This window comes from Dipodomys spectabilis, unplaced genomic scaffold (genome assembly GCF_019054845.1).
Source record: "Dipodomys spectabilis isolate Male_0828 unplaced genomic scaffold, ASM1905484v1 ptg000145l, whole genome shotgun sequence".
NCBI classification, from domain to species: Eukaryota; Metazoa; Chordata; class Mammalia; order Rodentia; family Heteromyidae; genus Dipodomys; species Dipodomys spectabilis.
This window is the reverse complement of record NW_024870822.1, coordinates 27,139,729-27,242,652: the sequence shown is the minus strand read 5'-3', so window position 1 is coordinate 27,242,652 and position 102,924 is coordinate 27,139,729. Positions and strand designations below refer to the sequence as shown.

General features: G+C 42.8%; 5 protein-coding genes across 9 annotated transcripts; 4 read left to right on the top strand and 1 right to left on the bottom strand.

Annotated features, from left to right (window-relative positions):
- Positions 1-10,924: 10,924 nt before the first annotated feature.
- Positions 10,925-11,887, top strand: LOC122117606 (olfactory receptor 52W1). Its single transcript, XM_042691318.1, has one exon. The coding sequence runs from the start codon at positions 10,925-10,927 to the stop codon at positions 11,885-11,887; it is 963 nt and encodes a 320-aa protein (XP_042547252.1).
- A 4,826-nt stretch (positions 11,888-16,713) lies between these two features.
- CUNH11orf42 (chromosome unknown C11orf42 homolog) lies at positions 16,714-22,361 on the top strand. Its single transcript, XM_042691498.1, has 3 exons — positions 16,714-17,886; positions 21,052-21,856; positions 22,120-22,361. The coding sequence occupies exons 1-3, from the start codon at positions 17,815-17,817 to the stop codon at positions 22,248-22,250; spliced, it is 1,008 nt and encodes a 335-aa protein (XP_042547432.1). The 5' UTR covers positions 16,714-17,814; the 3' UTR covers positions 22,251-22,361.
- Positions 22,362-22,588: 227 nt separating this feature from the next.
- Fhip1b (FHF complex subunit HOOK interacting protein 1B) lies at positions 22,589-45,773 on the bottom strand. Of its 5 annotated transcripts, none has more exons than XM_042691493.1 (12): positions 45,679-45,773; positions 36,810-37,138; positions 36,032-36,670; positions 35,531-35,689; positions 35,263-35,349; positions 34,890-35,057; positions 30,214-30,293; positions 29,814-30,019; positions 28,612-29,403; positions 25,882-26,060; positions 25,561-25,723; positions 22,589-23,107 (listed from the first exon to the last, which is right to left on the bottom strand). In XM_042691493.1, the coding sequence occupies exons 2-12, from the start codon at positions 36,945-36,947 to the stop codon at positions 22,749-22,751; spliced, it is 2,970 nt and encodes a 989-aa protein (XP_042547427.1). In that variant the 5' UTR covers positions 36,948-37,138; positions 45,679-45,773; the 3' UTR covers positions 22,589-22,748. The 5 variants fall into 5 exon arrangements, with proteins under 5 accessions (XP_042547427.1, XP_042547431.1, XP_042547429.1 ...); XM_042691497.1 differs by having other exon boundaries at positions 29,206-29,403; XM_042691495.1 differs by having other exon boundaries at positions 29,856-30,019.
- A 4,496-nt stretch (positions 45,774-50,269) lies between these two features.
- Cnga4 (cyclic nucleotide gated channel subunit alpha 4) lies at positions 50,270-55,248 on the top strand. Its single transcript, XM_042691375.1, has 6 exons — positions 50,270-50,331; positions 50,464-50,565; positions 50,844-50,950; positions 51,211-51,856; positions 52,881-53,230; positions 54,806-55,248. The coding sequence occupies exons 1-6, from the start codon at positions 50,270-50,272 to the stop codon at positions 55,246-55,248; spliced, it is 1,710 nt and encodes a 569-aa protein (XP_042547309.1).
- Positions 55,249-71,973: 16,725 nt separating this feature from the next.
- Cckbr (cholecystokinin B receptor) lies at positions 71,974-83,049 on the top strand. Its single transcript, XM_042691594.1, has 5 exons — positions 71,974-72,151; positions 80,494-80,745; positions 80,925-81,174; positions 81,460-81,626; positions 81,783-83,049. Exons 1-5 carry the CDS (start codon positions 71,995-71,997, stop codon positions 82,319-82,321), a joined length of 1,365 nt encoding a protein of 454 aa, XP_042547528.1. The 5' UTR covers positions 71,974-71,994; the 3' UTR covers positions 82,322-83,049.
- The last annotated feature ends 19,875 nt before the right edge of the window (positions 83,050-102,924 follow it).

Below are 102,924 nucleotides of genomic sequence, written 5' to 3'. Positions count from 1 at the left end.
AAAACTTTGCTATCCTAGTTTTCCCACAACTCATACAATAATGATCTCTCTACAGCTAGATATAAGCTGTTAGAAGTAGGGAAGAGATTATTGATCAAGATTCTTAAAGAAGCAAGGCACTCGTGGCTCATCACTGTAATCCCAGATACTCAGGAGGCTGAGATCCAGAGGATGGTTCAAAGCCAGCCTGTGCAGAAAAGTTCCCTATTCTCCATCTTCAAAATAATCAAGAAAAAGGAGTATACGTATGTCTCAAGTGGTAGTGTGCCCATCAAACAAACAAACCTAGAAAGCAGGAAACCTTGAGTTCAAACTCTAGTAACAGAGAGAGAAAGTGAGAGACGGGGGGGGGGGGGGGGGGGGGGGGGGGGGGGGGGGGGGGGAGACAAGTAAAGAGAAAATTAAGTATATAAAGGCATCAAATTAATAAATACTAGCTGTATCTTCTAATAAAGGTGTTCAGATCACTTCATGGAGGTCATATAAAAGAATGAAATCTTCAATTAATGAGCCCATCCCTCTACTTCTATGCAAATACCTTTTCTCAGAGCATAATGGATTGTGAGGAGGAAACAATCTCATCCCAGGGAACAAGGAAGGGAACAGGGTCAAATTCCAACAAGAAATTAGGCAGGCAAGGTAATACAGTCCTAGTCAGTATATTTTTAATATCTATTCAACTTTTACTTAGAACAAAGACTGAACTTTTCTGGGATAGGCATAGACAGGAAGGACCCCTGTTAACATTTTCTCTGCCTCTATTTTAAAGCACTGAACTCAAATTTACAGAAACAAAAATCTCTACTAGAAATCAAAGTCATTTTCCACAGAAGGAAATTTATTGGACATTTCTTACTGCTTCCCCATACCTCATTCATTAGTAATGTATCCTTTCTCAATAACACAGTATGACTACTCATGTAAATTCTCATAAAAGCAACTCTCAATCTCTGCTTACCACTCTAATGATACCATATCACCCCAATAGTGAGATTCCAAAGGCAGGATGGGGCAGGAGACAGTAAGGAATGGACAGCTGGTCATGAAGTTCTAGAAAAAGATTACTGCCTGTAGGAAGGGCTTTCATGTCACTCAGTGGGTTTTCAGCAAACTTCCTCTCAGCTGGCTGCTGCTCTGCCAAACACCTTTGGAGGATTCTAGACTCGTGGAGAAAGAAGAAAGGGATGAGAAGAAAAAACAAAATGCACACGTATTAAAAAGTACATCCAACGTCTCATAGAAAGTAACTCCCAGAGTTCTCAGAGAATTGTCATCAGAATGACAAAAAAGCCCAGATTGGAAAGAAAGAGAATATAGGCAGGGAAGGTGGCTTAGTGGTAGAGTGCTGCTTGTCTAGCATGCATGAAGCCCTGGGTTTGATTCCTCAGTACCACATAAACAGAAAAAGGCAGAAATGGCACTGTGGCTCAAGTGGTAGAGTGCTATCCTTGAGTAAAAGATCAAGGACAGTGCCCAGGCCCTGAGTTCAAGCCCCAGGACAAGAAAGAAAAGAAAAGAAAAGAAAGAGAGAAGAAAGAAAGAAAGAAAGAAAGAAAGAAAGAAAGAAGAAAGAAAGAAAGAAAGAAGAAAGAAAGAAAGAAAGAAAGAAAGAAGAAAGAAAGAAAGAAAGAAAGAAAGGAAGAAAGAAGAAAGAAAGAAAGAAGAAGAAAGAAAGGAAGAAAGAAAGAAAGAAAGAAAGAAAGAAAGAAAGAAAGGAAGAAAGAAAGAAAGAAAGAAAGAAAGAAAGAAAGAGAAAAAGGAGACTTTAAGTTATAGAGTCAGACACCCCTGAGCTCTTTTCCCAGTCATTCCTGACTAGCAAGGCAAGCCCAGCAGAGGTACTTTACTTCTACACAACTTTCTTTTTTCTTTTCTTCATTTGTATGATACAGGCAATAGTAAACCACAGCAGATAATTTTGAGAATTAAAAGTGTATCCATCCATATAAAGTGTTCATAAAGGCAGGAATTACTGTTATTTTATTGTCCTCATTATTTATCTGTTTGGATGCCGTTTTATTTTTTTTTCTTTTAAGCAAAACATCTTAATGAATAGTTAGTTAAAGCCCTATTTTTCACCCAACTCTGACCAAAGGAAATTCCTTTTCTCCAAAGAGGTTAAGAGTAGAAACATAAATGAAAGAAGTATCAAAGGAGAGAAAAGTAGCCTGAGAACAGGTCTCTCAGAAGAACTTGATGTCTCTGATCCTAGACCCGAAGGCTTCAGGTGCACTCGGAAGGTCCACCAGTGATGCACTTAGGTGAGCTCAGAACTTCCCAGCAGACTGCCTTATAGTGCTCTGAAAAACACCCACTATCTCAGCAGAAAGAGAGAAATCACCTCAGTTATTGAGAGAAGCCCCAGGGACACTGTGGTGTGAGAGAATAACAAAAAACCTGGAGTGGAAACTACAGTAATTTCAAGAGCAGGCTAAGGAAAAACAGACACTTCCCTATCGCCCCTCACCTGTTTCTTTTCTCTCTTTCTTTTCTTCTCCATATCTTCTTCTCAGTATCTTCTTCAAACCTTGGAAGTCCTACCCAGCTGTCATTTTTGGTAATGCCAGCTCCCTCTTTAGGGAGTTGCATAAAGAAACAAATGATCACAAATGCTGGCAAGGATGCAGCCAAAAGGGAACCCCTAATGCACTGTTGGTGGGAATGGAAACTTGTTCAACCACTCTGGAAAGCAGTATGAAGGTTCCTCAAAAAATGAAACACAGAACTACCCTATGATCCAGCAATTCCACTCCTCAGCATTTACCCAAAAGATTCAAACCAGGATACAGATAGCAGCATGTTTATTGTTTTACTTTTGTCATTACATTGTATTAACTGTACAAATTAATGTGATTCAGTATAATAATAATATATATATATGTATAAAGTGTGATGTCAAAACTTGTAAATGGCTTACCTTTTCATATATTGGAGCAAAATCAGATTTATACCTCACCCTTGATCACAGGCACTTAACAACATCATGTAAAGTGTTTTCACAATCTAAAACTAGTGTTACACATGCTGAAAGGCACTAAGATTGCCTTAAGATAATGAAATACTTTTAATAGTGAATCCATGGGTCTTGAAATTATTTCTAATTAACCAATAAGAAATGTATATGTTCAGTGTTTACAATATATTTTGATATGTGTAAAATTACACTGTGACATAGCTAAACAAAGTTACTTATCATGTATATTATTTCACACATTTATTATGGAAGGAAACACAAAGTCTACGCTCAGCAATTTTCAGTAAATATTATGTTATTGACTATTGTCACTATAATATAAAATAGATCTCTTGAATTTACTCTTCCTGCTTAACTGAAATATTATGTGTCCTGACCAACATGTCTGCAGTCTGTCCCTGCCCCAGCCTCTGGCAATTATTATGACTCAAGAAAATGTCCACCTACTCATTTCTTTTATGCCCTCTAAATATTTTGGGGATTCTTCCCAAATTTGAGTAACATATGATATTATATCAAATGTGAATATCATCTACCTGCTTCCTATGGAGAGCCATGGCTTCATTAATAACCTTTTTGCAAAATTCAGGACCTGAAGTGAAATTAGGATGATATTTCCAGTTTAGTCTCCAAGAATTCTCCTCACTCTAGGACTGAACAGTTAACAGCACTAAGCAAAGAACCTGGAACATGGTAAGTACTTTAGCAATATTTGCACAAACAAACCATGGAATTACTAAATTCTTTGTTACTCCAGTAGCTTTGCTTGTTTTACCACAAACAAGATGATGATCAAGATCTACACAATCTTTATGACTACTCCTCTTCTCTTGTATAATACAATTTTGAAAACTCTACAGACTGACTTCAAATCTTTCATCAAGCGTTCTCTTTTTCTTTTTTCTTTAAGTAATTTTCCTTTTTTTAATATAGTCAAGGTGATGTACAGAGGGGTTACAGTTACATAAGTAAGATAATAAGTACATTTTTTTTTGTCAAACTTGTTATCCCTTCCCTCATTTTCTCCCACTTTCCTTCCCTCCATTCTCTTTTTCATCACATTCCCTTAGTGTTTTCCTGGCCCCTTTCCCTATTTCCATTTCTATCTCTCCTAGGGTCCACTACCTAGTTCTACTGATGTCTCTCCCAATGCATGTGTTCTGGCATGCCACAATTCTTCTCTCATCATATATCTTCCTTCACCTCTGGTTCTCCTACATATCCATTTTCTCTCTCCCAGCCTGTTTTTGGCCTTTATGAATATTTCTACACACACACACACACACACACACACACACACACACACACACATCCCACTGCTGCCAGTCCCTCCTTCTGCCATCACCAGTGATCTGAAACTCACCTATTACATTGATTGAGAAAGTGGTAGAAATGAACTGAAAAAACACTTTGCTTATTCTGCAAGAGGAGGAATGATAAGAAAAGAGAAGGCTGAAGACTGATCATATTGGCCTGAGAGAAGATCACTGCTTCAACCCTGACTAGGACTTTATATCTAGAGTCTCAGAGACCATCACCTTCCTTCTAGAGGGCGGTGTCAATGTCACCCCTGGGATCATTGAGCATGTGGTCAATGAACCACATGAGAAATGAAAACTCTTCCACTGGTGCCAGGAGGTAGCACTAAGTCTAAGGCTAATTAGTAGCATATATATATAGATAAAGATATAGAGAAATAGATAGATAGAAAGATAGATAGATAGATAGATAGATAGATAGATAGATAGATAGATAGATGTTTTCAGATATAACATAAATGAAGTGGTGATCCCATCTATAAAATACTAAGAGCTAATGTTTATTAAGCATTTTCTACATCCCTATCACTATATTAACTTTTCAACATAAATTGTCTCATTTAATTTTCAGAACAATCCAGTGAGAAAAGGCACTATTATTATATCTATTTTGCAGATGAGAAAATAGAGGCTTAGACAGACTTACAGAGCTGATAAGGGAAAAACAAAAAACTTTTTCAAGATTTCAGACTCAGTCTTGAACTTAGTCCCCAATTAAGGGAACTAAGAGAAATAAACTGAAGCTATGCTGGAGGGCCTACAACCCAATATAATTTCAAGAAAAGAAGCAACAGTAAATTAAAAGCTGGTTAAAATACTTGCACCATTAAAAAAAAACTTATTTTTCACAATTCTTGAAAGTCTAAAACCAAGGTGTGAACACCCTGTTGAGGGCTTATTTCCTGGCTCATGACAACTATCATCTTTCTGTTTTATTATATGATGGAGGGGATGAGAAAACTCTCTGGGGTTTCTTGCTTCTCCTATTCATGAGAGCTCTACACTCGAGACCCAATTACCTCCCAAAGTCTCATCTCCAAATACCCTCACACTGCAGATTCGGTTCTAACACATGAATTGAGGGTGTAGGAACATACATATTCAGTTACTTCTCAAATAGCAGCATGATTTTAAAAAAATTACAAGGAATAAGGGAATTAGTTATAAGGCTGCTGCAATATTCCACAATACAGTTGTGAGGTATGAAATAGGACATACTCCAAGAGAAATCAAGAGAAGACTGGTACACAGGCTCCTAATGAGACAGGTCTTAATGGATATTTAAATATTGTCTTAGTCCATGTAACACAGCACCAAAGACTGAAATGGGGGGGGGGGGTGCGCATGTGTGTGTGTGTGTGTGTGTGTGTGTGTGTGTGTGTGTGTGTGTGTGTGTGTCCCTTTTCTTATAAAGACATTAATCTCATTCAGGATACCCCACCCTCATCACCTCATCTAATTCTAATTGTGTCCTAAAGTCTCCATCTCCAAACACTATAACACTGTGGAATGAGGTTGCAACATACCACAATTTGGGGTAGGAAGATTCAAACAGGAAATCCCTAACAAAGGTAGTGAGTCTGTTTTTGCACCTACAGCACTGTACTTGACATGCAATGACTACTTAATAGTGGTTGCTGAATTCTGTCAATGTTATTAATACTTTCTTCATTGTAAGACTCACCCATTGCAGGGTCAGTTTATAAAGAGGAAGGGAGCTAAGAGGAGAAAAGATAAAGGCACTATGTAGTACCTCAGAGAAATTCATGTCTTGAGAGATGGACTTGATCTGATCTCACTTAGGAGCTTCTGAATGCTTCGCTTCTGGATGCGGAAGAGCACTTACAGGGAACTACTTATCTTCAGTAAGAAAAGGCTTTGGAAAACAATTCTGGAACTCATCTCCTCCATCGTTATTGGTAAAAAAAGAAAAGAAAAGAAGCACTTTTCCCCTGCCTCTCATTGAGGGACAAGAACTACTGGATACATTGAGGGGTTTCAGTGTCTTAATCTAAGCACACAGCAACAGTGTTGCCTAGGAGACAGGGATAGCAACTGTGAATTCAGCCTGCAAGAGGTTACTGGACGAATTTGGTCAAAGGTTATGTCACAGAGATTCTGTGACTCTTTTGCAGAGAAAGAAGAAATATATAGGGAGAGCAAATATCACAAGAGGGTTTGTAAACACTAGATGAGACTTCTTCCATACCCTTACTAGAACTTAAGTGTAAGGTCTGAACAGGGACACCTCCCTACCTCTTGGCTAAGTTTCTGCCCAGTATCTGTTACCTAGGTAACTGGCAGACCTGGAAGCAGTCACCTTCTCCTCCTACTAGGTCACATCCTGGGCCACCTCTGGTCACATGCCTCCCATCTGACCTTAGGAGGGTCCCAGACCCTGAGGTCACGTCCAGATCCAGTGTGGCCACACCTTTCCCCCACCAGGCCACACCTCTTCCTGTCCCTGGCCTAGATAAGTCCTGGCCCAGAGGGCCCCGGCCCTCCCCCCTCCACCCTTCCCCCCCCCCTTTCCCTTTTCAGCCATGCTTCTCCACCATGCATGGTGGGGGCAGCAGTTCGGTAAATTAACTTCTTTTCCTGCCTAAATAGCACGTGGTGTTCTCTTCATCGGCTACCTAATGAAACCTACCTATTTAATATACCTTATGTTAAGTTTTCCAGATTCTATTATAATGAAGAGGGAGAACAATTGCTCTCTCAAACCTGTAGCTTTGGTGAAAGCTTATCTATTATGTCAGGGATGGGACTCCCAGACCTCCAGAGCTTTAATAAATACTAAGAACCTCAACAGTGAAGTACTAGAAAGTCTGAGATAGAGAAAAGTAAAGCTATACAGAATGGGTGTAGTAGTTTCATGGCTTCTTCCACATTTCCATAGAATAGAAACCTACATAGGCTCCTGAAATCAAGAAAAGGTAAGCCTTCAACTACTGTGACGACGTAGTCACAGAGGGCTCTCACAGTGACCTGAGAATTGTGATTTGACAATTGAGAGTTGGCATTACAACTTTCTAGAGAAAGATTCAGTTTTGAGACCACCGGGAACCAAAGTTTGCTACACCATAACCTACTGTGTAGATAACGCACTTCTATGTACTGTTGCTCCAGGATCAGCAGAAAAACATAGACACAAGGACAGAAATTGATATCTGAGAACAATATTGAATGGAAGATGGTCTTGGTAGCTGGATTAACCACAGTGGTAGTCAGAATCAATTTCAAAGTCAACAAATGAATTTCCTCTCCTCCTTCCATCACATTTCCCACCACTGCACAGGCCTGGTATCCTCCTGGCAGCCTCTGGCACAGAGTTCCACAAGGTGACAGTGATAGTGTCAAGTTGTCTCCAATATCACAGGGAAAAACCAGCCAGGGAACCCCTACATGTGTTCAGAGAGCTTTTATTTTTTATTTTTATTTTTTATTTATTTTGGCCCGGTCGTGGGGCCTGAACTCTAGGCCTGGGCGCTGTCCCTCAGCTCTTCAGCTCAAGGCTAGTGCTCTACCACTTGAGCCACAGCACCACTTCCAGCTTTTTTCATTTTGCTTATGTGGTGCTGAGGAATCGAACCCAGGGCCTCATGCATGCAAGGCAAGCGCTCTACCACTGAGCCACCTTTCTAGCCCCTCAGAGAGCTTTTAGAAGTGTGCAGTAGCACCTAAGAAAATAACAGAAAATTTCCAGAGATCAAGCTCTCAATGTATCTTAGATCACTAGAGAGTGGGGAACTCAAAAGACAGCAGATTTCTAAGAACTTAATTACTTCCTTTTTGGCCTTGTTGGATTTAACAGGTCTGTGATTTACTTAAGCAAATGTTCAAGACAGCCAAAAGTCTCATTAGCATTCTCTTGTGGCCAAAATAAAGCCATGGCTCTCAAAGTCCTACTCATACTTCCTGAGAGTTCCATTCCTTCCCCATTCCTTGAGAGATCACACAGCCCAAAAAATCAAAAGTTCTTCCTACAAATTCCCAGTAGGAAATCTGGGAGCCATCTGCCAATTATAAAATTTGTTGCTTGCTTTATCCCAGAAACAGGTACAATTTTCCCCTAAATTATTATAGAAAACCACTAGTAATGTGCTAAATCTGAAATTATTGAAGTTAATGGCTGAGCAAAAATATGCTAAAGCCAGTCTGAATTAGTATTCTAACTCTTGCTAATTACTAGCTGTGTGTGACCTTGGGCAAGTTATTTAACCTCTCTATGCCTATAGTTTCTTTGTAAAAGGGGGAAAGGTTTTGTCTCATCCAAGTTACCTTGAATGACTGTCGAGAGGTTAGGTCTTAAGCAGTAAATGAATATAAGATATGCTTTAGGACTGTTGGTCATTACTTTGATCAGAGAACATTTCTACTGACCTTCCCAAGAAGAGTTGAAGACGGCTTTCCCTTACTGCGATGGTAACTGGCCCTGAGCTCAGCTAATGCAATTGTTTTTACTGACCTCCAACAAACTGTTGGTATCACTCAAACAACAGGATATGTGTACACCACTGTCTTCATTACATGGCACAGGGCCAAGAACAAACAATTTGTCACAGGGCTGATTTTGAAATGCAGATCAGTTAAAACACAATTGATATGTTAGGGAATTGAACATCGTGTGGCCTTCAGCTTTGCTTACATGTTACTTCATTTTTGAGAAACAAGGTGAACAAAGAAAACTGCACACAAATAACCAAGCTGGAAAGTCCAGCATGTACACATTTCAAACATCTAGTACCCACCTCAGCCAATCACGTAAGGTTATAAACTACACCCATCTGAATTTGGTGTTAGAGCTCTCAATTTCTATTAAGTCTTCATACTGCTTCACAGTCATTTATAGGCTACTTTCAACACTCATTTCAACAAAGAAGACTCAGATCTTTTTCAAGGCAAGATGTCATATTTGCACACTTTCTATTTCACATGTGTAAAGTAATTCCACTATTTTTATTAGACTCTCCTCCTTTTTTCAAATGTTGTAAGTGAATTTTCGACATACTATGGTGTTTTTAAAGGTATTTCTTTATAGTGGAAAACACTGCACCTGGCATATAGTGGATAGTGAATAACTCTCTTCTCCATGGATACCTGAGACTCCTAAAACTGTAGCTGCCCACATGAGCTATATAAGGCTAGCAGTTCTGTCCGATAGCCAAATGCAAAAACTTCACAGTGAATTTAATAAAGGACATTATAAGCATGTGTGGAAATAGCTCAATGAAATCTCCTTGTATAATCACTATCTACTAATAAAAAAAAGAAGGAAAACAATATATGTATAGGCAACTACATGCTAGATATTATGAAGAAGTGAAGACAGTGTTCGTTGGGATGAGACAAAATTACAAATAAGTGGGGTAGATTCTATTAAAGAATTATGCAGTCCCTTCTCCCAGGCCTCCTAGCAAAGCGTTCTTTCCCAAATTTTTCCACTCCACCTCTTTGCTTGCTTCTCCCTTTCTTTGCCTCCTTTCTGAACTCACTGAGTTAATTGCTGAGTCCACCTTCATTGAGCAGAGGGCAAACAGGGAAGAGTTAACAGGACACAAGTGGGAGGAAGGAGCATCCTGAGGGAAGCAGATAAAAACAGCTACATAAATGGCCCCATAGGCTTTGGTCAAAGGTGAAGAGAGACTGCCAACACACAGTGCTCCAGATCTTTCTCTGCTCACACCTTCTGCTAGCGATTTCTTCCTTGCTCAACATTTAGGAATCCGTCTATTCATCCCGCATCCTCCAACATCAGAGGTGCCTCTTCTTCATGTACCTGCTACTCTGGGTTGAGTGCCATTTCCTCCCTCCTCCTCCTCTTCTGTGGCACCTCAGGTATGAGACTCTAGTGGAACCCTCTTCTGGATTGTGAAGAATGAAAGAAGACAAATGAAGGGAAGTTTGTTTTCTTGCTGCTATCTCTTTCTCCATTGCTCTGTTGTTACAGCATTAACTCTGCCTAGTATTTGTTTACTATTTCAGCATCAATTTCAGAATAATCTAAGCATCCCACATCTACAAACCCACCAAGTTTTCTCCTGTTACTCTAGGCTCCTAGCTTCAGTCGAGATCCCATTTGTTTCATTATACTTTTTCTATTCTGCCTCTTTGCCTCTTAGAAAGTTGGTTCCAGAATCTTAAGAGCTAGGAAACACTTAAGATCATTATACCTACCCTTATTGTAGGGTTGAGAAAGTTGAGGCTCAAGGGTCCTCTCAAAATTGAACCGCATAACCTGATAACCACCCATATACAAATGCCAAGAGTGACTCCGCTTGAACCCTGAGGGAGAAGAGCACTGACCACAGCTCTACCCTCAGCTGACCTCCAATTAGAGCGCTCCGGCCATACCAGCCACTGCAGCAGTCATCTGCTTCCTAACTACCTCTTCCTATCACTGCCCCTGCATCTCCCCTATTGCACTCATGGGTTTTAGAAGCAAAGGATGACCTTAATCACCCAAGCAAAGGTTATACTCCTGTCATGTTCCAGGCCCCTTTCTGCATCTATACCTTTACCATAAATGGCTTTGTTTCATCGTGACACTTCCCAAACATCTCCTTTTATCCTTCCTCTATCAGAAATTATGCCCCCATAAGCCCTGTATCATCATCCCCTCACCCCAAGGATGGTAGAAACTCTACATTCCAACTGTACTTTCCTACGCCCAGCTTTCTTCATACTGACTGGCATCCCAGGGCTAGGGGGTGCCCAGGCCTGGCTAACACTGGTACTTGGGCCTATGTATCTGCTGGCGCTGCTAGGTAATGGAGCACTGCTGACAGTTACGTGGATAGATTCCGCACTGCACCAGCCCATGTTTCTACTTCTGGCTACACTGGCAGCCACAGACTTGGGCTTAGCCACCTCTGTAGCCCCAGGGTTGCTGGCTGTGCTATGGCTTGGGCCTCTACCTATGCCATACGCTGCCTGCCTGATCCAGATGTTCTTTGTACATGCACTGACCGCCATGGAGTCTGGTGTGCTTTTGGCCATGGCCTGTGATCGCGCTGTGGCTGTAGGACGCCCACTGCACTACTCTATCCTTGTCACTAAAGCCCGTGTAGGCTACGCTGCCTCGGCACTTGCACTGAAAGCTGTGGCTATTGTCATACCTTTTCCTCTGCTGGTAGCACGATTTGAGTACTTCCATGCCAAGATCATACACCATGCCTACTGTGCACACATGGCAGTGGTAGAGCTGGTGGTGGGTAACACCCGGGCCAACAACTTGTATGGGCTGGCACTCTCACTGGCTGTGTCAGGTGTGGACATTCTGGGCATCGCTGGCTCCTATGGGCTCATTGCCCATGCTGTGCTTCAGCTGCCAACTCGGGAGGCCCGTGCCAAGGCCTTTGGGACATGTAGTTCTCACATTTGTGTCATTCTCGCCTTCTATGTGCCTGGTCTCTTCTCTTACCTCACACATCGCTTTGGTCGTCACACTGTTCCTAAGCCTGTGCACATCCTGCTCTCCAATATCTACCTGCTGCTGCCACCTGCCCTCAACCCCCTCATCTACGGGGCCCGCACCAAACAGATCAGGGATCGGCTCCTTGCAACATTCACATTCAGAAAAGGCCAATTCTAATGGACAGAGATAACATTTGGGCCTAGGAATAGAGAAAGGTTTACTTGGAGCCTACGTGTGTTATGCTGTCTGTTCTGTTGTATGTATATGACTGTGATAATCACTCAATAGATATTTCCATGACACCCCCACTGGCATCTGTAGACTTTAGCCTAGCCATGTGTCCTGCTTGGAAGGAGGTAGAGACAGGGAACTACACATTAACATACAGGGAAACTAGGAAGATAAAGAACCTAAAGTGGAGATCGTAAGATCGAACTGAAATCTCTTTAATAACCTCCCTCCCCCCACCCCCCACCCCCCCACCCCCCGCCACAATACGCAGCCCATTATTTTAAACCTGTATCTGCCTAACTCCTCTACCAATCCCAAATGTGGAGACTTAGCACTCCCACAGAGGATAAACTACCTCTGGTGTAAAATGCTTGGGTCCTAGTCTGGGATCAAAGCCTTCCCTACCTTGGGGCCAGATTTCTTTTTTTAGCCTGTTCTCAAGGTTATACAGACTCATCTTCTATGTTCTGCATGTGTGCCCTGTCATACCAATTTAAATAGAACATGGGTTTAAAAACATCCCCTGTTCAGATAATCTTCAATCTTTCCCTATCCCCACTTCCCCCCCCCCCCCGAAAGCCACAAGAAAGAACAGAATATCATTCTCTAGGCCTGCCACTTGAGATGGAGTCCCAAATGAAAAAATAAATTAATATCCCAGATAACCACAAAACCTCCTTGCCTGAAGTCGTCACAATGACTGCTTCCCTACTGCCTTTCTGTGTAATTTGAACAAGAATATAAATGCCTCCAATATAATTCCCATCAGCACCTGTATCTGTACTCTCAATGTCACTGTAAGCAACCATGTTGGTTCAATATGATGAAAAAGGAATATTTCACACTGCTGTAGATGACAAACTATAAAGCAAACAGGAAGTGTCAGGATATTACCTAACACTGGGTTTTCAGCTAAGATTATACAATGGAAGGTGCGTTGTAGGACAGTCTTTCATATCAGAAAGTTCAAAATGAGTATAAGCTCATACAGAAGAGTCACAGATAGGTCTGATGCAGTCTGCACAGGCAGACCCAAGCTCCAAGAAAACCTTTATTACCACATGTCAATACCTGTGTTAGCCATGAAAACCTGAACCAGGAACACCCAGCTCATGCAGCTCAAATAGTTGGAGCAAGCATCATGGGTCACCAAACAGAAGAGGCAGCTGCAGAATTGAAGAAAGCAGATCATGCCATCTCTAGGATCATGCAAGGGTCTCACCAGATCCTTACAGACAAGCAAGTGAAGAGATGGCCCAGATCGGCATGGTTTTCAGGTGTGGTCATACTGAACCCAAATGAATGAGGAAAATATCTACAGTCAACCCAAGTAGGAGTTCATTCATTCTCAAGACTTTTATTTTTTCTGAACTTCTGAGTTAAAAAACAAAACAAAACAAAAAACCCTCTAAGCAGTGATTTTGTGTATACTTGTGACAACAATTAATCCTAATGGATCATGTTTAAGATGTCCATGTCCTCTTCATGAGTCTCCTTTAATAAATGTATCCTGAGAAAATAACTGAGATGTCAGCAAACACATATGCAGTAAGATATTTATTACAACATTATAAAGAAATATAAAGAAATTCCTGTGTGATTATCTCGTGTCACACATATGTATACATACACCATTTTCCCCCTCTTACATGAAAAGGGAAATCACGGGCAGCCAATGTTCATAAGCAATGCATCCACCATCCTCCCCCCCACAGGAAGACTCTTCTAAGGCACCTTCAACCACTGGTTGTGCACAACTTCAAGGTAGCTGGTTCCAAAGCTGTACGTTGTCCATTGCAAGAACTTTCTTCCTTCAAGCCAAAACTACACAGTTGAAAATTCATATTTTGTTCTGGATTGAGATTGCAATACATACCTACCACATGATATGTTTAGAAAGCTTTTCCAGTACTCTTTCCTTCCTCATAAAAGCCTGAGAAAAATTAACTGTGTGACAGTTCATTTACCTGCAATTTCAAAATTCAAAAAAAAAATCTCTGAAGAAATAAGCGGGTTTTTTTTCCATAACTTTGGTCTAAAACCTGACTTCAGCCATTATGATCCTATTTATAGTCTTTGTCTCATTTAATGCAAATATCCATACATTAACTGAAAAAGAAAAATGTTGATGTGTTTAATTACAGAGCACTTCCCTGAATCCCACTGGAGTAGTTCTTAATATATGAATATATTCCCTTCCTATAATCTCACAAGTTCTCAACTATAAGTTTCAAATAAGGTATGAAGAAGGATCTGTATGATTATCCCTGCAACCTGAGAGATAAGATTTATTAAGAGTTCTTTACCACTCTAAACTCTTTTTTTTTTCTTTGTTGAGGGGCTTGAACTCAGGGTCTAGGTGTTGTTCCTGAGCCTCTTTTTATTCAAGGCGGCGCTCTACCACTTGAGCCACAGCACTACTTCAAGTCTCTGAGTAGTTAACTGGAGATAAAAGTCTCATGGAGACTTTTCTGCCCAGGCTGGCTTCAAACTGTGATCCTCGATTTCAGCTTCCTGAGTAGTTAGGATTACAGGCCTGTGTGCTGTCCTTCAGTTCCTTTTGCTCAAGGCTAACATTCTACTACTTGAGCCATAGTACCATTTCCTCTAAAGTCTTGTTAGCATTATTCTATACGACCCAAGAGCCGTGTGCAGAGTACCACATGCTCTCTGGATAAACAACCCCATCTGTTATCCACAAGCTCCCCAGTCAGATCATCTTCATAATGTATATCCTACAGGTAGCCAGTGCCTCTTTGTCAAGGAGTCCCCAGAATGTGCAACCCCAGCAGCAAGATATGATGACAGCCAGTCCACACTCAGCTGTAACAAGTTTCCTTCAGGATCATTCAGTCTCAGACTCTATGAGCCAAAAGTAAAGGCAAACTTAATTAATGTCAGCACAGACCATATGAAATTTAGGAAGCCTAGAAAATTATGTGAATTAGAAAGCAAGAAAAAAAATGATATATGGGGTTCTGGCAGAGGAGTTCATCAGTAGCCTATTCTCCATCTGAGTCTATCTCTATGAACCAAAGTTCTGTAGACATCCTCCACATCTTATCTCACCAATAATCCACTTTTCCCTCATCTACTCCCCCACCCCCTTTCATTCTGGGTTCCTATCGTCTGCATGTACATCGTTCTCTGCCTCTGCTCCTCACCCCACTCTCTACTTCTGTATCTTTGCCTCCTTCAATTGCCTCTATCTCTAGTTCTTGTATATGTTTTTCTCTTCTACCTTTGTCTTTTTTACTTGGAATTCCCTTCTATAAAGAACATAGGCAGCAACTATATAACACTAAGTTGTATAGTGGCCAGCCAAAATAAAAATTGTGCTAAGCCAAATATCATGACACAAGCCAGAAATCCCCCCATACTTGGAAAACAAAAATAAGAGGGATTGAAGCCTTCCTGAGCTGCAGTATGTGCAAGGCTAGCCTGTGATAAATATTAGGACAACCACCCAGGCCCAGGCTTAGAGATGTATGGATATATATGTCACAGTTCAGTGGTAGAGCATGGTTGCCAAGCACACATAAGGCCTTTGGCTGGACTGGATCCTCAGCACCATTTAAAAATGAAAAGAATAAAAAATAAAGAAGTACTAAATGGCACAAGAAGGAAAGAACTTGTTTTCGCTTGTCTTAAGAAATTTGAGGCTTCTGATCTCTCTGTTGTGGCTTCTCTTTCCCCTGTCTATTTCCTTCCCACCAAACCACTATGTTCTTTCCATCTAATGTGTACCTCTTCTGCCACACATTAAAATGAGCTGAAAGAACATGTCTATTTTTCTCTTCACCAAAAACAATTACAATTTCATTATTTAAGCAGGAATCAAGCAGACTTTCATTTGAATCCTAGATCCTCTATTAACTTACTGTATGACTTGGACTAATTACCTTTTGGGAACCTTTTCTTCAGTTATTAATGAAATAATAATGGTGCCTACTTGGAGAGGTTCCTAAGAGGATTATCAAAGATAAATGCATCCAGACCTTATGACATAAGAGCTCAACAAGTATGATATTAATCCTTCTCCTGGAAAAGTCTTGACAACACTCTTTCCCATCACTGTAGAACTCTTCTCTGTGGCCCACACTCAAACCTCCTCATTCAGATGATAACCATCTTTGCAGATAGCTCTACAAGCTGGCCCCACACAGGGGAAAAGGGCTCCTAAAAAGACTGTTTAGAATGGAGAAAAACCACTCATCTCTGGAAAAACACTAAGCAGAAATCTCTAGACAGAGACATATAGGAAATAATGAATAGATAAGAGCTGCAATGGGAGAGAACTACTACACAAAAATCAGACCAAGACAGGGAGTGAAGAAAATTTTTCTAAAATTTACCTGAGTAAATGTTATGGTTTCCTAAAAATTCTCACCAGTTACTAAGGCAACGTTATTCCACTTAGACTCTTACTCTCCACATAGTTACTGCTCAGCATGACACCCTCCTACACACATGCCTGCTTTTACTGCATTACAATCCACCCATTAAATATAGGCTTCACTGGGCACTGTGGCTCATGTTTGTAATCCCATCTATTTGGAAGAAGAAAAAGACTGTGGGTTCAAGGCCAGCACAGACAAAAGTTAGCAAGATCCTATCACAAAAAAGCAAGATGATGCCAGTGGCTGGTGACTGATGCCCATAATCTTAGCTTCACATGAGGCTGAGACCTGGAGAACAATGGTTCAAAGCCAGCTCAGGCAGAAAAGCCTATGAGATGCCACCTACAATTAATCAGCAAAATGGTAGCTCAAGGAATGGCTCAAGGAGTAGAGTCCAAGCTGCGAGTAAGAAAGACAAATGAGAGCACAAGACCCTGAGTTCAAGTTTCATCCATCTGGCGAAAAAAAAAAAAAGCAAGATAATATCAGCCACCCAGGAATCCAAGTAGGAGGATCAGAGCCTGAGGTCAGCCCATGGCAAAAGCACAAAACCCCACCTCTTCAAAAAACGTAAGAGTCAAAAGGGCTGGGGTCAGGTTCAAGTAACAGAGTACTTGCTCAGTACCACACAAATAAAGTTGTTTTTAAAAAGTGGGCTTCAATGTAAGCTGCACATTAAAATTTCCTCATGAGCTCTTAGAAGTTGGTATGGCTAGGCACACCCCAGACCAATTAAATCAGAATCTTTGGAAATAAGAGACAGGCATCAGTGATTTTTTTTTAAACCCCTGGGTAATTCCAAAGTGTGACAAAGGTGGAGAACCACTGCTTTGTTTTCAGTATAAGTGCATATCCAAATTTCCCCATCCTTGAAGACCTCAATCACCCTTATGAAGAAGTCATCTACAGGTAACTTCACAGCAAACTGTTTCAGGGAGGCAATCAAGTTCCTGTTTAAAATCATACCAAATCACACACACACACACACACACACACAAAACCTGCCTTTTCCTCCCCTAAAGCAAGATGATGGATAGATGACTCAAAAATATGAACCACATCCCAGCAGCACTGGCGAAACTGAGACAGGAAAACTGCAAGTTTGAGTCAACCTAGGGCTACACAGTAAGACTGTGCCAAATGAGAAAGAGAAGGGGAGGAGGGAGAGAAGGGAAAAGTGGGAAGAATTGGGAAGGGGTGATCTAGAGCTATATGCTCAAAGGTAGAGCACTTGCCTATCATATGCAAGGACCTGGGTCCAATCTCCATCGCTACAAAAAAAGGTATGGCCCACAGGCTGCAGGAAGGCTAGGAAAGTTACTATACCTACTCAGGCCTCCATCACCTGGCAAGACCTCTATGACCTCATGCTGTAGCTGGTCACAACCCAACTCATAGGGGCTCATCTAACTGGGCAGCTTGGGGTTCCTGCAGCAGTCACTGCCCTTCCCAATCCTTCCTATACCCCACACCATGTTGGTTAGTACCCCCCACTTGCTAACTCTGGATGAAGCTGATACCACTTGGACCCTCATCAAAGATAAGGTTGGTAAAGTCTGATCTGGATGGACCTGGACAGGATGTGAGTAGGAAAAAGGAATTTTAAGACAATAATAGTGCTTGCTATGTGTCAAGCACAAAACTGTCCCATTTAACCACAACAGAAAAAACAGTAAGGTAGTTTCCTTTAAAAACAATGGGTAAGGAGCTTATTAGAGCAGAGAAAAAGTGTTAGGTTAAAGAGAACTTAGGAGGTTCAGAGGGCTTTCTGAAGACTGACATTCTTACTAGGGAAGGAGGAATCAGTCACAAAAAATGGGGACAGGGAGAGTAGTAGCTAGTACATAAAAGGTATAATAAACACCTGAAGGAATTAATGAGTAAGTAGATGGATGAACAAGTAGCTTACTACAAGCAACATCCTGCAAAAGCCAGGACATGGGGGAAAAAAAATAAAAATGTATAGTTCCAGGTTTGAATATACCATCTTAAAGCAGAATCCATTCAGACTCAAAGCACCTGTGATGGTGCTTTGGAAGCTGATCATCCCAAAAGACAGAAAAGCAGAATCAAGAAAGTTACAAGAGTAACTGGTTTCAGCAGCACTTTAGTTTACCCTGGACTGGACCAATTACAATTAGGGTAAAAGTAAATAGGGTCATCCGCTAAATGGTACATCATCTCTGAGTATGAAAAAACTCACTATATTATTTCAGTGGAAAATCAGGATAGAGATGTACAGGATGGGAAATGTGGGAAATACAAGGAGTAGGGCAACTGTGAATTGCCAGGTTTCTTGTCTCCAGAACTATTAGCAATTTACTGGGCACTTTGTAAAACATTTGGCTAACCCCTCATGTGGCTCAAGAGCTCCCACATTCATAATTTAAAGCAACCAAAGATTATCTAGGAAGAGAGCCTACCATCACTTACCAAGGCTGTCTCTGCCAAACCTAAATCTAAAGGCCTACAGAAGTATAAGCTCAACAAAAGCAGACAATAATATCAAGTGCAGCTTTGCCAATAGCACAGTCACCCCTAGCCAAAAACTAAACAACTCAACAATCTATTATTCCTATTTTAGGATAACCATTGGGGCTCTCAAGCAGAAAAAGAAAGCTGGGCATAGGAGTAGTACACACCTGCAATTCCAGCACTTAGGAAGATAAAAGCAGGATGATATCAAGTTCAAGGACAGAATGGGCTAAACAGTAAGACTATACCTCAAATTTTAAAGAGATGAAGAAAAAGAAGAGGAAAGCCTATTAAGCCTCATAGCAATGTCTATACATTAGGAAGGAACCTCCAACAAAGACAGAGATTCATTCTTTTAGCAGAATCCTAGACAATAAGCACTGTGTATTTTGAATGCCTCACTCCTGTAGGAGGATATTTCCAGGACACATTCCCATTTGTCACCTGTGTTCAGGATCCTATACACTAAGGGAGCACCTAGGGTAGAATTCTGAGGTTATGCATGCTGGTTATGTTGTTACTGTTATGGGGCAAAACACTTTATCCCAAACTCTCACTTACCAGTGCACTGTACTGCCCTCACTCCTAGAAGTCCAACTAGCCCCTCTCAGAGCTCTGTTCTTTAGTATGGTATCCCCACCCAAACTAAAATGTTCCTATCTCACTGAAGCAAAGGAAAAGGAGTGATGGGAAATTCTTCCATGCAGGCCAGAAAAGTATACCAATTATTTTCTTAACCAGATGACAAGATGATAGTCTTTAAGCCTTCACCCGTACAAACTCAACTCCGTCAGCTGGCTACCCTATTTTAATACTTGAGGGAAGAACTTCCAAAACAGCTTCATGTAACAAAAAGTAGATTTGCTTTAGAAGACCATTGGGGGAATTCTACCAGAAGGGCAGGAAAATGGGCAATACCATCAGTAAGGGCACAGATAAGTGGGATTTGGGGACTAGAGAGTATAATACGTCACTTGAAGCACTGGGCTCAAAAAGAAAGAAATGCAAAGAATAGAATTTTGTGTGCCTTTGCTCCCTAGAAGAACCAAGAGCCAGAAGTCCTGGCCAATGAAACCTTGAATGAGATGAGACCATAACACCCAAATACTAAAAATAATTTTGCTGAATTCCCAGTTATCTCCAGAAGTGGGTTACCAAGCTCTTCACCCTCCCAACAAAAACAAGAAAAAAGTTCAAAAGACAGGGGAACTGGAATTCCTAAAAGCGTATTGGAAGTAATATTATAAAGATGAAGCCTCAAGTTCAATATAAGAACTATCCCCTACAGAAAGAATGGAAAGTACATACCAAGAGGTAACACAGTGTATGGGCAAAAAATGAACATTATAAACCCATTTCTGTGTATTTTTTCTTAGCTAATGATATTATCCATGTAACTAATCACCTAAGAATGCTCCTTAAGAACTCTTTGGTCCACATCTCCAAAGCCAAATTCTACAAATTTTAAAACCTTAATATATATGTCTCACCATCCCTTTTAGTTCAGGAACTTATGTTTTGCCTAGATTATTACTATACTCTTACATTTTTAAGCCTTCCTATTAACCATCAGTTTTCTAAAATATCTGTATGGTCCTTTTCCTCCTGCCCAGAGCCCTTCAAGTGCCTTCTCATTGTTCTCAGGATAAAATTCCATCACTTATGAAAGGCCTGCACACGAAGCCTTTCATAATCGAGTTCCTGTGTGCCTTTACCTCTTCATACCTTTACATATAAGTAATAGGAAATTACGTGTTCCTAATTGTAGCTCTTGTGGTTTGAAAACTCGGGGTTGTTTTTATTTTTTTTAAAACTGGCTGCCCCTTCTCCCTTTTCCTACCTGTTTAATTCCTTTGAAGCTCAAGTATTACCACCTAGAAACCTTCTTTGGTCTTCCATCAAAGACAAAGGCTTTAAATAACTTGTCTTCTTCATGCCTTGTCCTCTATTATTTTACTTAGCTGACTACAGTATACATTTTTGTCTCCTCCATTAGATGAAGCTAAAATAGGACAAGGACAACGTTTCATTCTTTCATGTGTCCTAGTAGCTAACCTACTCTGACACATAGTAGACATTCAAAGTTTTGCTATAGGAAGGAACAGGGAGAAAAGCAGGAAGTGTAAGATACATGTTGTAGAGATGTAATTAAACAGCAAATGGTGGGAAGGCCAGTCTAGAGTAAGGTACAAATTAACTCCTGATCTTAACTGAGTCCCTGACTACCACCTGCAGGTTATCGAGGAGCGTTTTGGGTCCAATGTAGTAGCAGTACCTTTCCTGTCGGATGCCACCTGCTATGACCTATTGGGAGTTCTAGTGAAACAGTCCCGCCCAGCCCACACCCGCCTGGCTTTGCCCGGTAGGCAGGGCCGGAAGGCACTGAAGCCCGTGGGGCCACTACCAAGCCTTCTAGAACAGGCAGGGTCTGAGGGTGCCTTTGCCCACTGCACTCGGGAATACTCACCAAATGGCCGAGCTGAGATAGCCTATGAGGAGATGCGACTGTTGGATGGGCAGCCCTGCCGGATCCGCCTACATATGGGTGGCCTGCGCAAGAAGGTTGCCTTCCTGTTGCTGCCACCGGGGCAGGTGAGCCTACAGCAGACTCTTCCCTGGCTCCGAAGCACCCACAGCATCTACGTCATCTACCAGGTCTTCTCCTGCTCCTGGCTGCAGCTGGGGTTGTTGCCTACAACCCGTGAGCCCCAGCTGCTCCGGTTACAGCGGTCATTGCCTGTTGCCTTTTCCTGCCTCAAGTTTTCACTGCAGCCCAAGGGTGTGCTGGGACCACAGAAGCCTCTGAACAAAGACCCATGGCCTCATGGGGTCCACTGGGTCAAACCCAACCTCAGCATCACACCGACCCTGGCCCCCACATCAGCACCTGCTGATATCCCTGAAGCTGCTGATGTGCCCCCTCCCGCCCCTGCCCCACCTACACCTACACCACCTCCCCAAGAAGGGCCTGAAGGCAGACCCACCAGATTCTCCTGCAAGGGTCGAAACCCCTTCCGGAGGGGGCCCCAGATGCTGTCAGGTACTGCTAGGGGAAATGAAAATGAGGATGGGAGGGACAAAGTGGAGGAGGGAGAAGGGATGGGGAGTACAGCCCAGGAATGGGGGGGCATCCACAGCTGTGTACAGGACCCGGAAGGGGATAATGTGAAGGAGCCAAGGGAGGGTGAAATAGAAACTTGGGCCTCATATGGGGTTGGGGAGAGCACAGAGGACCGGGGGGAGAGGGACTAGGGAGGAAGACCAGGGCATGAGTCAAGCTGTGACTATCCCCAACCCTGGCAGAAAACTGGCTCTTCAGTCCCCGCAGCCCCCCACCAGGAGCCCAGGGTGGGGGCCCCGGGGACCCCGACCGGCACTCCATGTCCCTGCCCCTGCTGCAGGGTCTATCCTCGGAGTTCGACAGCGACGACTAAAGCTGAGGCAAGAGATTCGGGGGGCAAGGCCCCCAAGATCTGGCATAGGGATACTGATCCCCAATAAACATCAACTGCTGCTCCCCCTAACCATCCTGGGCCCATGGTGCTTCTTTCTTCTGGGGCCCAGGGAAGGCAGAGAGACCCCAGGGGTTTTTTTCCCCCCTAGGCTTCAAGTCCTCACACCCTCTATGGGCAAAAAAGGAAATCTTGAAACCCTAGCAATGAATGCTACTACCAGAAAGAGAGAAAATATCCAATGATTCCCCCACCTATGTACAACCTTTTGGGGGCCCCACCCCACAGACAAAGGGTGGGAAAGAAGAATGAGCACAGAATAGAGATTTCCCTTTTATACATATTGCAACAAGTTCTCCATAAAACATTCATCTGAAATAAATTAAAAAGTCCATTTGCCACTGCCTCCAAACATTCAAAGGAGCCTGCGACCTGGCCTCGCCCAAGCCACCTACGGCCCTGATTGTCCATGGAAGAAAATTAAGGATTGAGGGACCCAGAGCCTGAGATGAGAGGGCTTGATCCCTCCTCTGAAGTATCCAACAAAAAAGGCGACGTGACAGCATGGGCCTGGGAGATAGCAGCCAATTCCTTGAGAAACTCAGGGAAAATGACGGCACAGTAGACAGCGTTCTTGACTCGCAGAGCCTCACCTTGGCGCTCAGGAGCTCCACTCCGGGGAAGAAGAACTGGAGTGGAGGCCCCCGGGGAGCCCCCACCTAGTCCAAGTCCTGCTCCGTCTCGCCCAGGCTGAAGGACCTGTACCGCCTGTCGAGCCCTGGTTGGACTATGTGCATGCCGCAGGAGTAATTCCCCCAAGGATGGCCTCCGGCTCTTCACTGGGAATAAACAAGGGGATCAAGAAGGTGCTGGGATCAGGGAAACTGCCTTAGTCTGGGTGAGTAGATTCCCCCATCCCTCTAGGTTCTTAGACTTCTCCACTCAGGTTCTGAGAGAATGGAAAAAAACAAGATGAACCAGAAAAGAATCTCGCGGTTCATTTTCTGTCTTGTCTGAAGATAACTGAAGAGAGGGAATATGTTCTTTCTGATACCAAAATGCTGCCTGCCCAGCCTCTGCCACTCTATCCAGACCTCCTCAGCCAACTTGTTTTAACCAGCCAAAACTGGAGCCACTTCATTTCTAGCTATGTCCTTCCCTCTCCATACCCTCTTACCCTGAGGAAGTCTCTTTCCAATCACTACTCTAACACAAGAGACTTCTCCATCTGCAATATTCCTATCACTCTCCACAATTGAAGTAACCACTTCTCTTTCCCTATCTATCCTGTAACACTTGGATCCACATCTGCTATGTTTCCAATACTCACAGGGGCTACATATATGCACAATCATAGTTCCAGAACCATTTCACTTTTGTCATACTCCACTGTTTCTCTAAGATCCGTTTTTCTGTACTACCAGTTCACTGTTCATCTGTCCCTGTCTATACCTCCTTTCTACTGGGTGTGGCCAGACAATATTGTGTCAGCTGAGACTTAAATGAGCTGTTCTCTCTCCAATTTTCAGGCAGATTTCTAGACCAGACCTATTACCACTAGCTAGACTAGACTCAAGCCTCTAGATCATGATACATACGTTCTCTACCTCTACAGAAATGTCTATAGAAATGCTATACAAATCCATTAACTTGTCATTTCACATCTATCTTCTTAAAACCCAATGAGCACTTCATGTCTGTTTGTAGATGCCTGTAGATTCCCTATCCCTACATTTTTCCTCCACCTTTCTTTCTGGCAATACTGGAGTTTGAACTCAGGACCACACTCACTTGGCTTGCCTCTTTAATTGGCACTGTGATCTCTTGAGCCATGCCCTCAACCCTTACTTTTTTATTTTGGAGACAGATTTTCATGAACTTTCCACCTGAGCAAGCTTCAAATGGTGATGCTCTGCCTCTCCTGAGTAGCCAGGATTACAGGACTGAGCCACCAGTGCCCAGCACTCTACTTTTTTTTTCATCCTTTCTAGCTTAATTGTACTATCTTCACCTCTTTGAGAACCTCTGATTTATCCTCTAACTGACTTACTATTTTACATTCCCTATCTCACTAAACTTTAATAATTTCTTTTCATTCTTCTATCTCATGGATTCATCTCTGGGCTTAAGAGCTTAGACTATATCTTATCTTTCTTTGTAGTTTTTTGCTCATCTGGTGACTCCAGGGCTAAAACTACAGAGGCAAGAAAGAGCCACAGTATTAGACCGTAAGGAACTTAAGCAGAGTCTTTACAGCTGAGCAAAAACCCTTATGGTACTCCTCCTCCCAACCCTCACACTTCTCCATCTCTATTTTCACCCCCAGATTTGATTAACAAAGAAACAAAAAAAAAGACATGAAATCCCTATCTGGTATTCTAGATCCTATTACTTGCACTACATGTAGGACCTTGTTCCTTCTGTCATCTCTCTCCAGTCACTCTCCAGATTCTAAGTTCTTTGAAGGAAGAGATCACATCACTTGTATTACCCTGAGTCTCCTATACTAAAACAACCAATACAAGTGCTCAGATACATATGATGCAAAAAATGAATTTCAGGGGCAGCCTTAATTCTTCCTTCTTCCCTCAAGCACTCACTAAGTTCTTTCAACACTTGCTTCCACCTTATCAACTGCTTCCTTTCCTTCCCACTATTCTAATTCAAGCCTTCCCTAAACATATATGCATTATGAAGCCCACTGACTCTTCTTCCTGACTTCTCTTGCCCTAACTCTAATTCACTTTTGCTTAGCTATCTGCCCACTGACAAATTTAAGAATCTTAAGTGGCTACCCTTGCTGAAAAGATCTTTTACCCAGACCAATTTCCTGAGTAGAACCTTCTTTTCTAGCAAAATCCAGCCTTTCCTTTAGCTATTCTTCTGTCTTTAAATCCCCTGCTGTAACTAAACAGTCCAAGATGTCTCCTGAACAAAAGAATAAAAACCTCCTATTCCCTTGTCTAAGTACTACCTATATCTCAAGGGCCATGTCAAATGTCACAGCCTCTATTAAACTTTTAGTGTCTTAATCTAATGACTATTCTGATCCCCTTGTCAGTCTCGAAGTCCTAAAGCAATTTGTGTTGATACTACTGATTGGGATGGAATATTGACAGCACTGTATTCTAGCCACTGACTCAAATCTAGGACAAACATAAAGACTCAGTTTTCTACAACTCTCCAGTCCCTGGCATGAAGTTTCACCTTAATTAAGGTTTTACTTCAACTAACCAGGGCTAATAAGATACCTAGGGAGGGCAGGAAGGGGGTGGTGGGATAGAAGCCTCACCTAGGGAATCGGAGCGGCGTGGGGCAGGTCCTGCTGTAGGACCCTCACCCCAGTCCAACTTGCCACGGGCAATGAGGTACTTCTTGGCTTTAGATAGCAGTGCTGGGAAGTCCTCCTGGGACGCCGCAAAGCTCTCAATCTTATTCTTCACAGAGCCCAGCACCTATGAAGCACAACCTTATGACATTTCTGGTGGTTCTAGACTGACACATTTCTTTCTAGTCCCCATGGATCTGTTCCCAGCCCACCCAGGGTCACTCCAGCTGCGGGCTGGGCCCACCATGGAGCCTAGACGCACCCATGCATGCATGCATCGCACACCTGCAGCAGGGACTTGACACTGGGCTGGAAGACCATGTTGGTGTTGAGCAGGAAAGAGCGGAGCAGGGGCTGGGGGTGACAGGCCAGCTGGGCCACCAGCCCCGTCAGCAGGAAGTTGACATAGACGGAGTTCTGCAGCATGTTCTCGAGTTTGGCAAAGAGCACAGCCATGAAGGGGCCTGGGGAGGGGTGGGCACAAGGATATAAGGCCTGAACACAATGCACACTGCACGCATTCCTCCCAGAAACAAGAGACCCCCACAAGAGGAAAATTACAAGTCAAACTCTGAGTATGTTTGAAAATCTCATGGCTACCTATTCTGGAGCAAATAATGTGGCAGATACCAAATGGACTCACAAGAGTCCAGATGACAACAGCTTTTACTCATTAAGCTGAATATGTATAAAGACCTTAGGATCTTCAGATTTCAATTTACTAGTAACATTACTGAATAAGCAAAAGCTCTCCAATCTTTATTTTCCCACTTGATAAAATAAGAAAATATACCTACCTCATAAGAGGAACAATATAAATCAATGTAAAATATTAAGCCTATGATCTGGCAAATGTTGTTTTGAATTATAACCAAAAGTTACATAATTCTTCATTTTTGAAAAGCTTTATTGACTAGGTTTACCAGAAGAATGAATAGGCAGAGATAGTGACTAGGACCAAAACACAGAATCAGGTTTCACATAAAGCTGAATAACATTAAATTTGGTCAGAAGAAAAAAATAATAATAATGTAGCAAAAATAATGAAAAGACAGTTTCTGTTTAAAGTTAGGAGATAAATCTTTAAGGAACCAGAAAAGACATCAGCTCTGTCTTTTAGGAGCTAAGAAGAAAATAAAAGTGTAGCTTGGCTCAGGGGCACAATAAACTTATTTGTAAGACTTTTTTTCAGTGGGAGAGAAGGTAAGAGAAGGGATCAGCATTACATACTAAGAAATAACCTCAATAAACACTTATCACCAGCTCTAGAACCACCATAGACTTTCTGATCAGGGATTTCTGGAGGAAAGAGAATATATCAACAAATGGAGAGAGAACAATGAGGTGTAAAAGGTGGTGAGTTCTGAAAAAGTTCTTAGAATAGCTGTTCAATGTGCCCCATGACTAGCCTTAGCTCAACAATAACTCTAGTTTAACAAGGTCCTAAGGTAACAACATATAATCTTGTTATTCCCTTACCTCTTCTTTCCTGGGAGTATCTAGTAAGAGCCAATTCAAAACCCTCACATGAGTTTACAAAGAAGAAAAATAACAAACTTAAACTACTATTTCAAGTCTGTGGGAAAATCTGCACACCACTTCCTAGTGGTATTGACCAGAAAGAAACAGAATTGTAGCTAAATAAATGAAAAAAGATATTTCTTTTCTACAGCCTGCAAGAAAAGCAGTCAAAATCAGAAGCCTTGCTACAAGTAGGATAGTCAGCATTTCACAGGCCTGTCAGGCCACAAACTGATCAAGGCATAAAAACTTGACTACAAACAACTAGAAGATAGTGTGACCAGTAGAGGGTAATGATAGTGAAAAGCTACCTACCATTTGTTGAGTTCTCACAATGTGTTCTATTATAGTAAGTGATTTAGAGGAATCAACAGCAAGAGGTGGGAGGCTAACTTAAGTAATGTCTAACTAAAAGCGTATAGTTTGGGCTTTAGCCACTACAGTGCCTCCCAGAGTTATTTTGGTTGTTTTTCCATGCACAGAGTGTGGATTAGAGCAAGAGAAAGGCTAGCATGGCTCTAAACAAAAACAAAGAAGAGCTAATCCAACAACTCACAGGTCTAGCTGCTCCAGGAACATCCTGGAGAACCCAAAAGGGTTCTGGTGAGCTTAGGGCCAGGCTTCATCATTTGCTTTCAAAACACTATCCCATCCAGGCACTGGTAGCTTGCACTGGTAATGCCAACTACTCAGGAGGCTCAGATCTGCAGATAGTAGTTCAAAGACAGCCCAGGCTGAAATGGCCAAGAGACTCTTCAATTAACCAGAAAAAACTGGAAGTTGAGGTGTGGCTTAAGTGGTAGAGTGTGCCAGACTTGAGCAAAAAGAAAAAGCAAGAACACAAGGCCCTGAGAGTTCAAGCCTCAGTAATGCAACAACAACAACAAAAATCTCACCCACACTGCTTCTTCTTTACTACTAATCACAAATCCCAAAACAGTATTATTGGATGGTCATGGCAACCAAGAAAGTACAAGGACAGTGGACAGGAGAAAGATGAAATTGGGCCCTTCTTGGAAAGGCAGAGGAGGAGGAACTAGGCAGAAAAGACATCTACTAGAGATGACATTAGACCATAAGAGAGCTGACAGAAGATGCCATACCTAATACTCCATACATACTGGTAAGAATTACACAGACAGGTGCCTCTCACATAGAATGGAAGACACTATGTCTTCCATATGGTTCAGATAGAGTGTGATACCAATTATAAATCCCAGGAAATGGCCATGCTAGGGGTAGGAGGAGGAACATGCATATGGGACAGACAAACATAGCCCAGACATAATACTCAAACCAGCACAAGCATAGATGACAGAGACAAGCAGGAGAACACAACTATGGTATGATATGAATGTGGAAGGGACCGAAGCAAAGTAGATGAGGGCTAGGCAAGTACACAAATGACATAGCCAAGAAGTCTCAGAAATCAGCACAAACATTATCAAGAACATGCAAGTACACAAAAGAGAAGGCCTAGGCTGAGGAGCTTACCAGTGAAGGGCTGGCTTGGCAGCTGGTTGAAAGTCCGCAAAGGGCTGCTGAGGAAGGGGCCAGGGAGCTCAGGGGGACTGGTAAAGCTCTCGTAGGCCTCCTCCTCCTCAAGAGGTAGGGGAGGCTCTAGGGGGACTTCAGAGCCAGCTCCACCATTGCTCAATGCTACTTCCAGCTCCTGGAGCTCTTGCCCAAAGCTCTCTAGTCCCATCATGCCCTCGGAGGTACCCTCTAGCAGTTCCCCAGCTCCCTCCTGTGGGGCCAGTCGTGGTACCAGACGAACTTTCTTGGCCCCTTCGGGCCATGGTCCTGGTACACCATTGAGCTGGGGTGGGGGTAGGTGGCCAGGGCCCTCCCCTACACCTGCAGTGAGCCCCCTACTCCCCAGCTCTTCCTCCTCCCCTTTCCCCACATTGTCCCTGTCCTCCTCAGTCAAGAGGCTGCGTTTCTTAGTCCGGGAGCCAAGAGAATTGGGCTCAGGAGGGGGCCGCTCGCCATCATAGGGGGCAGACCAGGTACGGCAGGCTCGGACACAGCGGTCCACACCACGGCGCGCCTCACGCAGATACTCCAGGTAATTATCTTCCAGCTCACCAGGCTCCTCCGTAGGGCAGGGCCGTCGGCCAGGGCTAGAGGATGGGGATGCAGAAAGCCCTGGTGAGCGAGGGACTGGGCCTGGGGACTCAGAGCCACTCAGACTCTGCTGCCGAAGGAAGAAAGCCAGGCGGGATGGTGTGGAGGGCCGAGGAACTGTCACCACAGAAGAGGAATCAACACTTGGGCTTCCAGGGCCTTCAGAGGGAAAAAAAAAAATCAAATAGGATTAAGGAGACAGAGGCTCAAAAGATGAGATAAGATACCTATAGAGATTAGGAGAGAAGGCAATAAAGAAGCAGAAACTTGGAACATATTTAAATAGATGCCCCTCCAACCTCCAAATTAACTTCTTTCTAATTCATAACCCCCTTTCTCCATGAACACAACCCCCCCCCCAAAAAAAATGCAAAAGGAAGAGTATAGGCCTAAATGAAGAGGAACAGATTTTCCCAGAAGTCCACCCTAAATTTCTTTTGGAAAGTTAAGAATCCTTCCCGCAAATTTCTCATCAATCTCCCCAAAGAAGAAATGTCAATCATGACAACTTCCCTCCCCTCACCCTAGCCCTGCCTTCTTGCTAGGCTGCCCCAGAACCTAGGCCATACCCGTGATGTCCTCCCTTTTCCCTGCCTCTCTGCTAGGCCCACCTCGTGCCCATGAGGCATGCTCTGGATGAGGTGGGCTAGGGGCATGGTGCCGACAACAGCGTGGGATTAGGGAGAGAAACTTGTCAGCTGCTCGTCCATAAAGATCCACATCCCGTACAGCTGGCTTCTGGCTCAACATCACATGGTTACACGGAACAAGATACCTGGGAAAGACAGCAGAAAGGAGACATGGGATGGATGAGGAAGGAAGAATAGTACTTAGAACAACCAGCCAATGAAACTAAATGGCTAAGCCAGGATGCAAGAGGATACTCAAGCAATGTCAATGTAGCCCATCACCCCAGCAAAGCACAAGGCCCTGAGGGTTGGCCATCCCTCAGCCCCCATCCCCTGGTACCTGAGAACCAGCTGCAGTAAGACATCCTCACAGCTGAGGTTCAGGAGGGTCCTGAAGAGACTCAAAGAGACCATGCAGAGCTGAGGGTGGAGAAGAAAGAGTCATAATAAGAGCTTTTTTCCCCTCCAAACTGCTTACTAAATAGAAACCCCCTTCCCCAGCCCCATGGCCAACCAACCACTACTAGAACAAATATATGCAGGTCAAGGAACATAAAAATCATTGAAGCTATTAACTAGCTGATCACATATCTTTGTGGGCTTCACAATTCACAGATAGAAATGATCTATGCTTCCGAAACAATGGACTTCTATAGACTATAGACATATCAGCAGACACTCTGGCTATGTTTACCTGTCTGCTGATACTCCAGCAGTGTGCCAATGAGACTTCAAGAAAAGAGACACTCAGAAATACTCTAAGTGAATGACTAACAGGAAACAACAGCATCATGATAACCAAGTAAATGCCTGTTAAAAAGTACTATAACCACACTAAATGCCTACCAATAAGGAACCAGAAGGAACCTGGAAGAATCCCAACTGGGAAGAGGGTGGAGCTGTGAGTATGGAGTCTGAGTCACCTCTCCAACCCCAGGGCTTCTCAGAAAAACTCAAGGGCAGCTAACAGGAAAAGGAAAAAATAGGTGGGTCCAGAGCAATGAGAACCTTTTGTTTTAGAAAATGTAGGTTTATTCATCTCTGGCTATGTCAAAAGCTCACATGTAAACTGCCCCTCATCTCTGAATCCCAACAGCATTTTCTCTGTACTTCCCTATGGCAAGCACATCAGACACCTTGAGCTCCCTCAAGACAACTAATGAGTATCAGTCTATACTAATGAGTATACAGTCTATGTGTTAATTATTTGTTAAGTGACTATAAAAAAAATAATAACCACAGAGTAGGAGAAAAGGTGAGACAACACTTTACATTTTGGACAGCATGGATGTTCAAGAAGCTTATCCTAAATGATAGTTTTAACTAGCAATAAAAAAAAAACTGATTCAATGAAAAGTATGAGAGTTTTTTCCTTCAAAGACGCCCACATCTTCATTTCCAGAACCTGTGAACATTTTGCCCTACACAACAGCAGAGATTTTGTAGATGTGATTAAAATACAGATTTTCTAAGCTAGGCACCAGTGGCTTGTGACTATAATCCTAGCTACTCAGGAGGCTAAGATCTGAGGATTGTGGTTCGAAGCCAGCCCAGGTAGGAAAGTACATGAGACTCTTACCTCCATTAACCACCAGAAAACTGGAAGTGGTGCTGTGGCTCAAAGTGGTAGAGCGCTAGCTTTGAGTGAAAGAGCTCAAGGACAGCAACCCAGGTCCTAAATTCAGGCCCCACAAACAATGGGGGAAAAATACTTTGTGGGTCTGGTGTTTTGTTTTGTTTTGGGGGGATGTGTATCAGTGATAGAATGCATGAGGCCATGGACTCAATCCTCAGCACTGAAAAAAAAATTATGGAATTCAAGATAGGAAGATTAACTCATATTATCTAGGTAAATCCAGTCAAACAACACGGGTCCTCAGAAGCATAGAAACTTTTACAGCTGGGTCAAAAAGAAGAGAGGCTATGTGAGTACTTGTCTAGCACACAAAAGACTGTGGGTTTGATCTCCAGCACAGAGAGAAACCAATTGAGAGAGAAAAAGGGAAGGAGAGAGAAAGAGAGCTACAGGCAGGCATAGAAACAAAGACAGAGACAGAGAGAAAAGAACTTTGAAATACCACAAACACTTGACATATCATTGCTAGCTTTGAAGATGGAAGAAGCCAAGAGTCAAGATTTGGTTGACTCTAATAGATGGGTATGACTTTCACAACATGAAAATGGCAATCTGAGTTTCACAACTACAAAGAAATTAATTCTGCCAACAACCCAAATATGTACTCCAAAGTTACATGATAACAAATCTGAAATTGGCATGGTAATGCATGCCGTTATTCCCAGCTACTCAGCGGTGGAAATCAGGAGGACTAGTCCAAGCAAATGTTAGGCAGATTCCATCTCAACAATGATGGCAGCACACATCTGTAAATCCAGCTACAAGATGACAGGTAGAAGGATCAGAGTCCAAAGCAGGCCCTAGGAAAAATACAAGAACTTAGCCAAAAAATAACTAAAGCAAAAAGTGGACCCAACAGTGGAAGATATGAGCATCCTGTAGTCAGAAGAGATCTGACTCTTCACCTAAGAACTAGGAACCAAGAAAAAACTCCCCCAGAAAGGTTCCTAAAATGAAGAACTCAAATGAGACTAATAGAAATAAGTGCTAAGGGTGTTGGAGGTACCAGCCAATGAGGAAAAGTGTCACACACCAAGTCTGAGTCCCAGTCTCAGACCAAAAAAGAAAGAGGGAGAGAGGAAAGAAGGAAGGAAGGAAGGAATGAAGGAAAGGAGGAAGGGAGGGAGGGAGGGAGGGAGGGAGGGAGGGAGGGAGGGAGGGAGGGAAGGAAGGAGGGAGGGAGGGAGGGAGGGAGGGAAGGAGGGAAGGAGGGAAGGAGGGAAAGAAAGAACACAGGCAGGCAGGCAGGCAGGCAGGCAGACTGGCTAAGGACCAAAGACAATGAAGGGAATTAGGGTAAAATTGAGATAAAAAATAGATAAAATCCCAAAGTGGTACAGGATGAACCTGAAGAAGAAAATAAATCAAATTTCTAAACATGAATAGGGTATTCCATGGGGCTAAACAAACATAAGATGGAAGCCTAATTTCAGGATGAGAAATAAAACTTTTTTGATATCCATTCCCTAGTGGTTTACACCAATAAATTTTAACCAAGAACATATATCATAAATACTTTTGAGTACTTTGGGGAACATTTTTAAAATATACATGAAAAAATATATACATGAAAAAAATATATATATATACACACACACATGATCTAGGCCAGAAAGACAACATAATTCAAGAATTATGTTTAGAATCTGCTGCTGCTATCTTCCTCATAGATAACTCTGAATATATACTTGGTTCAGAAATGTAGGTCTAATCCTAGACAGTTTTACATTACGATTCTTTTTTTTTTTTTTGGTCATGGGGTTTGAACTCTGGGCCTGGCGCTGCCTCTCAGCTCTTCAGCTTAACCACTTGAGCCACAGCACCACTTTCAGTTTTCTGGTAATTTATTGGAGATTCACGGACTTTCCTGCCTGGGCTGGCTAGAATTAAAGGTGTCCCAGCTACATTACCATTCTTTAAAACACAGATATCCAGGAACTCACTAGTAGGTAGCTTACTTCTAGAAGAGTTTTGCACAACATTTTTTTTCATTTTGTTTTTCTTTGTTGAGACACAATCTCACTATGTAGCCCAGGCTGGCCTCAAACTCTCAATCCTCCTGCTATGCAGTCTTCTCAGGGCCGGGATTACAGGCAAGGACCACTACACCTGGCTTCTCCAGAACTCTTAATAATCGAAGAACTTCTATTTTAAACACGAGGATTCAGGAAATTTCCAACTATTTGTAATAAAGGAAGCAAACAAAAGTGGCTTCAGAGCCAAAATATATTCCATAAAGTATATAGCTAACCTAATACTTTACTCTAGAAAGCCTTTGGATCTTTATTACCTGAAAACTAATTTTTTCCCCCTTATATATGTTTCTATGGGTTACAATCTAAACATCTTACCCTGGTATACAAGTCCATGTATAATGTGAATCTTTCCTATCTCTCAACCTTCATTTCATCCCCTTTCTCCCTTGCTAACAACACTTCTAGTTTTTTCATTTTCTAAAATACATTAACCCCTTGCCCTATTTTCTCTCTTGCTGTTCCTTCTGCCTAGATTCTTCTTCCATTTGATACTGTCTGTCAGCTGTACATATCCTATATGTCTCAACCCAATGCCACATCCTCAGAGGTCTTCCTTGACCACCTCCACTTCTGGCTTTTTGGTGGTTATTTGGAAAAAAGATTCTCAAGACTTTTCCACCTGGGCTGGCTCTGCTCCCAACCAAGTTTCTCAGATCTCAACCCCCTGAAGAGCTAGGATTATAGGTAAGAGCCTCTGGCACCTGACTCACCTTATTGTTTTCTAAACGTATTTTGTTTCCTAATGCTAGCCACAATTTTCAATTATTTTATTAGCATGTTTGCTTGTCTACCTTATCCATAAAGTAATTTCCAGGGATTAGTGATGATGCATGTCATTATATCCCAGTACCAACCAACAGTAGGTCACGTGTAAGAGAAAGGAATCTAAGTAGACAGGTAGGTGGACATGGGCTCCCAGTTATAGTTCAAATGCAGCAAATCCAAAAAGTAAAAAAGGCAAGCATATTTGGAACAGCTAGATCATCTCTCAAAAAAGACACAAAACTCAAATCTCCAGTCACCCACAGCAGGCCACAGAGTGATAAACAGCTTCAGAGAACCTCGGGGCACTGTTATATTTCAAGCATTGCACAAGTGCAAATCCTATAGCCAAACTAAGCAGTCTAAGTCACCTAGAAAGAGTCACTGTGTTCTAGAAAAACAGGGGAATATATTAAGACCTACAGCCAAAATGGTCAAATTTTCAATGTTAGAAAAATACCACTTAATTTTGAAATGAGTGTCAGAGAAAAAAAGTAAAAAAGGGCAGGAATATCCTCCAATAACCAAGGTTAGAGAGAGACGGCTCACCCAGGTAAGCCAGGACAGAGGTAAGAGCCATACCCGAGAGTTGCTGCCAATTCGGGCAACAAGGGTGTCAAGAATGGTGTGGGTGTCATGCCGGTGTAACAACAGGAATCGCAGGAAGGTACGGAGCAAGGCAGGTTCTGAGATACTCCGTAGGAAAAGTTCCAGATAGGCGGTGCTGGCAATCATCTCCTCCACAGAGGTCTGGATGAAGGGAAGGGAAAGCGTGGAAACTTAGGGCTTTCTTATATATGCACTGAGTCATTTTCCCTTGATTCTAAGTAATAACAAGGAGCAGGAAGGAAAAGAAGAAACAGTATCCCACCCACTGCCTCCCAGATTGGTCCTTTCACTGAAATCACCATCCACACTCTAGTTCCTGATATGCTTTGCCACCTTTATCCCTCACCTTGTGCAAGGCAGGGCCCATCACAGGCACCAGGAACCCATTATGGATATAATCAACCAGCTGCTTCTGCACCAGGGGGTGAGCCACCTATACCAATGTGAAAGAGAAAAAAAGGGATTATGAAAACACTGTTTAGAAGGGAGTAAAATGGTATAACAAAGATAGCTATCCCACCCATAAGATACCACAACTCCAACGAACGGTACCTCTTTCACCCCATCTTTCCAGAATGATCAAGGGTCATACTTCCTAGAAACCCCAGTCTTACCTGAATAACTGCATTGCAGAACTCTAGGGAACTCATAAAGAGTGCAAGAGCTGGCACTCCTAACCAGTCTTCCCGTCGGAGGCAGTGCCAGTCATCCCCTGGAACCTCAATCTTTCGGGGCAGTGAAGAATACAGGGCACTTAGCCCTGTGGCCAGCACCTAGGGAAGATCAGCAAAGGCTCAGACAATATAAAGAGTAGGATGGGAGATAATAGTCCAGAGATTTGATAGGAGTAGAAATAAGAGCTACTACCAAAGCAGGTATTAAGACACTCAGTGTGTCAAGACTTCATCTGGAACACTAGTTCAAACAGAACCTTAGTACCTGCCTATCGTCTAGGCCCATGCTTCATCCCCATTCCAGGAAGCTGCTCTCAAACCTAGGGGCCAAATTTCTGGATGAAAGGCCTTGATACTTTGCCTTTCCACAACTCCTGCATAAGGAAGTGCTATACAGTGTCCACATGCCATACCCTCCCCTCCTTCCTAGAGGATGCTAACCGGGCAGAAGTAAGAGTGATCTGCGATGTAGCGGCCCACAGTAGGGCTCCCAGCTGATAGAGCCATGAGCAACAGTAGGGCATCACGAGCCTGTTGGCCCAGGGTGCCCTCTCGATGGACAAAAGGGACAAGACGAGAAAAGAGGAGAAGACGTGGGGCAGCTCCAGGTTCAGGAGGTGACTGCAGGAAGAACTCAAGCAACGAAGGCTCCCGGGCCACGCAAACACACAGCTGGCTGAGAAGTAACACCAAGCTTTCATCCAGTGCCGGGCTACTAGGCACAGGGCGGCCACAGGCATCCAACAGAGTGAGCAGAGCCTCTCGAACTGGTCCATGCCGCAACAGCGGCTGGCGAGCCTCGCTCACTAACATCTCAAATAGTTTCAATTGCTCAGCCCGTCGTTCCTCAACCCCATCCCCAAGCTCATCCCACTGGAGCTGCCATGCCAGCACACGGGTCAGCAGATCCTCGCGCAGAGCAAACTCCAGCAGGGGCCCAGGGCCAGTAGGAGCTGAAGAGACTGGGCGATCCTCTGCCAGCAGAGTTAACATTTGATACGTATGGTTGCGCACAGCACTGAGATCATCAGCACCTCCAGGAGCTGCCCGAGGGCCTCGCCGCTCCAAGATTCTTACCACCTATAGAAAAGAAAAAAAACAAAAAACAGAAGATGGAAGGAATCTAAGTGACTACATGAAATGATCAAAACACAGAACCTAGAATGTTAGGATTACTCAGGTGGCTGGTGAACTGGACATTTTAGCACATAGTACCTACCTGAGACCAGTGATTCTTAAATACCATGAGGCAGGTCTCAGGATCAGCCATGACAGGGGTCTGTAGACTGGCCCCTTGAGGTACACGGTGGCCAGGGCCCCGGGAAGCCAGTCTGCTCAGCCAGTTCATCCTCTCCATGAGGCAGGCTGGGCAGGGCCAGCAGCCAAAGGGCTATACTTGGAGGATATGCCAGCTGGGGGCTTTCTCCACTTGTGCCTCCAGTCTGCTTCATCCGGTCTGTAGGAGCCAGTAGTTGTCCATAGAGCCAGTGATTATACCAGAGTGGAGTAGCAAGCCCAGAGATCACTGCCCAGTCCAGACTTGCAAATCTAATTCAAAAAGAGAAAATGGAAGGGATAACAGAAGCTTACCTCTCTCAACACCCTAGTAGAAAAACTTAGTCCTACTATTCAACTGAAAACTCCATACACTTTCATGCACAGATACATAGAAAGAGCCAGCATGTGACCTGTATACATCTAAAACAAAACACCTGATTTCTCCCCCAGCCTTTCTATCTTAGTAATACCAACATTCACTTATATGCTTACACCAGAAGCATGAGATTCATCCTGGCTTTCTTTTTTTTCCTTTCAACATCCAGTTCATCAGCAAATCTTGTTATCACTATCCTTAAAACAAGTACCAAGAAGAGGAAGACTTAAAGTGCAAGGCCATGTTGGGTTACATAGTATGTTTGAGGCCAGCCTGGTTACACAGTGAGATTTGCCTTTTAAAAAAAAAAGTAAAAATAATTTTTTAAAATACCAATCTGATCTACTCCAATAGCTTCCAATCTGGTCTCTATACGTCCACTTTTGTTTTAAGGCATTTTTGTGGTTGTTTGAAACAGGATCTCACAACCCAAGCTAACCTTACATTCATGATTCTCCAGCTTCAGCCTCTGAAGTAATGGGATTACAGGTATGTGTGCTTCCATTCTTACCTGCCTGAAAGTTTATTCTCTCCATGCAGTAACCAGAGTAATATTTTAATATAAATTATAACTCATCTCTTCTCTGCTAAACACCCTCTAGTGATTTACTATCACACTAGTAATAATCCCAGTTCCTTACCTTGGCAGGCAGGAGCCTGTATAATGATCTGTAGGCGCTCCTATTAGTCTCACACATACCTAGTCACACAATCACACCGTTCTTCCTTAGTATTTTTTGTTCTCTCTGTAGGAAAGTTGCCCTGTTCTCCTCATTGTTCTCACGGTTCAGTCCTTTTTACGCAACAACTCTCCAGAGACCACACTTAACAATTTTATCTTCACAACTCATCTTCCCACCTCCACTCTCACTTCCTAATCCTACTTTCTTAACAGTTTCTACCATATAAAATGGTCTATTTGTCTATCTTGCCACTAAAAAAATCTGCTATTTAGAGAGAGGGTTTATACCTTATTCACTATTGTATCCCCAGTATTTAGAGTAATAACTAGGGACTCAATAAATATTTTTTTAATGTTTGTATTAACAGGCAAACACTGCCCCAGGCCTAGCCCATAGTTCCTTTTCTACCACACCTATCATCTCTTTAACAGTATTGTCTCTCAAGGACGTAAAACCTTCACAGGAATCACGAGGTTAAGTTGTTCTTCCTCTTTATACTCCAAACAGGATAAAGGAACCCAGAAATCTGACACCAGTCCTACAGTTTGTCCTAAGGTTATATTAACCAATACCCCTTTTAGTCCACATAGCCTCTCAGAATTACCAAATCACAACTACAGGAAGATTAAAAAAAAAAAAACTGTGCTTAAGAAAATATGTAGGACAGGTAACACTCTGGGAAGGACCGTCTTAAAGAGCAAGCCCAACTTACTCAGTGATTAACTCAAAGTATATCCATACTGATAAAGTACCAGATACAATAACCTTAAGCAGAAACAGACAGTTTTAAAGGAAAGGGGAAAAAAAGTTGGAGGGCAAGCATATAAACATAAACTCCAACCAACATATTTATAAAAGTCAGCAACTAGCTCTGCCCAGATACTGTGAGAGAATATAGGGGAACACTCTGTGATACTAGTTACTTAAGACAGCAAAGGAAAAGACTTTCTTCACATTAAAAACAGTACAAACAAAAATATGGCAATAGGAAAGAATGCAACTAGAAAAACAATTACAAGTTTAATGTGACAATCAGTATTTAGAGAGGAGACACAATATTGAGTTAGTGAGTAAATACAGGTAAAGGTTACAAACACAATTACATATACTAAGGAATACTAAGGAGCCTGCATTTTATCTATTGATGTCCTAGAGACAAAGACTAGATGTGCCTTTAAAAATAGGCCAGGCAGAAAGAGAAGGTGATGCTGCAAGATGACAATGGACAATTTTTTAAGCCTTTTCAACAGTTTCTTATTTTTAAAAAATGTGGAAGCATGGCTCTGTGGTATTATCACAGCCTAGCAAGCAAGAGGTACTGAATTCAAATCCCAGTTCTGAAAAGAAGAAAAAAAAAGTTTGGGATAAATTTAGGAAAGTAATTAGCTAAAAAGTAAACCAACTACAATCTGGGAATTCAGTACTTCAGGGAATTCAGTACTTCAGGAAATTCCGTGGGGGGGGGGGGGGGGGGGAGGACAAACAGGAAATAAGATAGCTTAAAGAAACCAGAATGGTGTCAAGAGTTTTCATGTTTTTGTTTTTGTATGGCAAGCCTGAAGGGTTTTTGTAAGTATTAAAATAAGCCTGGGGCTGGGAAGGTGGCTCAGTGGTAGAGCGCTTGCCTTGCATGCATGAGGCCCTGGGTTCGATTCCTCAGCACCACAGAAGCAAAAAGAAAAAAGCTGGAAGTGGCACTGTGGCTCAAGTGGTAGAGCGCTAGCCTTGAGCTGAAGAGATGAGGGACAGCGCCCAGGTCCAGAGTTCAGGCCCCACAACCAGACCCAAAAAAAAGCCTCAAGAAAGTAAGGTTACAGATAAATAAGACAGGGATAACAGACAGAAAACTAAAGTGTAAGGATTAGTATAAGACCAAAAGATATCCACCATCTCTGAGAAAGGAGGACAACAGTAATAAAGGATGGATGCAAATTTAGATAAATGTGAGAGAAAGATAGAGGGAAGTTTCCATCTACCACCATTTCTCCAGCCTGCCACTCTGCCACTCACCAAGAAAAGTAATAGAGGAGGAGATGTAAAGAGGAGAAAAATCCACAGAATGGATGCTTAGCCTTTCAGGCATGCTTTCCTATAAACCATCAAACATGATCATAAAGAGAGCAGTAGCTATCAACAGCAAAATTGCACTGCAAAAAGTACTTAGCCACATTCCCAAGTACTACAGGTTCCAAGTAGGCCTAGATTAAGGAGGGCAAAGTCAAAAGTTAAGTGCTAAGAACCTTCCTCTCCCTGTTACTACTCCCTCTTAGACCTGGGATACTATACCCAGTATATAACACTATGCACACTATATAATACATTCCTTGTTGGTTTGTTTAAAACCTGTCCATACCTTCGTAAATATGATTGATTTAATAAAAGTTTAATTAAACTCTTCTCAAAGCCAACTTGAGCCATCTGCCACCTGCATGGAGCCTGACTAATACAAGAATATTACTGTTTGTATTTTCTCCATCATACCTCACTTGAGAACTGAAAACAAGTAGAAATCAGTAATCAAACAAGAATAACACAAAGTATTAGTAAAGCTTAAGCTCTAGAATCCCTCAAACATTTAAACCTCAGTCCACTGTCTTCTATCTCTGACTATAAATAAATCACTTCACAGATCTGAACCTTAGTTTTCTCATGAATAAATTTCCAATGAAATGATCATTAGTTTTTAAGAATTAAATAACTTACATAGCACTCCAAGTGTAAAGCAGGTATTCTGCTAACTATGTTTCTTTTCTCCTTCTTTCTACTGTGTTTGAGAATATCTCTAACTAAGAGGAGAGAGATAACCTGTTCTGATGTATCTACCTCACACCAGTAAATTGAAGAAAGGCCAAACATCCAATCCCAGCAAAATAAGGCCTTAGCATGTCCAAAACTAAACTTCCTCCAAATTTTAACAAGTTGTTTCTCCCTTACAGTATACCTGGGGTGCCTACTACTATAGGTATCTCTAAGAGAAGAGCCACACTGGAATCAGCACCTCAGAATCCAAAAGTCAGTATTTAACCAAACTGTATTTATTTACTTAAAAAAAAATAAAAGGCCATATCCTATACATAGCTTTCCTGGCAAAGATTACAAGACAGAGAAAAGGACAAAACCACTACCCTCTTTCCTTTCCTCCTTTAACAAATTCCCCAAAATAAAAGGAATAGATGCCTCTCTCTTTCCAGATTTACCTTCAGGCTCAACCACAGGGTAAAAAGGAGAAGAAGCTGATCTCAGATCCACAAATAGCCATGACCAGGCATTCACCTTTACAGGCACACAGCAAAGGTGTCAACCAACCTCACAACTGCAGATGACACAAGGCAGGAAACAGCTCAGCCTCACTTAGGAACCTTTGCCCTGGGAGAGGCAGAAAGGAGGAGGTGGGGCAGCGACGTACTAGCAATATCTTTATCAGGAAGTAAGAGTCCAAAATGACCTTTTAAAGTCCTGAGGTTTATCTCTCCCTACAAAGCCTCTGGCTAGGCAAAAAAAAAAAGGGGGGGGGGGGCTGATTATTGATATAAGAGGAACAAATGGAAGTAAAAATACCTGATTAAATCTCAAAGGTATGAAAAAGAGGGAAAAACCACTTAATAGCCTACCAGTCTAGAGCTCAATTCACATCTTCTCCGCTTTTCTACGCCTCAGACAAAAGGTGTATCCAGATATGGTCACAACTTACCCTCTCTCCTTCCATCACTTCTGCCTCTTACTGGCATCTGCTTATCTGAGTGGACTCTCAAATGAACCTTTGTAACACACAGTGACTGCCTTTTAAGCAGGGATTCCTATAGGTGACCCATGGTTGCTGCTGTAGGAGGATAACAAAGATGAAACTGATCCTAATGGATAAGAAAGTTCATTGGGCAGAGAAAAGACATTCCTAGTACAGGAAGCAGCTATTGCAAGATATCAAGGCTCAAAAAAGTAACATGTTTGCTAGGGAACTGTGAACAATTTATTCAAGCTAGCACACAGAGTAAGGGAGTAGCTGGAGAGGTGAGCTGAGGCCAAATGAGGCCATATTAAGGAATTTGGATATTGTCCTATGGCATATAAAGAGCCAAAGTTTTTAAGCAGAGAAGTTCCGTGATCAGATTTGTATTTTTAGAAAGATCATTCTAGGAATGATCTAAAGAAGATCAAGTTTTGAGGCAGGAAGACTATTTAAATAAAAAATCAGATGAGAACTGAGAAGGAACTAAGCTAGAGCTTTAATGATGAAGTGGAAATGGAGATAAAGAGAAATGAGAGAGAAGGATGTATTAAGATTGTTCTGACTGAATTCACATGAAGGCACAGAAAGAATGGAAAATGACCTGGAAGACCTTGTCTAAATTGAGACAGGGCACTAGAGTGCAAAAACAGGATTTCTGGACAAAAACAATGCACATGTTTTAGACATGCTAATTTTTAAATACTTGTGGAGATACATAGATTATTGTATATGTTTTTGGAACATAAAGAGAAAAACTAGATACAGAGAAGTCATAGCCTCATTATGATAAGTATTTCACATTGTCTCTCTCTAAATTTTAACTATCTTTTCACATATCGATCTCTCCCAACTAGTCTGAGAACTCTCTGAGACTTCATAAGGTCTTTCCTTATTTATCTGGTTATTCTATAAGATGTATCATAAGGGCAGATTCTATGAACAAAAAATAGTTGCTAAATGGATACATGAAAAAATGTATTCTTCTAACACTTAGCAGAGTTACTACCACATAGCAGATAGAATGGTTACACACAGCACCCTAAACATGTTTCTATCTCTACATCTTCATCTGTATTTCATCCTCTCAAACCTACAACTGAGCTATAAAGCACAAGTCAAAATCCATTTAATGTACTATTATTTCAATGAATTTGGTATGGAAACAATAAGCTTACCAAATCCAGTTCCTTCTCCAGTACAGCCAAGAATGTAGATAGTTTCTAGAGCTCTCTAACATGTGACTTCACATCCTACCACTCTCATGACATAATGAAGTTTCTGTGTATACCTGTTGCCATGTTATTGTATTGAACATAACTCTATCCCTATTTATGTCCTTAACATTTCTTTAATTCACAGAACAATTACATATCATTAAAAAAAAACTTTTTGTTGGAATAAGATCTTCTGTGTCATCACAACCCTTCCTATACATCAAAAGCCTTTGCTCCTTTACTTGCAAATCTTCCTCCAACAAAACACGGATAATCTGAGGAAAGCAAATTACATGAGTTCAGTTTGCCACTCTATCCCTATATGACCTCTAGCTTCTGAATATGACTCCTCATCTATAAATTAAGAATTGAATTCCTTCCTCTGCCTACTTGAAAATGCATAATGAAAACCAGTCAAATTTCAGATTGTTTTGGAAAGCAATTTGGAAAGTTGGATTACATAGCAAATGATTACTATGAAAGCATGTGTGCTGTACAGATTTCCAAAGTTACACAGAATTATGGAAGAAATGCAAGCTTTCTCCATTTGAAACAATCACAGCATCATCAATCTAAATTACAGGATTTTATGAACCAGTAGATTTAACATTTTAATTAAAAATAGCATTGTTCTTTATTGTTTGGTAAAAGACTATTTTTAAAAAACTTAACATCTGTTGTCACTATTAATCAGTGAAACAGTACTGTCACACACAAAAAATAGGAAAGATAATTTCAGTTTAAAATTATTTTCATGGGCTGGGAAGATGGCTCAGTGGTTGAGCGCTTGCCTTGCATGCCTGAGGCCCTGGGTCGATTCCTCAGCACCACATAAGCAAAAAGAAAAAAGCCGGAAGTGGCGCTGTGGCTCAAGTGGTAGAGCGCTAGCCTTGAGCTGAAGAGCTGAGGGACAGCGCCCAAGCCCAGAGTTCAGGCCCCACTACCGGACCCAAAAAAAAAAAAAAGGTAAAATTATTTTCATTAAAAAAAAACTTACTATGTTGTCCTTGTTGCTCTGCTTCCTATCTTGTATGAATGAAAACTATTATAAACTGGTTCTTGGCCCAGTGTTTAGAAACCTCTTCTAAGTCCTGTGTTATACACATAGGTTCTACAGAGTTCTGATGCCAAGAGTTCAGGCCGCCAACGATTCAACCAGTATGAAGATCTACCACAGACAGAATAGGTTCCTCTGAAGAGTTAGCCTGGCTGAGACTCTAGAACAGAATGAAGACAGAGGCAGAGAATGCTCTGGATAGAAATGGCCTAACTCTTCCTGAGATTGGAGAGAGAATCAAGATGTCTCAGCTCCATGGCAGACTGTCAGTAGAAAGGAAAATTTACTGGCATGAAAGTGACCATTATCATTGAGTAACACTCCAACTTCCCCAAATTTACAACATGGGTGTATGTACGTTTGGTGGAGGAAGAGGCTTGCAAAGTATTAATAAAGTGAACTCAATTACAGGTATGGTAGGAGAGATGAATTGCAAAGAATAGGACAAAACTTTTTGTTTGTTTTTTGTTTTTGGGTCCGGTCACGGGGCCTGAACTCTGGGCTTGGGCGCTGTCCTTCAGCTCTTCAGCTCAAGGCTAGCGCTCTACCACTTGAGCCACAGTGCCACTTCCGGCTTTTTTTTCTTTTTGCTTATGTGGTGCTGAGGAATCGAACTCAGGGCCTCAGGCATGCAAGGCAAGCGCTCTACCACTGAGCCACCTTCCCAGCCCCAGGACAAAACTTTTGGAAGTGGCAGAAATGCTTCATACGTTCGAATGGTTTCACAAATATGTATATACGCCTGAACTCATAAAATGTACACTTTGAATAGGAGCAGTTTATGTAAATAAATTTACTTCGATAAGACAAGGAGAGCATGCCTAAACATAGTGCTGTATATGACAAACTACATAACTTCCATAAAAGTGGAATTAGCGATTGAAAGTGGTCAGTCAGTCCAATATACACCACAACCACAGGAAAAGATCCACGGTGGAATAAAGTATCCAGAAGCAGGTGGAGAAAATAAAACACAATCGTAACAAAAAAAAAAAAAAAAAGAGGAAAAGTATTTATGAGAGCCCACCTTCATGAGGGCCCACTTTTTTTTTTTTCCATCAAAAGGAAGAACTTGAGGATCTGAGGTTCCAATCATCCCTCTGCTTGTGAATGAGGCTTAACACTGCCTTTCATTATTGTAGCTACTCTTGCTCATGATGCTTTCTTCTTCTCATCAATCCACCCAATCCCTCCCCCCACCCCTCCAAAAAGAAATAATAGGATCCATGAGGAGCAGAGGAGCCAAGTGCACAATACTTCACCCACACTGTCCGACTTGGTCTCACACTATTGCTTTCCATGGACAAGACAGTCCATCCAAGGAGGCCCCAAAACCAACCCCAGATCCTCATCTCTCCCCAGCCCCCCCCGGTCTTGCCTTCAGCCCCTCTCATCGCCTCGCCTCCACACACCCCAGGCTCCCCCTTTGGCCCTTCTAGTCTCCCCCCACCTTCGCATAGGCCTCACCCCCTAGCTCTTGTCCCAGGACTGTCCCTCACCCTTGCCCTCCTCAGCCCGGTCCCTATGTAAAACATGCACACGAGTTTCCTTCAACTTGGCCGCTCGGCGTCTCGGACTCGTCCATTCACCCCTCGGCTCTCGACCTGCGCCCCTGCCTCAGACACGGACCCTCCCCACCTGCCAACCCCGCACCCCGCGTCCCCTCAACCAGTAGTTACCAAACCTGGGTGCCAGCACTCCCTAGCCCCTCCGGCCCTGAAACGTCTGTCCGAGCCCGGAGGCCCATGCATACCGTCCACACTCAGAACGCCGACCCTGACCAAGGCCTGTCCTCCCGGCGGGTGCTAGGTGAGTTCAGGCCGCCGCCATCGCTCCTCAGGCGCACCAGCCGCGCCCCGCCCCGCGCCACACGCAGCTCGCGCCCCCGCGCACCACACGTAACCGCCCAGCGACGCACGACTGAGCAATGGCGTGCCCGCTCATTGGCTGAACCGGGCCGAAAGTCCGAGCGTCGACGCTTGTTACCTAGCAACGGCGGAGCGCTGGGGCGGGGTCGCCGACGGCATTCCAAGGAAGGAATACCGCCTCTCCTCCTTCTCCCCACCCCGTCACGCCAGGCCCCGCCCCTCAACGCTGGAAACCCCGCCCATCAAAAGGACTCCGAAGTGTCATAGGAGCAGACCTCTAGGGAGGAGGAGCCCGCGGGACGGGGGGCGGAGCCTGGCCAGGAAAGGTCGAACCAGAGAGGGCAGAGGGAGGAGACTTCCCGAGGCAGGGAAAGACCAGGAGGGCTGGGCTTCGGAGAAGGGTGAGCAAGGGGCGGTCCCACGAGCCCTGGGCGGTGCCTAGGGTGGAGGAATGCACTGCAGTGGGAGTGGCTATCCTTAAAGCGTAGGTCCTGGGGCGGAGTCAGCAGGTGGGCAAGGCCTGTAGAAAAGTGGACCCCCCCCCCCCCCCCCCCCCCGAGAGAACTGCAAGGGCACTAGCTCATTTGCCCTACCTGCATGCATAGCTTCCCTTTTTCCTTAAAAACCCTGGTAATGGCCGCCTCTCCCTGACTACTGCAACTATTCTATACCCCTTGGGTACTTTTTAATCAAGGATTAAGTGCCTAAATGACAAGTCTAAATTCCAAATCAATTAGAACTGGCCTTTGCCTACAGGGCCTCAGACTTTTAACCAGATACAGACAATCACACCACAGTGTAGTAAAATCTATAGTAGAAGCTAAGTCAGATCAGCACTTTTGGATGATTTATGTGCCCAGGGAATAAGAGGGAAAGAAGAGTCACTGTGTTTAGGGAAGATTATCAAGAGAGGCTGTTTGATGCTGACATAAACTTAAAGAAATGGTCATTTTAGATTTAAAGAAAAGTTGCAAAAATAGTACCCCTACCCATTTTCTCCTAATGCCATCATCATCTTATATAATCATAGAGCCAACATGAAAACCAGACAACTAGACTTTATCTGAAATAAAAATAAAAAACATTTGAAAAGAAAAAAAAAAGAAATGTTAAGTTGCAGCCCAAAGGATTAACATATACAAAGGCAAAAAAGAATGGACAGCGTGTAAAGGGTGCTCTAAAGCTCTGCAATCAGCACAGCCCGGGGAATATACACAGGAAAGGTCAAATGAAGCTGAAAACAGTAACAGATGTCAGGTACTAGAAAGTTTTGTAGGCCATGGCAGGAGTTTAGATTTTATCCTTGGAACAGGGATTTAAAGAATTTTATACACGGTCAGATTGCTAGCGAGGGATCACTGCCAGAGGTCCTTCAAGAGGCCTAAAATAGGATAAGAATGTAGAGAAGTGGATATGTAGACATTAGCAGGGTTTTATGACTGGGTGAAAATGAATGGAAAGAACTATTAAACATAGGTAGTTTATATGAATTTAAAAACAGGCAAAATTGAACTATGTTATTACTAGTCAGAGCAGTACTTATCCTTGGGAAAAACATTGACTGGAAGGGGGAAGAGTGTAACTCCTGAAACTGGTAATGCTTTGTTTCTCAATGTGAGTGCTAATACACAGGCATGTTCAATTGTCAAAACTTATCAAGCTACCTGCTTAGAAAATGCTTCTATTTCAATATGTTTAAAAACACGTGAGATAGACAAAAAGAATAAGAAAGGTTCTTTTCGCTCAGACTTTCATAGATTTCAGTCCATAACCACTTAGCCCCAATGTCTTTGGGCCTGCTGTGAGGCAGACCATCATGGCAGGGAACAGGTACATGGCAGAGAAGCTGTTCACTTCAGGAAGCAGAGAATATGAATGGAAGGGGCCAGGGTCCCAATGCCTTCTCTTCAAGACACACCCTAAAAACCTAACATCTTTCTACTAGGCCCCATCATGTAAAGATTCTACCACTTCCTAAAAACCACCATCAGCTGTCCACCAGGCCTTCAACACACAACCTTTGGAGGATTACGATTCAAACCATATTCTGTGTAACAAAACACCTCAACTTAGTGTCATAAATCAATTGCTATTTTCTTTTTTGGTTTTTATTATCTTTAAGAAGTTGTACAAAGGAATTAGTCACTATTTTCTTATGCTATCCAATTCTGAGAATTCCAAAAAGATATGATAGGAATAGTTTGTCTCTGAGTTATGATCTCTAGAACCCTGTCTAGGAAACTCATATGTCTGTGGATGGTTTGGGACTAGAGGTTAGAATCATATGGAATCACGTGTCATGTCTGGGCTGGGGCAACTCAAAGACTGAAGCGTTGTTAAATAGGGTCCACATTGTGGTTGGAAGGTTGCCAAGGAGAACCTCCAGAGAGAGAGAGAGAAAGCACACTACTAGACAGCAAGCATGCCAAGAGTACCAGAAGTAAGCAAAATGGATTTTTATGATCTAACCTCAGAAGTCACACCACATCACTCTTACTCTATACTGTGAGTCAAACCAGTCACAGGGGATGTGCATCAGAGAATTTTTTAATTTCCACAATGTTATACAATGATAACAAATACTAGTTTTAAGTTTGGGGCTGAAAGGACAGAGACAGAGATTACAGGGCAATGAGTAGGAGAAGGAATGAGCTCAGTTACAGGTGAAGAGGACTCTGGGATATCCCTGTAGTGACATATAGTGTGTAGTTAGTCACATGAATAACTGCAGCCCAGGGAGAGTTCTCGAGAGCCTCTAAACGGCAAGGTATCCTGTGGGTAACCAAGAACACCCAGCAATCAAGGATAGGAGGAAAAAAGAGGGCCGACAGGGGCTGGGACGGTGGCTCAGTGGTAGAGTGCTTGCCTTGCATGCATGAGGCCCTGGGTTCGATTCCTCAGTACCACATAAGCAGAAAAGGTCAGAAGTGGAGCTGTGGCTCAAGTGGTGGAGAGTTAGCTTTGAACTGAAGAGCTGAGGGACAGTGCCCAGCCCCTGGGTTCAGGCTCCGGCCAACAAAGAGAGAGAAAGAGAGAGAGAGAAAGAGAGAGAGAGAAAGAGAAAGAGAGAAAGAGAGAGAGAGAAAGAGAGAGAGAGAGAGAGAGATCCTACAACAGAGTCTTAAAAAAAAACTTAGAATAGGCAGTGGAGCCTATAAAAGAGGCCAAGAACAAATAAACAGAGGGAAAAAATGATGACATAACAGAGCTATAGAGAAAAGAATAAAAACAAAAGACCAATGGAGGACTATAGGTGTGCCTTCCAAGAAACTATCCAGAAATAATCTGACATCATCCTTTAACTGCAAAACACTCCAGTGTCTTCAAAGCCCTCCCTAAACTGCTTCTGCCCATCATTCAACCTCATCTTTTGACCACTATTCCTCCCTGTCTTGTCCTCTTTTTTTTTTTTAAAAAAAAGCCACCATAATTTTACCCCTAATATTCTTCACTATCCTATCTCTATGCCTAACTCCTGTTCATCCTGCAGAGCCCAGCTCAGTTGGGAACTTTCCTGTTACCACAATAAGAAACCATCTGTACATTTACCTAGCAATATTTATCTGTACTGGCAATAACTGCCCCTGTGTAATTACCTGTCTACCTCTAATTGTACTGTAAGCTTCTGGAGGGCACAAGGTATGTCCTGTTCACTTAGCACAGTAATGACCTACTTTGAGGGAGAAATGATATGAATTTTGTTTAGGAATGAAAGAGATGTTCACAGAAAAGCCACAAATGAAAGAAGCTGAAGATCCAGAAATCATATGGAATAGCTAGTGGGATCAGACACCAGAGATGACAGGAAAAGAAGGGTGACAAAAGCATCATTCGATGGGCTGCATCACATTCTCCAGCAGGAATGAGGTTAGGTAAACATGGAAGTCAGTAATGAAAAGAGAGTTCGTTTCTGACATGTGAGGCATCTCTGTCCCTGGAGACTAGTTTAGCAGCTGACACAGAGGATCCATTCAGCCAATAGGTGTTAAATAAATAGGCCTAAGCCGGGAACTTGGACAAGGTAAAAACAAAGTGAACCTACATTAAAACTCGGTTCTCCTCTCGTAGAAGGCCCCCCATATAAGCTCATCCTGCCGTTAAGGACGAGGAGAAAGAAACAAGGACCATGCTTCCTCCTGAAGCATGCACCCCTGCCACACAACACACACACACACACACACACACCCCTGCATGCACGCACACAACATCTCCAGGGACCTCATTAAAGGTGTTTAGCTGGGCAGGTGTAAGCCAAGGCCCTGGGAGACAGGGACAAGGGTGAGACTCTAGAGCTACAGTGTCTCCACCCTTTCAGTAACTGTGAGCCTTGGCTGTGTTGCTAAGAGCTTCAAAGACAGAGAGAAGTCACAGCGGGAGCCCCAGGATAGCCTATTCCAGGCAGTTTGATACCAGCTCCCACCTCTGCAAGCCCTCTACAGACAGAAGGGTGGATATTGTGCATACCAAGACCACATCATGAGCCAGGACAGCAAAGTGAAGACCACAGAGTCCAGCCCCTCTGCCCCATCAAAAGCCAGGTGAGGAGTCATCATCCTGTCCTCTGCAGGTGATCTGCTCACTCTTTCATTCCTCTTGGTACCTCCAGTCACAACCACAATATGAAATGTCTGGTGAATAAATGAAGCAATTCCTACCCTTCTCACCCACAGGAAAACACTGCCTGTCCTGGACCCCTCTGGGGATTACTACTACTGGTGGCTGAACACCATGGTCTTCCCAGTAATGTACAACCTCATCATCATAGTGTGCAGGTTTGGAGGAGCACTAGACAAGGGGTCTTAAAGGGGGGTGAGGGCTAAAAGGGAGGTCTGGAGTTGAGGGGGAGGGGACTTGAGTGGAATACTAGAGGAGGAGCCTTAAATGGGGATGAGGCTGTAAGTGAGGCTTGGGGCTTGTGGGTGGGGAGGAAGGAGTTGGATGAAGCCAGGGAAAGGCCCAAGGCAGAGTTCTGGGGAAGCTGGCCTAGGCCACCTTTTGGCACCTTACAGAAGCTGCCTTTAAGCCAGTCCCTTCTGTTCCTGCCCTGCAGAGCTTGCTTTCCCGACTTGCAGCATGGCTATCTTATTGTCTGGTTTGTGCTGGACTACACAAGTGACCTGCTGTACCTACTGGATATCTTGGTGCGCTTCCACACCGGTGAGTGAGCCCCTGGGCCTGACCCTTTGTTCCATAACCCCCCCCCCCCAAAAAAAATGTCTTTTAGTAAGAAAGGGGGGAGGGTCTGTGATAGCACTTTACTAGGCCTCTTCTGTGCCATCCACTTGTGGATGGTTATATACACGCATCCTTTCCTGGCTCTCCCTCCTTGGCCCTGGCCTATCCTGTCTCTGTCCACCCCCCACCCCCCGCTCCACCCCATCCCACCCACCCTCCCGCCCCCCCCCCCCCCCCCCCAGGATTCTTAGACCAGGGCATCCTTGTGGAGGACAAAAGTAGGATTGCGGGTCGCTATGTGCGCACTTCGAGCTTCCTGTTGGACGTGGCTTCCCTCGTCCCCACCGACGCGGCCTATGTGCGGCTGGGCCCGCACATCCCCACACTGCGACTGAACCGCTTCCTGCGGGTGCCCCGTCTCTTCGAGGCCTTCGACCGCACTGAGACGCGCACGGCTTACCCAAACGCCTTCCGCATCGCCAAGCTGATGCTGTACATCTTTGTGGTCATCCACTGGAACAGCTGTCTCTACTTTGCCCTGTCCCGGTACCTGGGCTTCGGGCGCGATGCATGGGTGTACCCGGACCCCGCGCAGCCTGGCTTTGAGCGCCTGCGACGCCAGTACCTCTATAGCTTTTACTTCTCCACCTTGATCCTCACCACCGTGGGCGACACGCCACTGCCCGCGCGCGAAGAGGAGTACCTCTTCATGGTGGGCGACTTCCTGCTGGCCGTCATGGGGTTCGCCACCATCATGGGTAGCATGAGCTCTGTCATCTATAACATGAACACGGCCGATGCGGCTTTCTACCCCGACCACGCGCTGGTGAAGAAGTACATGAAGCTCCATCATGTGAACCGCAGGCTGGAGAGACGCGTGATTGATTGGTGAGCGCACAGCGTTCCCGGACCAGGTCAGGGAAGTGCATTGTGCCAGAACTTAACTGCTTCTCCTCCAAGGAGATCACCATGTGGCTCACGCCTGGCATTTTAGCTTCTCAGGGGGCTGAGAGCTGAGAATCACAGAGAGATAAATTCCAAGAGGCTCTTACTTCCAATTAACCACCCAGAAAGCTGGAAGAGATCAGGTGTGGTTCAAGTGGTAGAGCACTTTGAGCTTAAAAAAAAAAAAGCTAAGGGACAGCACCTAGGCCCTGAGTTCAGGTCCCAGACTGGGGAAACAAACAAACAAACAAACAAAGTGATAATCACTGGTAGATCTATTGGATCTAGACAATGGCTCAGAAGCCTGGGGAAGGAGTTAATGAAAAGGGGCATTATCCTACCACCTCCTCAACGCTCACCCCTCCTTCCTCATTGTTCACCTTTCCACACCCTCACTCCTTACCCCTGCACCTCCTTACTCTTCCCTCCCTCACCCCACCCCCTCACTCCTCATCCCACTACCTTGCCTACTCTTTTTTGGGGGGGGGGGTCCAGTCCTGGGGCCTGAACTCTGGGCCTGGGTGCTGTCCCTCAGCTCTTCAGCTCAAGGCTAGCGCTCTACCACTTGAGCCACAGCACCACTTCCGGCTTTTTTCTTTTTGCTTATGTGGTACTGAGGAATCAAACCCAGGGCCTCAGGCATGCAAGGCAAGCACTCTACCACTGAGCCACCTTCCCAGCCCACCTTGCCTACTCTTTACCTTCCCTACCACCCTGTACCTTGCTCTCTGAGACTGGCCAACAGATGGCTGACTCTATGATATTATTCCTTGTCAAGTGACAGAGATCTTCTATGCCTTAAATAAAGTAGAAGTCTGGCTAAGAAAGATCAGGTAGCTATTCCCAACTCCTATGGCCCCTTCGACGCCTCACTATGGTTGGCTCTTGGCTGAGCTGAATTCTGATGGAAAGGATGGAGGCTGGCATGGATAGTGCTGATCAGGAAATGCTTCTGCCTCTCTTCCAGGTACCAGCACCTGCAGATCAACAAGAAGATGACCAATGAAGTAGCCATCTTACAACACTTGCCTGAGCGCCTAAGAGCAGAAGTGGCAGTGTCTGTACACCTGTCTACTCTGAGCCGGGTACAGATCTTCCAGAACTGTGAGGCCAGCCTGCTGGAGGAGCTGGTTCTGAAACTGCAGCCCCAGACCTACTCACCAGGTGAATATGTATGCCGCAAGGGAGACATCGGACGAGAGATGTACATCATCCGCGAAGGCCAGCTGGCTGTGGTGGCAGATGACGGTGTCACACAGTATGCTGTACTGGGTGCAGGGCTCTACTTTGGGGAGATCAGCATCATCAACATCAAAGGTAAGATCCTGAGCATTTGTCTTGGGGAGAACACTGGAGAAGAGAATGGGATTAGCAGAACCCAATGCTATGACAAGATGATATTTTAAGGGTATGTAAAGTAAGGAAATTTGCTCACATAGGGCTCCAGGGAGAGAGAGGGAGGGGGGAGGGAGAAAGAGAGAGAAATCTGCTCCCTGAGAAAAAGCTGCACAAAGGTCAGCATGCTGGGCAGGTCCTTGGAAAATGGAGTATATGTCCTGTGGGCAACAACTGAGGTACAGACAAACCAGTGGAAGAAGACAAACCCAGACCAATGGAGGAAACAGTAATAACAATAGCTGTCACTTCTCACATGCTAACCACTCACCCTGTTCTGAGTATTTCACGTGGATCATTTTATTAAATTCTCACATAGTCCTGTAAACTTGGTAGTAGTGATCCTCATTTGAAAGGAAATAGAAGATCAGAGAGGGCTAGTAACTTGCCCAAAGTTACAAAAGGAGCAAATATACAGAACTGGGATCAGTACAAAGAATAGCTTTCTCATAGCCAGGTAGAGGTGTGTGTGTGTGTGTGTGTGTGTGTGTATGTGTGTGTGTGTAGTTGGGGAGGGGAGGATGAAAGAGAAGAGAAGAAATTCTTATTTACTGATCATTAACTGTAGGCCAGGCCAGATACTACACAGTAGTTTGTTTTTCCTCTCTTCAGCCCTATGTAGTAGGATATGTTATATCTCATCACAGGGAAATTTCTGAAATGCAAATGATCCCATTCAGTTCTCTTCTCTTGTTTAAAAGATTCTGATAGTTTTCCATTGTCCTCAGCAGAGAATCTAAATGCTTTGCATTGGCTTATAGAGTCCAGAGTGACCTGACTCTGTCTTTCCATTCTCTCTACACCCTGTACTTAAGCCCCTCTGAACCATATATGTCTTCTACATCCACCTTTTCTTTTTTTCTTTTTTTTTTGGGGGGGGGGCGGCAGGGAAGGGGTTAGTCAGGGGGCTTGAACTCAGAGCCTGTGCACTGTCCCTAAGCTTTTTTTGCTCAATGCTAACACTCTGCTACTTTGAGCCACAGATCCACTTCCAGTTTTCTAGTGGTTAATTGGAGATAAGAGTCTTATGGACTTTCTTACCCAGGCTGGCTTCGAACCTGGATCTTCAGATCTCAGCCTCCTGAATAGCTAGGATTACAGGCATGAGCCACCAGCACCTAGCTAAAATCCACCTTTTCTACCTCCATCCCTTTGCTCCACTGGTACAATTGCCATCCTCCTACCCATATCCTCTAATTAATTCAGGCATCTCTTCCCTCAGACTTCCCTAAAGTCCCAGCCTTGCAGTTTAGCAGGGGTTCTTCCCACAGTTCCCAATGGGCACAGCAACTGCCATACAATTCTGTAACTATCCCATTAAATGCCTATCTCCTCTACATGGTGAACTCTTTGAGGCTGGTAGCACAGGGCCCTGGCCACCAGTATGTTATTGAATGAAAGAATTAATGAGAAAGTGGGGTTCTAGTTGTGGAGTGAAATATCACCTCCCTGCACCCCTGCTAACTATCCTCCCACCTGTCTGTCCACGGGCCACAGGAAACATGTCTGGGAACCGCCGTACAGCCAACATCAAGAGCCTGGGTTATTCAGACTTGTTCTGCCTGAGCAAGGAGGACCTGCGGGAGGTGCTGAGTGAGTATCCACAAGCCCAGACTGTCATGGAGGAAAAGGGCCGCGAGATCCTGCTCAAAATGAACAAATTGGATGTGAATGCTGAGGCGGCTGAGATTGCCCTACAGGAAGCCACTGAGTCCCGGCTGAAAGGTCTCGACCAGCAGCTTGATGATCTACAGACCAAGTTTGCTCGCCTCCTGGCTGAGCTGGAATCCAGCGCACTCAAGATTGCTTACCGCATCGAAAGGCTGGAGTGGCAGACCCGAGAGTGGCCAATGCCTGAGTATGTGGTAGAGGCTGATGATGAAGGCGAGCCCGGGGAGGGAACTTCCAAGGATGGAGAAAAACCCCTAGGCCCACAATGAACTCATCCCTGACCCTAGGTCTAGAGTTGTAAGAAAGCTTACCTACAGAAATTCTGCCAGCCTTTCACCAGGTCATAGACATAGACAACTTGACTGAATTGGTCCATAGATGCCCAGCTAGAGATGTGAGAGTATAGCACACATTCATCTCACACTCACCAGTTACCACACACACACACACACACACACACACACACAGAGATGCACATATACATGCTGGCATAAGACTGTACATTCCACATAGTGTTCTATAATTCCTATTCTCAGAGCACATATGCTTCTTCACGTCTAACACCTGCAGACTCTAAACTATGTACATATTCCATCATGCATCTCCTAAGCACACATTTGCTGACACTCACATAGCAATAGAATCACCCCCACAGGTGTTCATATGTTTGTAAAGGCACAAAAGCACATCCAGAGCTTGCCCAGTCCAAGGTATTCTTTGAATATTCCTTATGTGGGTGGTTGGTGAGTGTACCCTTCAAGATGCACTTCAATAAAGTATTCACCTCTTTACAAAGCATCTGTGGACTGGAAAGAAAGAGCAAAGTCAGCGGTGGGTCAGGATGAATTCTGTTGGAATTCTGAGTCACAGAGGTGAGAGGCACAAGCTGAATAGTAGCTGTCAAAAGAGGGATTCCAAAATGCTGGGGTTCTTGGAAAATAGAGAATCAGTACTGAGTCAAAGAGAAGAAAGTTTATTCATGACATGACTGTAAATGTGCACAGGCTTGTATGGATATATTCACATGCCTAGGCTGCCCATCAGATCCCACACTACAGCATCGGTTTTCAGCATGGTGAACGCTAGGGGTTCCATATAATTTATGGGCCAAAGCAGATATCTCTTCTTTTTTCTTCTTCTGTCCCAGGCCTGGCTCCTAAGGCCAAAGTTTTCCTGCATTCAGAGTCATTTCCAAGGGGACATTACCTCCCTATATCTTTTTCCTGGTCATGTCTTATCTCTACCAGATGTTGGAGCTGTCCAGTATCAAGCCCTCCTTTTGAAAAAAAGTATTATCTCAAAATAGAGAAGGGAGAGTATAGACTACATGGAGTGGAATATCATGATCAAGGACACTAGAGATGAGGATGAACATTTTGGGAGTTTTGGAGTAACTTTGGTACATTTGGAAGTTACTGGTTTAGGGCAGGAAAGATGTTAAGGAAGTTTGACATCATTTCCATGTCTTCGGATCTGAGATGTGCTAGATGGTATTTTATTTTATATTATCTATTATTATTGTCATTGTCATTATCATTAATTTTGCCAGCACTGGGGCTTGAACTCAAGGCCAGGGCACTTTCCTTAGCATTTTCACTAAAAGCTGATGCTCTACCACTTGAACCACATTTCCATTTCCAACTTGGTAGTATTTTAAAAAGAACTCAACTTGTTAAGTTAAACTTTATATGTATAACTGAGTGACTGACAAGTCACAGGAGAGATTTTTTTTTCTTGAATTATTTAAAATTATGTAGTTCTTCTGTGATGTCTTCTTTACAAGGTGTAAGATTCACAAGGCCGACATTAGGTCTTGTTAGGGCCAAAATTGTGCCTGGCACATAGCAGATGCATAAATACCACAGATACTGTTTGTTAACCAAAGTGAGGAATGTTGAACCAGATACATGCCTCACATTGGAAAATGTTTGAGCATTTCTCAGATTGTTCTACTATCTCTGACTTCAAATCCTGTTGAACCAGAATAGAAGGGTGTTCTATAAAGCCATTTTGATGGTACCTGAGGATTCATGGAACTGAGAATAAGCTTTTTGTTGACACATGACACAGTGTATGTCTATCCCCAGTGAAGGCTCTTTTAGAAGTGCTTCCTACCACGACCTAGAATCCTGGTTTATGGCACAGAATGACAGCTGGCTGTTTGGCATATTCTAAGTGCAGAAAACACTCTTCCAGGTCAGATATTCATTTTTCTCTGCCAGAAAATGCTACTCCTGGGGGTAAAGTTAGGCCAGGATGGGCAGAAATGAACACAATTTTAACTTCCTGGAGTAAATGAAAAAAATATTAATTAATATGTATCAAACATTAGTGTTTGATATTCATAGAATATATAACATACATAGTGTATATAAGCAAATATGGTATATACACTATGTACATACGTATATAGTATGTATTATGTATATGTATATGTCGTGTATATATAAGTATATATACTATGTATATATGTGGATAGTATATATCATGTAGTGATATACATAGTACGTATAAGACAAATATGTGGCAAGAAATTTTATTAAATAGTCATTTAGGTGTTTAAACATTTTATCCCTCCCCTTACCATAAGAAGATACCTAAATCTTTACAGCCCTTAAACATAAACTCTTTTGAATTGTAGGGTCAAAAACAGAAGCTAAATTCCAGTGGCTCATGCTTGTAATCCTAGTTACTCAGGAGGCTGAAATGTAAGGATCTCAGTTCTAAGCCAGCCTGGGCAGGAAAGTCAATGAGACTCTTATCTCCAATTAACTAGCAAAATGCCAGAAGTAGAGCTGTAGCTCAAATTGTAGAGCACTAGTATTCAGTATCCAGACCATGAATTCAAGCCCCAAGACCAGCGAAAGGAAGAAAAAGGAAGAAAGAAAGAAAGAAAGAAAGAAAGAAAGAAAGGAAGGAAGGAAGGAAGGAAGGAAGGAAGAAAGAAAGAAAGAAAGAAAGAAAGAAAGAAAGAAAGAAAGAAAGAAGGAAGGAAGGAAGGAAGGGAGGGAGGGAGAAAGGAAGGGAGAAAGGAAGGGAGAAAGGGAGGGAGGGAAAACAAAAGAAATGATTAAAAAGTCTCTGCCTTAGATATTGTTTGTGAAAGCCTAGGTTTTTCACCAACAAGTCATTTAGAGATAAAGTGTATCTACCTGCAAGGGCTTAGAATGGAAGAAACAAGCTACGGACCTAAGAAGAAAGAATCCCAAGGCTGAAAAAATGTATGACATCCTTGAAGTTATTAGGTTTGTTTTTGTTTTCCCCCTACTGTAACATATTTCCAAATTTTAAGCAGCAATCATTGATTACCTCCCAGTTCTGTGAGGCAGAAACACAGGTTCTATTTAGATTTCTCAAGACTGAAGTCAAGGTGTTAAGCAAGTTGGGCTCTGTGTGTGTGTGTGTGTGTGTGTGTGTGTGTGTGTGTGTGTGTTTTATTGTAAAAATACTGTACAGAGGGGTTACAATTACATGAGTATGGTAATGAGAAGTTGGGCTCTTAACTGAAGCCTCTGGAGAATTTACTCCCTCAGGCTGGGAATGTGGTTTAGTGGTAGAGTGCTTGCCGAGCATGCCTGAAGCTCTGGGTTTGATTCCTCAACACTACATAAACAGAAAAAGCCAGAAGTGGCACTGTGGCTCAAGTGGTAGAGTGCTAGCCTTGAGCAAAAGAAGCTCAGGGTCAGTGTCCAGGCCCAGAGTTCAAAGCCCAGAGTTCAAGCCCCAGGACTGGCAGAGAGAGAGAGAGAGAGAGAGAGAGAGAGAGAGAGAGAGAGGGAGAGGGACAGAGAGAGAGAGAATCTGCTCCCCAGATTATTCATGCCACTGCCAGAATTCCATCTTTTTGAGCTTCCTGTTTCCTTGATACATGGCATCTTCAGGCCAACCAAGGCACATTAAATCTCTCCCATTGTACAAGTGTTCCACTTCTACAACCAGACTGAGAGAAACACCTCTTCTTTTTTACAGCTCATCTAACTAGATTAGGTCCACTTGAATACTCCATAAGGATTTTTCTATTTTAAGGTCAGCTAACTATTAACCTCAGTTACAACTGCCATGTTGATGAGAATCACATCTGAATACAAAATTCTGTCAGTCACAGTCTCGGGGGGAAAAAGGGCTGAATCCCACTCTCACAGTGAGTTCGAGATAGAGAACTCTGTGAATTGAGTCTTGGAATCTGGAGAATGATCACTGTGCCAGAGCAGACCCTAGAGCCTCAGGAAACACCCCCTTGCATAAGGTGCATACCAATAATAACCACCATGATCCAAAGGCCAGAGGCCTTATCCCAGATATACAGAAATGCATAGATAAATACAGAGAACAGAAATGTCACAAACCACAATTGAGATTAAACACTCTCCCCAAATAGGTAAGTAAAAGCTTAAATGAAGCCGGTGCCCAAAGCTCACGCCTGTAATCCTAGCTACTCAGGAGGCTGAGATCTGAGGACTGCAGGTTAGAAGCCAGCCAGGCAGGAAAATCTGTGAGACTCATCTCTGGAAGTGGAGCTGTGGCTTAAGTGGTAGAGCGCTAGCCTTCGGCAGAAAGCAAAAGACAAGAACAACAATAATAACAAAAAAGCTCAGGGACAGCACCCAGTCCATAAGTTCAAGCCCTATGATGGGTACAATTAAAAAAAAAAAAAGCTTAAGTAAAAAATTGCAAAAATCAAGAAATGTCCAAGTTTTTACAATAATTACAGAAAAACATAACCATTATACATACATATCATTTGGTTCTCATGACAGTGTTAGAAAGTTTTCCATTATTATGCTCATTTTTCCAAATCAAACTGAAGCCCATAAAGCAAAAACAACAGCAAAAAAAAAAAAAAACAACAAACACACAACCCACTAAATTTGATTTGTTGAGAAGTAACTTCATGTGTACCAGACCCTGGCCCCAGCGTACTGTCTCCATTCTTCCAACTATATGAGAAAGATATCATTGTTTGCCCTATTTTGAAATGAGGAAAGTGAGGCTCCAAGATTCTATCATTTGCTCGGTATTACCGAGCTCCTAAGTTAAATGCAGTGAAACCCAGATCTGTCATAATTTCTCTTGGAAGGAGATAAGGAAAGGGACTGCCTCAGCTTGAGACCAGAGCCAGGCAAGCTTCTTCCTAGGCTGGGATGACAGTTGTGAGCAGTAACTATGGCAACCAGGAGAGAAGGAACTAGTGGTGCAAGGCAAAGTTTGTGAGTCACTGACAGGCTGCCCGGCGTGATGAAGTGTGCTCTCCAGGCTGCAAGCCAAAGACAAGGGACCACCTGCTGCTCTGGAGAAGAGCTGCCAATTCCAGCTGAAAGGGGGGGGGGGGGGCGGGATCTGCATGCATACAGTTGTGAGAAAACAGGGGTTTTAGCATCACTGCTAGATTTCTTGGAATGGATCCAGGCCACTCAAAGGCCCTCCTGCTGAGAGCACTGCGGCTTGAGGCTTAGCTCTCTACCTAAGTCCTGCAGGACTTAGGGCCCCACTCACTCCTTTCCTGGGTTATGATTACAGGCTACCTTGGCCTGGCTAGGATTTGGGACTTACGCTCCTGTATTTTCCCTGTTAGCGACTCCCCTATAGAAGCTTCTTGTACTTACTCCACCCTTTTCTTTCTTAGTGTTTGGATGCTAATTCTGGAAGTCAGATGGAAGTAATGTATCAAGCTTAGGATTCACAGGAAGAGGGACTGTTCAACCCAGGGAGAGAGCAAGGGCACACCAGGGGCAGGAGGCAAGGTGGGTGGATCCTGTCTGGTTTGGGACTGAAGGGGGTGTTTAGCCTGATGCTAGGATCAAAGATGGCCTGTAAAAAATGGCATCAGAGACATGGCCCAAATCAGAGAAAGTGTTCAGCTGGTTTTAAAGTAGAAGAGATGGGAAAGAGCAGGTAATTGGAGCCAGGCAGCATTGGGTTTTCAGTCTGAAATATCACTTATTAGTCTGCTCTACAAAATCTAGCAGTGGTAAAGTAAGCAAATGCTAGAGAACTGAATATAAATTAGCAAATGAATTAAAACTGTCTACTGATGTGTAGAAATAGTGACTTCTTAATAATGGTGGCACCTATGACTATTACTCATATCCTTCTAGCTGCAGTTTGCTGTTGAGGGTTCTTGGACATAGGTTGTTCAGCTTCTCAGCCCAGGCAGGTATCTGCTGGCCTCTGGGCTGTATAAGTGATGCCAGGCTTGGCCAGCAGAGGGTGCAAGGCAATCCTTCCCTCCTCTGCCTACTTCCTATTTGTCCTCAGGATTGCATTGCTTTGGAAAGCCAGAGAATTACCCAATGAGAAATGGAATCTGAGGCACAAAGAATGATAAATCACTGAAGAAATAAATCAAAGAAGGCATGAGAAGGTATAAAAACTTCCCACCCTCATGGCAGAAACGGTATTATGAAATGGCTCTAATACCTAAAGTAATCGACATGTTCAATGTAATGCTCCATCAAAATCACAGTGGAATTCCTTACAAAGGCAAAAAAAAAAGTCAATCCTAAATTTCATATGGAAGTACAGAGTATCATGAATAGCCCATGTGATCCTGAGCAAAATAAAATCAACACCAGAGATATCACAATATATGACTTTAAACTGTACTACAAAGCCACAGTAACAAACAGAATCGTACTAGCACAAAAACAGACACTTGACTAGCAAACTAAAACATCTATAAATAAGCCACCCTAGTTACAGTTAGCTGATTTTTTCACAAAGTTTCCAAAACATCTGTTGAAAAATAAAAACAAAAAACAGCTTCTTCAACAAATAGTACTAGGAAAACTGGATATCCACATAAAGAACACTGAAATTGGATTCCTGTCTCTTGTCCTGTACTAATATAAATTCAAGTTCTACAGGAAAACACTAGAAGATCTAAGCATAAGCAAAAAATTTTTTTTGACTAGAACTTCAATAACTCATCAACTGAGATAGTGGAAATGTGAGATTGCACCAAACTAAAAAAGTTTTTGCAGAGCAAAATAGTCACGAGAGTAAGTAGATAGCCTATAGAATGGGAGAAAAATCTTTGCCAACTATATATCTAACAATGGATTGATAACTAGAATATACAGGGAGCTAAAAAAAAGACTATAGCTTTGGGCTGAGAAGGTGGCTCAGTGGTAGAGTGCTTGTTTTGCATACATGAGGCCCTGTGTTTGATTCCTCAGCACCATATAAGCAGAAAAGGCCAGATGTGGTGCTGTGGCTCAAGTGGTAGGGTGCTAGCCTTGAGCTGAAGAGCTCAGGGACAGTGCCCAGGCCCAGAGTTCCAGCCCCACAACCAATAACAACAAAAAAGACTATAGCTTCAAAGAACCAACAATGCAACTAATAGATGAGCAAATGAACAGAACAGACAATTCTCAAAAGAAGTACAAATGGCTAATAAATGCATAAAGAAATATTCACCATCCCTAGCTACAAAGGAAATGCAAATCAAAACAACATTCAGATTTCCTCTCGCTCAATCAGAATGGTCATCATCAAGAATGCAACTCATAAACTGTTGGTAAGAATGTAAACTACTACTAGGAATGTAAACAGCTACTATGGAAATTAGAATGAAAGTTCCTTGAAAAAATGAAAAATAAACATATGCTCCAGCAATACTACCCTTGGGCATATATCTGAAGGAATGTAAGTCAGGAAATAATGGAGACACTTACATACCCATATTCCCTACAGCCAGCACTTTTCAAAATAGCCACACTATGAAAACATCCCAGATCCCCTAAAGCTGATGAATGGATGAGGAAAATGTGGTACATAAACTCAATGGAGTATTATTCAGTCATAAAGAAGAATAAAATTATGTCATTTGAAGGAAAATGGACGGGACTGGAGATCATTATGTTGAAGAAGGTAAGTTAGGTTCAGATGGACAAATACTTTGTATTTTCTCTTATATGCAGAATCTAGACTTAAAGATGTATAGACAGACAAAAAAAGAAAACATAGCTGTAATTGTGAGACTGTTTGGGAGGATGAAGGGAAGAGGAGATGAAAAGAGAATAAGATAGGACAAATGATATCAAAATACAGTGCGTCTGTGTGTGAGGATGGCTTAAAGAAAGTCAGTGGAAGCTATTGAATAATAGAGAGGAAAGCAGAGCAAGGAACAAAAACAATAGAGAAAGTTAATCTTATCAAATTACAATCTATGCAGGTGTTTTATATCATAGCGTAACTCCCTTGTACAATTAATATACACCAAGGAAATGAATGACAGGAAAGTATAATGGATTTGCTGGGGGATGGAGAAGGAGGATCAGGAAGGGAGGATTGAGAGAATAAAGGAGGGTGAAGAGGGCCTAAGCATTTTATCTGCCTGCATAAAAACAGAACAATAAACCTGTTGAAATTGTTTTCAGAAATGGGAAAGCTGGGTTAAGGGAAAATGAGAGAGGAGGTGAGTTTGATTAGGGTATTTTTGATGCATGTATGGAAATGTCACAACGAGCCCTCCCCCACACAACTAATAATGCTAATAAAAAGGTTTTAGAAAAAGAATGCTACTGGGAAATGGTCATCTGAACTCGTCTGTGAAAACTTCTTGTTTGCACTTCTGTGCAAGGACTGAAATCTGTCAGTGGTAATGCTGAGACATGACGCAGGAAGCTGTGCTAAATGAGAGCCGAAGGCAGCTCTGTTGAGGTCAGCACCAGTGACTGGCTGGGAGCAATGCCTCACGGATAGAACTTTCCTTCTGCTTTTGCCCCTAGCATACATGGAGCTGGGATCTGCTATAGGAGAGAAACCCGCTGCAGTTGAGTCCTTGGGGGTGACCCTGGCTCTCAGCATCTCCCTCTGCTTCTGTTTAGGCTGCCTTCCCCCCACAGCTTTCAGGGTCTTCCTTTCATTTCTGTGATGTGCACATATGCTTCTGTGCTGAACTCCTGCCTACACAATGCCTGCCCACACAGAAGGAGCTTCTCTTGGGATAATTAAACAGAAGAAACAGGCTGAGAAGTCAGGCAGGCTGCAGCAGGCAGGGATATTGAGCAGAGGAAAGAAAGCAGGGGCTTATGCTAGGGGAGAACAGAGGCATACACTCAGGGACTGGCTTTAGCTAGACAATCAGACTTGGTTTCAGTTGTGGACCTTCGCAGGTGAGCTAGGAGGGGTCTGATTCTGCTAAAATCAGAGCTTCACTAGAGGGCTAAAACAGCCAAAGGAGACAGGGCACAGGAGTCGTGCCTGCAATTGTAGCTACTAAGGAGGTGGAGATTGAGAGGATTATGGTTCAAGGCAAGTCTGCTCAATCCAGTTGGGTATAGTGGTGTAGATCTGTCATCCCAGGTCCACAGGAGGTTGTAAATATGAGGATCACCATCTGAAGCCAGCTCTGGGCAAAAGCATGAGACCCTTTCTGAAAAATAACTAAAGCTGAAAAGATCTGGAGGCATCGTTCAAGTGGTAGGGGGCTTGCCTAGCAGGTACAAGGCCTTGTGCTCAACCCTTACATCACCCCCTCACTAAAAAGGAGACAGAGGAAGGTCATCCAGAGGGACTTCAACAAGTACCCTCAACTATTAGCCTTTAGGGCCCTATATGACTTATTGGAGAAGAGAAAGACTGAGGAAACAGGCTAAGGTACTGAAACAGGAAAGGCAATGGCCAGAGAGGATCCCTGGGTCTATGGGTCCATGGGTTTAGGAGGTGATGGAGGCATAGCCTGTTACCAGACTCTCACCTTACTCTGTGTGTGTGAGAGAGATAGACAGACAGACAGAGAGAACATTGGGTTTCCTGGGTAAAGTGTACATATTTTGTGGGCTTGCAAGCTATGTAGAATAAACAGTACTTAGTACTTAGGTAACAGATTATCTGGCTGACATTAAGCACCATATTCTCCTCTCTTAGACTATTTTTCTCCTAAATAGTTACTGAAGTATTCAATGTTTTCCTCTTACCTCAGTTGTGATAGAGAATATTGAAAGAAGGATCATGCATGCAAACTTTGGCCCAGTAGGTTTGCAGCATGGGAGATGCAAATCTCCCCATGAATAAAGTTGCATGGTTCAGAATCCCTCTTTTGAAAAAGTATCAAAATGAGCCAGGCACTGGTGGCTCACTCTTGTAATCCTAGCTACTCAGGTGGCTGAGATCTGAGGATCGCAGTTCAAAGCCAGCCCAGGCAGGAAAGTCCATGAGACTCTTCAATTAACCACCAGAAAACTGGAAATGGCTATAGCTCAACTGGTAGAGTGCTTGCCTTGAGCTGAAGAGCTGAGGGACAACGCCCAGGCCCAGAGTACAAGCCTTACAACTGACAATAAATAATCAATCAATCAAAAACGTAGCAAAACAAAACAGACAGCCTTGGCGGGTGAAGGCCTGAGGGGGAAAGACAGTTGCTCTCAGGACTGAACCTTAGTCCTACTTTAGAACACCTTGCACTTGCTTTTTGCCCTCTTGGGGTTCTGACTGAATTCCTGGTAGATGATCCAGGTCTCTTTCCTATGACTGCCCATAACGATTTTGCAATTCCTTCCTTGCTCCAATCAAAAGCCTCCCTGATTTCTGGCTCTAAGCTATCCTAGTCTCTGCAAATGCTGAGTGATCCTTGACAAAGGGAGACTTCTCTAATTTTAAGAAATGAGCATCTACCCTCTTATCACTATATTTTTCATCCTCTCCGCTCATGATATCTTCTGTTCTCCACTGTAGCTATTACTTGGGATTTTTCCCCCTCTTTATAAATAATCTTCTCAGAATGAGATATAGTTCAGGAGTAGAACATTTACCTAGCATGTGCAAGGCCCTGGATTTGATTTTCCCAGCACTACCAAGGAATAATTGATTGAACAATTTTCATTAAGTCAATCTACACCCACTACCTCCTGCCCTTCACCTCTCATTACTCATCTGCAGTTAGTTAGAGGAGAGAATACTAGTAAGGTCCCAATATGATGCAGTATAATCTACACAAGGAATTGTAAGCAATTCAACACTGCTGGAGCCAAGAATTATCATCTAACTGGATACAGGGACTGTACGTGAGTTAAGAAAAGCTAGAAAGTAAATAATGAGAGAAATGGGAGTATGGTTTGAGAAAATATTGGAGAAAGGAGCATATATTCATCTGCCTGAGGTGCTATTGACACAATATCACAATTGGTTTAAACACAGATAGGTATTTTTTCAGTGCTGGACACAGACATCCTAATTCAAGGTACTGACAGATTCAGTTTCAGGAGAAAGTTGTCTTCCTGGCTTGCAAATAGATACCTTCTACTGTACCTTCATATGATCTATGTGCGGAAAAGCAGATGGAAACAGATTAACATCTAGTCTCCTCTTCTTCTTATAAGGACACCAGTTCTATTGGATTAGGGACCCACTTTTATGACATCTTTTCTTAATTACCTCCTCTAGGTCCTATTTCCAAATGGTCACAAAAGCAGAAGACAAACTAATGAAAAAAATAAGCAAAAAGAAAGTTACAAGGCATGCCATTGTAGAACTATCATATTGGAAGATGTTATAGAAACACTCCTAAGAGGCAACAAATCCTGACCTGTGATTTAGCTTCTCAGAGGAGCCTTGTTCTCCTATGTCACCTCTTCTGACATCAGGATATGCTTTTATTCTCAACTTCTTCGAACACTCTCCCAAATCTTATATGAACTCAAATCAGCATTCTCCCAAAAAGGATGGTATGTCCTCTGCAGAGAGGGGTAATACCTGTATCACTCATGGCCCCTGCACCACAGAGTTTGGGTACTGCACACACCAGTGCTTCTTCCACACTCTTGACAGACTCCTGTTACCTAAAGCTCATACATTCCCTGTGTTACCCTCTTCCCTTCTCTGCTGACAACCACCAATCTTCCAGAGCCCATAATTTCTCACATGAGGCTTTGTCACCACTCTAGTAATTCTCTCATCTCCATGTCCAGCTGAGATTTCATGGTCCATTGCTTCACCTTTGTCCCTCTGTTTTTCCATCTTATTCATTAACATCCTACCCATTAACATTGTCTCTGCTTGAATCCAACTGACTGAGCTCTGCTGCAAACACAAAACAAAGCAAAACTGATGCCACTAGAAATTCATCCTCATCACAGCTCAAGTCTATCCCCCATAACTTCCATGTTGCCTTGTTACATTTCTCTCTTTTCCCACTTTCTGTCTCCTACTATAATTTCTTTGAACCATCTTCACTCCTAAAATATCAGTGTTGCACGCATGCACGCGCGCTCTCACACACACACACACACACACACACACACACACATATACACACACACATTTCACTTAATCTCTGGTAACCAGATCTCCAACTTCAATGAGGAAATAGGAACTATCAGACCACAACTCTCCACCAAATCTACAAATCCAAAATCCTAGTTAAGATGCCCACGAGGTTACTATGACAATAGTGAAAGGAAAATTACAAAGACTTAAGATTGTAGCTTTGGGTTTTTTTCCATGCAGAAAAACCAAGAAGGCTGAAATGAACCCAGAGCAGCAGGAGAGAGAAGGGGTCTGAGGGTAAAAATACAGTGTAATGAAACCCGCCAAACGCTTTAGAAAAAGGAAGAAAGGAGAGGAATGGGAATAGAGAAGAAGAGATACATTTGTTCAATGTAGACTGTGTGCATATTATGTTTATAAACTGCTTCATTAAGTGGCAATGCCTTTGTACAACTGCTTACAATTATAAAGAAAATTTGGAAAGAAAAAGAAAAATCACAATGAACCTATAAAATGAACCTATTAAAATAATAAAAATACAACAAGTTTTTAAAAAATTATCTCAGGTTAAAGGAAATGTAAGCTCCTTCCTTCCTGTCACTCTTCTACCCCGCGTGCATTGCCCTCACCGCATAGTCAAGGGTAGATTGCCCTCACATCCACAATCAGCCTGCAGGAAGGAGCAAGGAAGAAAAGACAGTTCGCATCTTCCGTGCTAAGTGAAGCTGTACTTTCCACTGTCACCCACAGCTGCTGTCCCAGCATTTCTAGATGCTGGGAAGAGATCTAGAAGTATAGTTATCTGGTTGGCCATGATTTCATCTACAATGATCCTCCTTCACTAATCTCTTACAATCAAAATTACTTCCTTTAAAAATTAAGATCTTCCACTTCTGCTCTGAATTCTATACCTCCTCATCTCCCCCACATATTTTTCTCCTTTAACTTCAGTTTTTTTTTTTATTGGAGTAACTTCATATGAAAATGTATCCAAAAGTTCAAGTTCTTTCATCTTCAAAACGAATATTTCATCCCACACTCTTCTCTACTTCTACCTTCTTTTCTTTCTACAATAATCACACACTCCAAAGAACTTGCCTGGTGGCAGCTAAGTTTCTTGCAGAGATGAAAAGAATTACATTGCTGACCACATAAAATGTATTTGAGATGCTTGACAGAATCCTATTATCTAGCTCCATGTTTTTTAAAATGCTGAGACTTTCTGCTTCTTGTAATGGGTCCCAACCAACTCTTTATCCTGCTAATTTGTTGATTGGTTTAAGTAAGTACGTTTGACAGCGGATTTATTGGAATTGGGCCTTGTAAAGAAGAGACATCATCAATAAACAGCACAAATAACATAATACAATATAAAACAAAATACTTTAAAAAATACTTGCCTGAAGTCACTCCACCTCCTCAGTTTTTAGTGGACCTACCCTGTTTTCTATCTCAATGACCTCTTCAAAATGGTTCTTGCCAATGGTTGGAAAGGATCTCCAGGTCACACAAGTCAGAGAAGCCACATTTTTCTTAGCTAAGAACAGCATTTAAATTAGTTCAGCACTATCCTTCAACCTTCCTTATTTCACTTTACGATGCTCTGCTCCCTTGTTTTCGTCTTCTTCTTTGTCTCTTATCTGCTCTTTCTTGGTTTCTCAGAGACTAATTTTCCTCAATGCAACCTCTCTAGCCAAGTTGTAGTGCCACATACCTATAATCCAAGCACTCAGAAAACTGAGGCAAAAAGATTTTAAATTCAAGGCCAGCTTGGGCTATATAGCAAAAACCTATCTCTTCACGATGTGGCTGAGTTCCCAATGTTTTACAATGTTTCTGTCACTCAGACCAAATTCTTTTCTAGAGACACTGATTTGGTTAGGACTAGTTGAATAATTTCTCTATCATGAAATTAAATGATTACTATTATTATTATTTTTGGGCGGGGGTCAAGTCATGGGGCCTGAACTCTGGGCCTGGGCGCTGTCCCTCAGCTCTTCAGCTCAAGGCTAGTGCTCTACCACCTGAGCCATAGCGCCACTTCCGGCTTTTTTCTTTTTGCTTATGTAGTGCTAAGGAATCGAACCCAGGGCCTCAGGCATGCAAGGCAAGCGCTCTACCACTGAACCACCCTGCCAGCCCAATAATTACTATTATTAAGTCTCTGTAAATCCCTTTTATCACACAAAATAATAATGAAAGCACTGCCTCATTATATTCACAGGTCCATCCAGATTCAAGATTATATAAGAATGAGAGTCATTGAGAGGTGGGAAATCATCCTACAATTCTACCTACCCAGAAGAGAAAGCATCACTCAGAATTTGGATAATAAACTTTCATTTTTTGAAGAAGAATCTGGGCCTCTTCCATTATATTGTCTTAAGCAACATTCTCAATTCTATGCCTCCATCAGAAAGAATGACACTGCCCCATTTGTTAGAAAATGGAAAGACTTGGAAAAAATTATATTAAGTGAAGTAACCCAAAGAAACGTAGGTTCCATGGTGTCCCTTATTTGCAATAACTAGTATATGCCTAGGATAAGCAGAAAAGGTCAAAAGCTATGTACATATGACCATAGAAGATGATGCTAAGTGAAATGAATCCCAAGATAGAGACACAAGAGGTTTTTCTCTTTCTTGCTGTTGTTTTTAATGTATATGTACATACATGTGTAATGTATATGTGATTTTTTTGTTTCTTTTGTATGTTCTTCTCTCATGGTATAATCCCTGTTTTCACTGTATTTGATTCCGTTGCCCTGCATCTTGTATATACATTTATCTAATTTGGGGAGGGGAAGGGAAATAACAAAATGCTGAAATAAGGATATAGGTTGACCCATTGTAACAATGAGATGTACAAGATACTATGTTGAAAACGAACTTTACAATTTCGGGGGGTGGGGGAGGGAGGAGTTGGGGAGGTGGGGAGGGAAGGGATGGTAGGGGAAAAACAAAGGGGGTGGTAACAATGCTCCATAGGAAATGTACTCATTACCCTACTCATGTAACTACAACCCCTCTGTACAGTATCTTTACGATAAAAAATATACAAAAAGCATCACTTTCAGAATTTGGAGAATAAAACCTTCATTTTTTGAAGAGGAGTCTGGGCCTCCTCCATTATAGGTCTGAGAGGAGCATAAGGAAGTAAGGCATTAAGGATGATTCCTTAGTTTGTACAGTGGGTGGACCCACTTACAACCATAATTTTCAATCACTGGCTTATTTGGGGGAAAAATCCCCCATTAGAGGTGGGGGGCTGCTTAGGGTCTCAGACTGTGTAGGCCAGCTAGTATATAGTCTCATGACTGTCACATGGTAAGTGAATATCCATCTGCTTCTACTTCCAACCCTCTCTCCCCATGCATTTCCTTTGTCTACTCGCTCCCACACACTACCGTCATCCAATGTGGGAAAAGTTTAGGAGGTTATCACAGTCTCCACCTGGTGCTAGGGCTGAACAAACAGCAACCGAAGCTCCCCTGGTCCAGGACTCTCTGAGCAAGGCAGTCAGTACCAGGAGGAAGGGACGGGTAAGGGGTGGGGGGGGGGGGGTGGGGAAGGATAGGAAGACAACACCATGGCTCCCTCAGGATTACACTTTCCTCCAGGGCTTCAGACCCTCCACACCCAGTGCTGGTTGGACCAAGTCCTCTCTGAAAGATGGATAGGATAACTCCATAAATCCAGACCCCATCCTTGTTCTGGTCTTACACCTATTTCCGGGGTGGGGTGGGGCAGAAGATTAGATTTCAGATCATACTGGAGTCTCTTTGGAACTAAGGAGACCCGGCTGAAATGGTGGAGGAGGCAAGTCTTGCCACTTACAGTCTTACACCTGCACCTTTCAGCTTTCAGCTCGGCTCCTCCCGGCAACCCCAGTGACACAGCCCCCTTTCCAGGCCCCCTCTCGTGGGAACCCGACACCCTACACTGGCAGCTCGACCTGAGCGCAAACAGGGAACGAGAGCGAGCGTGTCGAGTGGAGGTGGGCGCTGCCTGGAGACGGTGGAGACAGCCCGCTGCCTCCTCCAGGTCTTTCGCCTGGTCCTCAGCCAGGGTTGGCACCTTACCCCCCACTGCCCGTCCCCCCGCCCCGCTTCCCTCCCGCCCCACCCCAGTTTATCCCAAACCATGCCACCTGGCCGTCCTTCCCACCGGCTCCAACCCTGTCCTCCCCTCGCCCTATTTCTAGGGGACCTTTGGATAGAAGTCTGGGTGCCGGGCATCTGCATGATGCAGAGGCAGAGGCTGACCCAGAAGAGACGGGGGAACCACGGTGGCAATCGTGTCGCCGTGTCCTCTGCGTGGCCACTGCGGCGCACTACGGTGCCGGCGACCGCGGCGCCAGGCACCTCCAGACCCCTGCGCCGCAGAAGGTGACCGACCGGGGAATGCACATTTAGACCCACATCGTCGCCTTCACATCTTCTGATCCACCAGACAGAGATGCTGAGACCCCTCCCCCCCCTCTTCCCCATCTAACGACTGCGCTCCGGGGCAGCCCACCTCCTACCCCCGGCAGCCGCCCAGACGCGCGCAAACACTAGCAGGGGGTGGTGGAGGGAGGGTTGGAGACACCTGTCCGGAGCGAGGGTGGGCCTGGAGTCTGGGCGGGGCGATCGGACCCGAGGGGCGGGGAGGGGGGCTGGGGGCGGGGACTGGGCGGGGCGGGAGGGGGAATGGGGTGGGCGGGAGCCCGAGCCCCGACTGGCGGCGTGAGCAGGTGGAGCGGCGGTGGCAGCCCGCCGCGCCGGCGGACCGAGAGCAGTGCGGCGGCCGCCGGGCTCGGCTGGGGCCATGGAACCGCTCAAGCTGAACCGGAGCCTGCAGGGATCCGCCTCGGGACCCGGGCTGGGGGCCACCCTGTGCCGCCCCGGGGGTCCCCTCCTCAATGGCAGCAGTCCGGGCAACCTCAGTTGCGAGCTCCCTCGCCTCCGAGGAACGGCGACCCGAGGTGGGTACCACCCTCAGTCCCCACACCCCCAGCTCCTTCTCACTGCGCCCCATAACACGGACCACCGCCCCCCCCCCTGCAATATTTACGCTGCCTCCTGGAACACCCACAGCGCCCTTACTCCTCAAAGTCGTTCCCCAGCCCTGAAACAACTCTCTCCCCCACAACTCTCTCTCTCTCTCTCTCTCTCTCTCTCTGTCTCTCTCTCTCTCTCTCTCTCTCTCTCTCTCTCTCTCTCTCTCTCTCTCTCTCTCTCTCTCTCGGCCTCCACAACTCTTACAACTCCATTACACCTTCACAGCACCTAGTCAGAGCCCTCACATCCTCCTCCTAACCCATCACACCCAAACACAGCATACACAGTTAGGGGCAATGACTCTCTCTCTCTCTCTCTCTCTCTCTCTCTCTCTCTCTCTCTCTCTCTCTCTCTCTCTCTCTCTCTCTCTTTCTCTCTTTCTCTCCCCCCCATTCCCTCTCCCTCTCTCCCTCTCCCCCCCACCCCATATTCATGGAGCCACAAGAGGGAAGGGAAGGAAGACAAAAAGGGGAGAAAAGAAGCTAGACTGAATGAGGGAGGGAGGACTCTGGAAGGTCTGAATGGAAAGTGAAGCATGATAATCTGTGACTTCCACTCCAACCCCAGCTTTCATTTAAAAACAACCTTCTCAAATCTGGATTGGGCTGGACCCCCGGGGGATACTCCTTAGTCTATCCACCTGTCTTTCACTCATCTCCAAACCCCTCTGCTTCCTGGGCCGGAGTTCTTTTCAAGTCTCTATGCCCTGGCACTCTCTCAGAATATGCCTTTGAGTCCTTCCCCAGCCCTGTCTCCAGCTTGACTTTCTTAGTTTTCTCCTTCCTGGAGTCAGCTTAACTCTTTATCTCCCCACTTTCATTCACCCCACTTCGGACCTGTCCTCAAAGTGGCTTTCACTCTTCAGCTTCATTGTGTTGACAAACCTCTCAAAATACATTTCTCCCTCCATCCTGTACCTTTCTTTACTTTTACTGTTTACTGAACCCCTGCCATGGTAATCACTACATTTGGTGAACTAGACCAGACTGCACTCTCCGAGGTCCATAGTTAAGAGAATAGCCAAGGGCTGATGGAAAAATCATGAACAGCCTAGAAGAACCATAAAGGCTCTAAACTGTGGACACCACAGGATACGGGGGAGAGGTGTCTAAGGATCTCACAGAGGGTGGGACCTCAGAGCTGTGTCTTGCAGTTGGAGTTTAGTGAGCAGAAGAGGAAGGAGTGGGATTCTAGGAGACAACAGTGTTGAGTAGGAAAAAAATTATCTTAAAGAAGGGAAATTTGGAATAAATCAGAATCCAACTCTTTACCCCTCAAAACAACCCATTTACACACTGTCATTTAGATTCTTTCATTCAGAAATTACTTATTGAACCAGTGATGGTGCTAGGTAGCAGGGGTTTTAACAAAGGTGACATGATTCCTACTTCGTGGAGCTCTGAGTTTAGAAGGAGAGACATACAGGTAAGAAGGAAATGGCAGCACAAAGACGAAGGGCCTGGACAGAGGAAGACAGACAAAAGAGGCACTGCCTGCCTAGCCTGCTCTTAGAAATTAAGGTTGGCTTCCTGAAGAGGTGAAGTATTCCATTGAAATAAAAAGAATAGCAAGAGCCAGCCCAGTGAACAGGGAGAAGTAAAAAGCATATTAAGCAGAGGGATAGATAGGTATAAAAAAGTTTAAATCCATTGCATTTTTATTCAATGTAACACCATTTCTGGGTGTCTGGAATACATCTCATTAAAGGTAAATAGAAAGTACCGAGGTAGGGGCCTGACTGGAATATTTACAGAGGGCTTTATATACCTAGCTAAGAAGTGTGGATTTTATTCCTTGGACAATGGGAGCCACTGAAACACTCACTTACTCTTGTCAGGACCCCATGTGTAGTATACAGAATAGATTGAAGGATGAGATGAAATGAGGCAGATACTTTAGAAAGCTTTTATGTTACACAAATCTGGGTGAAAGATGAGTCTAGCTTAAACTGCAATACTGCCAGTGAGATGGAGAGAAGAGGATGGATTTGAGAGCCACTTCTGAAAGTGGTCTCAACAGAATGTGGTGCTTGATTAGAAGTAGAGGAGGTAGAAGACGTTAGAGGATTAAAGCTCAGGTTTTTCGCTTGGAGAATTGAGTGTGTTGGTGTTATGCAATGAGGAAGATAATAAACAAACAGAAACAGGTTTCAAAAAAGGGATTGTAAGCTCCATCTGGAGCTCACTGATTTGAAATGCTGCTGGTACATTCAGGTGGGATTCCCAGCAAGCTGTTGAATGCACAGGTCTGGAACTTCCTTTAGAGGTCTGAGCTGCAAATACAGACTGGAAAAGGCATTGACTAGAAGAAATAATAGAAGCCATAGCAAGAGATAAAATCATAAAACGATTGTATAAAATGGGGAGGTTGAGAATGAGGATCCTGCAGATGACCAACATTTAAAAGCCAGACAGAGGAAGGAAAGTTCACGAAGGAGATTCAGATAAAACAGTCAGAGAGACCAGGGCTGTGTCATTCTATTTTTTAAATTTAAATTTTATTGTCAAGGTGATGTACAGAGAGGTTACAGTTACATATGTAAGGTAATAAATACATTTATCGAACGTTGTTACCTCCTCCCTCGTTTTTCTCCCACTTTCCCTCCCCCCACCCCAACTCCTGGCCATGTCCTTCTAGAAGGCAAGGGAAAAGAGAATTCAAGCAAGACAGGATAAGTGATGCCAAATGGTACAGATATGATTCAGATAAGAACAAAACAACCAGAGTAGCATTGTTCAGGAAGTCCTTAGGAAGACTTTGCTGGAGATTGCGCCAGTGGTGAAGGGTTTGTGAGAAATGAACAAGAGTGTGTTGACAAAACTTCCAAGAAGTTTGTTAGGAAGGAAGAGATTGAAAAAAGAGAGAAGAAAAGAAAAACAGGCCAGTGCTAGAAAATACTAGAGGGTTGAGGAAGTGTGTGTGCTTGTTTTTGTGCAGGTTTACTAGATATAAGAGCATTAAAATAATTTTGAGATGAATAATAATAATGGGATAGGAATGTAAAAGGTAGCCTGTTTGAGGGCAAGATCAATGGGATGGAGAGAGAGAAGGAAAAGATAAAAGGGATGAAGTTCAATGTATATTACAGATAGACAGACAGATAGATAGATAGATAGATAGATAGATAGATAGATGATATAGAGATATATAAGGAGACAGCATGATGAAATTCACTGAATACTCTTTGAAAAGAGCAAGAGTAGAGAGGGTGAATATGGTACTAAAATAAAAAGGGTGAACTTGTTCAAATACACTGTATGCATCTTTGGAATTATCACAATAAAACCACCATGTGTTACTAATATATGACAACTCAAAAATACAAAATAAATACCTTTTTGAGGATGGGGTTTGGCTATGTTCCCAGGCTGATTCCCTTAACTGGAGCAACCCTCCAATCTCAGCCTTCAGAGTATCTGGGACTGTGGGCTTGTGTTACTCCCAGCTTTAAAAAAAAAAAATCATTGGGGAAGGACCAAGAGAGAAGTTTCAAGGTTGAGATGAGAAAGAGGAAGAATAGAGCAAGGGTCTCTAAGAATAAAATAAATGAGAAGTGATTCACAGCCTGGGTACAAAAACAGACTTCCCTTAGCTAGATGTTGATCACACACATTACTAGAGCAGACATTGTGCGCACAAAGACTCCATTAGCTGTGCTTACTTAAGTATCACTCCCACAGATGCATATATTATTCAGATTCATTCCAATGTTACCAATAACAATTGGAATGACACGAAACCTGCAGATTTGAGTATTATCTGTGTTCAAGCGGGTGCTGTCCCCAGAAAGACAGATATTGCCAACACTAGCTTTAAGATTGTTTATTTAGATGTTGTTATCCATCTGTCAAATTCTACTCACTTTTATTTATTTACTGTCTACACACAAATGCATATTTCCAATGCTTGCTTTAGTAACCCTTCTCCAGCTCTTACCTAGAAAACCACAGACAAATATTCTCAGCAAAGACCTAAATATTACCCATATTCACTTAGGTGCTGGGTAGTTTTACTTCACCAGGACAAACGTCTCAACTGAGCTGGACTTTATGTTAGTATGTTGATGCCTTTATGTACTGTGTACACGTACTTGGATATTATTCTACTCTCTCCACTATTACCATCATCTAATGGATATTCCTCCGGCCACATACAGACTTCCAAACAGAATCCCTGCTTCCTGAAGATGTTGCCAGCAGCATGAAATACTGTGTATAGGCATGGATATTACCTTTACTTATTCCAGCATTCCAGCACTTATTTGGATATTTTCTAAACTTAAATGTAACCCATAGTCAATCTGATATTCCCTTTTGACATGTAGATGTTATTCTTCTCCAGCTATCACCCAGAGAGAAATAAAGGTTAGTCTTACTCATCTTCATGATATTCTCAAAACCAACACACCTCAAAAGCTAACCCATGACGGGCTCTGGCATGTTAAGGCTGCTTTCTTTGTTAGATGTCTCCCATTCTCCCAGCTATTACCCACAATCCATTGATGATATATTCAAGCGTACCACAGAGACACACGTGATGTCTGTGTGCATGGGTGACCAGATCCAACACACCAATGAAAAGCAGGACTGGAGGCATCAGCAGTGTTGGTCATCTGTAGAGTCCTTCCTTAGAAAAACTCATTTTTGTTTTATGTCACAATGACTAGGTCTGGGTGCTCTTGCTTCTCTGCCATTTTCTAGGCAGAGTGAATACAGATCTTCTAGGTCTCAGAAGAAGAACTGAACGGCTCCAGTCTTCAGAGTCTCCTGGTCTGATTTCTGCTTTGCTCTCCAGGAAGCTTGTCTCTCAGAGGAGACCAGCAAGGTACTCCCCAGGAGCTGCCATCTCTCATCCTTCCGTCAACTCAGGTTTCTGGTCCCAGAAAACACTGTGATCACACAAACACACATGGAGACACACACATACATACATTCACACCTCTTAATTCTGATTTGCTTTGTATTTATACACTTAACAATATGTTTTTTAGGCAGGATCTTGCTGTGCAGTCCAAGATGGAGCTCTCAGTCCTTGTGCCTCAGCCTCCTCATCATTGGGAGTGCACACATTTGCTACCATACATTTTTATATTAATGACCTATTGAGTGGTCATAAACTCAGAGTAATTGAGCAGAAAGCAGTGTTTTCATGTATTTATTTAAAATACACAGCTGGAGTGTTTACCTTATTATTAATATATGCATGCGTGTGGCACATTTGTTGCAACTGATGAGCCAAAACTGATATCCATTAACTAAACTATGTAGTTTGCGTTGTGTAATTCTGTGGTTTTGACAAATATGTTATGACATGTGTCCACCAATACAGCATCAGAATAGTTTTAGTGCCTTAAAAGTAACTTGTGCTAGATACCAATGGGCCGGCGGCTCATGCCTGTAATCCTAGCTACTCAAGAAACTGAGATCTGAGGATTTTAGAGTGGTAGAGCACTAGCTTTGAGCACACCTAGGCTCAGAGTTCAAGATCCAGAACTGGTAAAAAAAAAAAGAAAAGAAAAGTAATTTATGCTCTACTTATTTAACCTCCCTTCTTTGATGCCTGTGGCTCTGAGATTATTTTAATTATAATTTTTCATGTCTCCTAACTAGTATACAGCAAACAGTTGAAGAAATACCAATGACTGGGAACAAGATAACAAGTAGGAATACTTAGTAAAATAGTGAAATGTTATACACTAGCCAGCCTCTTTTACTGAGACTTTGACCTCCAGTTTTCAGGTGTTCTCACATAACTTGAGAATGTCATCAAAATGAAGATTAGCTTTACCTTTCTGGTCCACCACAATTAGCCAAGCAGAAGAAACACTCTCAGGACACCTCAGCCAAACAGAGGAATGAGAAATCCATTTTTCATGCTTCTAAATGCTATACTAACTTGAGATGTGGGAACTATATCAAGAATTAGTTGAAGGGAGATCCAGAGGAGAATGTGAGACAAATGAGAGCACTAAAGAGATTAAGGAGGAAGGTAGAAGATAGAAATTGAGACATGGTGAATTTGGGAAGAAAATACAAGAGCAACCAGTGAATTTGGGAAGAGACACAGAGAATACAAGACAAACCATCAGCTTTCTCTGATAGAGATTTCCCCTTCCAGAAATTCTTTATTTACACACACACACACACACACACACACACACACACACACACACCTCAAATTTGTCACATATAAGCTTTCCATAATCCTTACAGAGACTCAATTTCTAAAGGAGACATAGATCACTAATATATAATAACAAAAGAAATGCATCTAAAATCACAGTTTGACATTGATTATCTAAGTACATGTGTCTCCAAAGATGCAAAAGTAGAAAGAAGAAAGTGTACTAGAGCATCATTATAGAAATAAGAGGTGATAAGGAGGGAGAAATCAGATGTATTTCTGTCTTGAAATACAGACTCATCCAAAGTTCATTTAGAAGCATGTGATAACTTTCCCATGTGTCTAGCATTAGGCTGAGTGCTGGGGATACAGTGGAGAATAAGATGGACCTTGTTCCTCTCATCAAGAAGCTCATGGTTTAGTAGAGAAGACAGAGAAGGAAATATATCATAATCATGGAAGCAGGAAGACTGAGATTTGACCAGGAGAAGAAAACAGTATGATGAATGACAGCAATGAGGGAATTGTGCAAGGCAAAGCATTTCAGGGATCTGAGAACTTGGCTTTTGTTCTGATTAAACCCCTTACTAGCTGTGTGGTCTCCCAAAAGTAATGTTACTGTTGGGTACAACTTGGGAATTTCTGATAAATAGTGCTTGCTTGATGTCTGCAACCATTTCCAAATAAATTGCTTATTGTTATGAGAAGACAGTATACCATTTGAGGGCTAAAACAAGAACCAGCCAGCATATGGGGCTAGGAACAAAAAAGCTGTACTTTCTGGCCTTTCTTACCCAACAATTTGGGAGGCTCTGCCCCCTGCCTTCTCTGCCTTCAAAGTCCACCTTCCTCAGGCTGAAGCCATAGGTACAGATGACTCAGACCAGTTCAATTCAATTCAGCCTTGTGTTGGTCTGCATGACTGAGATATTCCATATCTCAGACCAGCGATGAATCCTCTTCACAATGGACAAAGACATAAGTGAATGGGGTCAACCTCCCAGCTCTTCTGACTTACCCAATAGCACCAATGACTCTGCTGCAAGCTCCCTCAGCTCATTTTATACCCCTCAACCCCACTCCTTATCATGAAGCATGCCAATTACTTGTTTACATAACTGTGATGCCCTGTCCATGGTGAACTGTCAGATGGCAAGGAGTTAGTTCCATTCACCCCTTTGTCTCCCGGCACAAAGAAGAGTCCTCTGTAAATGTTTATAGAGCGTGAATGACTGTTTGGAGATCATTAAAATACAAAACAGAAGGCAAATGAGGCTCTAATAGATGTTTAAGATACATACACCGGTCAGAGGAAGGGAAGCTTAATACCAAATGAAGTGTCCAGAAAAGCCTTTTAGGGGAGGTAAAAATAGATTTGAGTCTGGACAGATAAAGGATAAATAAGGAATGTACCAGATACAGCAAATCAGCTTGTGATAAATGTGGAAGTAGGGGGTTGGTAAAAGAATTCTGGTCTGAAAACCCACTTGAGCAGCAATGTAGTCACAAATGCACATATTGCACTCAAATAACTGAGTCATCCAATGGCTTAAGGGGGAGCAATGCAGCAATGTGGGCGGAGGTAGGGTAGTTGGGGGGATCTCAATGACAAGCTTAGAGGTTACAGACAGTACAGAGTAGTGAAGAATCTTTTTGTCTATTTGGTATGTGGGTGAGTAGCTATTTGTTTTAGAGAATACAGACATCATCTGATAAGGTTCAAAAGGCTGAGGGTTGTCAATGGTGTCAAATAGTCCACAGAGGTCTGATAGAATAGGCCAAGCTTGGGCAGTGATAGATCAGTGATCTGAATCTAAACAGTGATTAGAGACTGCGTGGTGGATTGAGTGTCTGGGCAGACTAAAATAATCCTTCCACGTTTGGCTGTGAGGAGAAGCAAGCATTTGGAACAAACCTTGACCGAAGAGGCTTTCCTAAGGAAGGGCAGAGTTAGGTGAATGAACTAAGCTTTAACAAGTTAGAGTGCTAAAGGACTGAACTTCACCATACAAAGTGGTCTGGTGGGGATATTCTCCAGATGTAGGGATCTGGTTGGGTAATGAGGGTTGGGGATAAGTGAGATTGGGGTCTGATTAAATGGAAGCCAGATTTCCTACTGCCACATCTCTCTTTTTCTGTCCAGAACTGGAGCTGGCTGTTAGAATCACCCTGTATGCAGTGATCTTTCTGATGAGTGTTGGAGGCAACGTGCTCATCATTGTGGTCCTGGGATTGAGCCGCCGCCTGAGAACTGTCACCAATGCCTTCCTGCTCTCCCTGGCAGTCAGTGACCTCCTGCTGGCTGTGGCTTGCATGCCCTTCACTCTCCTGCCCAATCTCATGGGCACATTCATCTTTGGCACAGTCATCTGCAAGGCGGTTTCCTACCTCATGGGTGAGTGAGACCCCTTGGGCCCTCTCCCCTCCTTGAAATCTTTGACACAGGTAGGGATGTTTCCTCATGGTTAGTGGAGGTGGGGGGGGTGTGGGGGGTGGAGGACAGGGGAAGAAATCACAGTAGTGAATATGTAATGCAACTTTTCCAAGGTGACCCATTCATCTTCCCTCCCTTAGGGGTGTCTGTGAGCGTGTCTACACTAAGCCTTGTGGCCATCGCCCTGGAGCGGTACAGTGCCATCTGCCGACCACTGCAAGCACGGGTGTGGCAGACACGTTCCCATGCAGCTCGTGTGATCTTAGCCACTTGGCTGCTGTCTGGATTGCTCATGGTACCCTACCCTGTGTACACTGCTGTGCAGCCCGTGGGACCTCGTATACTGCAGTGTGTGCATCGCTGGCCCAGTGCCAGGGTCCGCCAGACCTGGTGAGGACGCTCATGATCTTCTCTTACGAAATCCCTTCTCCATCTCCATCAAATGCTTAATACCCATTCCCCAGAACAGTCTACCAGCTGCTCCAAGAATTACCCCCCAACGATTCCCATTCTGCACTCACCACCCTGGAATTCCAGTTTGGGAACCCTTCCCCAGGTATTCTCATGCCCTGGGCAATGGCGTCCCCAAATTCCATTCCTAGTTCAGCTCCTTGGCTCTTCCTCCCTTTGTAAGCATGGCTGGACCTGCGTGGTGTGTTTGTGTTCTGTTTCCAGGTCCGTCCTGCTGCTCCTGCTCTTATTCTTTGTGCCGGGTGTGGTTATGGCTGTCGCCTATGGGCTTATCTCCCGAGAGCTCTACTTAGGGCTTCGCTTTGACAGTGAAAGTGACAGTGAAAGCCGTGTCCGGATCCAAGGAGGACTGCCAGGTGGAGCTGCACCAGGTGAGTGAAATCCAAGATGATCTGAGCTTGGGACTCTACTGAAATGAATGTGGAAAGAAGGCTGGACCTGGGGTTAAGGCTGGGGCAGGTGTCAGGTGGGGGTTGGGATGTAAGTTAAGAAGGCTGATGCCCTGATCCTGAATCCTCTGTGCCCAGGTCTTGTCCACCAAAACGGGCGGAGCAAACCTGAGACTGGCTTGGCTGGTGAGGAGAGTGATGGCTGCTATGTACAACTTCCACGTTCCCGGCCTGCCTTGGAGCTGACAGCACTGACAGCCACCACTTCTGGGCCAGGAACTGGCCCTCGACCAACCCAGGCCAAGCTGTTGGCTAAGAAGCGTGTGGTGCGAATGTTGCTGGTGATTGTTGTGCTTTTTTTCCTGTGTTGGTTGCCGGTATACAGTGCCAACACATGGCGTGCCTTTGATGGCCCAGGTGCACACCGGGCACTCTCAGGAGCCCCCATCTCTTTCATCCATTTGCTGAGTTACGCCTCAGCCTGCGTAAACCCTCTGGTCTACTGCTTCATGCACCGCCGCTTTCGCCAGGCCTGCTTAGAAACATGTGCCCGCTGCTGTCCTAGGCCCCCACGAGCTCGCCCCAGGCCTCTTCCAGACGAGGACCCACCCACCCCCTCCATTGCTTCATTGTCCAGGCTGAGCTACACCACCATCAGCACACTGGGGCCTGGCTGAGGGCTGGGGGAATGGAGGAGGAGGCAGGACAGACCATCCCTACCAGCACAGACCCATTCAGACACACCAGAAACACAAACTACATCTGACACCCAATAGCACGGATAAATCCCAGCAGACAGAAAAAGGTAGCTTGAGGAAACAAGAATGGAGCCTAGCACAGAAAAGGAGACACACTTCCATGGTGAAACTGAGGTCCTACCCTGAGAAATTCTGCACTGACCTTGGCCAGACATACACAGCATCCCTAGCAGTGAATTCTCTGGATACAGTAGGAGTTCTGGCAAAAGCTGACCTGTTCCTCATACTTGCTCATACATTAACGGCACTGATTTTTTTTTAGGGGCTATGGAGCCTGCCACAGGACTCACTCAGGATGTCCCCAGTTTGATCTCACTCTGCCTTGCCAGCTCTGAAAATAAACACAGGCCTAATGTCACACCTATCTGACCAACAAGCTGTTTAGCACTGAAAAGTCCCTTCATCTCTTCCTAGTTAAAGACTGTTGCCCTGCCTACTCCTCCCTCATCAGACCTCTTCAAAAATAAGAATAAATAACTTGGCTTCTTTCTGGACTTCTTTTCTGGACTTTTCTTGGGTGGGGAGAAGTGAGATGGTATGGGATTTTATGAGGTTCTTCCTTATAGAATTTCTACCATGACTGTATATGAAACCCTTCCAGAAAGCCAATGTAGAAGCCAAATGGAGTGGGTGTTTTCTCTCTGGTTGTCATGCTGGATCTTCCCACACTCCAATGCCATTGTAGCTGGAGGTGGGAGTGGTAGGTGGAATATCCAAGACGTTTTCCCATATGGTGGCGTTGGTAAGGTATTATATTAATGGGTACTTATTAAAACGTTGATGAAAAGATAAAAGAAGCACTACATAAAAAGACTTGGATTCTTCAATGTGTATATGAAATACCAGATATCAGACTGTGACAGCTACGTCGAGGTTAATTTAAGAGTGGAACATTTCATTAAAAACTTGTTCTTCTGAAGTGTTTTTCTCTACATTATACAAATTAGGCCATAAAGCAGCTCAGTTGCTCAGTAGAGTCAGTGGGGACTTGGTGCTCTTTCCACCCTATAAGTGCCATCTGTAGTGTCACCATGATGTCGCTCATGGTTATCCAGTTGGTGGCAATAGCTGCATTGATGCATCAAATTTCTTGCATCCAAGTACAAAATTATGGAATTGAGCCTGTCTCACAATTCTGCACTCATCTTCCATCTCCCACACTCAACTGGCTCCTTGGCAGGTCTTGTGGGACAGAGTAGCTATGGCTGTAGTTGTAAAGCTGACTGAGAAGATTTTACCTTCCATCCAAGGTCCCTTTTCTTTCAGGAAGAAGATAGAGGGAAAGCTTGCTGTGTTTTGTATGCACTTTTGTAATTTTGCTGTAGCCATGTACTAGATTTATAGTGCCTCAAATGTTCTTCTTTGGTAATTTAAAAAATGCAGATTCATTGTAGAGAATGACAAGGTAATAAGGTATTTTGTTTAAATCTTCTAGTTAAGTTAGATTTTTATTCACTAGCTTAAGTCCAATATGATCAATAACCTTTAGTTCAAAGAAACCTATTTGCAGAAAGAACAAAAAACCAAAGATAGGAAATTCCTCAAGTATGTCTTTAAAATAATCTTCTTTACTATGCCTAGTTCTAGATTATGCTTGCTTTGTAGACTTTTATCTAGGCTCCTTGATTTTGTTTTACTCACTTGAACCCAGAAGACTTGCTTCTGTCTGTTGATAAAATAGAAGAAAAGAAGATTGATCATAGGTTGCTTCAGAAATGAGACTATCTTTGTCACATCATTAGCTCTGCTTGGAAAATATTACAGACCTTATAGGAATTTAAAATTGGGATCTTGTAGGATAGATGCCAGCTCCCTTTTCTACCTTGTTTTTAGCCCCATAGTTTTTTCTTCATGTGCCTTGGTACTTAATCCAGAAGATAAAAGGGAAGTGTAGCAGGGAGAGAAGATAATATGACCTGAGTATGATCAGCTTAGTGTTTGAATCTGCAAAGAGGAACATGCCATTCATGTAAAATTGCCATAGACCAAGTAGTAGGGGAGCCTGAGCTATTTGAGGTGTCATTTGAAAGAGTGTTCATGGTCCCTGAAGACCTGTAATTCTTTTTCAAGTATTTTAATGAAGAGACTTGTAAAAAGGAAGGAAGTAATTTTGATAGCAAGTATATGCTAAAACATGGCACTTAGTGTATGAATGAAATGAAGTTTTATTACAAAAACAGGATTATCCTAGCTATATTTATTGAATATATTTTTGTGCCATACACTGTGATTAGAAGAAAAATGTCACATTCCTTATCTTTTATATTGGTTCCCAAACCATTCCAACTGTAATATTGATACAATTGATTATTATTTTATTGTTTTCCTAACAAAAGTTCTATGCAAGATATAATGCTTGTATTCTTGTCAAAAAGATAAATAGTGATATTTAGAACTAGAATATGAAACTAAAACAAAAACAAAAACTTGCTCTTCTGCAATGTCAGAACCTGGATACAGTTCTGCCAAATAGAAACACCCTTACTGGATATAACAACAAAGAGGTCTGGAGGGTAGGGGAGGGGCTGGAGGGGGTGGTGTGACTGGGTAGGAGTCTCAGACCCAAGCCTCCCATTTGACTATAAAACTGATCTAGGGCTAACTAAGAGTGTGGTTCAAAAAGTAGAGTACCTGCTTAGCGAGCAGGAAGCCCTAAGTTCAAAGCCCCAGTACCACACACAAGAAAAAAATACTTATCTTGCCCCCAAAAGTGGTAGAGGCCAGGAAGGCTACCTCTCCAAAAGGTAAACAAATAGAGTCATGGTACTCAGTAGATATAATATGGAAAATGAACTATGCAACTTGTGGACAGCGACAGGAGGGGGAAATTGGGGGAAAGCAAAGGAAGGGGTGACATTGTACTCATTACCTGACATAAAACTGTCACCCCTCTTTATAATAACAATTAAATTATATATTTTAAAAATCTCCTTCACACAGCCACCTTGACAGAGAAGAGCAAGAGGAAGCAGACATAGATAATCAGAGACATAATGGTTGAGAAACTAGTCTTTGGCACTTCATCTAGTAACAGATAGGAGAAAAAAACCTAAGGAAAGAAAGTTGTCATGTTCACACAATAAGTTAGAGCAAAATAGAAAGAATCACATGACATAGACACTGAGTTAGATATGAGGAAGAAGCCACACCCATGAGGGGAAAAGTCCCAGTTTTGTGAAATTCAAAGTCTACAACATTTTGGTGCCCTTATTTTTAAAAAAAAATCAGAAAACAAAATTAAAAAATACAAAATTACTAGGATCTTGACCAGGGTTTCAGAAATGCAAATCAGGATCCTTGAAATATAACCCTCATTAGCTTCACACCAACATGCCTCCAAAATCCACCCACCACCTACTCTGGAGAAAGGCTAGATGGGGTAAAGAATAGGGAAATCAGAGAATGAGTCTTCTGTTTACCAGTTCTGGTGTTGTCCCCATCCATCATTTCTATAGGATTCTAGGCTGCAAGAGGCTGGGAAAAGGAAGAAAAGAAGGGAGAAGGCGTTCCAAGCTGTCAACTTAAGACAGTACTGGTTAAAAATAGAATCCCAGCTGGTCTCAGAAACTGAAGGGAGATAGTTGGCCTTACTCTGTCTTGCTAGCTCTCTGTGGGGCAGAGCCTTGCACATGGGCTCCCAAGCATACTCAAGGCTCCCTTTCTAAAAGAATGATGAAGGCTGCCCCAGTATTAGCACTTCTGGTAAGGCCTAACTCCTGATGACCACCCAGAGGCAGCAGGAGCTGGGTGATGAAGTACTGAGTCCAGCCTCTCTCTGAACCTGGAGTGTGAGCCAAAGCACTATGGCCCAGGCTTAACCTAGAACCTTAACTTCACCAGGCTCTGTTACTAAGATGGAGCCTGAAAGCACCACTGCACATGTTGTATAGCCTTTGAACTGGAGGACACCTCTAACTCCATCACTCACTCTCTGGCCCATCCAAATGCCAGATGTGGAAGCCTGGGCTTCTTCCATCTGTTTTTCATTTCTTAAAACCTGACGTAGTATGTCAGCTTCGGATTTATTCGTGCTTTTTAACCCTGGAAAGCTCGTGTGCTTGTACAATGTCTATGGGCTTTCTCTCTTCAAGCGATTGTTTTTGCTCCTGATTTTCTCCTCTTGGGCTTGGAACAGGATGATGTAGTCAGAAGATGGCGGAGGTAGGTGATGGAGGCAATCTAGTGCCCCCTGGGGATCTATAACAGGAGTTTTGTATACATGAATCCATTTCTTTTTTCAGGACACATCCACAGAACATTCCTCTTCTTTCAGCAGGTAAGGAACATAAAGCTGAGGAAACTTAAGGTAGTTAAGTAAGTTCTTGGAACCAGAATAGAGCCTGCAGGTATATGACTCCAAAGCCTCTTCTCTTTCTATTGAGTGTGATGCTTTTTTTCAGTCTTAAAGACTTGGGCCCCGTCTTGCCTTCCATACCTTTGAAAAAGTTATACAACTCTGGACAAGTTATCTTAGTGAGTTGCTATCTCAGTTGTAAAATGGAAGCCATCACATTATTATCATATTCTCATTTTGAAAGTTGCTCTTGTCATTACACTGGGGATACAGCATCAGAAAGGCAAGACTGGAGATTACTTCAAGACCAAGAAGAAGCAACACTAGGGAACAAGGTCTTTTGCAGATAGACAGCGGATCTGAACCATCTCCCAAAGGCCCATGTGTTAAAGGCTTAGCTTCCAGCTTGGTGATATTGGGAGGTGATAGGAAGTTTAATAAGCCCCGAGTAGGAGGCCTTTAGGTCATTGAGGGCATACCCTTGCAGAGGATCTTGGGATTCCAGACCCTCCTCTTTTCTCTTCCTTTCTTCATGAGGTGACTAGCTTTGCTCTGCCATGTATATGACAGAGCCACATCATGATGTGGCTCCCTTATCGCCAGCCTAAAAGCAGTAAGGTCCTTCAATCATGGATCAAAACCTCCACAACTCTGAGCCAAAACATGAGCTTCCTATGAGCTAGCTGATTATCTCAGATATTTTATTATGGTTAACAGAAAGCTAACTAACACAGTCAGACACCCACAACTGAGAGGGACAAAACTATGAGTTCAAGAAGAGGTTCAAGGCCTGCTATACAAGGATAATAGAAAGTAAAGTCAGGTTTTGAACCCAAGTGTGTCTGACTCCAGAGTGTGTGTGTGTGTGTGTGTGTGTGTGTTTAATTCATATCCTGACTCTGATTTCCCATAGGGATTATTCAGGGCTGAAGAGGAATGAACTAGTTGGTAGCACCTGGAAATCATACAAGACCCCTTCCAGGCCTCCAAGTAGAGAGCAGACATTAAATCTATAGCCCTGTACATGTGGATCACTCAGTGAGCCCTATTTCTAGCATCCCACCACTGCAAGGAAGTCCTTGGCTATCTTCTCTAAAACAAAAGCCGGTTAGGAGTCCTGGAAATCTCACTACCCCCAAATTCCCAGGTTATATGGGGACAAACCAAAGAAAGGAGTGTACCCCTAGTGAATATGAATGAGATTCACCTTGAGACCGAAGCTGGTTCAGCCAAGAGTCTCAGCTAATCATACACTCTGCTGACTCGTGTGGAGTTAATAACATTTATAGATTGTCCCTTTGTCTCTAGGAGAGGATAGATGGAAGGGAAGGACAAAAAGTAAAGTAGAGGGCAAGAAAGCAGGTCTCATTTGGTATGTAAGCATCATTGCTAAAACACAATACCTAGAAGTGGGGCCCTCCTGGAAACCATAGAAACCATAGACCAAGCTGCAAATTCTTCCCATGGTTCTTTAGCTATTGCTTGCTCTCTGAGCCTCACTCACTATTTGCCAAATGTAGAAGGCACTTGTTCAGCCCAGCTCTTGGTTTGTTGTTAGCAATATGCACAAAGCTTAAGCACCTCCCTCTGGACAGGGCCCGGGTTTTGGAAAATAGAATTCTCCCTAGCCATATAGTCACATCTTGAGGTCAGGAAATAATTAACCAATTAGAACCACTGAATTTAAACTTTGTCTTAATCAAACAGATTTTGTCATCAGAACTCTAGGCATATATGGAGAAACAGATAAGAATAAACAGCATACATTTAAATAAAAAGGTTGTTTTGAAAGATAAGGCCTGTTTCTCCAGACAAAACAAGCAGGCTTGGAACAACATGGGAAACAGAAACTTATGTCATTCCCCACTGGGATATAAGATCCCAATTATGTTTCAAGAAACAAGGTTATAGCACTAAAAGTAGGAGGAGCATGTGTGAAGGCCCTACCCAGACAGAAGCACAGCCTTCCTTCCAAGGCCATTTGACTTGTAGTTAATGAGATGAGTTTCTTTCTTGCTTTAAACCAGAGATGATTTCCTGATCCTTCCAAATGTAACAGTACCCGCTTTTGCTGGAATAAGATGTCACATCAGGGTCTTCTAAAGACAGGGCCCATGTTATGTTCTGTGTGGACCTGCAGTTCAACTAAGAAAAGGCAAGAGCATGTGCAATGGTGTAGTTGAGGTAGGGAATGTTGGGCTTTAAGAGTGGTACTGCAGTAAGAGAAGCAAAGGACCCTTGTATATGCCAGGAAGCAACTGCACCCACAGACTTGGAATGATGAGACAGGGCAAACATGGGTGAGGGAGTCTAGCCAGAAAATCTAACAAGCAGCTATAGCTTAGACAGCTAGCACTGGGGCCTTAATATCAATATCCATCTTCCTGACAAGGATCTGGCACTCAGTTTCCCTCATCTGTCAGGATCTGTCACCTGTGGCCATGTGACTGGCTACGTGGTTGTCATGGTTACATGAGATGGAGCTATCTCCCCTGCAAAATGTACAAGTTCAGTAAGACTCTATTTAGAGTGTCTAGGAGTGACAGTCCCCTTATGCAGGTATGAGACTAAGTCATCGTATCTATGTAATGGCATCCTGTAAACTTGTGCCTCCTATGAGTACCTCACCTGCTTTTTGAAATGTCAAGCACTGATTTACTCAGGTTAAGCTTATTAGTCATACATATACATAAAGAGCCAACTTATCATACATCATGAAGAAAAATAGACCCAGTATTCCAACATTCTAGCTCCCTATCTTGCTCTGCCCAACTTCCCTGACATCAGATGGAAACACCTTCGAATACCTTGTCCACTTTCTTAGTATTTATCTCCATATGTTTAAATAACAAAATATTACTGTTTGGCTGCCTTCTCTGTTTGACAGCATTGTCTATTGACTACCTAGTAGATAGTCAATAATTCCCAAATTCTCTAAATCCCTTTTCCTCCCAATGTACTTATATTGTAAGTTTGGATATTGTACAAACTAGGCTCCAAAATGACCCCAGTGACTTTCTTTTAGCTCTTTGTGTTCATGTCTCTCTATTCCACCCCACTTTAGGAAGACTGACCTCTCTAACCAACCAAATATCCGAATGTTTAATAAAAACATTCAACTCTACATAGATTTGATGCAGATTCAACTCTACACTTGCACTGCTTGGCTTCGTCTTACATTAATCCTAACTCTGTTATATCTTGTTTTTTATGTTTTGATTATTTGTTTTTTAAGTTTTTTTTTTTTTACTTCTGACTTTTACACATATTTATTAAGGTCTCGCTGTGGTGGATCAACACTCTAGCCCTAGCTTCTCAGGAGACATACATTAGGAGGATATTAATTTGAGGCCAGCCCAGGCAAAAATTAGTGAGACCCCATTTCAACAAAGAAGACAGCCATAAATGGCTCATATTTATAATCTCAGCTACGTGGGAAGTATGAGAATCATATTCTAAGTACAAGCAAAAGCATTAGGCCTTATCTGCAAAATAGCTAAAGCAAAAAGGACTAGGTGCATGGCTCAAGTGACAGCGCACTTGCCTAGCCAGTATAAAGCCCTGAATTCAAATCCCAGCATTTTCTGCATATGCATGCATAGGAGCTCAGGGTAGAGCTCAAGGGTAGATCATGCACAAGATCTTGGGATCGATTCCTAGCACCACAACAATAGAGAAAGAAAAGAAAACTTAAAACATTTATAAAAATATTTTATACCTTGACTACTGAGGTTTCAGAGGCCCAATAAATTGTGTAGTCAAGGCAGGAATCTCACTAATTTTACATCAGTTCTGGCATATAGGAAGTCTAGCAACTTTTTCAGAAAGTGTGCATGAAAGGTAAATTTTAGTGTTTTGCATGTCTAACTATGTCTAATTCTAACCTCACACTAGATTTGAGAATTCTAGATTAGAGCCAGCATCAGTGGTTCATGCTTGTAATCCTAGCTACTCAGGAGGCTGAGATTTGAGGATGGCAGTTCAAAGCCAGCCTGGGCAAGAAAATCTGTAAGATTCTGATTGCCAATTAAGTACCAAAACAAAACAACAACAACAAAAAGGCTGGAAATGGAGCTAAGGCTCAAGTGGTGGAGAGCGACTGGCCTTGAGTACAAAAGCCTAAGGACTCCCAAGCTGAGTTCAAGCCCCAGGACCAGCACCAAAAAATAAAATAAAATAAAATAATTCTAGATTATAATATTTTCCCCAATGTCTAGAAAGTATTACTTTTGTTTTTATTTTGTATTGTTATTGTAAAGGTGATGTACAGAGGTATTATAGTTACACAAGCTAGGTAATGAGTACATTTCTTTTTGAGCAGTGTCACCTTATCCCTCGTTTTCTCCCAGTTTCTTCCTTCTGACCCTCCCCCCCACAAGCTGTATAGTTTACTTTTAACATGGTGTCTAGTGACTATCACTGCTACATTTATTCACCCCGTCCCACCATTTCTGTGCCCCCTTTACCCTCCCCAAAACAGAGAAACTTACATACCAGACAAAAGGTACAGAAATCAAAAATAGCAACAAAGTAGCAAAATAACAAACCAACAAAAATAAACCCTTTTGTTTCACTTTTCTTGGAGTTAATTTCAATAAATACCATTTTATATGATTATATGCACATGCTCAGCTTTGAAATCTTGTTGGTTGCCCAGATCACCCCTATTCAAAATGGGATGTATGGTCTAACAGGGCCAAACACTAAAAGTTGATCCAAGCTTCTGAATGGTAGATAGTCTGCCAACCAGGAGCTTCATTATAAGTAATGATGTGGTTAGGCCATTTTGGGGAACTTCAAATGTCAAACCCTTCAGGTTCTCCCTTAGGGGCTGGTCAGTTATTCTACAGAAAGCTTTTCCAACTTCTATGTTAGACAGTAAAAGCTATGATTCTAAAATTTGGAAAGAGTAGAAGACCAGACTGGGAATTTAACACCTAAGCTTCTGGGTGGTTTAGGGTATCTCTGCTCACAACTGTACCTAATGTACCCTCAATTGTATTTTCTCCAGACAGGAGATAATCAGCTTTCTGTCTACTGAGAGGAATGAAGTAGAGAATTAACAAGAAAATATACAAATTTATCTTCTCTTCCAACCAGTCTTCTTCGGGTTTTGTATTTATTTCTCCATGCCCAAGTTGCATTTAAGCCACCATTTCAAAGAAGTTCACCCTTTGCCAAATTTTGAGGGTTTTATCATTTAATAGTGGCTATTCTTCACCTCTCCTTTGTCTTACCAGTTCTGACAGAGGAGTTTAATGTCTAATATCACCAAAGAAAAAGAATTTTCCAGTAACTTGATGGCAATCATGTCAGCCAATTGTATTGTTCAAGAAAAATAGTTTCTGTTGTGTACATTAAAGTAATTTTCACAAATGACTCACTAGCCAATTCAGCATTACCTCTTTAAGGGATAAATTCATAATGTCATCTATCTTACCCATGATACTAACTGTAAACTCCATTGCAAATATATCATTTATAAAACAGAAAAAGAGAAGCCCCAGGTGAAAAATATAGCTCAGTGGTAAAACACTTGCCTAGCACACACACAGGCCCTGAGAATGAGTCCCACTCTTACTTAAGTACTAAAATTCCTTTAAACACAGCCAGGAGGTCAGCAATCCTTGTCACATGCTGGGAGAAAACATAGCAAGGAGATGGGAGTACAAAGGTCTATGGAAGATAAAGAAATCATACACCCCAACTTCCTTTGGCTTTCATTCATGCTTTAGGAGGTGGAAAATTTCCTTCACTATAATTTCAATGGGGAAGAGAGAGAAAAACTTCACTTTACACCTGTGTGCTGAGTGTAATCCTTATTGAAAAGTGCCCTAAGCTTCTGCTTAGTTTTTTTTTTTCCTCTTGGTTAATAAAGCTGCTTTGAAAGTTAAAGTCTGGCTTTTAAGAGAGAAATATTATGGGTGTTTGGAGGGAGGGGTTCCAATTTGAATACCAGTAAATTCAGTCCATTCTCAAACAATTCTTTTACTAATAATTTAATAATTATAAAAATTATACAGAAGTGGGGGGGAGTGGGGAGGGAAGGGAGGGAAGGGATAATGGGAGAAAAACAAAGGAGGGGATAACAATGTCCAACAAGAAATGTACTTTTTACCCTACTGATGTAACTGTAACCCCTCTGTATAGCATCTTTACAAGAAAATAAAATTTAAAAAAAATTTTAAAAAGAAAATTTTAAAAATAAATTAAAATATGAAAAAAAAATTATACAGAGGCAAGGAGAAATCTCCCACAAACAGGTATTCGGTCTTGCTTGCCAAGTCTGCTTTGTCAAGACTGCCTCCTTCAAAGTCACCTGAAGGTCATGGCTGGAAGGTGTACTGGCCAAAACCAGTTCAGTGGAGGTACAAGAACGTGTGCTCCAGAGAGCAGGCCAGCTAGCTCCACAGAAACATCCTATTTCTGTGGGTACTAAATGGAGCACCTTAACCAGGTATGTAATTTGTGCTCACCTCACTCTGCACTGGGAGCTCCTTAGTTCTTGGATGAGCCTGTGCTGGATGGTGAGCATCCAACAGAGTACATGGTCTGGAAGGTGGGAGGCTGGAAGGTGGGAGGTGGGAGGAGATGGCTCTCAAAAATCAGCAGTGTTTCAACAAGGACTAGGGGAAGTGACAGAGGAAGGGAAGAAAGGAGGGAGGGAAGAAAGGAGGGAGGGAAGGAAGGGAAGAAAGGGAAGGAGGGAGGGAAGGAGGAAGGAAGGAAGGAAGGAAGGAAGGAAGGAAGGAAGGAAGGAAGGAAGGAAGGAAGGAAGGACAAAAAGAATGGGACAAAAGAGAGATCATAAAATGAATAGGGCCAGAAGTGGACATGGTTTGTAGAACCCAGATCATTTAGGGAGAAGGTGGTAAAGGAAGAAGAAAGAGAACAAAGAAACAGAAATGGAAGTTATGTTGGAGAGAAGGGAGACTAGGAGACAGCCAGTGAATTCACCTATTCCAGGAAAAAAAAATCACATTGCTATACAGTAGGGAAGGAGCTGCCAACATCTAAGTTTTGATTCTGAGATCTTCTGACCAAAACGTTAGGGCTGTCACTCACAGGACCTGTCACACACTGCTGGACTTGTTGGGTTGCCTGTAATCTGGGGAAAGGCAATGAATTCTCAGTCAGACAATACTTAATCCTTTCTAAGTGTTTCCTCTTGTTCCAGCCTGAGTCCCTGCATTGCCAGTAAAGCACTGAGGTGATCGTGTTGTTCCTGTACTATAGGTGAAGAATCAAAAACTCAGATGAAATGACTGGCCAAGAGTCACAGATCCAATGACAAAGATACAAACACAAAGGAAAACAGAAATAGTGGAGATGTTAACAGTCAAGATTATCCCCTACAAGAAAAAATATTTTATATTGATAAAACATGTAATCTAAAATTAAAATGTGACCACCACAAATTTGTCCCCTGCTACAGCACTTTGTACCAGAATGCAGAGAGAAGATGCTGCTAGAAATACAAATAGAAACCAACAGAAATGAAAAAATAGCAGAATGATTCCAACATATGCCATCAATCTATAATAAATGAATAGGCAAAATAGAGATGGTCTGAGACAGTATCTGTAATAATGCTGATGAGCTAGATATTGCTGTTCAGATATAAAAATTCCTTCTGTTGGGTGGGGGGCGGGGGGGGGGAGGATGGGAAGGGATGGGAAGGGGAAACAAAGGAGGAGGCTACAATGCTTGATAAGAAAGGTACTCATTATCTTGCCCATGTAATTGTAACTGCTCTGTACAGTATTTTCACAATAAAAAAAATAGAAAATAAAAAAATTCCTTCTGTTTCAAAAACAAAAGAGTCACAGATCCAGTGGTTGAATAAATAATTAGCAGAAATAACAGGTTGGCCAATATTTGCCCATTTAAAGTAAAACTAATTGAAGGAGGATAATCAATGTCAATAAGGATAGATAACACAGAATAGATGGATTGTTGAGTCCTCAAAAAAAAAATCACCAGATTAAAAAAATCATTCCCTTCTTATCCATAAAGTCTTATGTCTTTTTCTCCTTATAATGTAGTATGTAATCAAACCTGGTGTATGGAACCCCTGAAGTTGGGCCATGTGTCTGGAACTCCCAGTGCATCTTTAATTCCCCATTTGTCACTGATTAACACAGGATTTCTGTTAACTGTTATAGCTGGGAACATATATAGGACTTTAACAGATGGTTTGATGTTTGGTATTGTTGCAGCAGAGGGCAATGTATGAAGGCAAAAACCCCTGGAATGTAACATAACCCTGTGAACTGCATAATTTTTAGGTGCTTCTGTACCATCCCAGTTTTTAACTGATGTAAAATTGTTTAATTTGGGGGAAAGGGGAGAGATAGGGGGTGGTATTGGGGGCTTGAACTAAGTGACTTGTACTCTTGCTTGGTTTTTCTGCTCAAGGACAGTGCTCTACCACTTGAGTACCCCTTCCAGCTTTGGCTAGTTAATTGGAGATAAGAGTCTCTCAGATTTATCTACCCGGGCTGGCTTGGAACCATGATCCTCAGATACTAGCCTCTTAAGTAGCTAAGATTATAGACATAAGCCACCAATGCCCAGCTTAAATGTTTGTTTTTATATGACTTATTTAAAAACTATCCACCCTTTCTGTCTGAGTTCTTGCTGTGTTGTCACCTTAGACACACAGCCTCATCCTTCACTTGGATTATTTCAAAACCTAATTTACCCTCCTGCTCTTATCCTTATAAGCTTGTTTTCCCAAACATCAGCCCATGTGAGTCTAAGAAGCTTTTAGGACTTTCACAATCTTAAAATCAGATTACCCAGATCAACCTTCCTGTTGAAAACAACTTAAAAAAGAAAAATTGGACAAAATATAAAAAGTATTTTAAAATCAATGAAGTGACGTCAAAGCAATAAGGAATTATTATGCAAAAACATGAAGTCTGTGCCAGTGGCTCACAACTGCAATTCTGGCTACTCTGGAGGCTGAGATCTGAACAAAACCAGCCCTGGCAGGAAAGTCTCTTGAGATTTTATTATTATTATGATTATTGTTATTATTATTGTGTGAGATTTTTTTAAAAATCTCCAATTAACCACCAAAAAGCTAGAAGTGGAGCTGTGGCTCAAGTTGTAGAGTGCTAGACTTGAACACAAAGTTCAGCAACAGTATCCAGGCCCTAAACTCAAGCCCCAGGACTCAGCAGGGTGGGAAGGGGATGGGGAGGGGGGTTGTGAAAGGAAAACAGCAAGTTAAGAAGATATTTTCACCCTAGTGGCTTTTGCATATATTTCCTAAATTCTAGTCTTTGATATACTGTGTTTGGTTTCTGGAGCCCAGAACTCACTATGTAGGCTGAGCCGTATCTTGCAATCCTCCTGCCTTTGCTTCTTATATTCTGCAAGAACAAGTGTGCACCACCGCACTCTGCTAGCAATGTTGAGAATCTATAAGGAGGTTGTGGTAAGCAGGCTCAAAGTCCGCCCCAACTGTTGGCAGAAGACACCTGTGGTTCCCATTTAATTAGGGAATATGGCAAAGCGATGAGGTATCACTCTCAGGATAGCTGTTACAAAAGCTCCTAGAATATATTAGGTATGCTATTCTAGGGCACATTTCCCCCCAAATTTGGATTTCTAGTCTGTTCTATGGAAACTTACTCTATAATTTAAGTCTGCAAGCCCAGGCCTTCTTCACAGTTCCAAACATGTATCTTGGAAGTTTTTCTGTATTGAAAATACATTTCATTCCTTCTACTATAAAGGGCTGGGAACCTCAGGAAAGACTGTCCTGTTGCTGTCAAACCTGCTCCACTGCAGAAAGACAGGGAGCACAGCAAATATCTAGTTTAGAATGTTCTTAATAATTCCCTGACCTAAAATGGACTCAGCAATGACAAGAATTACCTGGGCATTTGTTAGTAACATACTTTTTTTGTTCTCTTCCTTTGGATAATCTGCTATTTTAGATTTAAAACAAAATCCAGTAATCTGATTTATAACAAACACTCAGGTGACTCTTAACTTCATGAAAAATTGGAACAGTGGCTAGGAGTTCCCAACTAGCCGCTGATCCATCTGAGTAAGCCAGTACTTCTTACTACAGCAAAGAAACTTCACGTGAGGTGCTAGATTTGTAAAGATGGATGTACTTTCCATCTAGGTTTTCCACGCCTAGACAGGTTTATTCACATTCAGAAGATACACTCTACTTCCATTGAGTGAACAATAGGAAAAATGGAAGTTCTTATTGTGGGTGCTGGGGGCTTTGTGTAAAAGAACCAGGCTCCTTTGTGAAAGAAATATACTCTACTTTCTAGGACACTAGAATGGATGTTTCAGATGAATATTAAAAGAAAAAAAATGGAAGAGAATGGAAAAAGATGGATATGGTTGAAGTAGATTGTTGGCATGTATGAAAACAGAACAATGAAACCTGCTGAAATTATCTTAAGGAGAGAGTGGGGATAAGGGAGAATGATAGAGGGAGTGAGCTTGATTGGAATACATTGTAGTCATGCATGGAAATGTCACAATGACATTCCCCCCCCACCATGTATAATTGACGTATGTTCATTGACGGGGGGGGGGGGGGGGGGGGGGGGGGGGGGCGCTCGCGGGGCAGGGGGGGCAGGGCGGGCAGGGCAGATAGAATTCCCAGAAAAGAAAACAAGTTTGAACAAATGAAGAAAGGTGAAAAAACAACAAGCTTTGAGATAAAGCTACAGAAGGGAGCTTTCTTTCATTCTTGCAAGGAAGGTGTTGGGCTGAGACCGAGTAGGGAAGGTCAGGGTGAGTGGATGGTCTAAGAACTCAGTCTGATCACATTAGGGGAGAGAAGGGATGAGGAGGAAAGGGAATAGAAACCTGAGACTCTCAGGAGACAGAGAAGTTCAACCTCAGAACAACCAATCCCCACACTTTCAAGGAGACACTTTCTGATTCCATAACTGACCTGAAAAATCCTGAGATTCTTAACTTCCAAAATGGCAAAACACTTGCTAATCCATCCACATATGATGGGTGGACGCTTCAATTTCCTCTCTAAAACTTTTAACACATCTCTGCCAGAACTGACATGTACCTTTGGATCCAGCATCTTTCTTTTTGTTTAGTTGTTTCTTTGTTTGCTTGCTTCTTTCTTTCTGTATTTTTCTTTCTCTCTCTCTCTTTCTCTTTCTTTCCTTTTCTTTCCTGTGCTGGTACAGGGGCTTGAACTCACAGCCTTGCTTTTTCACTCAAGGCTAGTGCTCTAACCTTTGAGCCACACCTCTACTTCCAGCTTTTTTGCTGGTTAATTGAAAATAAGGATCTTTTGGATTTGTCTGCCTAGACTAGCTTCCAACTGTGATCCTCAGACTCAGCCTCCTGAGTAACTAAGACTAAGGTGTAAGACATCAATGTCCACTTCAGTATCTTCCATTGTGAAGAATCTTGCTTGTTCCTTCTCATAGGAACAATTTATGTTTCTTATCACCAACTTCCTCTACCCAAAATGTTTTCCCTTCTTCACTGAAGTAACAGGTCCCTCTATAAATAGATTTGACTCAAATAAATCCTTTTCTATTCCTTTAGTTTAAGTTGCTCTCCACCCATTACCTCATATATTCCTTTCTAGGTTTTCTTCCCAGACCATAAAAATATCTAAAATATTTTAGATTAATAATATCTAAAAACATCTAAGATACATATTTGTGGTTTTGCTCTCTCCCTTTACACCGCAAGTTCCATGACCTTGTATTCCTTGCTACTCTTTAATCAGTAGCTCTTTCTGAGCACTCTCACCGTTACTGTTTGTTTTTAAGATAGGGAAGAGGAGATTGGACCTTAACAACTACTAACTCAAGGATTTAACATACCTCCTTCTCCAAGATCCTAAGCATTCTCAAGCCCTTACTGCCTTCCCTGTCTTCTGCCAGAACCTATGCCTGGATTCAATCCTGATGTCAGTCAATATTCCCTAGAAGTGCTGCAAGAGATAAATTGCCTCTTCCACTTAAATCTCAGTTTTCATTTCCTTTAAAATTAAGAACAGTTTCCGGCCTCAGAGGATGCTTTGGAAGAATAGGGGTGTGTGTGAGTGAGCCCACTGCTTTGGAGCCGTGGTTCCTCCTAATGTGACAAGAACAACCTTATTCCCCCCACATACAAACATCCCCTCTCTATGCCACAAAGATTCAAGATAAACCAAGTGATACAGTTACTGTAAGGGAGTTCTTCTGCAAAGGGTTCTCTAAGGAGATTTGGTTGATGATAATTCCAAAGCCACCCCCTGGAAGTGGTCCCAGTATTGAGCTCCTAGACGACTGGGGCTTCCGGTCTACTATTCCATTATCATTCCCCTTCCCCTGTTTTTCTCCCCTCTTCAGAGATTATGCTTTCTAGGAGTGTGACACTCCCCCCAACACACACACCGGGAGGAGCCAGGTGTCTCAGGACAGAACCTGCACTTTAACCAGATTCCCCACATGATTCCTAAACACTGCAAGTCTGAGAAATAGTCAGATGCAGGATGTAATTTTTTTAAACTTTTCTCCTTTTATTCATATTTAAGTTACCTTTCAGTCCCCAGAACACCATTTCCTCCCTTTGTAAAAAATATTCTTCATTGTGTAAGCATCCTTGGAAGCTGAGCAGTTAGCCCACAGGGCAGGAAGGGTTCACCCCTATCTCAAAGGAAGAAGTGGGGGGCATAAAAAGGAAAAATGAGACCAAAGCAAGATCAATACCCAGCAGAGCAAACAATAAATCCTTGAGATCTATGTCTGGTCTGTATGCAGGTGGTGTGATGTGAGCTCTATTCCTATGGCCTTGCTACTTGCAGTCTACATGGCTGCTCTCTTAGGCCACCTCTACTCACTGCAGACATTCCACATTCCTGACATCTCTGACTTCCTTAGATCTCTATTGAAACTTAGGCTTCATTTTTATAGCTTGACCCAATATGCCTGCAGGAACTCTAACCTTGTCACTTGTTGCCTGAACTCACAGGCTTTCCTTTGAAATCTGGTTTATAACTTTCATGATCTCATTTCTTAGGCCTCTTTCATTCTCATGCCCATGAAACCAGCATTACATGGATAGTACTAAGGTGTGCCAAAGCTTGTGTGGTATCTGGGCCCCTGGGGAAATGACTGCAGTAGCCTCTGAGTACCTGGTTGGCTTATGACAGGAAAGAAATACTTTCCAAGACATCACTGTGTTGTAGGGCACTCTTAGAGAGCTCTCTTCTCAAAGCAAAGTTTTTCAAATAAATTTATTCCTTTGTACCCTTGCTACTTTGATAGATGAAGCCTGGCCAATCTCTGAGATCTTTAAGACTTCTTTCCTGATGTCCTTTGATAAGTGGAAGAGTAAGAGATATGTCTGGCTATGAAATGTTGTATTACATGTATTTATGAGCTGCTGACCTGTTAAAAAATTTGATATTTGATGTGTAGTTTATGTTCTCTACTGCTATCACCTCCAGTTTCCTCTGTGAAATAGAATGAAGTTGCTTCCCTCCCTGTAAAACTTTCTTTGTAATACCCCTGAGGGTCTCTAGTGACTGCAATTACTGGTACTTAAAAAAGAAAGTGAGAAAGCCGGGAGCAAATGGCTCATGCCTGTCATCCTAGCTACTCAGGAGGCTGAGATCTGAGGATTGTGGTTCAAAGCCAGCTGTGGCAGGCAAGTCTGGGACACTCTTGTCTCCAATTAACCACTAGAAAACTGGAAGTGACACTGTGGCTCAAGTGGTAGAGTACTTACCTTGACCTGAAGAGCTGAGGGATAGCGCCCAGGCCCAGAGTTCAAGCCCAACTGACAAAAAAGACAAAGAAAAAGAAAAAGAAAACTTACATAGACAAATTTTATTAATGTGAATTTTTTTTAGTTTTAAAGAAAAGGTTTATTGCTTCTGCTCTCAGGTTGAGGGACCATTTATGGTGATGACTTCTTGCTAGCAGAGTTAATGTGAATGTTTGAATTGGAAGTTCTTGGAGGCTTGTCAATGTTTCCGTTCATCAGCCTCTTTTTACTTGTAATTTATTTTGAATCAGCTTCAGTTTTATTAGGATACATTTACTGTACAAAGCAACTTCACTGTGATATTTACAACAAGTAAATATCCTCTGTACTCTTTCTTAACTCCCTCCCTCTATATTACTTTTTCTTTTTTCTTTTTTTTTTTTGGGTCCAGTTGTGGGGCCTGAATTCTGGGCCTGGGCGCTGTCCCTCAGCTCTTCAGCTCAAGGCTAGCGCTCTACCACTTGAGCCACAGCGCCACTTCTGGCTTTTTTCTTTTTGCTTATGTGGTGCTGAGGAATCGAACCCAGGGCCTTGAGCATGCAAGGCAAGCGCTCTACCACTGAGCCACCTTCCCAGCCCTATATTACTCTTTCTTAACTCCCTCTCTCCTCCCTTTTGAATGGTTTCTAGTGTTTTTCATGAGGCTCTTTCCATACATGTACATGATGTACTTCAAACATGTTCACTTCTTGTCGCCCTTGCCTTTCCCTCACAAATAGTCCCTCTTTTCAATCATATTATTGTTGTTATTTAGATCTAGATTCCACATATGAAGACAAAAATGTGCTATTTGTTCAGTGGTACTTTGATATTAAGTTACAACTGTAGAAAGCCATCAGTTATAATTCTGGTGTCATTTAAAAGATTTATTTCATTAGAATCTTCTTTAATTTGGTTCAGCACATTCTAAGCCAACAGTTTTCATGTGGAGATGAGCATCAGAGTTATTTATGGTCTTTCACTAAAATACATGCTTGGGACCTAATTCATATCTTGTGACTTGGTATCCGTAGTACAATTCTTGGAATATTCCTACTATAGTATAGTGACACATTTATATAAATATATACATATGTATTCATTATATATAATCAGGAATTATATGTCATATCTCAAGAATTTTCCCCCGTAAAATTATGTTTGTCCATTTTCATAAGTCAAGTATAATATTCACTGTCTTCTTTGAAAATTACCATATTCCTTAAATGTGTAACACATTATCTAAAATTTTTTTGAGGAGATAGGAGAGATTTGCATATCACAGAAACAAGTTAGTTTCTGGTCAGTTAACATTATTCTTTTTTCATCAGACTTTTTTTTTTAATATCAGCCATTAACCACAGTCATTTGAAGTCCCTGACATCTACAGATAAGATTTTTATACTTCTAGAAATGCTTCTTTAAAGGATCTGCAATCAACTACAGACTTTTCACCTTTTTTTCAACCAAGCAGGGAAGTCCAGAGCTGTGGAAAAGGTTTGTACCAAGCACTTCAAACTATTGGCTCATTAATGAGCATTTTGGGTACGGGTGTCTGATGTCATTGGCTAAAACACTTTATAGCATCACCAGTGGATTTTCAACACGCTTCATAGACAAGGAGTGGATGAGTTCATGATATTGCTAACCCAAGATCCATCAGGGGAAAAAAATGATTACAACAGACAGAATTAACTAATGAGAGATGATTGTAGCAATGTGTTTAAAATACTGGTGAGTTTTAACTGTTTGCTTTCTGAATATACAAGAAAGCCTCTTCTCTCTCTCTTTTTAAGTCATATAGCCTACAAAGTGTGAACTATCTTCTTTTTAGCTGGTGTGGTGATAGGGGTGGAGGGATACTGTGATTAAATTTAGATTCTCAGGCATGCTAGGCATACTCTCTACCCCTCTACCTTGCCAATACCTGTAAAAGCTTAGTGCCTACCATTGTAAACTGAAACGGAACACTTTATGTGATATCATATTCTTCTTGCCTTATTCTCACAAAATTCAGAAACTCTTATTAAACATTCTTGCATTTAATGGCAATATAGTTATGTGCATAGGCTCAATAAGACTTGGTCCTCCTTTTGGTAGGTATAATAGGGGGAAATATACGAAATATACAACCAAAGCCTCACATAGCCAACCAAATATGAATGTCATAGTCAAGAATACTATTGATTTAATTAGTCCCAGGCATCAGGTGTTTTTATATCATTTAAAAATGATACCTCATTTAACTGTTCATATTGAGTCATGGAGTATGAACTAGCTATTAAAACTTTTTCCTTTATGAAATGGTTCTCCCTACAAAATACTTTCTGAACTGGAGTGGTAACACCTATAATCCAACACTGAGAAGATGGAGAAAGTTGGATCAGTGGTTCAAGGCCAGCCTGGATTACTTACTAACACCTTATCTCAAATAAATAAATAAACAAATATTCTTCCATGGTACTATTTAAAATATCAT

Bases quoted from the DNA above. Each gene is read 5' to 3' on its own strand.
- LOC122117606 (XM_042691318.1), top strand. From the start codon at position 10,925: ATGGTAGAAACTCTACATTCCAACTGTACTTTCCTACGCCCAGCTTTC.
- CUNH11orf42 (XM_042691498.1), top strand. From the start codon at position 17,815: ATGTTGGTTAGTACCCCCCACTTGCTAACTCTGGATGAAGCTGATACC. The intron at 17,887-21,051 runs GTTGGTAAAGTC...TACCACCTGCAG, and splicing joins GGACCCTCATCAAAGATAAG to GTTATCGAGGAGCGTTTTGG. The intron at 21,857-22,119 runs GTACTGCTAGGG...CAACCCTGGCAG, and splicing joins GGGGCCCCAGATGCTGTCAG to AAAACTGGCTCTTCAGTCCC.
- Cckbr (XM_042691594.1), top strand. From the start codon at position 71,995: ATGGAACCGCTCAAGCTGAACCGGAGCCTGCAGGGATCCGCCTCGGGA. The intron at 72,152-80,493 runs GTGGGTACCACC...TTTTCTGTCCAG, and splicing joins CCGAGGAACGGCGACCCGAG to AACTGGAGCTGGCTGTTAGA. The intron at 81,627-81,782 runs GTGAGTGAAATC...CTCTGTGCCCAG, and splicing joins GCCAGGTGGAGCTGCACCAG to GTCTTGTCCACCAAAACGGG.
- Cnga4 (XM_042691375.1), top strand. From the start codon at position 50,270: ATGAGCCAGGACAGCAAAGTGAAGACCACAGAGTCCAGCCCCTCTGCC. The intron at 50,332-50,463 runs GTGAGGAGTCAT...TCTCACCCACAG, and splicing joins TCTGCCCCATCAAAAGCCAG to GAAAACACTGCCTGTCCTGG. The intron at 53,231-54,805 runs GTAAGATCCTGA...CACGGGCCACAG, and splicing joins CAGCATCATCAACATCAAAG to GAAACATGTCTGGGAACCGC.
- Fhip1b (XM_042691493.1), bottom strand. From the start codon at position 36,947: ATGGAGAGGATGAACTGGCTGAGCAGACTGGCTTCCCGGGGCCCTGGC. The intron at 35,690-36,031 runs GTTAGCATCCTC...GATCTTCCCTAG, and splicing joins ATCACTCTTACTTCTGCCCG to GTGCTGGCCACAGGGCTAAG. The intron at 29,404-29,813 runs GTATGGCCTAGG...TTCCCTCTGAAG, and splicing joins GAAAAGGGAGGACATCACGG to GCCCTGGAAGCCCAAGTGTT.